Source organism: Ixodes scapularis, unplaced genomic scaffold (assembly GCF_016920785.2).
Source record: "Ixodes scapularis isolate PalLabHiFi unplaced genomic scaffold, ASM1692078v2 PGA_scaffold3__209_contigs__length_174095766, whole genome shotgun sequence".
Lineage (NCBI taxonomy): Eukaryota > Metazoa > Arthropoda > Arachnida > Ixodida > Ixodidae > Ixodes > Ixodes scapularis.
Window position 1 is genome coordinate 9,783,596 of NW_024609868.1, and position 116,315 is coordinate 9,899,910.

General features: G+C 45.6%; 1 protein-coding gene and 2 pseudogenes across 1 annotated transcript; all 3 read left to right on the forward strand.

Annotated features, from left to right (window-relative positions):
* Positions 1 to 6,375: 6,375 nt before the first annotated feature.
* LOC115309500 lies at positions 6,376 to 18,366 on the forward strand (annotated as a pseudogene).
* A 269-nt stretch (positions 18,367 to 18,635) lies between these two features.
* Positions 18,636 to 29,729, forward strand: LOC121832891 (annotated as a pseudogene).
* Positions 29,730 to 30,968: 1,239 nt separating this feature from the next.
* Positions 30,969 to 89,189, forward strand: LOC8029920 (opsin, ultraviolet-sensitive). The gene is made up of 3 exons (XM_042292545.1): positions 30,969 to 31,186; positions 68,392 to 68,522; positions 88,387 to 89,189. Exons 1-3 carry the CDS (start codon positions 30,969 to 30,971, stop codon positions 89,187 to 89,189), a joined length of 1,152 nt encoding a protein of 383 aa, XP_042148479.1.
* Positions 89,190 to 116,315: the final 27,126 nt, after the last annotated feature.

Consider the following 116,315-nt stretch of genomic DNA (forward strand, 5'->3'; position numbering starts at 1 on the left):
GAGTCCCTGACCCTTTTCTTTAGGGGGACGATCCTTTGGAAGCGAGAAGAGGCGTCCAATGGTGGACACCGGTTTATCTGTCACACTGACGCCGTATTTTCGTAAAACGCTCGCGAGAGTCTCGCTTGGGCCCTTGATGTACCGGACGATTACGCGGTTTGATCGTTTTAACCTCTTTCTTAAGAGCCTCTTCAGTGGAGCAGACAGTAATTGCTCGCCTGAAGAGTGCGGAAGCCACAGAAGATTTGTGCGTTGCAGGGTGGTAGGAAGAGAAGTTCAGGTATCGGCCGGTGTGTGTCGGTTTTCTGTAAACTTCGAATGTCAAACGGTTGGACTTTCTCTTCGTGAGCACGTCCAAGAATGGAAGAGAACCGTCAGACTCCAGCTCAGTTGTAAATTGTAACGCCGGTTCGATGGAGTTTAAGTGATGGTGAAGGTTGTTGATTTCACTGGTTTTAACCTCCGTGATCAAGGGGCCGAACTGGCCTTGAACCGTCGGGCTCCGTATCAATTTTTGGTTAGAGTTTTTCTTTCATTCATTGTCATTCCTAACCAGGTGGATGTCCACCGAAAGGTTTACGTTTAATTTCACAATAACTATTCTGAATTTCGCGATACTGAATATCAAACCAGAAAAGGTAAAGGCCGGTGATTCTGAAAATATAGTTAGTTGGGGTAGCTAAAAGAATACTCCACGCTATACTCCGTGTCACTAGTTGTGTGCAGTACAGGCGAAGGCAACGCCAGGCGAAGAGAGAAAGGGGGAGCACTAGGAAGGCGGGACGGAAGAGGAGGTCAATGGAGGGCGAGGGAAGAAAGGGAAATCACTAAGAACGTTAGACAGGAAAGGACGTTTCTCTCCTCCTCCCCAGCCTTTCTTGTGCTTGCCCTTTCCCTTTCGCCGAGCGTTGCTTTCGCCTGTACTGCACGCAACTAGTGACACGGAATATAGCAGTCCTACTGCACTGGCTAAATTTATCTATAGAGCTGAGACACCAGACGGCCACTGAGGCTGACTAACTTCCGGCTGTATAAACATACAGAAACCATTCTTCAGCATAAATAAGAATAGTTATGTTGTTGCTTTTATGCAAAGCCATGCTGTATTAATATATATATATATATATATATATATATATTATAAATCAAAGGGGACAAAAAAGTTTAAGAAACCTAAACATCACTTTACTGTTGATACTATGTCTACAACTTTACCTAGGTGATTTCGCGACTTATCAAACTGGTTACATGCTTAGCTTTTCTCTTCTGTGTGGTTCAAAGTTACTTAGAATCAATACCGATTATTAAAAAAAATTTTGCCCCAAAATATGGGCGCCAGGCGCGGATTAGGAAGTGGTTTGACAGTAGCTTTCCTTGTTTGCAATCTTCCTTCCGTGTGTGCTCAGTACAATACAATGAAATGGATGCGCCGAGACACAGCCAGTCCGTTTTCCCGAACGCGCGGAATTTCCCACAAAGTCATCATCACCACTCTCGGGCGCAAAAAAGAAACAAAGAAACTACTGGTTATGAGCGCCGTCACCCATATGTACGCTATTGTCCGTGGTTTCGATTCCCGGTGGTGTATCAATGTCTATAGGCTTAATTCTGAGTAAGTTATGGTTTACATCCCTTTTTCGGTTATGTTGCCTCGGTAACCAAGTTGGTTGAACCAATACCACCTAGTAGAAAAGACAACCTGCCCCCATCTCCCATCCCCCCCCCCCCCCCCAAAAAAGAAAAAAAAAAGATGCAGAAAGACGCCATTCTTCGTGAGTTCATGCAGTGCTCACATGCCCTGCCATGGGGAAGGCGTGGACACGCACGAACGCGAACCAACGAACAAATCTCTTGTAGTAGAAAGTTCAGTTATGAAGCATTCCATTTTAGAAATACACAAAAATCTGTGCTCCAAGGCTTCCCGTATTTACGGCGAGCTATATAAAATGCGCCCTTGTCCTTTAACGAACCGCCTCGTACACTCGTCGACCTCCCACAGCGCGCCATTCATCCCAACTTTCGATGGCAGTAGGCGCCCCGGTGCGCTAAAATACAAAAATAAAAAAATAAACGAGCCTCCACGTGAAGCGCCGTCGTAACACGCGAAGCTGTCACCGGCAGCGGCGGAAGACCTCGCTCAACAAGAAAGCCACCTTAGCGGTGACTGCACGGGACGACAGCGTCGCATTAGCGCCTACCCCTTGGCATGCAGAGGGGGGCGCGGGTTAACGTCCCTGCGGCTTCCTTGGCAGGCGACAACAAGTTGGGTAAACACTGTCACTGCAACTTGTCAACTACTAGGTTCTCTGTGTATTACACGCGGCGGTGGATACTCCGGTCGATGTCGAGACGCGGATTGGGTCCTGTAGTTGGCCGTAATCCTCTAGTTAATCCCGGCGTTCTCTCTCGATCTGTTATGTACAGGGTTGTGGTTTGCTCGATTCTAACACGCGCTGTTCGTTAGGCAAGCGCCTGTTTTCGGGCAGACCCTATACAAAGAGGCGAACAAGACGGCATGTTCGTTTTGTTTTTAGAGCGCAGCTCTTAGGCGCCCGTTTCTGATTAGAGCGGCGACGCCGTCGCCGTCGACATAACAGCGCTTTGCGTTATGGGACGTCTCCCATAATGACGTCACCCTCATGACGTCACACAGCGCCTAAAATTTGGCGGTAAACTTTTCCGCCAAATTTTGCGGGGAAATTTCTCCGCTAAATTTAGCCGAAACATTTCCCCCCTAAACTTAGCGGAAGATTTTCCCTCGAAATTTTGCGGCGGAATTATTTCGCTAAATTTAGCGGAGACATTATTCCGCCAAATTTAACCGGCAATTTTTTCCGCTAAATTTAACGAAAAAAATTCTCCACCAGTTTTTTTTTTTTTTTCGCTAAATGTAGCGGGGAAATCTTCCCGCAAAATATAGCGGGGAAATTTTCCCACTAAACTGAGCGGAGAAATTTTTGCACAAAATTTAGCGGGGGAATTTACCGAGAAATTGTCCCACAATTTAATAAGAATAGTTTAAATAATAGTAATTATTATTATTTGCATACAAAAATGTGATTCACGGCAAATTCCCCTCCGTACCCTTCCCTCCTCCTCCTCAAAAGCTGCGCTCTAATTCGGCATTACAAGGGATTGTAAACGTCTTTCTTTCTTTTTTGGAGGAAAAGGGGGGGGGGGGGGGGGGGGGGGGCAGGGGGTGCTTAATGTTGCATTAAAGTAAATTAAGCAAAAAAACGCGATGTTGTGTTTATTGTATTAGTTTTTTCCTTTAATATTGCGTATGTGAAATAAAACGCACATGAGTTGCACGGCTCGTATTGAATAGCGCTGCGCCATTCGTAACCTTCACGATTCAAGGAAAAACCATGAAATATCGGCTCTCTTTGCAGAGTTGAAGCAGCGTGGAAGATGTGCCATTTGATTCGAAACAATATTCGCGCACCTTTACAAAAATCAGAACAAACAAAGAAACAAAAAACGTCGAGTTTGGTTTCCGTTGCGTACATTGCACTCCTTAAAAAACCTCCAAGAAGCTTAAAAAAAAAAAGAAGAAAAACATCCGGCATCTTGTCAGGATGCTTATCTTCGTGAGAACCATGAAACAAAACAAAAACTCTTCACTAAGAAGCTTACGCAATAAGCGGTTTCCTCGTTAAGAAAATGAGCTGTTTTAAGCCCTGAAGACTGCCTCTTAGCAAAACGCCCCCCTCCAATATGATGCTTCGATGAGATTATTTTTATGTATGTTATATCTTCGAATACCCTTGCGATTTGTTACAACTTCCTTATACGGCGGCAATTAGCTCCCAGAAATCCCTGAAGGGGGAACGCACTTTGCATTTTCTTTTTTTCACATAAGGTGCCGGATAAACTCAGCATTCGCTATGGTATTAACTATATAATGCCGCCTAACGCGTCAGACTTCTTCAAGCTACAAAGAACTCGTAGTCTTACTACTGCAACATTTGCCAAAAAAAAAAAACGGATGTTGCCACAAGGCGAGCCGGGCTACCGAACGATGAACTGAAATAACCTTTGAATTTAAAATGACAGGCGAGCAAGATCCTAAAGTTTACAGGACGCGACATCTTTCTTTTAAAGTTAAAAAAGCTCGCATGAAGAAATCTAATTTTCTTTGAACTGCGTGGTTCTTTTCAAAATTGAAGTAGACGTGTATACATTATTTTCATTCCGTGTATTTGTTTATGGGGTTGTCTTGAGACATTTATTTAGGTATTGGATGAACAAATATAAAGCATATAAAACTCCAGCTTTTATTTATTATGTCGCATTTCAATGTTATTCTTATATTTGTGCTGTTTGCTCCCGGTAAATTTTTCATAGCTTATTACACAAGGATTACGACCTGTGTGTTTACTTTCTAACTCTTTAGGTAAACTGCAAAATTATGTTTCAAATCTATACGCAATTGAGCTGAGTGATATTCCTTTGTTTCTTTATTGATTCATTCATTTTAGTTTGTTGTGGCACTATTGGGATAGAATATGGCTTAAAGCGCCCCCATATTGCGTAAGCCATCTTGTATAATCTGACACATCCAAAACCAAGCGTTTGGATATTGTACTATATATATCAGCCAATTAGCAAAATAACAACGCAAAACGAGGGGCATGTAAACATGAATCAATAAGAAAACGTAAAAGGCACAGGTTTCAGCATAATTAATTAGTATTTTATACGCTTAGCGAAACAAATTGCGAAAAGACAACTAAAAAGAAAAAAACCTTTTGTGTTCTTACGAGTTACATCTAAGTCATATAAGGAAAAAAAATTACATGCGCAAAACTTCCGTTGTACCGAAAATTTGCCGAATAGATACGGCGTAAAGAGTGCATGCCATAAGCACTAAAACAAATTTATGTAAGGTTGAGTAATATTTCAAGCCATATAAAAGGTCGATCAATCGGTGCAGTTTCACCCTGATGAACTAACAAATTTCGGAAGATTTGTGAGACATTTGGTGACGGGCAATAAAAATTAACGGCGGAATACGTTATCCTAATGGAAAGCATAAAACTTTGCGTTCTTTTGAGAATGGATTTATCGGTCTCATACCGGGTCCAAACTACTACCTCGCCTAATTTTTTTCTTCTTTTTATACCTTAGCATTATAATGCTTGTCTTGACGAAAACCCAGCGGTGTCTTACCTTTGTCAGTTGTCGCGTGCGACGCTTCCGTTGGTCCGAAGCGCTGACGTGAGCAAGCGTCAATCTCTCGCTCTCTCTCCGGCACTCACAAACTGACAGACGCCGCCGGGTTTTCGTCAAAACGAGCCCCTTTGTCTTTGGGAAAGTCACGCGCATAGCTGGCGCGGAGCCAGAGAAGAGGAGGTGCCGCGCAACGCCTACACTCTAAAAAAAATCTGTGCGTCTACTTTCCCGCACAGCACCCGTAGAACCAATTAGCGCAACGTACGGGGGCAGCTCAGCGAATGACGATGCCGAAACATCTGTTTAGACCAAAAAACGCAGACTGAGTTGTGACATTAGCAATGCAAGCGTGACGTTTTGCATTGCTTAATGTCACAACTCAGACTGCGTTATTTGGTCTAAACATATGTTTCGGCATCGTCATTCCCTGAACTGCCTCCGTAAGTTGCGGTGACTGGCTCTCCGAGTGTTGTGCGTGAAAGTAGACGCACAGACTTTTTTTAGAGTATAGATAACAAAGCCGTAGTGCTGAATGAGATAGCTTCATAAAAGAACGCCAACGCTGTGCACAGATTGTAAACGAGTGGTGCGTCAGCGCTTGGCTTCGAGTCAAGTTTGAGCCGAAGGTTGACGCAACCGTCGTGTCCAATCTGTGACCTGCGTTGGCCTTCTTTGATGACGCCATATCATTCTGCACTGAGGCTTTGTTATCTAGAAGGTGTTGCGCCGCGGCGCGGTGCAATGCGGGCGTGCTCAGTTGACGCTCTGCTGTCGCCGGTTGTTCTTCGCTCTGGGTTTTCGTAGTAGCGGTGCGTGGGCTGTGATATATGTGTGTGTATGGATATGGATATGGATGCGGTTCCTTTTCCGAGTAGTGTGGATGTGGTTCGTTCCGCGAGCAATATCGATGACCGCATACATGGGCGTCGGCGTACTCTGACAGGCAGAGTGCAAAAAAGGGGGCTAAAAATATTACAAAAAGACTCATTGGTGGATTTTTAGGAAGTCTTTTAGCATGACCCTTGGTAAACGCCACACACTGACCCCGTAACGAGGCCAAAGAGAGGCAGCAAAAAAATAAAGGAAGCAAAAGAGAAAGCCAAAAGAAAAAAGTGAAGGTGTTGGCGTTAGCGTTTTTCAAAGGGTGAAGTCTGTGGCGTTTGTCAGGGTCATGCTAACGCATACCCCAAAAATGCACCAATGGATCTTCAAGTAATCGTTTTAGGTATGTCTGTGAAAACTTAAAAGCTAATTTTTACATGAACAAAACATTTGTTTTATCTGTCGATTTTCATGTAGTTCTGTGACTTTTGGCTGTAACAGCCGGATGCACCGGCCGGCTGTAGCAACTGATTGTAACGAAAAACCGACACCGAGAAACGTTACGCCCATAGGAAATTACATAAACGGACTTCAGCCCTCCGGCAGGATTGGGACTAACCCTAATTATTCTGAGTCAAGTGCTTCGCCAACTGAGCTATCCAGGATTTTTTTTAAATATATATTTATATTACATGGAAGAACATGCAATAGATTCACAACGTGGTGATTAAGGCTTTTCTCTATACCAATCTTTGTTCCCATGTAAAACTCTTCGATGACTTGAAGAACGTTAAACAGTCAGTCATGGTCTTCTGTTTGAATACCATATGTATTTTTGACGCGGGTTACAAGCTCAATGAAATGTAGGCGTAAAGTTCTCGAGTGCTAATTCTCTTTCCTTATGTCGAGACGGGGCTTCCACACGCTATATAATTCTGGGAGCATTACCATGTCATACCGGAAGTTAACTAATTGATATATCACCATTGCAGCATAGAATTCCTGAAAGGTATATCAATCGAGACAAATATGAGTGTCTTCCTCGGATATACCGGCCATTTGGTAGACAACCGGGGTCAAGTGCACACTATTAATTTCGATATGTCAAGAGATTTTGACAGGGTTTCACAGAACAAACCTTTGCAAAAAAAAAAATATATATATATATATATGGCTGGTGCTCTACTTGGTTGCAAGCTACTTTGCAAGCTACTTGGAAAACCGCCAGAATCAAGTTAATTTTTCAGATTGTTTGTCTGGGCCGTTCGTGTTCTTATCAAGTGTGCCCCATGGGCCACGGCACACCTTGGGCCGTTGTTTTTAATGTTCGTTAACGACCTGCCGTAACAGTTGCAGTGCTCAAAAACATTATTGTACGGCGATGATTTGAAATTGTTCAGCAGGTTGATAATGTGGAGGACTGCCTTTTGTTACAAAACAACGCATGTTCTATTGAGCAGTGGTGCATAACAATAGACTACAACTTAATCTCAAGAAAACTGCGGTCATGTCATTCACCAGAAAACACGAAAGCGTAGTGATCAAATATAACCTCTCCGAAAATCAGATACAGCGCTTATCTCTTGTTTGGGATATTGGTGTTCAAGTGGACTCTAAGCTAGATTTTCACTAGCACATGTCGCACATAGCCAATCAGACATTGCGATGTCTTGGCACAGAATTGCGGCTAACAAGAAAATTTCGAAGCTCTCACTGCGCTTGCTCTCTTTATTGTTCACTTGTCCTGCAGCGTTTAGAGTTTTCATCTGTAATTTGGAACTTTGTTTCTTTAACCTATTATAGCAATGTATTCGAAAAGGTATACAGGGGAAGTTTATTCGTATTATATACGATGAACCAATTAGTCATCTCCATTTTTATACCTATAACTAAAAAAAGCATCTCGTTCTAAAAAAAAATTTTTAGGGGTTCTTTGCGGTTCACGCAGCGTTTTTTGTGGTTCACACTGCTTACACATCAAACATTCTGCATACAGATTCGAACGCGCGTCACAGTGGGGTATGTGCTTCGAATGCAGCATCATGGCAATAAATTCAAGAAGAAACTTGGCACGCGGCATTCGAACCACGGATATTGCGGTGACTCGTGTCTGGGTAGTGTCTTTCGTATGATATATGAGCAGAATCACTCCCTAACGTTTATAATCAAATAAAATTGTCGTAGTTTCTCTTTCTAAGCAATGCTAGCAGGCAAATAAATTTGAGAAATAGAAGCATCGTTCATCTCCTCAACTCGGAGCCAGAACAAGAGGCCACGTGGCCTGCCGCCTATCTTATGCAACCAACGTTAGCCATGGCCACGTGCTGTGGTCGGCAAAGTAGACAACGCGTGCTGAGCTCCGGGCATTGTTATGTGCTTTTCACATGCAGCGGTTATGCGGACGAAATTGCCGCCTGCAGCAGCGCCGCGGCACAAATAGCAAGGTTTCTATCACATGCGTCGTCCGTGGGCATTGTACTGTGTGCTTTCTTTGACGCTGCGACGCCCAACGTTGCTTGCAGCAAGCGAACGCGCACAATGAGTTTTAGCGGTCTCGAATAACAATCGGAATGCTTTCAGTTTCAGTTTTCTCTTTAGTTTGACTTTATTAAAACAAACTATACCATCTAAAACGCCAAAAACAAAACTTCGCTTTATTTTGTTTATAGTTTTTGGAAACTTCGTTGTCGCGGAGGCTGAAACCTTGTTTGGAAATACTCCCGCAAATATGGCCGGCTCCGGAATGAAGCGATGTGTTCATGGGGAGGCTGTTGTTTTTGTGTCGCGAGTACGTCCGTTTACAACAACCAGAAGAATGCTACATACACATTGCCTTACTCTCAAGCACCCAACTGTTGTATATCTTTCTAGATAATTACTTTCCGGTTCCCTTCGTCGTCGTTTACCCTTTTCGCTTTCTGCTTCCTCTTCTTTAAGATTAAACAGATGAGTCTTGACTCTCGTGTCAGCATCGGTTGTGTGTGGTCATTCCTTTCCGGCCCTACAGGCACCACACCAACATGAACAGGTCCTGACACAAAATGGAGGCGGAAATAGGGACTTCAAATTTTCAAGCACAGTTCCAATGCCAGCCGTGTCGGTACAGTGGCAACAGGGGGTGGACGGAGGCAATCGGCCCCAAAATGATATGCCCGAATATTTCATATATTTCTTGCAAAATATTCGGAAGGGAGGGGAGATCAGTCTCCCTCCCCAATCTCCTGAACAGTTCCGACGCGACCGCCGAAGAAAAAAGTTGAACCCACCAATGAAAATTAAAAAGAAAGAAACGGAAACTAACGCTTGTGTATTTTCTCCCTTACAAGAAACTGTGATGCTTTTCTGTTGAAAGGTTGTTGAAAAAATTCTTCTGAGGATATGAAATGTCAATAGCTTTTCATCTGACTTTCTCTAGCTTTTCTGTTGACTTTCTTCTGAATATTAGCCCAATTTGTAATAGAAAACTCAGTAGACTTTTTGTCGCCTCCAAGATGCATTTCAATAAAAAGAACAGCCGTTTAAAAAGAAAGGAAATTACATCTTAGCTATTCATTCAAGAAAGTTTTGAAAGATTACTATGGCTTTCCACTCTGCTCCGAATAGGCTGCAGCAAAATAGCGTAAAAAAACACGCGATTTTTTATACATATTACGAATAACCATTAGAAAAGAACACAAACACCTTGAGGCACTAAACACCTGAGTCACAGTTGTGTTGACTGCTCCAGAGCCTTATATAGCCAACATATTGAAGGAAATAATTTGGCCGGTGACCACCTCAGCACTTTTTAAGGTTTCAAGCATTCGATCTTCTCCTCGGGAGTTTGTCAAAAGGAAAACAGTGTTTCGAAGTTCGTGGACGATATCTCTTACTACAAAGCATTGGTGCAACTAATAATAACTCGGCGCAGTCGCAAAAACAACATTCACAAAAGCTGCTCCAAGGAGAAATTTTATCGCTTCTCTGCATAGCACCACTCAGGACAAAACGAGTCGAGGCAATTTCTCCACATTAAACTAGTTATTTTCCTTTCCTTTACCAGATGACTATCAAATATGGTCGTTGAAGTCCCTACAGTCACTTGCAAAGTGAGAACTGCAGGGCGTGTTTTTCGAACGCCTTCCATCCAGCACGCGCCCCATGCCTTCCGTCGTGCTTTCACTGCACGCACGCGCTCGAGGTGCACGAACGCCTTAGCGTTGTCAAGGGTAGTAGGCTCGCGCTGGAGGCGGGACAACTGAAGCTGCTCCCCACCGTTCTAACGTTGTAGGAGACTATTGAGAAACTTAGTGACTTTTGACATCTAGTCGAGGTGTACGATGTTCTATAAAAGGTCAACAGAAAGCCTGTGGCTTTTCTATTGGCACTGGCTACAGAGAGGCCACACGAAGTAAACTATTGACACTGGCTACAGAGAGGCAACACGAAGAAAACAGAACTGACACTGTCAACAGGTAGTCAGCAGAAAAAAATCCACGTAAATGTAATAGAAAATTAACAGGTTTTCTCTTGACTCGGGCTGAAGAAAATCATCAAAAACGTTTGAGCACAAAGTCAACAAACTTTCTGTTGACCATGTCAACAGAAAGTCAAAGTAAAAAAAAAGTAATCAGTGTCAATACGAAGTCAACACGTTTTCAATAAAAAAAGTCTGAAATAATTTTTATAAGGGTTCTGCATGTCGTCGGCTTGAAAAACGTGAAAACAAAATCCCATGTGCAAGCTTTCCTGACATGCTTTTCCTCCTGTTACGTGGTTTCTCACCGTGCTGTGAATGGCCAGCGAGGATGCTGCCGCTCTGCCGCTGAGGCTGGCTGGCCAGGGGCCCTATGTTGCGCTTTTTGGACTCCCACGGCGACTAGGGAGAAGGACGCGACGTCACCATTGCAGCAAACGCAGATTGTATGTTCATTGGTGAAAGTCGCTGATGACGAATTTCCGCAGAAGAAAACAAAGCTCTTTTTTTCTTCGTTTTCTTCCTGCGGATATTCGTCATCAGCGACTCTCACTAATCAATGTCCAATCTGCGTTTGCTGCCATGGTGACGTCACTTCCTCCGTCCTAGTCGCCGTGGGAGTCCAAAAAGCGCAACATACGGCCCCAGAGCGCCACGACGGCGTGAATCGCGCAGCTCTATTTGCAAAATCCATGCACGTGAAACGCGCATTAAAGTTTGGCTATTCTCATCGCCGCAGTGGTTGCACACGAGCCATGGCCCGAGTGTCCACTGAGGCACCGAGGCTGCAAAAGCCCGGCGTGAAAACGCCAGGCTTTTGCAGATCGCAAGAGAAATCCCCGGGATTTCTCCCTCGTCTGAATACCCCTTTACGAACCAAAGTCATGTACTCGCGCAATTTTCGTGTCCTATTCATGATCCGCACTCTACTGTCGTCAGGCGGGCGGTTTCGATCCCACAATTACGTCATCAAGTTTTGCGAAGGCAAGACTGAAAGAAATAGTCCTCTTTCATCATGGCTATTTCACTGCGACCAAGAAGCGTCTGAATCAGTGGCGGTCCGTCGAGTATACTTGGGCTAGACGAAGGCCAGATGAGCATTCCAACCCGATATCGTTTCATGAAAGCGACATGCTTTCATCTTATCGGCCGCGACAAGTTGTTTTGCTTTGCAGAGCGATATCACTGAAAAACGTACTAATCATGAAGGCGTTTAGGTAAAAAAAGAAAGAAAGTAAACCTGAACATAAATTATCCAACAAAAAGTGAATGCTTCAACTAGCTATGATGCAAAAGTGACGCAAATTTCTTCATTAAAACGTGACCATCCGGCAACAAATGACGGTTGCCCTTCCAGCGGGCATCACGCGTTTGGTTGCGGTATCGAGAGGTTTCCAAAACAAAATTTGACAATTGATAACTCCAACTGCGGGATCGATCCAGGATTTGTAAAAACTGGGCTGGTCTTAACACTCTAAAAAAAAGGGTGTAGCCATTACACCCCTTGTCAGATACGACACCCCAAAACTTCAGTTGGGATCGTCAAACTGACGGTCCCAACTTTTACGAGAGGCTTGATGCCGGTGGGATATAACATAATAAACAGCTAAAGTACGTATCAAAGACTACAAGAAATAAAAAACAGAACAAAAAACGCTATAGTTTTGCAGTAGGGTCAAAAAAAAAAAAAAAGACTCCATTACTTTGTTTGCAGTCAGTCACAGTTTAGCCATTTCAATAAGTTTTACAACGTCGGCTTGAAGCCGCTCGTGAGAGTTGGTAGCGTCGGTTTAACGTCAGTGCGCTGTACGTCCAACTGAAGTTTTGGGGTCTATTATATGTCGCGAGGGGTGGAAGAATCTTCCCTTTTTTATGCGTTCAGCATTGATTGCCCTCATTTCTTCAATTTAAAAAAAAAGTGCCCTAAGACGCCCAATTTAAAAACAAAATTAGTAAATATTCGTTAATTAGTCATTTATTAGTTACCTTTTTTCTTGAGCATAACGTTCGCCTGGCCGTTTAACTCACTTGCGCAGGCAGCATTTGTGTAGGTTTCACGGGTTTTTCTTTTATTGCATTCGATTAAATAAATTTAAACAAAAAACTTGTGTACAGTTTCGCAATGCTAATAAAACGTTACAGCGCATGAGTAACAAAGGACAATGCTGTAACGTGAATGCCCAAGACAAGTGGACGTGAAATACAATATAACATTAGCCCCCGAGTAGTTCGCGAAGTTTTGAGCTCATGCAAGCTGATGCCCTAATGTGATTTATATAAAAACCTGTGTCTGTCCTTCGCGCTGTTTATATGTAATTCGAAACGTTATTCCATCTCTATAGATGTATTTCCTTTTTGTGGCATCGCGTGTCGGAGTCTTTGGAAGAATACCCCCCATTTGTTATCTCTCTCTTTCTGCACATTTCGTGTATCTGCCTTCAGATCTATCATGTGAGCGCAAAATTCTTTTGGCATACCCCGCCATCCGGTGTTTCACACTGCCAAACAGCGAACAAATAGAGCATGTTTCCGCGGCCTCAACAGCTGCATACTTTCGAGTATCGTCCTTTGGCATCGGTCTCAAGCGGTCATGCATGTGAACTTCATACAGTAAAAGGTACTCATGATAACGAAAATGTATTTGATCATTGACTGAAGATTTGACAGCATAAATAAAGAGTCGATCACCGTAAATATGCATGTCATAAGGAGGGTGACCAGACGTCCCGTCTTGGCCGGGACAGTCCCGTTTCTGAGGTTCACTTCTGCCGTCCCGTTTTTTTTGTCTCAATAAAGAATTATGTCCCGATTTCGCAGCAGTGCATGGCTTCGAAACTGGCACAAAGCGAGTTGCAGTAAACATAAACTATGCGTAGTCGTTACAAGTATATTTTACAAAAATAACCTTAGAAACGTCAGCTTTAAAATATTTACCCGGAGTAAAATTTAGAGAACTGTTCTTGCCACCAAATACCTTTTATATCACAAAAACTCGTGTGTAGAATTTTTTTTTTGTTGTTACTGAATATAGCACGCAGGTAGTATATTCACGTTTTGAAGTAGCAGTTATTGCATTGCATTTTTTCTCCCAATCTCAATCTTTAAAACAATTCCCCCCCCCCCCCCCCCCCCCCCCCCCCCCCCCCAGGCTGGGATGTCCCGTATTAGCCGATGCGAAACCGCGCTTGGCGTCCGGGCGGTCGTCTGCTCGGACGCCAAGCGCGTTTTACGCCCTACTCCCTGATAGACCGTAAAACAGGAGAAGCGCTTCACATGAACGAGCGGAAGCAACCGGATGCCACGGCAGTCGCTTTCGGTCCATTCAAATCTTCGAAGATTCTAAAGTTCGTTCGAAACCAGTCGCACCTAGTCAGGATCCAATTACTTTAGTGGCACCAAAATGACTATGGAGCATGATTGCACTGGAAAAGTTTCTCACCGATATAAACATTTTTTTAGTGCTGTGCATGCAATCCGTTTATTAATCATAATTATCTCCAGAGATCTCTTACAATAGCATTGTTGTTCTTGCGTACTTAAAGACAAAAACAAATCATTTATTACAAATTACCGTAATTTGAAATGTATATACTTTTTCCTGGGATTCTTTCTCTATTCCAGCCTTGTGTATTCAGAAAATACACCGTTCAGTTTGAATTGTCATTTCCAATTAAAAACGACACTGCTGCGGGTCCCCAAAAGCTTCCTCAGCCTCCAAACTCCCTACAACGGGACTCTCTGACAACATAGGAATCCAGGAGGAACAGCAAGCATTCGAACAGCTGTCTAGTGGTAGATGCTGCATTAGTAGCAGAAAATGTAGAACCTGGGCAGAGTGACAGTTTGCGTGAGAAAATATTCTGGAATTTAAGCTTCATGACAATTTAATTTAGCTAAAATCTCAACTATAGAGCCTAAGGGACTAATAACGGACTAGACTTCTTCACACACGTTTGTTGTACATTACTTGTGTAATATCATTGACAAGTCCACAAATACCACCAGTGCAGTCTATTTAAATGCTATCCGAATCCAGCAAAGGCCGCATGCGAGCAATATAAACGAATATAAACAAATAAGACAAATGCCTGTGTTCCTTCATTCTTTACGTTGTCCCTGTACTTGGGTTGTCTCACTTGTAATTCTCTCTATGACCCAGACTATATTTAACATATTGCTCGAGCAGCATGCGGCTTCTCTGCTTCGGCGTTTTTGATTAGAAACAGATATACAAATAAAAAAACACGAAATAGTAGGCATAACCTGCCAATTCATTCAGATTATCAGCAGCCTTGATAGTGTTGGATGTAAATCTATAGTGATGCTCCTGCAATTGTGGCCATATTTCTTCATTTTCATATACCAGCTGCGATTCATGCGTTGCCTGCCTTGTCAACCATGCCTGAAATGTTGGTTGAAGTTTCGCCTGCAGCTACAGGCCATACCTCAATAAAGCAACATATGAAAATTTACACTTCCTACGAAAAGCGCGCACAAAAAAAAAATCAATATAAACGAGCGCACCGACAGCTAACGTCATCACAACCTCCCTAGGGCGAGCGGGGCAAATCGGGGGGAAATTCTCTCCTCGCCGTGACGTCCCCCTGGTTCGCCGTAAGGGGGCGCAACGCAAACTTCTCGGGGCTAATAGCAGCACCGGCTACTTTAAACACGAAAATAATCAGTGTTCCTTGACTCTGGAATTTTCAGTAGTCACCTAAACCAAGCAGTGCTCATTTAGAGTAGAGTACCTTCAGAGGGATCGGTGGCCGAAAGAGTACAATTGCGGACTCAGACGAGCCATCGTGCGTGCCCGAGCCGCTAAATGCATTCTAGTGGAGCAGCCCATCAAACGGCATTAAGTGCCGAGGCTAAGCATCGAAGGGGGAGAAAAATCATAGCCGAAATAGAATATACGATGGCTTGCGAGGTAGTCACCTGGAGGTTATAGAAAAAGCACTCATCGAATATTATAGTAATTTTTTTTCAGTAACAGGAGCACGGCAACGACGCGAAAATGGAAGGTTACCTAGAAGAGGTAGCAGAAAAATTAGAAGAACTGATAAGGCGTCGGAGACATCGAGCAGGTGATTGATGAACTCGCAACAAAGAAAGCTCCAGGTCCTGATGTATTAACTGCGGCATTTTGCAAACGCACGATATTGCTGCGCGCCTGTACGACGTAATAACCGAGGGAGAATGAGGCAGAAACGTTACCGCCTTCTTTTCTAAACACCCATACTGTCCTTATTCCTAAGGTCGATGATGCACACATCAGACGGCTACAGAATATTATTTACGACATAGTACGGGATCACCAGACCTGTTGTATCCGAGGTAGATCCATTTTCACGAACGTGCACATTGCAAAGAGTGTATTAGAGCTGTGTGATGCTGAGTCTGATCAGGTTGCCATCCTCCAGGTTGATCTCGTGAAAAAATTTGACCAAGTGCAGCCTGCCGTCCTGTATAAAATATTAGATAATGTACGAGTGTGCGGAATTACAAAAATATTTGTTCAAATGGCTCACACGAGATGCAAAACACAGATTATAATTAACGGGAAACCAACATTACTGATTTCTGTGGATTCGTCAGTTAAACAGGGCTGCCCACTATCACCATTGTTTAGTATTTATTTATAGACCATTTGTCAAACTATAATAAACAATAAGAGTATTCATGGGTTTTCATTGCAAAACATAAAGGTGAAAGTCCAGTCCTTTGCGGATAATGCCACTATTTTTTGTAAAGATAAGAGTAGCATCACAGCAGCAATCTGTGAAGTGAAGGCTTACTGCGAGCTTATACGCATCCAGCCGTCAGTTGGAAAAATAGCAGCGGCTTATTGCTTGAAACATGGGCCACAAAGCCCGATGTTTTTGAAAACATAAATTTTACGTCGACACCCCCAAAGTATTTAGGCGTTCCTTGGCAACACTGTAAGAGATCGAACGCATACTAGTCATCAGTAGTGCAGAAAATATGCGATGCAGCTGGCAAATGGAAAGGATGGGATCTGTCTATTTTTATGCGGTCTACCGTTTGTCATATCTTTTAATCACTAAATTTTGGTTTGTGCTTCAAGTGCTGCTGTGTGCTAGAGTGTAAATTCAAAAATTACATCATGTTTTTGTCGTTTTCATCTGGAGATCGGGGTGGGAGAGAAAGCGTCACGACAATTTGTTTCGTCGCGTCAGTAAGGAATGGCTATCGTTACATGTGCGTGTTAGGCAGACTATCCCGTTTTATTTTTTTAGAAAAAAAACCAACCCCTTCAGACGGTATTTCAAACGACACTTGCAGATAAACTCCCTTTGTTTGTTGTTTCTTTACGTAGTCCCGAGAGGAGGAAGCTCAGCAGTTTTCTTCGAGAAGTGGTTCAAGCGTGTCGTTTTTTGTCTGTGAGCTTTTTTCTCTAATACTTGTCGACTGTAACACGCAAGCGCTCAACGGGTGACCTTATTGAAGATGTTTTTACTAAACCGTTGTATCGTGTTATCTTGAGTTAAAAAGATGATAGCTGCCGATTCCATTAATACCTTCTTTTTTTCTACACAGCAATACACTACCTGTCAAAATTTGGTTCGAAAAAAAAAAATTACGTACCGTGGGGTGTTGATTGTTTTTTTTTTTTTTGTTTTTTTGTGCAAAAAGCCTGAAATTATTGTACATGTTTTTCTCGACTTTTAGGACGCTTCTCTTTTCTAGGTCGTCCTCCAGCGAGCTATTAAAAATACTCGCCTTTAACCTCATACGGAATTAGGTTTACTGTCAACGGTTATTCCAATTCCCAAGCCAGGCAAGCTCAACGACTCAATCCAGAACCTAAGACCAATCTCACTCACTTCCAATTTGTGCAAGACCATGGAGAGGATGGCCCTGGCGAGAATCACGTGGCTCCTCGAAATTGAGAGCCAGGCTTACTGCGCCAGACAAACCGGCTTCAGACCAGGTTTGTCAACGCAGGATAGTTTGGCCCTTATTCACAAGGACATCAATCACCTCCAAACGACCATCCTACAATCCACGGCTGATCGTCACGATCGACATAAAGAAAGCTTTTGATTCTGTGCCCCCTCGACGCGGTCATACGTGGTGCAGTCAAAAGAGGAATAAAAGGGAGACTGCTGAAATTCATTCACTTTTTTCTGGACAAAAAAAAATACCAAACGGCTATAGGACCAACCAGAGGACCGATGACGGATAACAAGATCGGTGTTTCACAAGGAGCCGTAATCTCGCCAATACTTTTTAATATGGTGATGGCAGATCTTGCTCTTTCCCTAGAAAAAATTCCCTTCTTGGAATTTACCATTTACGCAGACGATATTACTATTTGGACAAAGAACTGCAGCATGTCCACACAAGTCATCACGCTTCAAAAAGCCCTGGACACAATTCAAGACTTCTCCAAACAGACGGGGTTACAACTCTTAACAGAAAAAACAAATTATGTCGCCATATCCAACGCCAGAGGGCGAGATGAAAAAGTTGGAGACAAGATCAAGCTCCTCATCAATGGCCAGCAAATTAAATCTCAAACCTTAATTAGGATACTCGGTATCGTGATTGACGAAAACGGAAAGGCGGGAAGCTGGTACCAGCAAATCAAAAGTCAGTGGAAGCAGGCACTCAATAGGATCAAACACGGCACCGGCAAAGCGTGGGGAGCTAAAGAAGACATCCTCAGGACCATGGTTAAGGCTTTCCTTGTACCAAAGGCAACTTACGGAGTGAACTACCTCAGTCTAACCAGAGCCCAAAAGAACGGACTTGAAGCACTTAACAGGGAAGCCTTGAGTGTAATCACTGGGCTTCCCAGGTGCACCAAGGTGGAAACGCTTTACGAGATCGGAGGACTCAACACGATCGAAGAAATAGCACAAGAAACAAGATCAGTCAAAACTTGAGGCTTGAAAAAACTTAACCAGGAAGAAAGATCCTGAGAGCTCCTGGTTACAACAACGAGGTCTACCAAGTTTTTACGAAACCTCCTCTACCATGGGAAGACGAGATAGTTATTCATACAAGACCGACCCCGCAAAATCAAGGAAAAGCACAAGTTAAAAGAAGAAATAGCGCTGCCAGGAAACACGACACCGAGGTACCATTACTTCTTGAAGATGACACTAACGTCATTATTTACACGGACGCAGCCAAGGAGGACAGATGCACAGCTATGGCTCATTATTCCGCAAACGACCAGAGAAGAGTCGCCGCCTCCCTGGGCAATACCACCAGCGTCAAGGAGGCTGAACTTCAAGCCATCAAGACGGCGGTCGAGAGTACAGAACAAGAAAAACATAAAAGCAACATTTATGTCTTGACGGACTCTAAAGAAGCCGTACGAGAATTGAAAAAACATGATAACCGCAGCAAAACGGTTAAAAGCATTAAGGCTACGGCCCGACAGCTTCGAGCTGAAGGCCGTACCATCAAGATACGATGGATCCCCGGACATCAAGGTATCCACGGAAGCGACGAGGCACATGCAGCCGCACGGGAGCAGCTACAGGCAGTCCCACCCGGCCAAGGCTCAGTGCACCCCGTCGTAGATGAAGACATCGAAAACGACGTCGACCCGTCGGAAATCAAAGCCCAAGAACGGCTAGAAAGAAGCCAAAGACTCGCCGATCTACGCAGGCCAGACGAACACCCCCTTCCATCGACATCTTACAGTCGGTGGGAGCGTGTATGCCTACGAAAGTTGCGTACAGGAACCGCCATGACACCGGCCTTGAAGTATAAATTCCGAAAAAGCAACAACGGGGAAGATTCTGAGACTGACATGTGCGATCGCTGTCAAATATTGGCAGACATCAAACACATCATCTGGGATTGTCCCAAAAGTGACATCAAGCGGAAACTAGCTTTGAATGCTCTACCGCCACAAGAAAGACCATCCTGCCTAAAGGAATGGGTTCTTCCAGACGGCACACCCGAGCACAGAAAAGCAATTTTAGACTCGCTGATAGAGTTCATCAAGTCCGCCGGACTTGATAATTACATTTAAACCCAATCCCTCCTTCCCCTCCCCCTGTAGCCAATGACGAGTTTCAAGGGCAACAGGTACCCCACCTGAAAATAAAACATTTTCTCACTCACTTCCTGGGACTACATGACATATGGAGAAGTAGAATGGCTGTGAGGCATGCCGATTTGGACACCCGACCCGTTCGCATGTATTTCATAGAATCTATCTGCAGACTACAATCCGTATACGCCACGTTAGAATGTGCGCCTGATCGGGTGTCAATTTTCAACATACTTGAGACGTTAAAAGAATTTTAAATGTTACGACCGCGCATTGGTAATCTCCGCGAAGTGAATTTAACAGTATGATCTTTTGTTCTGTACATGTCGAAACCGGCAATGAAAAAAAAAAAAAAAAATTACACCATCTTCCCGAGGGGAACCATGGGGTGATGCGGAGCATCGTTCCATCACACTTCATCGGAAGAACGGAGTGGAGTCAACAGCGGTGAACTGAACGCGCGCAGAAATTGGTTTGCTCTTTATGTTTATACAGCCTTGATGGAGATGCGCCTCAACGGGTAATCGGTCTCTTAGCTGTAGATGAGAAATTTAGCCAGTGCGGTACAACCGCTAACCTGGGACTTTTAATGTGCATCACGCAGTAGTGATCACACGAACGTGTGCCGGTACGAAACTCATCCAGATCGAAACGGGCGGGGGCGGCGGGGACTCGAACCCAGGAGGCTCCCAGCGCAAGCTTTCGCTCCACGCTCCGAGCTGATACGCGTTAGCCCACTCGGCCACTTCCTCCCCTCGAACGCGCGCAGCGCGCTACCGCTGCTTATATTCACACTTGAAGGACAGGAGACTAGAGGAGGAGAGTTGCGCATGCGCGCGCGGTGTGAGTAGAAGCGAACGCACGCGAAGTGCACGCAGCTGATAGAGCGAGAGAGCGGAGAGAGTAACGCGCAGCTGTTGGAGAGAGGGAAGGAGGAGAGTTGCGCATGCGTAGTGTGAGTGCGGACTACGACGCCGCGGGACATAGACCCGAGCAAGAGATGCTCCGCATCTAAAAGAAGGATTGGTGGCCGAGTGGGCTAGCGCACACCAGCTCGGAGCACGTGGAGCGAAATCTTACGCTGCAGAATCCAGGGATCTTGGGCTCGATCCCCACCCCTGCCCGTTTCGATCTGGATGCGCATCGTACCGGCGTGCGGTCGTGTATTACTACTGCGTGGTGCACGTTAAAGACCCCAGGCTAGCGGTTGTACTGCACTGGCTAAATTGCTGTACAGCTGAGAGACAAATCGGACGTTGAGGCACACTAAGTTCAGGCTGCATAAACATACCCACAACCTTTTTTTTTCTTTTTAGAGTATTTTTGTGCGCACACGCGCCTTTGCTTGACTGGAGACATCTCATACATTCTTTCTCCCAATCGTTTTATTTACGGTTTTTTTTGTAGGTGCGCTATCCGGTGTGACTCCGCTCGAGCGCGTAGCCTTGGCTAATGCTTAGACGCCATTTTACCAAAAAAGTCACGCACTAAGTGCGCCAGCCTGATCCACGCTCGCCCACTCAGTGCAATAAAGGATGTCCTCACACCTCGAGAGACAGGCATGTCGGCACCCTAATTCAGAACGTCAATAGAGAGTTTTAGAATGAAGGGCCCCAAAACTTTGGGGTACCCAACGCTTTAGGGTACCCAACGGAACCACACCTCACGCAGCGTGCTTATAGAATATAATAGGGTTTGTGACGACGCAACGCGGCACGCTTGCCTTTTTCGCATGCAGCGCCATTGTGGACAACGAACTTTTTTAACAGTGAAAAATTATTAAAACACAAAACATTTGCGCTGAAACGACACTTTATTGTGGCTTGCGGTTCAAATAATAGGGAGGGTAACACCAGTTGGAACGGCACTGCAAGAGCCATCTGCCGGCCGTCTCTGTATCAGAAGATTTACTTCTCTGGTCACAAGAGAGTGCACGTCTTCAAATACCAGGCTATCATGTGCGCCAATGGATTTATTTGCGAACTCGACGGGGCCATTCCCCGGTCACAGGAACGACGCTGGTAGGTGTAACTCGCTTTTAGCCCATCCTGTAGCTGAAGCAGCACGACAGTTATAGAGAGTTTTATAGTAGGGGGTCCCAAAGCTTTGGGGCCCTAAAGGGGCTCAGCACTGCGCATGCGCAGAACCGAAACTCCGTTTGGGGTTTTGGGTTTCTCGCGCGCCCCCAACTTGAAATTCGAGAAATAGCGTGGGGCCCCCAATTGCTTTGGGCCGGGTTGTGTCGGCAAATATGGCGGCACCCTTTCCGCTCGCTTCGGAGCAAATTCGTCATGGTCGCTGCAGTATTAGCCGATTTCATTGCCAATGAATAGTGCAACCGGCTTTCGTTTTGCTTTATCTCGCTCAAGTCACAAAGGATGAGCGGTGGGCTCGCTCCATTTTAAAGATCGAATCCCGGACAAAAGCTCACCGGACAGAAGCTCACCGGACAAAAGCTCACCGGACAAAAGCTCACCCATTTTTTTAACAGACCCGGGCAAAAGCTCACCACGAGAAAGTTTCATGTTGGTCTTATAGAGAAACCAAGTTTAGAGGGAAAGGCGATGAGCCTCCTTTTAGCGAATTCGGCCACCGCGAAGCGGCGTATATGGATAAGTCAGGTGAGTTAACACTTTTGTAATGAGCCGCCGCAGACTGCCGCCGCGAAGCGGCGGGAGCGCATCAGGGTGCTTGGGTTAACACGCGCACCAGTGATACACGCGCGAAGTAGAGAAGCCTTCTTTTAAATAGCGTCCCCTTGTCGATAAACGTCATATCTACAAACTGAGGCTCTGCTTTTTTCTGAACCGTGCTTCAAAAAAACGTGCCCGTTCTCTAAAACATGTTTCGACGAAATGGCATTCGATCAACCGTAGTAAACCCTTGCGTGGGATGGGGGGTTCACCTAAAAATTTCCATCGCGTCCGCATTTTATTTCAGCACGTGTTTCGCCCGGGTAGCAGAAAAAAAGTGAGCTTTTGTCCGGGCCTGAAAAAACGGGTGAGCTTTTGTCCGGTGAGCTTCTGTCCGGTGAGCTTTTGTCCGGTGAGCTTTTGTCCGGGATTCGATCTCTAAAATGGGGCGAGCCCACCGCTCATTCTTCGTGACTTGAGCGAGATAAAGCAAAGCGAAAGCCGGTTGGACTATTTGTTGGCAATGATATTGACTAATATTGCAGCGACCATGACGAATTTGCTTTAAAGATCATACCTGATTCTGGCCGTTCCTAAGCCTAAGCATACGTCGTAATTGTTGGCATGGTAAGGTATTGCTACTCGGTGGCTAAAACCTCGTCCACACAGACCTTTTTTTTTTTATATATTTAGCTACGTTACGAAAAGTCACCGGGAAATTTGTGCTTCGCATTAAACTGTGCCAGCAGCAGGTCGACCGGTCGCGGATGGCCCGCGTGGAGAAATTTCTTCCGATAGCTTCGGAGACCCTTTCGGCAATTGAAGTCCGAATCCTGGAATGGGCTAGTGGCGTACACTTCGCGTAGCACATAAATGTCATCGTCGATCGAGAAGCGAACGCGCGCGGGAGCCTTCTCTTCCGCTTTTTTCTTCTGGCCTTCGATCGGCCTCGACTCGTTCGGCCATCCCGCTTCGGGTGTAGCCGAAACAATCCAATCCGTAGCGCTCTAAATTGGCGTTTGTTCTCGTAGTAACATAGAGAGTTGAACTAGCTGGTACTTAGAAGGACGCCTAAAACAGTGCACAAGCACAGGAGGGAAATAATAAAACACAGGAAGGGGCGCTGACTCTCAACTTATGTATTGGGAAAGAAAGAAAAAGAGGAAGCTTCAGATATGAAGCCCACGTTGTTGTTTTTCTTTGTTCTTGTTTATCGTCTTTTTTTCGTCGTAACCTTATAATGTCAGCCTTCTCCCTTTCTACTACAACTTGATAATGTGTCTGTTTTTATTCTTTATTCTTTTTACCTTGTGGGTGCGCCTGGGCTTCATGTCTGAAACTTCCTCTTTCTCTTTCTTTCACAATACATAAGTTGGGATGGGAGTCAGCGCTCTTTCCTGTCTTCTATTTTCTTCCTCCTGTGCTTGCGCGCTGTTTTACGTATGGCTTGTTCCCGAATTTTTCGGGCGTTCGTGTGCGCTTTGACCATCTGCAGCCGAAGATTTAGGCCTTCAACAATGCCAAGACTGAGACGAACGCGAGCGCGCATACTCTGCGAGCAGCTGCACTATTTAGATCTGAGCTGGAGCGACTTTAAAGCCTTGAAATACTTGTTTTCAAGCTGCTGGTATCCTGCCACGAACGAAATCTCGGAGCCACGGAGTAGCAATACGTTGCCATGCCAACGGCTAGCGCGTATGTTCAGGCTTAGAAACGGCCAGAATCGGGGACGATCTTTAAAATGGGGCGAGCCCACCGCTCATTCTTTGTGATTTGAGCGAGATAAAGTGAAGCGAAAGCCGGTTGCACTATTCATTGGCATTGAAATGGGCTAATACTGCAGCGACCATGACGAATTTGCTCCGAAGCGAGCGGAAAGGGCGCCGCCATGTTTGCCGGCGCAACCCGGTCCCAAGCAATGGACCGATCTCAGCAGCTAGTTTGAGTAAGCCACCGCTTCTGCCATGCATCGTGGGAGTTGTAGTCTTTCTGCACGCGTGACGACCCCGCTTGAGGTCTGCCCGAGCAGAGCACGAGGCGGCATGAGCTGTCTCGTGAACTGGCGTCTGCTTGCTATGGACTACAGTTATGGCGGTGTCACGCATGCGTGAAACGCTTGGTGAGATTTTTTTTTTTTTGTATTTATGCACATACCTACATCGCCCAGGGGGCGTTATTGTAGGGGGGGGGGGGGGGGGTTACATGAAAGAAAATACATGACAAACAAGTGAAGATAACAAGAAAGCCTAATATAACATAGAAGTTGCGGATACCTATTGGAAACAAAAGTTTTGTAAAACTGAGAAGAGCATGTTTCAGGAGAATTGACCATTGAGCTGTCCAGACGATTCTACTCGGAAATAGTATGGGGGAAAAAATAGTGGGCAAAAACATCCGTTCGGCAGTTAATTTCTCGAACTTTCATCTGGTGATCCCTTCTTCATACGTAATTTGGTGATTGCATATACATACTTTTATCGATTCCGGTTTGGTCATCATAAATAGCGTAAAATAGCTTTAACCGTAAACATTTTCTTCGTTGGCAAAGGAGACTCCTAATAAGTAAGCTTTTTAAGTTAGTGATGCTCGAACGAAAATCATAGTTACTGGTTACAAAACGAGCTGCACGGTTCTGGATCCGTTCCACTTTATAAGCGCATTCCACTGCATAAGGCCTATTGGGGGCCCAAGAGCCAACCCAAAGTCCCGAACGGAGTTTGGGTTCTGCGCATGCGCACTGGTGAGCCCCTATTTCATTGGGGCCCCCAAGATTTGGGGCCCCCTATTCTAAAACTCTCTAATCAGTGCCACCTAAAAAGGGAGCGTGAAAATTGGAAAGCCCCCCCCCCCCCCCCACCCCCCTCATTAAATAAAAGCAAGCGTTCTCTTAGAAGTGAAATTTGTGAAGATAGAAAATATGGTGTGAGCATTCCCTCGCAAAATATTCTTTCTGGTCAAAACTCTTTTTTTTTTTCTTTTTGTATTTTTCATTTGTTAAGCTTCTTTAGTAGATTGCGGTGATTGGCTAATTGGGTGCTCCGCTGGGAAGCCTTATAAAATATTCTTCATAAATCGTTAAAAAAAACTAAATGTACGCACCAATGTTGATATTTCTCTACCTTCTTTCAACTCCTAGGAACGAATTAATTTACGAGGCCTGGAATAAAGTTACGCGCTGCCATAACGTGACTTCTCCTGATCAAAAAAAAAAATTACTACTTATTTTTGTAGTGTTTTCTTACGCTTACTCGCATGCTTGTGAGCCCGCGAAATATAGTGGCCACGTGGAGGGATTTAATACGAGCCAGTCATGCAACCGTGCACCATGTAATTTCGCTCCACGATGAAGCTACTTAAAGCTTCACTTTACGATCTTTATAAATAATTCATTGTACGTAGTTACGTTAACCTCTCTTCATCTTAACTTTATTTTTCTTTTTTTCTCTTCTTTTTGAGCGAAGGGTTTTTGGTTTTTCTTCGTCCATCATTTCTGGGATTGGAGCTTTATTTTATTTCTCGGTAAAATATATGAGCTAGGGCTGGTATTACATTTTGTAGGTGCTTTAGTTTTCATATTTCATGGCCTTTAAAATTACACCCTTCTTTTCTGTTATTCTTTCTGCACAATTAATTGCTAAATATCCCCCCCAAAACGTTACGGAAGAAAAAAATGGCTGGGTATTCATTCCCTAAAAAAAAGATGTTGTCATACTTCGGGAAGGGGTGCCCTACACCATACAATGACCCTCCCCTTACACTGCGTTTACTGTTTTGTGATTTGCACTCTGGGATTCTTATCGGCTCACACAGCAATCGCAGTGAACGGAGCGATAATAGGTGCTAGGGCCTCGCCCTCTCGCGGCGGGAATGGGAAGCTGTTTACAGCGACGGCCCTCGGTTCACCCTCTGAGCAGGCACGGTGGGAAAGCTCGTGATCATAGCTCGCCTACAGGAATTTATGAATGCAAACGACTCTGCAAACGACGCTATTCATGGACCAAATGTGTTGCTGCAGCCCGTATGTGAAATTGAGCCTTCCTGTTTCACCTGTTTTCCCAATGCTAATGATACGGGACGCAGTCAAGAGAGGTGCAGGCGTGTAGGCGTGTCTTCGAACAGGAAAGACTAAAATCGATCCAGACCTTCGGAGTTTAAACTTTTTTTAAACATATGTTGGTAAATGTTGTTTTAAAGAAAACAAACGCAACCCGCTATTTCTTTTTCAGGGCGTTTACCCGGAAGGATTGAAGGAAATTTTTAAAGTTTTGCCTATCGTCAAAGGTCGACACTTGGATAGAAACCCAAAATTTTTTATCCATAATTATTGTCAGTAATGCGTGACTTCGTTGTACTAGATAGTGTGCTCTCATTAATTTTCTACCGCTTTTATTTCATAAATTGTAAAAACAAAATGTCGCACTTCGTACTGATAATTTGATAATAATTTGTCAAATAAATTAATAATAAGTAATTGATAATTAATTAGTAATAATTTGCCAACTTTATATTATCGTAGCCGTTCGAGCATTGGAAATTGTAAGATGTAATATTAAGGCTTGAAAAACTAAGCATTGAGATACCTGAATTTTATTATTATCAATAAATTTTTACAAAGTTCCCAATAAACGCCACAATAACAAAAAAAATATAATTTAGCCTTTATATTTTTTACAGAAAAGTATCTTTTTTTTAGTAGTTCAAAAGAATGTGAGATAGTTACCTAGATAATCATAAAAAATAATGTGATATACAGTTCTATATGTGTCGCGCGTTGCCTTAAAAAGTATAAGTTTGTTGTTTTTCTGGTTTTGTTTTGGGAATCTTATAGTAAAAACGTTTCTTAATTTAATGGTTTCGTAACAGCATTATAAACTAGTAAACCGTGACTATATTTTGCATATTCTAGATTGCTTTTGTTGTTCTTTTCTTGGAAAAAGGCATAAGCAAGAAATCGCCAAAAGATAAAGAAACTAAGTATAAAGTGCACGAAGTTAATTATTTTAATGAAAATAATCTTAATAAAAGAAAACAACCAAGAACAATAAAATATTTAATATATTCAGCGCCGATTTTTTAAACAATTTTTTTTTTATTTTTTATGTTCCCTTTCAGGTGCATGAAATGTTTCAAAGTTTATTCTCTCTTTACGAGATAGCTAATAACTATTAAAAAAAAAAACATTTTAAGCCCCTAAATATAACTCCTATTTATGCTGTTTCGTGTGTTACGAACAAGCAACAATTTCCTGAACGATTTTATTTTGTTAATTTATTACGTTGCCACAAACATTTCAGTTAAGAGTGAAACCGAAATTGGCATCAATACCGAGATCTTAAATCTAAAATAGAAGTTAGTTTAATTGGTTTCGCTCTTCACTTCGCGGCGTTCGTGTATTCATAAACACTTTTTCGTTTGTTTTTTTTTAAGGGGGGGGGGGAGGAGGGGAGAGTAAGGGGTGACATTTTTACGTAATAGGGGAGAGTAAGGGGTGACATTTTTACGCTTCCTCGTAAAAGCGAAAATAATTTGAGTATTTCGGTAAAGCCAGCACACCATACAGGCTCAGCTACAGGTTGTCATAACGCATCCCCGACCCTCACTATATCCGCCATTTTGAAAATCCGATGGCACTACCTATCGACATTTGGACTCGCAAATAGTAGAGCTGATACTACGAAACGAAAAAGACGCGAAAGAGAGAAGAATGAGCTACTGCCTATCAAAGTGTGCAGCAAAGATTGGCGCCGCCTGGCTGCTGAGATGTGAAAATTAGGAAAAGGGTGTTAAACCTTACTTCCTCGGAAAGTAAAAACCAATAAATGTAGTCAAGTGGTTGTATCTTTAGTTGCCTATAAAATACGCGTTTGGCTTCTTTAATCATAACATGTTTGCAAAATGTTTACCGGTGCGTTAAAATTGAGGCGTTTCCCTTCGCATTTGATCGAGCCACTTGAAAATTCGTAAACGTTCGTGCCAAGAGCGGAAACCGCTGAAATCGTCTGCTTTGGTGTCAAGAATGAAAACAGCTGAACTAAACTGCTAACGCTGACGTCTCCCTTGCCTCCTTTGTTCGAATAAGTCTCAGCCACTTCACTTCCAATAATATTGTGGCCTGAAGTGAGGACTGTAAGTTTTAATTAGCTTTGGTTTCTGTTTTCGCTGCATGCGCTACACGAAGTGAAGCGTGTTTCATAGGCAGCGGTTTTGGCCCTAAAATGGCTCGATTTCTGCCTTCGCGGCGCTCTGGCCAGCACCACCGGTTGAGCGGCACGAGCGCCGCGACGGCAGAAATCGCGCTGCTCTAGGCGCTGCATGTGAAACACGCTTGAGACGAGCAACTCTTCAAGGTTGTGATTTTGTGCTCGTTGTGACACTCAGCGCGAATCCTGCCACTCCCTGGTCAGTCTGGCATCGAAGAGGGCACAAAATGAAGGTACTCGAGGATACGACATTAAATGCCCGTCTAAACAAAGTTTGTCACAGACACAGAGTACAAAGCGCAGGAAACACTCTCCGTAGCCCAACGAACGCGCGGTCGTCGTTCCGGAAGCCGATTAAAGTACGTGTCATACGCACGAACGCTGCAAAAGCTCCGTCTAAGAACTGCCTGCCTCTTTGGTAGATCCCAAAGGATCTAGCTGTAACCCCCTAAATCATAGATCTGACTTGCTCTGAAGTCGAGCTTCAACTTGTTCAAGTCCATCTTGCAGCAAGCAAGCGCGCTTCATAAATTCACCTTAACTTGAGCCGATCTTGAACCGAACTTGAAGCGAACTTGAAGAGCCCAAATTTCAAGACTGGGTTGGACCAATCTTGAACGCGACTTCGTAGTCATTTCAACATGGCGGCTTAGCGAAGCGACGTCGCAGAGAGGATCTCCGCCTTTAAATTCGCAACACGTGTGGCGTGCAATATCGTCTTCGGGGACGTGTTTCCTTTGCCACGAGTCCCGCGACCATAAATTCGGGATAGGGAAAACCCGATGGAGCGCTACAACGACGGGCAGTTCCTGGCGCAGTACCGCTTTACGAAGGGAATCGTGCGAGAGCTGCTCGGGATGCTGCCGCTACAAACGAGCACCGACTGCAGGGGCCTTCCGCTGACCCCCATGCTGCAACTGCTGGTCACGCTGCGGTTTTTTTGGTGCCGGGAGCTTCCAGGTTGTGACTGGGGACCTTGTAAACTGTCCCAATCAACAGTGTGCCGCGCAGTCGGAGTGGTTACGCAGCTGATCGCGAGGCACCTGTTCCGGGACCTCGTTCACTTTCCCAGCGCCGCCCAATACAACACGGTAATGCTCGATTTCTTCGCACTTGCGAAATTCCCCGGCGTCACCGGGTGCATCGACTGCACCCACGTGCGAATCAAGAGCCTCGGCGGCGACGACACGGAGGTGTTCCGCAACCGCAAGGAAGTTTTCTCAATCAACGTCCAGGTAACGAGTGCAGAGTTCTCGGTTTACCGAATTTAGAGTTTAAAAGCTCTTGAAATCAGGTTAGAGCAACGCTTGCGCGATTGCCAGATGTCATTCATTGGAGTATGCGCTCATGTTCGACTGCATGAAATTTGGCAATTCTGCCCCAAGCATTACACATGTATAACTTGAGACTTTTGTGGTCGAAGCCCTCTCGCCTTTGCTTCGCTATATGCAGTGGTTGAACTGCTGCGCCAATTGCGACAAACTGAGCCAGAACGAGTAACCTGCTACATGCTGCTCTAAAGCGTCTGGCACATGACATGGTTGGTGATGCCACTGAAAATTAAGAAAGTACAGTTTTTTTTTTTTCTTGATGCCTAAGTACTATGTACGAAGAGTAGGGCTGCACGACTATTCTAATTTTCTAATAGTAGTTTCAAATAATACGTTATTTAATATTCGCTTCCAAATGAACTGCAATACTGTATTCATACTTTTCGAATTTTTGATTGCGACGGGTTAGCCTCCTTGAGTGCGCTTCTCAGGCACGGCTCCACTGCGGAGAATCAATAACCACGGAGCAGACACAACGATCTTGTGACTCGCTTCGCCGCAGCTCAGCCGCTCGCGTAGGAGAAAGTCCACCTTCAAACTAGCATGGTGCTCAAGCACTCCTAATGAACTAAAAAGAAAAGAAAATTAAGTCAGGAAGTTCTTTTATTGTTGATATTACATTGCACTAAAATCTTCAAAATTTAACTGTGGCTGCTGGGTATATGTTATAGTCTGTTGCAACTCAAGAAGGTAGGGCGAGGGTAAGACGGGCCGGGGAGGAGGAAGCAGATGGAAGGCTAAAGAGAAGAGGTTTCCCCCTCTCTTCTCCAGCGTTCCGTCAGCTTCCTACTCCCAGTCCCGTCTTACCCTCGCCCTACCTTTTTGTCTTGCAATGAACTATAGGCAGCCATTTTCTAAACACCTGTGTTCATTATTTGTGATAATTGTGTGTATATACTTTGACACACGGGAGTGACACCTGTAAATTGTTACAAGTGTGTACCTCACACTTTGCTGATATTAAGCATTTTTTTCTGGTCATGCTTCTTCTCCAATTCAAAATTACATTCAGCTTGCAATGTTCATATTGACATTGTGAGAACACATCACTTGAGCAGTTTTTGTAATGAAAATATTTGTCGAGTATTACGACAGCTTCATTCGATGGGACCATTGCCAGTAATTTTTCTCACTCATGTCTTCACGTTTCATTTGAACGCAATCTACTTGCAGGCTGTCACCGGCCCCCAGCTGCAATTTTATGACTTGGTTGTGAGCTGGTTCGGGTCGGTACACGAGAGCCGGATTTTTGACAACTCCCGTGTGCGGGTGCTGTAGGAGGAACGCCGGGTACCAGGGACGCTGCTTGGGGACATGGGCTACGCCTGCTTCCTTTTCCTGATGATACCCCCTGGCAGATACCGGTCCAGCCAACACACCACGAGGCAGGCAAGTAAATCCTACAAGTGCCTGAGCAAATGTAGGGCTATGTGTGGAGACAAGGAAAACATTATATACAAATGTAGGACAGTAGTAACACTACTGAACTTGTGCGCTAGTTGCGATGGTTCAATAATATACGAGAAAAATAAGTAAGATACTGGGTGTTGCAACATTAGTTCCGCAAATATCTACCCTTATTGAGGATTATAGTCACTGACACGGTCAGAACTGCAGGGAGTCTTTCTGCCCTGCCTCCAGAGCACGTTCAATGCCTTCTGGCATGCTTTGGCTGCACATGCACGCACGTGGTGCACGACATGCCAAAGTGTTACCGAATGTATGATGCTAATGCTGGAGGCGGGAGAAGCGAAGCTTCTCCTGTTTGTCGCTGTCTGCGGCTAGTGCGTTGTTGTAAAAGGTGCCGAAGCATTTTGAAATCGAGCTACTAGAGAGAAAGATATGAAGAGGATCTACAGGCAATATTATAATTTAAGTAGCCAATCATGATATTTCCTCACACGATCAGGTACCAGAAAGCCCACATCGAAACGAGAAACTCTGTGGAAAGGGCTTTTGGCACCTGGAAGCGGCGCTTCCCCTGCCTTGACATGAGGCTGCAACACAAGCCACGGTGGGCCGTGCAGATTATCACAGCCTGCACTGCACTCCACAACCTGGCCTGCCTGAGGAATAACCCACAGCCTCCACCTCCCCCAGCTCCGCCAGTTGTGCCTAAAGCACGCAGACCCAGGAGGAGGGCCACGCGGCCAGTCCACCTGCCACCCGCGAACATTGTGGAGGACTCCCTCAAAGGCATACAGACACGGGAGCGACTAATCGAAAGAAGCTTCAAGGAGAAGCTTCTTTCGAAGTAGAAGCTCCCTTCTGCGGTGACTCATCGAGCTTTGCCTTAAAGAGGCGGTGGAACAATATTCAGTTAAAATGTTTTTCACTTTACACAAGCTTACTGGCACCCGAGGAACCCAAGTATACTTGAATGCAATGCCGCTGACCGAGAAACATTTTTTGTTGCAGTGTAACTTCACAGATAAAAGCAAGCGTTTTCTTTCAATCGCTCCTTCACAAAACTCTAGAAAAGCTCAGGGGTCGCATTGTCGGTGTAGTCCCCCCTCCCAGTGACAATATTTGAGTGCGGCTCACAGATTGGACCCTATAGTATTGCGTGAGCACTTGATTAGGTCACGTGGTAAAAGCTTGACAATCATTCAGGTAGTGGCTCGTGTCCAAGTGCTGCAACGACGACAATATCCAAACCAACAATGTTTGCAATTCGGCGCGTCTCCTGTACTGTGATTTACATTGGTGGCATATAATCGTCTCCAGATCACTTGGCCACTTTTTCTGGCTGCAAGTTAAAGGGAGAAACGCTGCAATTTATTTAATATTTTTCTTCGGCGTTTTTTATTGCACGGGTTTAAAAACACAACCATGTTTCATAGCTCATGAACTTTGCGGATTTGTTTTAAGCAGTGTCTGCACGAAGTACGAAAATCGTTCCATCGCCCCTTTAAAGCTTTTGTCGTGAAAGTGGCTTTTCTTTATTGTATTGGAGTAAATAACACGGCGTCCAATGAAACTGTCCTATAAGCATCATTTAGAGGTATGTTTATATGTATATGAGTATTTTGTTGTGTATTTCGCAAATGCCTTTACTGTTTTCTTTATTCCTGTTTATTCACCAATAAAATGTGAAAATATTGCAAAACCCTTTGCTGTAGTGACTGTGCAATGGCTTTTTACTAGTCCAAATGATAATAATAGATGATAGGTAGGAGCCAATATGTAATCGTGCATTTTCTCGAAGCATGCCTAACATGAAACAAGCTGAAATCGCACCCTATCCCTTTCCGGATATAACCCCAGCTTTCAACTTCTATGAAATAAATTAGATTCCTTCAAAAGTCGAGGCGTTGGCACTGCTTTTTTTTTATTTTTCGCCTCCCTGTTGAAGCTCCCTGAGCTTCCACACTGTGGCTTTCACTGAGCAACTTTTAAATTCGTTTGCTCCACCTGGAGCCGCACGCGGTGCCCTGCCACCTTCATTAGGTGCTCCTCCTCAAGGAGTTTAATACGGATGGCAGACTCTGCCCTCAGCAGAGAACTTCGTACATCATTCTCTGCTGAGACAGTCTGCTCTAGAAGTACCATCCTCCCTCTGGGCGGCCTGGCTTCATCGTAAGTAGCCGTCACCCTGTCGCTGCTGCAGCTTGAAGCAGCTGCATGAGCAGGTACGGTCTGCTCGGTGGGGGATCCGGGGCTGCTCCTGTAGCTGCTGCGGCACTGGCACTTGCCTCTGGCTCTGTGACGTCCATAGAGGGGCTGCCAGGTTGATAGTGGTCTCCTGTCACAATATGGGTAAACCCATATCTGGATCACAAGTCGTTAGCACAAGGTACAACGTTTATAAATTGCACGGCATGAAATGAGCTGTATCCCAATTAAACTGCGACAACTCGAACTGCAAGTCACGTTGCCCCTGGTTGTACTGTTACGACTGCTGCACTCGGGCGACGTCTAGATTTTTTCGGGCCTCTCGAAGTTTTTCAGAGAAGCTAGCTGTAATCGCGTTTCGCATTCCCGGAGTCTTATCTTTTCCGCTTTGCAGTGTTCGAAAACGAAATCCCCTCTAAGTGAGATAGCGGCCCCAGAATCTAAAAGTGCGGCAAAAGGAAAACCAAGCAAAGATATTGTCATGCACGGCTCAATGATGATAGGCTCGGGCTGGATTCGACATTCCGATGGAATCTGTGTCGCGGCCTCACTGCTCTCTGGGACTGTAACTGCTTTCAGCCAGTGGCTGTCTGGTTTCAGCGTCGGCGGTCATGGTAGTTTCCCTGGTTGTTCTGGTTCCAGCCCCTTGCCGCCGTCTCCTGCCACCTCTTGTTTGTAGTGTCCAGAAGTCTTGGACACTGGTTTCGTTGGTGGCCAAGCTGCTCGCACTCGTAGCAGCAGTCCGACAACAGTTGCCTGCTTAGGTCACCCGTACCGAGGTGCCCGCCTCCAGTGATCGGGTAAAGAACCACTATGGGAGGGCCTCTACCAGGCTTGCAATTAGCTGTTGTGGGGAAGGCTTGTTCCGTTGCGGCGGGGGTCAATGCTGCATGGCTGCGGGATTTAGACCGCAGTGTGCCAGTTTTTCCCAGCACTTGCAGGAGCACACTGATGAAGATGGTTCGCTTGGGTAGTGATCTCCGTTGGGCCCCAACTTGCGATAGGGCACGGCCAACGACCTCCCACCTGTTGTGGTGACCCCCGGCCCTGCTGTGACCTCCAGGGACCTCTCGATGAGAGTCAGTCGAACATCCGCTTATCCCGCATGGGAGAACGCCATGCATGTCACGCCAACTCTCCCGGTTGATGTGGTGGGGAAGAGAGGTCTCGTTCGGACAGTCCACTTGCGTGGAGGCCTCGGGGCATGCTGGTTTGAGTGCGTTCTTAGCTGATGGCGGCGGCACGTAGTTCCGCTCAGCACGAAGAGCTTCCTCGATGAAGCAGGCGCCCCGGGCTAGCTCTTCAAGGGTCTCAAAGATACGGTTGATGAGGGTTGGTTTTGGGTTTTTTTTAGCGCAGCAGCATCGGGGCCATAGTGCGCCATGAGGGAGGCGTGGTATCTTGGGTGACGCTGTCTTCTGATCCGAGCTACTCTGTCCGACTCCGGTGTATTCGAGTCCGTCCTCTTCAAGAGCTCTTGCATGACCCGAACGTACCGGTCCTGACTTTCGTCCAAGTGCTGCGTCCTTGCCTTGAGCTCTCGGAGAATCTGCGTTGCGTAGCTCGCAGGCAGGAACTCTTCTCGAAGCCTCGTCTGGAAGTCCTCCAGGCTCGTGAACGGGGCCTGCAACCCCAACCAGCTTCTCGCTGGCTTGCAACGCCAGCGGGACAATGCGGTCCATGATGAAGGCTTTCAAGGCACCGGAGGCAAGGTGGTACGTCTGCAACTCGCCCAGGAAGTCTGCCGCAGACTTAACGTCGTCGTACCCCATGTAGACTGGTACAGTCAAGTGTGGTCGGGGCTCTTGCGGTGGGGTATCCTGCTGGCCAGGCGTGAGGGCCATGCGCTGCATCACGAAGTTGCACATCTCCGTGACCTTTTGAGCAGGTTCATTTGTGCCGCTGCGGCCACTGGAGCTTCCTTCTCCCGTGTGAGCATGGCTGCAAGCACAAAAAAAAAAAAGAAACGCCCCCCCAGAAACCAACACAAGCGTGCAAAACTAATGCCGCAGTCACGAAACGAACGGTCAAAAACACACCAATACAACAAACGCGGACGTGACCGCAGGAAACACAGGGAGTGGGAAAAAGGCTTTCCGAAAGAAGAAACGAAGCCCCGTGAAATTCGTGCGAGTGGGTAGCATACCACGCTTGGGCGCCATTGTGGTCGGTTAATTTGTGCAACATTACCACAAAGCTATAGAATAGATTCTGTGTGATGTGACGCCGTGGCGTCACATCACGTCACATGGTCATGTGACCTCGCAGGGTCAAGTTGAACTCTTGGTGAGTCGGTACTTTATATACACACGATTTTAAGACGTAGTTTTAGCCAAAGAATTATCGCAAGAAAGAGTTTTGTAAACGTAGAAAGAAAGGGAAAATAACGCTCCTCTTTAGTGCAAAAAAAAAAGATAACAGCGGTTTTTTTCTTTTTTTTTTTTTTCGCTTGCGTTTTTTGAGTAGCCCAATATCCCTCAAAAGATACAAATTATATACTTGAATTAGGGGGAAAAAAACTAATTAACGAGGAGCTTTTCCCGTCTGCCAAGCCCTGATTTCGAACGCTATCGACAGGTATCGGCATCGACGGCCAGCTGCCGCAGCTGCGCCATTCCTTGGCTCCCTGTCCCTTTACAATGAACCTAAGCGGAAGCTACGAGCTCCCGGAGCCAATCCAGAGCTCGAAGTGTGTCGCGTGACTTTGCGGTCCGCGCGTCACTAATCTCATCCGGATGGGCACGTGACACACTCCGGTAGCACGCGGCGTCTGTCGCGGTCAATCAAAAGGGGAAGCGCGGAGTACAGTTTGCTGCTTCGTAGCCTATACAGTATGCGCATAATTTTGGCTGGTATAATTGTGACTGACGGGCCCCAGCTGCTGGTGTTGCTTTCTCGTTTTACTTGCACTGGCCGGCAGCATCTCAGGGTGAGAGTGCGCTGCTGCGCGCGAGGACTTTAACGGTATCGTATATTCTTGGAAAAAGTAAACTTTTTTGATCCGCCTTTTAATATGGACCTCATTTGGCTTTTACGATGGTGTATTCGTAAATTCGAAATTATATTTTGGTTAGAAATTTTCAAAGCATAAAGAAGGTTCGCACTCATTACATATGTAAATCAAGGTAGGTTGTCCTAGGTGTAACGTGCAAAGCATCGTATATTCACAATTAAAGACGCTTGTTTCAACTAAATGTAACTTTACCGAATAGTTAAATGTATACTTCTATTCAACTCCCAAGTCCTAGTAATAAAGGTGCGGCTTCTTTTCACCTCAAAGTGGTGAATATTAGAATAGCTATTACCCCTGTCAGACGGCGTTCTAGAGCTCCTTTTCACCACGACCGGCTTTATAGGGGCGACCAGGTCACCCGAGGCAGCGCGAGCGAGCCGAATATGCTTTTGCTTATTTAGTACTTTCTCTATAGTTCCCTGAACCGCCGCCGTGTTTTCTGGCGCTGTAGCTTAACACATTAGCAGACGCTTTCGCGTATGTATCTGTGTTTGTCCGCTCCACGACCGGCGACGTTTTGAGGATAATCGGCTGTATTTTAGGAACTTTTCTCATCGTTATTGCGATTGCACTTTCGGTAAAGCGCCACAAGCTGATCTAGATCGCCATTCTTCTCTGGTCAAAAGATAACAAACTTCCCCTAAACTGAAACCCAATGCATTGGGTTTATTTTAGGTGCACATCACTGCCTCGCGCCCACCTTCGACCTTTCCAACACTTTTCCTGAACCGAGTGAAGATCCCAAAAACAACGCATGTCCACCTCTCAGGTGTCATCATCAACCAGCATTTCGATTTCCTTCGCAATGTCTAAAGCGTCGTGACTGGGGAAAGGTGACTCCTTGGCTTCGTTCTTCGGTCCACAAGGAGAGCCGGTCCCGATGTGCCCAGATTGCTGTTCACAGCACTGGTGTTGCCCATCCTGGAGTTTTGCTGCTCGGTGTGGGATTCGGCAACCAGGCAACTTGTTGCCTCCATCGAGTCAATGCAACGCTGCGCTTCCTACCTTATTATGGGGCACCAACTTGGCCCCCGAACACCATGCTATCGAGCACTGCACCTCCTCCGTTCAGTCGGCAGGGACCCGCCTCAACATCAACGTCAAGTCGCGACCACGCGGCTCCTCGCCACTTTTCTGCTACCGGACTCCTCGCTTCCTTTTGCCTCCTCCCTGCACCGTGCTGGCACTGGTGGACTGCAGCCCCTTCTAATCCGTACGCTTCGTCACTAGAACTCCTTCGCACCCCGTGCAGTGCAACTTCGGAGCCCTCCATGCCAGTCACCAGTTCAGTACCAATCGGCAGCGTCTCACTTTGAACATACACCAACAGCGTCACGGCCCACCTGCGGAGCGTCTAGCTCGAGTTTTTATGGGAGTCGGCTCCAGCAGGCGGACTGGGTGCACCATCCTGTACACTCCCTATACTGTTGCTTAGCTCACAATACTAACTGTTCTGCTCCAGACAATTATAATATAGCGACTCGTTTTAACCTATTCGATACACACTATGTGCTAGCATTAGCGTCTGCCTATTAAATGCGACAGTAATCATCTGAAACCAACGTCATTTCCACGCGCTCCCATTGCCTTCCATAGCGGCCGCCGCGCTTTTGGTGTTGAGCGAGGGCGGCGCCTAGCAGAACACTCGGTCCCTCCAATCCGTTCACGTGATATTTCTTGGCCTGTGAGCAAGTCGCCTCTATAAAGCCGGTCGCGCTTTTCACAAAGCTTCGTTATAAAAGCAGTCAGTAAGCTCGCGATGTTGAGTGCGCACGTGCCCTACGGCGTGCGCTGGTTCGCCGATTTCATAAAGGAGCTTGTTCTAAAGGCCTTTAAAATGCCCGTCTGGCAGAGGTATTGCCTTCGTTGCATTGAAAGATGTGCACGTTTCAAACGCATATAACAGTTTCTTTCTCCGACAACCAAATCTCACAAGAACTACAAGTCCACGCATGAATATTATGCACTTTTTATTTCTTGATGTGACTTTGAGTAAAAAAAAAATTACTTTTCATGCCCTCTTTTTTTTTCTTTTTTTCAATTCTCGGGGGCATTAAAAAAAACTGGTAATGAATCTTGAATATTCGAAACGATTTGAGATAAGAACTGCATACATTTAGGGACAAGTAATGGAAACATTATTTCAATCTAACAATTTTATTTTAGATCAATTACACTATATATATATATATATATTTATACATATATATATATATATATATATATGGTGTTTTTTTTTTCCTTTCAGGTTTGTTTTAAAAACACCGTGAAGCTACGCTTATGCGGTTTGTGTAGGTGAGTTATACGGCCAAGGGAACACAGTATAATGAGATAGTCGCAATTATCAGTCGGCTTATTAAGTAAAATTTGTTAATTAACTTTTTTATTAGTGTAAAGAGATATATAGTTCCAATTAAAAAATTGCTGAGCACTATCGAAAACCACTAAATCAACTCTTATTAGAAAGTTATAACGCCAGGGCAGCATTTTACGGCATTCTGTAAAAACGCTCTATTGGGACGCGTTTCTATACTTCGTTTCAGCTTCTGTCCGAGCGCGTTCGATGTTATGAGCGGAAGGGCCAATCAAACAGCGCAAAAAGCGAAACGTCATGGCGTGCTCTCTGCAGTTGATAGGACCAGGTGGTATTCGCCGTGTCTCTGTGCGCGCTCCTCTGCCGGCTAGTCCTATCAGGAGCAGAGAGCACGCCATGACGCTGCGCTTTTTGCGCTGTTTGATTGGCCCTTCGGCTCATAACATCGGCCGCGCTCGGACCGAAGCTGAAACAAAGTATAGAATTCGGTTTCTTATCGGAGCGCACATTTGCGGCCGCGGTCCTGCTCCCCGGTGGTCGCGGCGCGAAGGCACCTCCTCGCCTCCCTCGTAGAATGGAGGGAAGTAGGGCGCACACGTGTGTTGCGCGTCTCAGCCACTGGGGAGCAGGACCTCGGGCGCGTAGATGCGCTCCGATAAGAAACCGCATTCTAGAAACGCGTCAAAATGGAGCGTTTTTAAAGAACGCCATAAAATCCTGCCCCGGCATTATAACCTTCTAAAATGGGTTGATTTAGTGGTTTTCGATGGTGCTCAGTAAGTTTCTAATTGGAACTATGTATCTCTTTACACTAATTAAAGAGTTAATTAACAAATTTAATTAATTAGCCGACTGATAGTTGCGACTATCTCCCTATGCTATATCCCCCTGGCGTATGACTCTCTTGCACAATCCGCATAAGTAGCGTTCACGGCTTTTTTTAAACAAACTTGAAAGAATAAAAAAACACCCTATATATATATATATATATATATATATATATATATATATATTTATATATATATATATATTCTTTTATTTCACCTGGTTGTTGGTATACACCTTAGGGTATACTTCGACACTTCCCATACCCTATACCTATAACACAAACAGAAACAATCCAAAAGAATCTTAGTTAAAAAAAAAGTTACATAGAATTTCTTTGGTGAATTGGCAGCGATTCAAAAGCGCACCATTACTGCACCATATGCGAGCGAGCGCTTGAACGCGTAGCAAGATACCATTACAAAAAAAAAAAAAAAAAGAACGCCTCGAAACCGCTTTTAATCAATCAATGAAATTCCCCGTGAGACGTTTCACTGCCACTCGATTCTTCTGGTTGCCGCTCCGCTAAAAACAACATGTCAATATTTTTTTTTCTCGAGGAAAACGAGTGTTCTTAGAGTGGCCGCAGTGAGGTGGTATTGAGCCTGGTGGTGTTTTTGCGCTAGCTGGCGGCGAACGAGCGGGAGCGCCGCATCGCTATCGCCATCGACAACTTGAGAAACGTGGCGAGCCCCAAGCACATTATAATCGATAATCGCGACTGTCTACCATTTATCCTTTTGTCTTTTATACATTCTTTTACTCGCTCCATATCGTAATGCATTGCTGATTTAAAAAAAAAAGAAGATATTATTTAGCATATTGTATTTGTCAACTACGTGGCTGGGGACGAGGGTGAACCAAAAGGGTGCATAGCCGTGTCTTGCCTCCACTGCGATAACGAGGTGGCAGTCATCAAGCTGCCGTGAATCTGTAAACATAAGAGATTCAATACAACAAACACGATGGAAAAAGAAAGTATTTAATGTGATGACTGATCGACATTTAGGGCTGAAATAACAACGAGAATCTTTGTGTAGAGTATACGTAAGAGCGTCCACCAATGCAAGCCCCGTGCAAACTCTTTTTCTCCTTTTTTTTTCTTTGTTTTCCCTCGTTTTCGGTCACACAATTATTTCCCAGAACAACCCGTCTATCACGAATGAGCCAGCGCACAAACTAGTTACACGTAAACTGCGCCAGCGTGCTTTCCGTGAATTGAGTCGGGACATCTTTGTGTCGTACCATTCGCGTATACCTTCGGGCATTTGTGTCACATTTCTTCGCCCAAGTCTTCTTAATTGGTTTCCGCTGCACGCCGCGCCGAGCCTCCCTCCGTTTCGGGCATCCGTTGTTTGTTTGCAGGTAACCGGGGGCCGGAAGTGGGCCATCGAGTCAAACATAATTGGGAAAAGCAAATTTTGAAAAGCTCGGCGCGCGGGGTCCTTCCGGCAGAAACGTCGAGGTCCCTTCTCGTAGAGCTTTGCTGAGTTGACAAAACGTTGATGTTGGTGCAGTTCGCTGATGCAGCGAAAAACATGGCGTCGCCGCTTCAAGGCCTCTTTCACGGACGTTGCGCTTGTTTATTATTATTTTCCGCGGTTTCTTTGTCGGTGCACAACTGCTTTACGAAAGGCACTTTTTTCTCGGTGCATACGCCGAAATAAAACTCGAATCGAATGAATAGATGGTACAGTGTTGTTTTTTTTTTTTTCGTCAATATATATTTCAATTTTTTTGTTGTTTAACAAAGAAAATATTTTATGTGATTTGGCTAATACATATAGCAGAACTCGTACGACTTAAATAAATCATATATACTTTTCTTATGTCACATTATACGTTGTTGCAAGTTTATTGAGCAGAATCATATACTTTTCCTTTTACTAGGAATTGTTACCCAAAGATTCGAAAGCTCCAGCTTGAGGGTTCGTTTGAGTGTTTTGCCTACCGAAGTGTGTCGAAAATTGAATCACGTGAGGTGGTGACGTTATCGAAAAGCAAAATAATTCCCAAATTAAGCGGCTGTCTTTAGAAACCAGAAAATCAATATTTTACCCCAATTAAACTTTAAAAATGAGACCGTGAGTCTTTTTTTTTTTATCCGGAGAACATTTGAGCAGTTAATTTTTGCGATATGTGAAGTGAAAATGACAAAATCCTGAACTGTTCTGAGATGTAAACTAAGCCCACAAAGAAAAACAGATAACGATGTTTCGCGTATTCATGTCACATACTCACTGTCCTTGCAGACTTGCCTTCGTACGGTTAAAACAATGTTAGGAATGCGTTTTCGCCCGCATAGACGCCTGGACATTTTGGAAACTTTTGAAAATCGACCGAGGAACATCAAATATCAACAAAAGTGACATACATACATTTTATTTACTCAGTGGGGCTAATAAAGACGGATATGTTTGCGGGCACATCAAAGCCAGCGAGGGGCTTGAAGGATGACGCCCTAAAAAAATTAGAAAGGTCCGCTTAAATACTAAAGACATTACCTCAAAATGAGAACTCAAAGATAATAAAACTCTCCCCACCCCGCTTCCCCGCCCCAACCCCCTTCCCCGCCCCCCCCCCCCCTCCCCCTTTCCCGATTGTATCACAAAGCGCTAATTACAAAAAAAAATTGTTTGATATTTTTATATTTAATAACTAAAATAAATAAATATGTATTTATTTATTAAAAAAATAATTATTTCAAATGTTTATTTAATAAATAAATCATTTAAAAAATGTATATAATGTATAAAGTTTAAATTTATCAATTTGATTTAAATCATCATAGTAAGACAATTGAGATTTAAATCGCGATTTAAATCAACTTGATCTTTATTTTCCAGCCTGCAAAATACCTCGAAATTCCCATGTCACGTGAATAGAAGCAAAAACATTTTTTTTTTTTTTAACTTTTATACCCACGGAAATGTATTGCCACAACACCCTAAGGTTCATGTTTGAATCACAGTGTGTTTATCGATTATAGAAGAACGGGTGATCAATTCAAAAGTGAATATTATTTTTTGCACTACTTAGTCACCCACGCCACTGGTCTTCCACCTTTGTACCGCACCCAGTGAAGATCATACAGACAGTCGCAAAACTTCACGTACCATAACAAGTTGAAAAGAAAAAAAAAACTCGCGCAATGTGCCGAGACATGCAATTAAATGCACTACAAAAAAAATTAAATATTATAATGGCTATCCATAAAACTGTAAGATCCTTATTTAGTTCTGGAATGAGATTGTTGTTTAGAGTCGCTACTCGGGAAACAATTTTACCTGCAGTCGATAGCGCGCATTAAAAACGGTCGAAACATATTAAAATAATTTATAAAGAGAAAAACAATTAAGGCATTATATTTGAACACGATATCTCAACATTATTCGGTTTGAACACAGCATATGAGGTCATGACCTCACTACTCTCGCAGAGCGAAAAATCCAACACTTCACAATCCAACTGTAAGTATAAAGACATTTCTTGTCTACCAAGAAATTTGCTCATGAGCCACAAACACGATGTCGTCGATAATATTCCCTTGCGACAAAAATTTGGCCGTATCTGTTGGCAAAATTTAATATCGGTAACTGCTTTATAAAGGAGAAAAAAAAAACGAGCTAAACTTAGACGCAATTTCTGCGCCCAAGATGTCTTCAAAGGTGCTTCGATTTCTCCTTTCGAAACGCTCAATTCAAAAGCGAGGAACAGCTCGCGATAGAATGACACTGCGTTTATATTTTTTATATGTGTCTAAACCCTTTCCATTGCAATAGATAAAAAAGAAATCTGAACAAACAACAGAAAGTAAATCGAAAGAACCAACATATCTTTACATGCTATACACGCAAGACAAACAAACAAAAAAGCCACCAAAAGCGTGCGCAATCTGCCCGATTTATTTGTTCCTGGTTGAACTCGGTATAGTAGAGAGAGAGAAACAAACATACATACATAATAAATTCTGCATTTTTTCCGTCGTTTGCGTCGGAACCGAGGGCATTACGTTTCGGGGAGACTTCGCAAACGATTTCTCGTTGCCTGTTGCTTTTTTTTTTTTTTTCGTTTCATCTTATTTTATTTTTTTTTTCTTTTGCCGTCATCGTTGTCTCGTTAAAATTGAATGCTCACTCCTTCCTGCCACGGCTGAAAAATGGTAGCTGTAAGCATCAATCTATAAGTCAATAGCCCAATAAATAAGGAAGCAACCTTTGGAATGCAGGGGTGTAAGGGGGCTCTAGTCTGTTACAACCTATAAGGACCGATTTTGCCCGCGGAACAGACAACTCTCTGCGCAATGCCGAATGCACCGAGTGGCATTAGGCATTACTTCAAGCGCTAGTGTTGTGTTTTCTTTTTTTTTTAAGGGGACAGGGGCGGGGGGGGGGGGGGGGCGGGGCAATTTGAAGAACAAGAACACTGACAAAAAATGAAAGCCGTTTACAACTCCCTGTAACGCCTGATTAGAGCGCAGCTCTTGAGGAGGAGTAGTGAAGGGTAGTGAGGGGGGGGGGTGATGTGACCTTGGGGGTGGGGGGGGGGGTCACGTGGGGGGTCACGTGACCTGGGGGTTGTCACGTGACCTCAGGGGGTCATGTGACCCCCCGGAGAAATGTTTCCGCTAGATTTAGCGGGGAATTTTTCCGCTAGATTTAGCGGAGAAATTTTCTGCTAAATCTCGCGGAGGAAATTTTTCCGCTAAATCTAGTGGGAAAACTTTTCCGCTAGGTTTAGCGGAGAAATTTATCCGCTAGATTTAGCGCGGAAATTTTTCCGCTAGATTTAGCGGGAAAGGTTTTCCGCTAGATTTAGCGGGGAAATTTTTCTGCTAGATCTAACGGGGAAATATTTCTGCTAGATTTAGCGGGGAAATTTTTCCGCTAGATTTAGCTTTTTCCGCTAAACCTAGCGGGGGAAATTGTTCCGCTAGATTGAGTGGGGAAATGTTTCTGCTAGATTTAGCGGGGAATTTCTTCCTCTAGATTTAGCGGGGAAATTTTTCCACTAGATCTACCGGGGAAATTTTTCGCTAGATTTAGCGGGGAAATTTTACCGCTAAATTTAGCGGTAAAATTTACCCATAATGCACCGCGAGGTTCAGCCGACGGCGACGCCGACGCCGACGCCGCTCAAGCCGGAAACGGGCGCCTAAGAGCTGCGCTCTAAAAAAACTTGGGGGAGGCTTAAAGGGAAGCCACGGAGCTTCTTGAAAAAAAATGAGTTAGAAGTGAATTCTAGTGTATTTTTACCTCGTGAACCCGAATACCAAAACCATTTGCCGCGCAAGTATTTTTAAACGCGAGAAAAACGCGAAAGATAGTCGCTGTACGTGACGTCATCGACGGATCTTTTGGCTTGCCAAGGCTACGGAGGCGGTGCTTCAGCCCTATTTTCAAATTGCTCTTATGGCTCTCCGGCGCGTCGCATTGAAATATAATTGTGATATCTGCTGTTCTAAAGGCCAAATGAACGCAATTCAAGCGTTTTTTCTCAAATGTAGAAGTGCCCCATCTTCCCTTTAAGCTTCGCCTTTAAAGGGATACTTCAACGAAATTTGAAATAATCCCGTCGTGTTCAAAAATCGGTTGAATATGATCCACAATATCCGTAAATGACAATCGCACGTTTGTATTTTGATCCTGGTGGCTGTATTTTTCGTTATAAACGGCCCACTCTGGCAAGCGCTCGGAGAAGGCCCAGCTTAGAGCACGTGACATCCAATGCAATCGTGACGTAGGTCGTCTCAAGACGAGCAAAGCTACGGCGAGGCTGACGTCGAGAGGATGGCCTAGTCGTTCCAGCCACCGAAGCGGCTGCTTTTGTATGAATTTTGAGTGACGGGTTAATCTTCTATAATCTTCTAGGGGGACAATAGCGACTTCTGCGACACACAAAAGGGATTCTCGGGAAGAGGGGAGTTCCTTTTGCCCCTCTTCTCTCGTCGTGGCCGGAGACGAGACAACCTCCGTCACTAGCTGCCAAGGTTCCTAGACGAGCATTACAAACGAGGCGTTAGCGACATCCACCAGGTGCTCTTTGCTAATCGTTTAATTCGTTTTAGAATTCCTTTTCGAGACTTTTTTAACAAGATATTGGTATGTTCCATGTGATACTGCTCTTTTGAACACATATAGACCAAAAAATGAGCGCCGAAATTTCGTTGTAGTATCCCTTTAAGAGTGGATCGCGATAGCGTTACCGGGCCCCGTTCGCAAAGCGTTCTCATTAAACCGGCGCTCGCTCCCAAGCCGCACAAGCGTGTGTGCGGGGTCTAGTCGGTAGCCTAAAAACACGTGGCGTCACATGACGTCACGTGTTTTAGAGCGCAGCTCTTATGCGCCCGTTTCCGGCTTGAGCGGCGTCGGCGTCGCCGTCGCTGTCGGGGTAACTGCGAGCCCCCCCCCCCCCGAAAAAGACCTCGGGAGGACCTCGGGTGCTTTCGGGAAGACCTCGGGTACCTTCGGTGACCTCAGGGAGGGAGTCACGTGACCCCCCCCCCCCCCCTTCTCAGTACCCTTCCCTACTCCTCCTCAAGAGCTGCACTCTAATTCGGCGTTACAGGGAGTTGTAAACGGCTTTCACTTTTTATTGGAACTTCCTTGCCAAATTCGGTGGGTAAATCTTCCGCTAAATTTGGCGGGAAAGCTTTCAACTAAATTTAGCGGAACTTTTTCCGCCAGATGTAGCGGGTCAATAGGATCACAGCGTTACAGCCACGTGTGACGTCACACGTGGCTGCGCGCGTTCTATTATGGGAATATTTGGTCCCGGCAACGCCGGATTTTTTGCGACACGGGCTCCTTAACGCTATCGCGGTAATACATTGCCTTCTGTGACGTCCAAGAAGTGATGCGCTTACACATAAAAAATGCTCCTTCCCCTTCCCTCCTCTCCCCCCCCTCTCCTCCGAAAAAAAAAAAAAGACTGTGTTTTTTATCCATTTTGTTCTTAGCCCGAGACTGAGGCAGGAAAAGAGGAAAGTTTCGAAGTAGAAGAAAAATGAACAGTCGAGGACACGTCTCTAACACAGCTAAAGACAAGTTTGTTTGGTCACCTTCTTATATACACTCCACAAACTTCACCACAGCACCTTCCCGATCTCGAAAGCCAAAAGATAACAAAGGTCTCACATCTTTCCACCACAATTGTCAAACGACCTTGACGTTTTCCACAAAGCAATGAACAATAGCTCCCCTCATCCGGAGTGGTATATGAAATCCCCCTGGAATGTGGCTTTAAATATGTGGGGCAGACGTCAAGGTGTATAAATGACAGATTAACTGAACACAAAAGGAATGTCAAAAACAACGTTGCCAATTCGGAAATAGCGAAACATGTTCAAGAATGTAATAATTGTATACCCCACTGGTCTGAAACAGAGATAATACACAGGGAGTTAAACGACATCAAAAGGGTTGTAAAAGAAACAATGAGAATGAAATCAATGGGCAACTGCATTAGTCATGTGTCGTTACAGCTTAGCAGCAGCGCAAAATCATTCTTGCGGATTTGAAAGTTTTGTGAAGTGCTTGTTGAATGTGAAGGTGTAAGTGGTTTCTTCCTTTGTGTATCACGTGGATTGACATCTTCTGTTACCGGGATGCTTTGTTATAATGGGTCGGAGAGTAGAGGGAGAGAGTGTACTGTGTACGCGAAGGATTCACAAGTGTCTTCCGGATGAGGGGAGCTATTGTTCATTGCTTTGTGGAAAACGTCAAGGTCGTTTGACAATTGTGGTGGAAAGATGTGAGACCTTTGTTATCTTTTGGCTTTCGAGATCGGGAAGGTGCTGTGGTGAAGTGTGTGGAGTGTATATAAGAAGGTGACCAAATAAACTTGTCTTTAGCTGTGTTAGAGACGTGTCCTCGACTGTTCATTTTTCTTCTACTTCGAAACTTTCCTCTTTTCCTGCCTCAGTCTCGGGCTAAGAACAAAATGGTTAACATCCACCAGCTCGCCTGCGCAATCGCTACATTATCATGTGTTTTTTATACTGGTAAAATAAGCTGGTGCATCGTAGTGCTGACAGTCCGAACTAGAGCCACTGGTCCGAACCAAATACCGAAGCTTTAGAACAAACCGTCAATGCATTCAAAAGTTGTGCGCAATTTTCTGAAATGTTCAACGGGAAAATGGCGGTTGACGGAGCTCTCGAATACCTGTAACTGAGTGGCCCCAAACACTGTTTTTTTTTTTTTCTTTAAGGAAAAAAAAAAGGGGGGTGTCCCCGACAAGTAAAATAACGCTGGGTGTGGTACATTATGATTCCGCTCCTTGCTTCCTGATTGGTTCTTTGACGTTCCTATCGGCGAACACCGCACTTTGATTGGCTGCGGAGCGGTATTGAGATGTTGCTGTCGGTGATTATGCGGGGCGCAAGTTCGTCTGCTCCTTGCGCAGGGGTTGCGGTGACGTCAGAATCATACCGAGCTCTGATTGGCTCCGATTGAAGGACAATGGGTAGACTTCAAGGCAGCTAGCCATTGAGGTCTACCCACTACCCTGCTTAGCAGAGCCAATCAGAGCTCAGCGTCTCTCTGACGTCACCACAACCCCTGCTCAGGAAGCAGACGAACTTGCGCTCCGCATAGTAAGTGGCGCAGGTGATCTCCCCCCCCCCCCCTTTTTTTCTCTCTCTCCCTGAATACAGGGCAGAGCTCATTCTGCAGTTTCCCTGTTGCTACACGCTAAAAAATGTTTGTGCATCTACTTTCACGAACAACATTCGGAGAGCCAATCACCGCAACTTACGAAGGCAGCTCAGCGAATGACTATGTGGAAACATATGTTTAGACCAAAAAACGCTGTCTGAGTTGTGACATTAAGCAATGCAAAACGTCACGCTTGCATTGCTTAATGTCACAACTCAGACTGCGTTTTTTGGTCTAAACATATGTTTCGGCATTGTCATTCGCTGAACTGCCTCCGTAAGTTAAAGTGATTGGCTCTCCGAGTGTTGTGCGGGAAAGCAGACTCACGGGCTTTTTTTAGAGTGTACAGCTTACAGTTGAGGCTTACTTGTGAGAAGCAAGTAGCTGACGAGTCACGCGTTGAACCGATCGCGGGTGACAGGGAAGGAACTCACCAACCGGGTTCGTCGGAATACACTTCGGAAATTAATGAATGGCGTCTTCAAAACCGAGACGGAGTTGAAAGGCCCCAAACAGAAAGCGTACGTTCCGCAGGCGGGAACAGCGGCCTTTCCACGGGATGTAGCGAGCGCCGTGAATTGTCCTTAACAAACTCTCCGGGCACTCCGAGTAGCCCCTAATGGAAGCGAATTGTCTGTCTCCTAATTTGACAATCCCGCGTTGACCCGCTCGCTGTTTTCTAAGCGAAAAAAATAGCGTCCTTTGTCTGCCTATGTGCGTGTATGCGTCCGTGCGTGCTTGTGTGTTTGCGTGCGAGTGTGTGTGTTTTGCATAAACGTATCTATGTGCGCGCGCGCGTATGCGTGTGTGCTTGCGTCTTTCTGTGTGTGTTCGTGTGTGCGCCCGCGCGCGCGTGGATAAGTGTGAGTGTGTCTGTGTGTCTTTCTAGCGTGAGGTCCGATGGACCTCAAGCCGAATTCAATCAGTTGCCATGGGGACGCTCTGGAAGTAACTATGGCATTCCCTTTCGTTGACAAGATTTCTCGACGATCCGGGAGTCCGCGCCTTCGTCTGGAAAAAAGAATAAAGTAAAAAAAAGAAAGACTTCTGGAGGAGCATCCGCTTTCAAGCTGTAAACGCTGCAAACGGAGATGTTGGGCCTCCATCAGTTCCAAGCTTCGGGGGATTTCCTTGAACGGGACTCCGAGGTGAATTCGAAGATGAAGGAGGGCCCTTGCTGCTGGGATGCTTTGGTTGCTCGTATGATTGCCCTGCCGGCTTAACAACAACAACAAAAACGTGGATTGATTTTGTTTCAAATTTTTACGAAGTGTATGTTGTGTACTGTGACAGAAGCCTGTGCTAGTAGCACAGACAAGGGATGAGCCAGAGGCTTTATTTCGACCGTGCAATTTTCGAATAAAAAACGGCCAGTCTATTTCGCCTTGCAGAGAAAACTTGTGAATTTTATTTTGATGCGTTCAGTGCGGAACAAATGATTCCTCCACTCTACTTGAGCCCGTACATGGGAACGCGATGCTGTTAGCGCTAAGAAGGTGTCGCCAATTTGTGCTGTTTTTATAATAAAATAAACGGCTCTCATAAAAAGAACTCTTAGCGTGGTGGTAATTGAGTTTCTAGTAGAAACCTAAGTGGTAACATCTGTTAAAGTGCAGAAAAGCGTCAGTGTCGTGTTCGCACTGGCAGTGTCGCGCAGAGAAAATGACTTAACTGAGGCCTTACCGCCGCTTGATACGGCTCACGAGTTATACACAAGTACTGCGTCATCGTTTGACTTGGGGCTTTGCACAATCGATGCATATATGTATACTAGCTATATGCATATGTAATAATAATAAATATTATCTGAATTTGGGTTTTCATGCATTCGATGTTTTTCGGTGTAATTTTTAGTGTCGGACAAAAATCGATGTTTATCGGGGTTTATGCTGAAAAATGGAATACGCTGCCGTGAGATTCTCCAACCTCGAGAGTCCTCAAGCGTAAATATATTGTGGTGTTCGAAGAGGTACCACTTTCTTCCAAGTGGCACCACATAGGATTGCAAGTGATAACACTTGAACTGCGAGTGGTACCACTTGGGCTGCTAGAGGTACTTCTTGGGCTGCAAATGGTACTGCTTGGGCTGCAAGTGGTACCACTCGAACTGCAAGTGGTACCATTTGGGCTGCAGATTAAATTACTGTGTCTGCAAGTGGTACTACCTAAAATAGAAAAATTAAGAACACGAATGACTTTCTCAGACAACCACACTTTTTCAACCACACCTTGTCACAAACAACCACACTCTTGAAAAAGTGTTGTTTTCTGTGTAAGTTACCTGTTTTTTTATGATTTCTATATTAAGTATTCATAATTACTACACGCTCGCCTTAAGCAGTCGAGTGTTACTACTTAAGCTGCAAGTGGTACCACTTGAACCAAAAGTGGTACCATTTGGCCCGCAGATGAAATCATTTGGTCTGCACGTGGTACTACTTGTGCTACAAGTGCTACCATGTCGGCTGCAAATGGTGCAATTTAGGCTGCAAGTGACACTGCCTGAGCTTGAAGTGGTACCATCTTTAACTGCAAGTTAAAGATGGCACCAGTTGGGTTGTAAGTGATATTCGGACCATGCGGGGCGTGTGTAACATGTGCATGGTTCAAAAATGTGAAAAGCCTCCCGGCAGCGGAATGTAACATACAAAATGAAAGTGATGGTGATCACAATATGATGTGTGCAAGTGCGTTGGTCTATACCCGAGGATATTTTTCTGTTGCTATGGGGTCAAAGCTCCGGGAGCGTGTGCTTTAGAACGACCGTTTGGCTCATCTTGCCGGGTCTGCTCGCCGTAGATGCTGACTGCTTCAAAACGGGTTCTCTTCAGGCTTCCTTGGGCACAGGCATTACGTTCTTCGAAGACCTATCGAACCCGGTGGACATGGCTCCAGGTCCAGGGACTAGGTCCTTTATGCCGTGCGGTATATCGGTACATTAGCCTCGGGTTTAAACGGACCTCTACAAACAACTGTAAACGAAGATTTATTGCTCACAACAAGGGGTGAGCAAAAATGCTTGGTATCTCCTTCCACGCAGTGTTAACCGTCTCATCGCTGGGCAGCATGGTGGAAAGACACGCCAGAAGTCTTCTCCATCTGCAGGCTGTTTTTTTTTTTTTTTTTATATAATACAGTAGCCTGACCGCGGCAGTGCAGTACACTGCTAGCGTGGGGTCTTTAACGTGCATCACACAGCAGTGATACAACGACCGCACGTCGGTACGATGCTCGTCCAGATCGAAACGGGCAGGTGCAGGGATTGAACCCAGGATCCCTGGCTTATGGAGCGCGAGGTGGGGAATGACATTTGTGCCGTACTAATGAAGACCTTTGACTACTGATAGAGAAGGGAGTTGAAGATGCTTCTAAGTGGATGATGTAAAGCATATACATGAAAATCCTATATACCTGGAAACTAAATAAAAGGGTTACGTAAAGCGTTCGTTTATAACTCGGGTTCAATCAGCCTAATGAGCACTAAAAGGCCTCTAGTATACAGAATTTCATCAAGGCATCTATGTGGGTTGGTGGTTTATTCTGACTAGTTGTATCTTTGTCACCTTCCAAACTTAAAAAAGGGTTGAAAAAGAACTGTGCACTGAAGAGCACATGTCTTGCCCATCGTTGTAACTTTCGAAAGCGATGCCGTACGATAAAATACTACACACTACAGATTCATTGCCGTCATTAATACGGCAAAAGTTAAAGTGCTATTTGAGCCACCTGATGGCAGTGAATTTCGGAAAGGGTCTTCTGGGCAACAATGACTTTTGAGCACCAAGATGGCGCGCGTCTCGTTACTCCGGAGTGGCGCGCAGTTTATTTACTGGCTCTGGTCGTCGCTTATCAGAGGGGGTCCTCCCCTTGCCAAACCCCCTTGTTTCGAAGCAAAGGAACACGTATCCGAGAGAAGCAGCGGCTCCCGGAAGTCGCGCCGCTCAGACGATCCGGCTCTACTCGTTCCGAGCCAGTTGGCAGATGCGTCGACCGATAGGCGCAGACGCGAGTCGCTGATGCGCTTAGACGTCCGACGGACGAGCGTTCTCGGCCGAAGGCCCTCGGGGCAGGATAGGCCCCCCCCCCCCCTTCCCCTTTTTCCCGTGGGTCCATCCGCCATTGATCCTTTCTCCTTTTTCAATGGCCCTGTCCGTCGGCATCACCGCGGACGCTCGCTCTGCCTGCATTTGTCCGCCAGTTGTTTTGCTCCCGGAGCGATACATTTGCGTCGGCTCCGGCCGCCACAACGCTTACGAAAATAGTCTCTCGTGTTCTTGATGCGAGTCGGTCTCCTTTTCTCCTTTCTCTTTCTTTCTTTTTCTTACTCTCATTTTTCTTCTGTATCGAAAAGACGCGTTATATGGGGCCTTGCCGGCCGGAAAGGGTAGGCAGGCATCGAGGGGAAATTGCGACGGCAATGAAAGTAAAACTGAATATATATTGTATGTGGATATGTGTGGGATGCGCGGGAGATTCGTTCGTGGGGGGGGGGGGGGGGGGGGGAAGGGGGGGGGGGGCGTGCGCGGGATATGCGTGGGGTATGTCCCACATACCAAACGTCTCAAAAGCCAGAAAGAAAAAAAAACTCGCAATATTTTTGGGTTGTGTGCCTGCTGGGAAACTTGGAATGTATCTCTTGGTGCATCGACATGCGCGCCCCCCACGAAGCCTCTAGGGGGGGTTTAGAATTCCGACTTTATGCGGCCGCCGATCACTGAGTATTAAAGCCACGGGTCTGTCTTTTATTGCTGTTCATACGTCTGCAAAAACATGGCAGGAGCCCTTTTCGACCTCCAGCTCTTTATTTATGTTGGCTTCCATGTTCTTCTTGCGGCAGTTGAAAGCCAACAGGAAAGCTGAGTACACAGAAATGCAAGACTGAACAGGGCCGAGTGAAACACTCCTTCGGAGTCTGAGTGTTGGTGCAACCTGTTGATTCTGCAGCATGTTACAGGTTCGGAAGAAACTGCAACTGAACGTATTGATTATTATTCCTGGCCTACCAACACAGCTGTCTCCAGCCGAATAATGCACAGCATGCTCAATGGGCGATACGCACCGATGTTTGAGAACAGAGGCAAAGCAAACCACCCAATGAGTGCTTAAATAGTGTGAGGTTGGTCTGCCTTCGAGCTGGAGACACTACGTCCGTTGCAACTCAAGAAGGTAGGGCGAGGGCAAGAAGGGCCGGGGAGGAGGAAGCAGAGGAAACGCTGAAGAAGAGAGGGGGAACCTCCTTCTCTCTTTAGCGTTCTGTCTGCTTCCTCCTTCCGGCCCCTTGTTACCCTCGCCCTATACCTTCTTGATTTGCAACGGACTATAGTCATCTATCTCGCATAATGGGGAACATACATTCAAGTGACTCTGAAAGGCTTTAAGATTTTTATAATATTTCCTTTCTGAAATTGCTCTTGGCAACTAACTACGAGCCGCTGCCTCGACGGCGCTCGTTAGTGCGGCTGGCCACTATGATCGGGCAAGGCGCGGCCATTACGTGGTATGCGCCCGCAATCGCGAGAACCAACGCCGCCGGTTTCGATTCGCTATCGTTGACCAGGAGCTTGGTTCGCATTCCAAATCGGTACATCACGGATAAAATAAACGACAATTACGTCGCTCGCAAGACGAGCAATCACAACCCAAGGCGCAGCTCAAGTTTGTGACTGAAAGTTACGTAGAGGCACCTCCGCACGAACAGGAGACATTGTTTTCGCGGCTTCGTTCTTACATCGGCGATCGACCATACGTTGTCGCGTTTTTGTTGGCGACGCTCTCACATCGGCGGTGGAGTCGCTTGTCGCGTCCTCGTTGGCGATGCGGTTTACATCGACGATTGAGTTCCTTGTCACGCCATGGCTGCCGACTCTGTCCACGATCACGTCTCTTCGCGTCTTGTGCGAGAGAGAACGTTTGCTTCGGCGGCAGGGGCAGACTTCGACACGACGTTCTCTCCTCTTAGGCCTTTCGGCAACAATAGCTTTGTTCAATTTACCTGCACTTTATGTACCGGTTCAGAAGAGTGTAGGGCGGTTACTTCCTAACGTATCTCTATACACATACCGGAAACACACTGCCTTTCACTTTTCTGCACCTATGGAGAGGGTGCAGGTTACGCTTAACTGCGGTTACGCTAAGCCACAGTTAGCGCACAATACTTGCCGACAACATTATGCGGCTATGCAGTCAAAGCTATGGGCGAACGTGCGCTGCAGCACCTTGAGCACCCATCAAAGCAGTGCACGCGCGCTCTTCACTTCTTATGGAATAGCTGTCCCAGAGTATAGTGCGGTACCCGTGGTGCCACGCAACAGCAGTTAAGCTGAGTTAACCGCGGTTAAGTGTGCCCGTGTCACAGGGGTATTAGTCGAACAAAGCTAGTGAAAGCAAAAGCAGTTAACTTTATTCTCGCGGCTCGATATTTTGAAAGTTTTGCTAAGTGTGCGTTTCGGGAATACTATTTAGCGGGCAGAATATTTCGGGATTTGCAGTGATATACTTTTTTATTCCTTACCATACGGTAATTATTAGTCGTAAGAAAAGTAAGCTTTTTTTCTTTGTTTTGGGACTTTTTTTTTTCAGTTTTGATAACTGCAAAATTTGAGTCCGATTTATTGAGCGGAAACTGTATTATATAGGCGATGTTCCATTGCTTTACAATTGTAATTATAATTTATTTTAATTTTTTTATATTTTATTTATGGCAGAAGAGAGTCAGCTCCAGGACAAGATACAGGCAACAGAAACGGCGCACACCTTTCGAGTTACCTCCTCCCTTGTAGAGCTGTCAGAGGAGCTTCAAACACGCAATAAGTCGATTTCGGTTTGAGATGGAGCAAGCAGGTCGCTATTTTCCCTAAACGGAGTTCCGAAGCGACTAGATGAATTTGTGTCGCTAGAATGGCATCGCTAATCCACCGTTCGCTCAAATGGACACCGCCATTCGCTAAAGTGTCGTTTGATAAAACATTATGAGCGGGGCTTCGTTCGCTAAAACGTCGTTCGATTAACTCAGATCCTCCCAGGTCGTACCTAACTCAACGTTAAACACGGCATATGGTAGTCTGTTAATACTTCAAGATTTATAGTTTCTACCATTTTGACAAAGTGAATAGAAAGGTACCCACACAAAGTAACTTCCCTTAGTTACAAGTTACGGGAAAATGTACCCAAGATATAAATACAGATACCGAGAAATAAAAGTACATAGGTGTCTACTTCCTCAGGTACAACAAAATTACCTAGATACCGATTTCCAGTTACGTGTACCTAGGTACTTTGCAGATGGTCTTTACGAACACTTTCATCTGATCGTGTTCTTCGTTCGGCCATGTTCGGCGACGAAACGACAGAAATGATGGCGGGCGAGAATTACTGATGTCTGTGGCCGTAGTGGACGTGCCCTCTGATTCTAGTTTCCATAAAAATAAACTAATAGAGAGTATAATGCTTGGAGGCACAGTGAAAAAGCAGGTCGACGACTTGACTAACAATGTACTGAATCGCAGAGAACAGATGAACTCGCAAGCTTAGTGTTCATTGTTCGGTTTTAGAGGACAACAACGTTTTGTGAAAATTGCCGACCGGGAAACCAATGTGTAATGTTACACATGGAATTTTAAAAAAAGTGATATTTTTTCTGTCTGTCTTTTTTTTTTTTTAAGAAATTAAGAACCCCATAGATGGTCTGATGGTCCATTCTAGGCCGCTTAGGAAATGTTTTCAACTATCAGCCCTGCTAAGATGTTCATTAGCAGTATTTCACAACGTTGATCTTAGAAAACTTTTTTGGTTGTGCGGACATTTCCTTACAATGTATCCAAAATATGAAATAAGGGGCAAACCCGTGAATTAAAGTCTGACGTTTGCCTTCCGTATAATTTGCGAAGTAAAATTAAATGGCGCAAGAGAACTGACCTTCAGCAAGCTTGGCTCAAGTCAAATACCAGGCACCACTTCACAGATTTGTGCAGACCGGTCTTTATTTGTTTAAACAGATGCGCTTTTTACTTTCAGTGGCGTCGAGGGTAAATCCGGCGTCGGATTTACTCTCGATACTCGAGCGATTTCCATGTAGACGGATTCTTTTCAGCGTCACATACTGCGTACCTCGGGCGACTTTTTTAGGCACTCACAAGCTGTCTTTGGCATGTCTTTTACCCGGGGAGTCAAACCTTCGTGTCTAAATAACTTAATTGATTTGGCTATCTTATGGAAATTAAATCACTGCAGACATGATACCAAGCACATTGTATACTTTCTTTTAAATTCATAAATAAACAGATCGAGCGAATGTTTATAACGCAAAAATGATTCCCCGATATAATCAGAACCAACAGTTCTGAATTTATCACGAAGGCAGAGCACGATGCTTTCAGAGAAACACACATAGTGACTATACTTGCGTTGACTATATTTGCCTTTATTAATATCGTAAATCTGTGATCATAAATATACCTTGCGCTTCTTACTGCGCCACTAACACTTAGCCACTATAACGTGAGCAAATTTTCGTTGCCATAAATAATTGGCCTCTCAACCCTCTCCTGTCTTACAGACATCTACATGCTCAATATGCGCCAACGCTGATCCCTTTCCTCACAGGTACCCGGTACGCCGACGGTGCAAATAGTCGTAACCTGTTATAAAATAAAGTGCAGAAGTTGTGTACATAATGATGGCATGCAGTTAGGTAGTAAAAAAGAAAGTATGAGAAAACACTTATTCGACGCCTCCGTCAAGGCGGGGGGGGGGGGGGGGGGGGCGTGGGGGGGGGGGAGGGTAGGTAGGGCGACGATTTCCATAGAACGAATTATGTAACGAATAACTGGCGAACGCCGCCCGACGGCACGCTTGCTTTGCGCGCGACGTAGCAGCCACGGTGTCGGTTCCACGCGTAGAGCAAAAGCCGCCGGGCAAAATTCGTCGATTATTCGCAGCATATTCGTCCCATGGAGTTCAGCCTCTACGGTGGCCGCGTCACGCCATTCCAAGATGGCAGCGCCCATGGGAGGGAGATTGAAAATGTCTAAACCCCGTAATGGCGGCCGCGGTCCGCCGGGAGCTCCGTACAGGTGTATCCACACGACGGACCGGGCCGCGGACCGATTGATCACGTGATGCACGGCCCGCGGGCCGCCCGGCTGCAATAAGCATCCACACGGTGGACCAAAAGAGCAGACGACAGAGCGAACGGGCCGGTCTAACCCTCGACCTCACAGCTCGGCCAAACGCATGCAGCGAGTTGCTTTGAGGCTATTTGTAAGGAGCCAAGATGGAGGTTGAACGAAAGAGACGTTTGGCCGCGGTGGCCCTGGCGTTGACTATTGAGGACGAGGAGGACTTAAGTGAACTGAAAAGGGCATGCATCTATTGTCCCACAGAGCGGGAATTGCTCCACGAGCGCGATGAAGTAAAAAGTTGCATCGTCGCACCTAGAGCACTATATAGCTCCTTCGGAGCAGAGTAGCGCAATCTAGAACGCCGCCTCTCGGCGACTAGCGGCGAACGCCCGGAGGTTCCAACTGCGGTCAGAAATGCATGGAGAACGTGAGAAAATCGTTGTTTCTTCAATATTGTGGGAATATACGGAATGGCAATCGTTTTTGACATAATAATGGAACATTTTAGAATAATTTGCGCTAAGTTTTGTGCCCCGCAAGGGCCTGACTTTTTTTAAAAAATTGCTTGAGCGGCATCATGCAGCAGACGACACGGCGACGTCACACCATTCACGTGACCCGCTCCGGCCAACCCGAAAAGCCCATCTCCGCTGCGAGCAAAAGTCGTCCGCTTCAAACGCCATTGCCTTGGAAATTGCCTTCTCAAAATTTGCACACGCATCCGATATTATTAAAACTTTGACAAAATGTTTAGTGCTTTACTAACTTCACGACAGACTAGTTTTGAAAAGTGTGAACTCGCCGTTCATTTTTTAATCAGCCGTGTTGTATCGATCTCCATGTATTCTCCCATAGGGCGGGCCGCCTCCTGGAACCCTGAGTACCACGTGACTCGCGCCGAGCCGCTCTGTCGGCCATGTTGTCGGCAAACCACGGGGTTCAAAGGATTGCGCTACTCTGCTCCGTAGGAGCTATATAGTGCTCTAGTCGCACCATGCCGCCATCGTCGTACAAGAAAAGGTTCGTCTTCTTCGTCTTCAACAGTTGGCGCCAAAAGACCATGACTTTGGATTTGGATTCCAATTCAAACAACAAAAGTAAGCTTGTTGCCAGACTTAGCACTTCAATTATACTAAAAACGCCGCAGTCCCCCGCCAAGGTCCGGGCGAGAAAAGTCGCTTGGCATTTCTCACAAGCGCGGGCCGCGGACCGCCGGCGGACCTCGAAAAGTGGTGACGTAAGATCACGTGATGCGCGGCCCGCGGACCAAAACAGCAATTTGGTCCGTCGTGTGGATACACCTTACTTGATCACTGCATGCGAGTGCGCCTTATTTGGAAACGGCGTCGCTAGATGGCGCGACATTGGTAAAAGGTTCTATTGCGTGGTGGTAAAGTGCACAACATATTTTTGAACATTATCGTTTGCTTATATTACACTTTAACTTTGCAGTTATTTTTATTTTAAAGCTACATTAAAGCTACTATATTTTCCCTAAACTCCGTTTAGGGAAAATAGCGACCTGCTTGCTTGTTCTGTCCGTTTTTTTGTTTTTTTTTGTTTTTTTTCTACGTCTCACGTTTACTATGGATAGCTTTATTAGATGCCTTAAACCAGTTAATAATCTATTTCGTTCTGTTTTTATTATGATGCTAAATGTCTTCACAGTCGGTAATCCCACGATGAAATTTGCTGCGCAAAAATATTCTAGTTCAAGATTCTCCACCAGATCCGGGCAGCTTCGAACGTCAAATTTGTTTGTTTCATGTAACGTACCCTCGTGCCACTCCTCTTTCTTCGTGGTTCCGCTGAGTATTGGCGGCGAGATGTTTTGATGGCGCCTTCCTATGGTTACCTTTCGTGACGTCATTACCTTGTGAAGAACAAGTTCAATGGTGTTTGTAATGGGCACGGTGGAAGCCTGAAAGCATAGCGCTCTCGAAACAACACCGCCAACACCGTCAAAATTGAGGTTCTTACATTCCTTTTATTTCCGTCGATGGGAAATCCTTTGCTGACGTCTTAGTCAGCATTCGGTATATCGTGGAAGACCGATCACAGCGACGCTTTCGATCGCTCACGTCGCCAATAGCTCGCTCTTCGCTGCAGTCGTCCCGTGCGCTCCTTACGTGCCGGCGGTAACACAAAAAGCACGAAAACAAAAAGCGCAATTGCTTTTTTTTTTTTTTTTTTTTTTTGTCAATAACGTTGGGATGGCTTCAAGTTAGACCGTAGTAGTTGAGACTTGTAAGTCGACGCGCTCGTTTGTTAAAGAGATGCTGAACGGGAATCTGGATTCCCCAAAACACGCGGCAAGAGCGTGCAACGGGGATGCTACAAACACCAAAAATCACTCATACAGCGATATCTCGAACGGATGACTGTAGTTTTTCAAAAAAAAGAGGCGCATTTGACAGGAATGTTGACGTCATGTTTCTCCGAGAAGGAGAGGGAACGGCCTCGCGTCTTCTCCGCCTCGCGGCCTTGAGGGAGCGAAGCGAAGAGAGGAGGAAACACGGTATCTTCACGATCACGCGCCTCGTCGGCCTGGTTCAATCTCGACTTCTTTTTTCCAAAAATACGGCCGTCCATTTGAGATATCGCCTTCCTAGTACTGTTGTAGGGATTGTAGCGTCGGCGCCTACATCTCCAGCATTGTTTTTTTATATTATTATGCAATTAAATGCAAAGGTGCAAGCGAGCTGGACAAGAATGACGAAATCAATCCCTGGAGAAGGGGAACAAGGGGGACAAAGGACAAACATAAATCTCCAAACAACAGCTAGGTGACTGGTGAGCGACCGAAAAAATCCGCCTGGTCCGGGTAGGTCCCGGGTTCGATACCCGGACCAGGCGGATTTTTTCGGTCGCTCACCAGTCACCTAGCTGTTGTTTGGAGATTTATGTTTGTCCTTTGTCCCCCTTGTTCCCCTTCTCCAGGGATTAATTTCTTCATTGTTTTTTGTTTTTTTTTCTTGAAATCCAAATTACGGTTTACCATCCCTTTAACCCTGCTTGCCTTGCCTCTCTCGGTGCAACGCTTAGTGCCGGTAGCGTTAAATATTCACCTTTCCTTTTCTTTCTTTCTTTTTTTTTTTGCAAAGAAGTTTGTTGCCGTTTTTTTTTATCGGCGGACCCCCGACGCGCTCCCGGTTTTCCTCTTCTTTTCCATTTGTTATTTGTGGTACTTTCTACAATGCGCGCAGGTTCTTACAGCCGTATTACAGGTACTTACTGGAAGGAAAATCTTCTTACCAGATCACTGTGCGTTGCCGAATATCAAATAAATACACTACCGGAAGCTTACTGTGGCGCCCTCGCGGTACCAACTCCCGCCGGATCCGGTGCATACTGCAGTCCAAATCTCTGGATTCTTCATAAGGGCATCCTGATTCATCTTTTACGTTTATTGCGGATTGCATCGCTTCTCAAAGTTAATAGAGTTGCTTTTCTTTCGGCGAAAGCAAAATAACAAAAGGACAATTTTATCATTATTTCGAAATATTCACAGACCCCCTTTTATCTCAATCAGTGATTGTTTCTAAGCTAGAGTAACCTCGGTCCTAACTTTTCTGGGTTTGCGCGCTGCCCCCCCCCCCCCCCCCCCCAGTTCTCTCTCTCTCTCGCTTTCTTTCTCTCCTTAGACTTATCGTAGGTCATTTCATCTTTGTGCAGTCGCAGGTTGCTAACGTCAACAACGCCGCAATGCTAGTGCGACGATTATGGATTTGGGCGTTGCTCTCTGCGGTGATCTTTATTATTATTATTAGTATTATTACGAAGGCGGGGGAATGGGCAATGCTCGCGACAATCAACAGGGACAAAGGGCATTAGTGCGTGGCAGCTGACCTTCCTCATAGAGCTCAAATTGTGAAAGTATCTAAAACGATGTAGATAGCATAAAGTCACGCAAAGCTGCAATAAAAAAGAAAATATCAAAACAGAACTTTTCAAAATAGCCTAAATAATTGAAGCTGGGAAAAAGAAAAACCTCAGTCCCTAACACGTGTGTCATCATCGCACACATAACGGAAACATCCTATGACCTTCTAACATTGAGTGAAAACGTCAAGATAAAAAAAAAAGGAAACGACCACGCAGAGTGCACCACTATTGACAGCGGCAACTCTTGTGTTGGAGAAAGGTGTGCATTAGAAGATTTGCTTTTAGTTGATGCGCTTCGGGATATTTGCTTTGGGGTCGCTTTACTTCAAAGTGGCTGTGAAACGATTTTGGTACTTTGCGCAAATGCCGCGTAGAATGAATTCCTCAAGTTTATAACCTATGAAATGAACATTAGTTTCTTTTCTCTTTACTCTATGGTAGTCACAGGAATAAAACTTGGAGCCAGAACTTGCAGCCAGAGCGAGCGATCCCTTGATCTGGAGCCGATTGTATGCCGCCAGTGGGCTCGTTCGATTAACTTACACCTCCTGCACCGCTGCAGGAAAGCGTAGGACAATGTACTTCCGGTATGTGTTTTGAGGTACGACCGGAAGTACGCCGCCCTACACTTTTCAGCACCGGCGTAGGGGGTGCAAGTAAATTGAACGAGCCTAATGTTTATCATAGCGACGCGCTGGGGTTGGTAAAGCACTGGACACGCGCTGAGTTCCAGACACTGTTACGGTTCGGCTAGAGTCACTGATTGTTCCCAGAGCACCGAAACTCCCAAGCTTCGCTTCAGAACTGAGTCGCGGCGCAGAAGTCGCGATCCCCAACATGGCGCTGCGCTGCGCTGTGCGGTCGAAGCGGCGAAGCGAATCGCGTAGTATACAGTGTAGCGTTCGTTCTCGTGTGAGCTCTTCGATCCACATTCCTGGCCTGTGGCGACACTGGTTTCTTTTTATTTATTTTTTTTCCCTTCATTCCGAGCGGTGCGTGACATGCTCCTCGCTGTCTCGTCTCTCTCTCTCCCTCGCCTCCAAACACATCGAAGTCGAGTGTTAGGCTTATCGTCAGGAGTAGAGTTTGAAACGCAGCGCCAGCGCAACCAGAGTGAGCAAACGAGCCGGCAATCTACTTTGGCGAACCAAATTAGCGACTACCTGAAATAAATAAAAAAATTAAAACAGAAAAAATTAAAGGGATTGTTCGCTCGAAACCGCAAATACTCAAGTTTTTCCGCTCGTTGCGTCGAGGGGGCCTTCATGTAAACAAACAACATTTTTATTTTGATATATGATCTCCCGTTATTAACTAAACCTTTCATGAGCGTATGTACGAAACTGCACCCCGAATTTCGCCAGTGTCAATGGCTGACATCCGTAGCTGCTGCGTGACGTCACATAACGCAAAGGATCGTCGGATGGTAGGGATAACAAGCGTTGGTCGATGGATGTCTTGTATTTTGTTTCAAATTATATAGTCTCCTAGGCCAGTAGCTCTGAAATGGGGGTTCGCGAAGGTCTTATAGGGGTCCACGAAGCAATGCCTCATCAGTCAAGCCCGGCAATAAAAGTTGACTTTTTTTTTTAGGTCAAAAAGAAATGTTTAAGTTTTCGGGCGAGTTCTTTTCGTGTGAACGCCAATAAGAGAGGTCTACTTCACACTAGACCTTAGTCATATACATTTATTAAATCATTATTATATTTAACTTATACCTTTCCTCTCCTCTCACCACGAACGCGGTCTTCCATCATCTCCGCCGATCCACAAGGGGTCCGCGAAACATCGATGGTTGAGAACCACTGTCCTAGGCTGTACCCTACTGAAATACGGTTCTTTTATTGCAGTTCCCAAGCGTGTGCAAAAAAAAAGTCACACCTTTTTGCTGGATATTACCCGAAAACAGGCATGAGCTTCCAGCAAACGTATGCCGTTTCGTGCAAACACAACTGCGACAGCCACCGATCGATTTAGGAGCGCTTGCAAAGCAAAGGATGCAGATTTCGCCTCTGAAGCGGCAACTATAGGCACACAAAGCGGTATCTGGGTTCACATATCGGCAGATTCGCTGGATCGGTGATGAGGCTGCGGGTCTTTCCCTCAGAGGCTATGACCGCGGGTCGAAGGCAACCGGCGAATCGTTCAAATGCATGTCGTCAATTGACTTGGACGAGCTTGGTGAATCGTAGCCACGCTCTATTCGCACATACGGGTCAAACAAAATCGGGCTGCACGCGTGATAAATGCAACTTCTGGTAGCGTTTCCAGGTAGTCTAGCTGTTGGTTTCGGTTTCGCTGCATAAACGAATTGATTGATCCGATTTAGGCAATGGGTGGATGGGCGTAGTTTAATATCGTTGGCACAGAATCACACCTCAGCTTACGAGCCTTCTGTCCGCTTAGAGCTCAGCTTGTAGCTCCCTTCTGCAAGATGATTGCTCCATAAGCGGGATCTCGATCTTGCCTGACGAAAATAAAACCTGGAGAAGGGGAGCAAGAGGGACAAAGGACAAACATTTTCGTCATTCTTGTCCAGCTCGCTTGCACATTTGCATTTAATTGCATTATAATCTCGATCTTGACGGGAACCCAGTCCCTACGCACGGCAACGATCCATTTTGCTCATCACTGCACGTCTCGCGGAAAAATGTGGAACGTCATGTCTTGCGCCGCATGTGCTGCCCGGTGGTTGTGGCACCCAACCGCGCAACAAAAATCTCACCCAACCCCGAAACAAGTCGATCACAACAACAAAAACGAAGCACACTGAGGCGTTCACTCCCAGGTAAACGACGAGACAGAAATGCTCGCTTTGTGTTGTGTGACATCAGAGCTCCCAAGTTGCCACCGAAAACAGCGTTTACGCTAGAGTGCGATGCGTCTTGAGGCAATAACAATGATATTCAATTGTTTTCTCCAATACAAGATTTGATCGGACAATACCTTTGACGCACTTTTTGTTCGGTTCTAACTCATCGATGCCCAGAGCTCCCACCCGTGCGTTGCCGCTGTAGCCGTGGTGACTGGTGGTGACGCAAATGAATGTGAATTTGCGTCACCAATTTGCGTCAAAAAAGGATGTGAATTTTAAAAGGGCCGTCTGATAACTTCCGCCACGGGTTAAAACAGCCAATCAGAACTGGATTCGGCGGAAATTGATTTCCGGTAAGCGGACTGAATGGAATTCAGTACTCTGGAAACATTAAAAAAAAAAGCAAATTGGGTTATGGGGATATTTATACAGCGTGTAGTTGGTCAGCCATTAAAGTTGCGACGAGTCACACGCTGTAGATGAGCAATTTAGCCAGTGCAGTATGACTGCTAACTATAGGGCCTTGAACGTGTTCACGCAGTAGTGATACACGACCGCACGCCGGTACGATGCTCATCCAGATCGAAACGGGCAGAGGTGGGGCTCGAGCCCAGGATCCCTGGGTTCTGCCGCGCGAGCTTACGCTCCACGCGCGTCGAGCTGGGTGTGCGCTTTAGCACCTGGAAACATTCAGTCAGTCTAGGTTCTGCTTGTCGAAGAATTGATTATTACGAGCCAAAATGGAGCACTCACGCAAAGCTCGGGTTCAATCTATGAGCCGCATTTCAACACCGTCACTCGGCGGACTATGCCAACGACCTCTAAGCTATGTCGTCGTCAAGTATTGGGAAGGAGACAATAAACATAAACGCTCACTTTCATCCTTGAAATTACAACGCATCAAATGTGTTTCTTGGTCAGTGGTGTTGTCTGCGAGTATACTTTATTTAATTTTATTTATTTATTGAAATGCCTTAAAGGTCCTTTCAAAAAGGCCGGTACATAAAAAGAGGGGGAGAGGGGGGGTCGAACAACATTTCAAGGATAAAAAACAAGAAACAAACTAAAAGCAACAGTAAAATTGCCAGAGGGAAAAGGAACACAAAACAGTCTATGCACAACCAAAAAAAATGAAAATAAAAAAAACTCAAATTAATCAATAATAATTATTATCACACAGAGCCCCCCCCCAATCATAAACAAGAATTAAACAATCGAACACTAATCATATACCTAGATGATCCCAATAGTGCCAGTAAAGCCGGGCTCATACTGCTTATAAGGAGTATTCACTGGGCGCCATATTTGTCGGTGCTGTTCAGAGCGCATGCTCAGAACGAGCCCACATTAATAGGCTGCTAAGACCGGCAATCTTGAGGGTGCGGAATGCACGCTACAAAAGAATTGTGGAAGCTCGCCATCAGCACGCGCTCAGCAGTCGCGCACACAGCTATGGCCGCCAGTGAATACTTCCTATTAGCGATGTGCGCAGCCACAAGTGTCGCTGTGATCAGCTTTGCATGATTGAACAAACATTGGGCATATGAGCACTGTCAGATTTTCAATTTTGACGGTGTTAGTTTCGGATTGCGATAGCTCCTAGCTTCTACTGTGCTTTTTAAACACACCACCGAACTCGTCGTCGCACCTGATAGTAAGTAGCCAGAATAACAACTGCTGACGTCACGGCGAGGCAAACCCCAGTCGTGATGTCACGGAGGGAAACCATAAGAGGGCGCCGCCGAAACATCTCGTTGCCTATAGGTGATTGCAAGCAGGGCGATCTGCTGTTGCCATGCTTCTACTCGTGCGGGCCTGCCCGTGTTATTGCAAGCTTGTCAAAGCTACGTTCACGCGCACGCTGCACGCGCCTGCAAGCATGGGGCACCACTCGCGCCAGACCTTTTTCACAAGGGCGCAGCCATCTTGAATGTCGTCACTTCTGGTATACGGTAAAACATCGTTTTCATTTCTCCACGCCGCTGGAAGGTGTTCACGAAAAATGCGTGAATCTCACACATTCTTCTTTTGACCCACCATAACCTCATTTATACTCGCAAAGCCTGGCAGTTCGACGACGGAGCCATAGAGTGCCCGGTCGCAGATTTGGAGAGCGAGGATCTGGTAGCACTAGTGCCACTAAATAAGCTACGCTTCAGAGTAACGACACTTGGCCATATTGTGGCTTAAAATCACGGTTGCCAGTTATCTGAAGCTTTATCTGAAATCACAGGAAATGCTTTTCTGCCCTCCACAAATGTTTAAACCGTTCGCGACAGAGCAAAGCAATATTACATGACCTTCCTAACACCGAATCTAATGCTGAGGAAGTCGCACTTTTGAATCATGACGATCGGCCGTTGCGTCTGTTCTGCATACGAGCCAAAATGGCGGCGCCCACAACAATGTCGGGGAACGGAGTGCCGATACTTTAAGCGCAGCTTATTTAGTGGCTCTAGGTAGCACAGAGCATTTCTCGGGGAACCTGGTCGTCAGCGCGCAGCTTTTGCAGCGGCGAGGACCCGAAACATGGTTTTCAAACCCGACGAGAAAAGAAGCAGTAGCCCGAGGAACGCGAGGAGCATGAGCGGACATTCCATCGCTCGGGACAAGTGTGCTTCGTCGCCTCGCCGCAGCGGGGCGCACGTCACCTGACTCTCCCAGAGCCGTTTATACTGAGAGAGTTTGGCCGATGGGCGGAGCTTGTTGGCCGCTAGAACCAGCGGATTTCGCGATAACACAATATGGCGTTACTTCTTTGTCTTGTTCATTCCTGTGAAATCGCGTAGAGTTCCTATGAGTCAGATCCACAATATGGCGGACGGAAGTAGTCATCCCCCGGTTGTCAGACTACGCTGCTGTGGTTGTCAGACTGCCAAAATCTCCTTAAGAAGGCCAAACTCTCTCAGTATAAACGGCTCTGGACTCTCCTATGCCTTCCGAAGACAACATAGATTTAATAAAGTCATTGGGTTTTACAGAGAGCGAAATAAAATTGGATTTCAAGACAGTAATGACTACCAAGCAAAGATTAAGTGAATGGTGGCAGAAAGCGAGAGAAAACTAGGTATTTTCTTGGTCACTAATGGCAAGGGGGTTTTATAGCCTCACCTTCTTTTCAGTGCGGAGTTTTCACGTTTAGCACTTTTGCTGACAACGGATTTCGACTGCGTGTCGTCTGCTTTCTTTCTTTAATCGGCTCAATACCATCTAGAGAGAGAGAGAGACGTGTTGAAAAGAAAGGAAACCTGGAACTTATAATACCACCTAGAATACAAGGCCTGCGCGTTTCTTTCTCTAAACGTCATCACTAGTGGATCCCTTCAAAGCGCCCCCTAGGTAGCCCGGATGAGCAACATTGTCTGCTACATCGTCTGTGACATCGTCCACTTCATCGCCTGTTTGAGTGGTCATGCTCAAATCGAGCTCACATTTATAGGCTGCCAAGACCAACCATCAGACCGGAAATCTTGATGGTGCCGCATGCACGTTGCAAACGAACTTTGGAAGGTCGCTATCAGGTCGCGCTCGGCTCGCGCTCAGCAGTCATGGCCGCACGTGGCCCATACTCTCGTCATGCTGCAGCCTGTTTGCCGCTTGAGGCAGGTCGGGGATCTGCTAACGAAACGTCATGCGCAGGCCTTGTCTACGAGCTGGTATTGGTCGGCTACACCTTCCGACACTGCTCCCTGCGCAATCTATCAATACGCGCGCCAAACGCGCTCCAGAATTCGACTCGGTCGTCTGCGTCGCCGTCCGCCATTGACCCCGGCAAGTTTTCTGACCCTAGTTTTTACAGAAAGGGAGCTACGCTTTGTAATTCTACAAGAAAACAGCGACCCATGAAATAAACCTTTGACGAAAAGTTTAGATTGCTTCGTGCAGGCGCCAGTTTTTACGGTCCATTCTAGATCGAGCCATGATTATTTCAGTCACCGCTCGGGACAAGTATAACTATAATATGTGAAGAATAAGTTATATCTAAATGGAAACCCTTGCAAGTTGTTATAAAAGTTGCGATCGTACGTAACATACAAATAAAGTCATTAGTCCTTAAAGAAAGCATAACAACGCCATCCGCCAACTAATACGTGGTTGTAGGAAAGTAAGATAATCGTGGGGGGGGGGGGGGGGGGGGGGGGGTTATAGGTAGGCATCAGCGAACGTGTCACCGTCGGTCATAAAATGGGCGCGGACACACGTTGACGTTTGAACAGTCAAATGTCCGACAGCTCCTTTTGCCTTAAGCCGGGGTCAAACTGCTGATACACTATACAAAAGACAGTCTGCAGACCTCAGTCACCGCAATATCCGTGGTTCGAATGTCGCGTGCCAAGTTTCTCCTTGAACTCGTTGCCATGCGGCATTCGAAGCACGGATCTCGCGGTAACTTGCCTTCGAATATGTTTGCAGACTGTGTTTTGTATGATGTAATAGCAGTGTGACCCGGACTTTAGCCAATGAGGCCAACAAAACGTGTGCCTGGCTTCGCAGGCGTCGTCGAATCCGCAGCCAGGCCAACCTGCTGGTGTTCAACCTGGCGCTGAGCGACCTGCTCATGGTCCTCGAGATCCCGCTGCTCGTCTACAACAGCCTCAAGCTCAGGCCGGCCCTGGGAGTCTGGGGTAAGGGGGCCGCATGCGATGCGCGTCTGCTTTCCCGCAAATCTTTCCAGACGCAGTCGCGTATACATCATACGTGATTTGCGCTATGACCGCGAACTCGCAACTTGAAAGCTCTCATTTTAAGCTCGGCCGTGATTTTTGTAAACGCTGCAAGCCTATTGTGCTGCCGATTATCTGTGCAAAACACGCGACGTCATGCGGTTGTGTTCAAACGTTCTCACAGAGGACTCCGCAGTATACGGAAGGACCGCGTATTCGTCTTTCTCCCGGATAACGTTTCACAATAGGGAGTATTCAGTGGCGGCCATAGCTGTGCGTCCAGTTGATGAGCACGTGTTGACAACAAGGTTGTACAGATCTTTGGCAATGTGCATTCCACACCACCAACATTGCCGCGGTCTTAGCAGCCTATTAATGTGAACTTGTCCCTAGCACGCGCTCTAAACATCGCCCTCAAATATAGTGTCCAATGAATACCCCGTATAGACCGATCTCACTAAGCGTTCCACACGTGCGTAACGCCGGCATAACTGTAGTTCGTGGGATGCAGGCGCCAGTTCACGAGACAGCTTGTGTCGCCTCGTTCTCTGCACGCGAAGACACTCAGCGGGATTGTCGTGTTTGCAGAAAGACCGTATACATATAGTTCCCACAATGCATGGCGGCAGCGGTGGTGTACGTAACGGGACGGGCTGTGAGATCCATCTATTGTAGAGCCTTTACAGAGCGTGCGCGTCATCTAGTATAGACGCTTTACACACGCGCCAAATTACAGCCGCCATTGCTGACCTTCTCTTGTCTTACCGAGATGCCGAGCAACTGAAACGGTAGTTGACGATCCTCTACAAAGGCCGATGCTTTAGAAAGGGACACAGTTGAATCTAATGTGGCAATAACCTGACCTGCTATACTAAAGATGAAATGAAATAAACAAAATAAGAGGAAACAAAAACTGAAGGTCACTTATGGCGGCGTCCATGCACAGCTGCTGCAAAGCGTCTATACCAGCCGCGTCAATAGACCCGTTTCGAAATGCCATTCAAGCAACATTGGTGCTTGAAAGGCATTTTGTAGAGGCAAAGGCTGCTTTGAGTTTCAATGTACTTTTGTGTGTTTTACTGTCAAAAATTGTGATTCGTTCTGAATTCACTCGTAACGCACTTCCAACCCGACGTTATCGACTTTCAAATGCATCGCCGCGCTTGGCGGTCGTTCACCGTCGGAGAGCGCCGGACCTATAGTTACTATTTGCGGTTTAGACGCGCGCCGCTTCAGCGACTGGCAGCTCTCGCAACCGTCGGCAACGTAAGCGGCCACGAGAGTCGCTGCGGTCATAGTGGCAATCGGGCGCGAGCTGTGATGCCGGGAACGGTATTTTTTTGCACGTTGGTGACACCGGTAATCGCCGCCTGCTGAGAACCACGGGTTGTCCGTTGATACTGATTTCGTGGTCGTGAGGAACTAATCCCTCTCTGTGTACTGATCTACGCAGAAAAAGAAAGGGAAGAGAAAAGGTCGCCGAACTTTCACGGACACGGATATTCCTGCAGCCCTTTTGGAACGTAGGGGGAAAGGTGCTATTGAAACAAAACGTTTAGCTTTGTTGTGTGAAAGCTTTTAAAGCGGGATCTTAGCCTATCAAAAAAATATATCAATATATAAAAAAACATGACGTTTTGTGTTTCTTTTTGTTACGGGGAAATTTAGCGAGTGCGGAAAAAACGTCGAACCTACCTCTGGTGCTCGTCATTTGTAGCTTGAGGAAGGCACATCGCACGTACATTATACGAACCTTTTCCGTCTACCCTCGCCTCCAGTCACGTGGATAACATAAAAGGTATAGACTACAAAAAATATATATTTCAACCGGAAAAAGGTAGAGAAACATAAGAGAGGCAAATAAAGCACGTGTGACAGATCGTAAGGTGTATAGGCTACGAGAAAAAATATTTTAACCTGGAAAAAGGTAGAAAAACATGAGAGGCAAATCAGGAGCGTTTGACAGACTTGGAGTTGGGGTGGTTAGGATTAAGGTTAAAACTATACTTGTGCCCGTTACTTGAAAAATGTAATAGATTACAATTACAAATTACCGAGCCTCAAATGTAATGAATGAGCATTACAAAATGTTTTCGCTAAAAGTAATGAATTGCTTTACTCGTTACGTTACAAATTACTTTCACGTTACCATTTATCAAAAATCGATGTTTTGAAAAACGTTCTGCAATGTTATTTTCCATTTTTCATACGCCCGCATTACGATAGTCCTCGTAAAGATAAAATAGTGTATTTAGGAGAAAAAATGTAAGTGCACCCCGTTCACTTGTAAGCTGACAGAGCAGCGAAAGTAATAATAATAATACGTTTAATTCGACATGCATATGTCTGGGAGGCTGCGGCCAAAGAAGACGCGAAGTCCTCTGACGTGGCCACCAGCCCCCATTACAGCACTCGGCACGTACCCCTAAAGATACCGAAAAAAATAAACATCAATTACCTAATTCACATCAAAATAAGTCCACGGATGAAAACATTCGAAGAGTTACAAAGTTGAGTAAAAAAGAACAAACACTGTTACTTCTTCTTCTTCTTCTTTTTGTGAGGTCCAGAGAAGGAAAGGGAAAGCCGGGAGAGATGTTGGCCTCCTGTACGGGGCGAGTCGCTACCCGGCTTGGGGAAGGGGGAGGAGCCGTAGGTGGCTAAAAGAGATAGTGTGGAAATTTGGAAACCAGTCCAATAATGTGATGGGGCTTTGGCACAAGTGTGGGTTTCAATTTAACAACCTTGCTGTTTGCGGTGTGTGGTATTAGGTCACAGACGGTCTGCCAAACCAGTCTCACTCAAGAAATCCAAGAGGTCTTTGTAAGCCCTCTGGACTAGCCGACGTGGGGCTTCTGGGATGAGGAGTTCCCGAGTGGTGGAGGAAGGAAGTCCATTTAAAGTGTAGCGCTGAAACAAGGTTTTACGCTCTTCTTCGTACTCTGTGCACACTAGTCGCACGTGTTTAATGTCCTCTAGGGCTCCACAGTGTAGACAATCAGGACTATTGACTCGTTGAAGTTTGTGCAGAGTTGATCTTGTGTTTGCGCAGTTTGCCCTCAGCCGATGTAACATTGACGCTTGTTCTCTTGACAGCTTGCGGGGGATTGCTGGAGGGGGCCGTCCTTCAGCCGTCTCTCGGTGTGGGTGGCGCTTTTGGTAGAAATTTCGTATAAATCGCCATGCTTCGTTGTACCGGCGAAGGGAAATGGTTGGGGTCTCAAGTCCATGGGCTTCAGTAGCGAGAGCATCCGCTTTCTCATTTCCCGCAATTCCAGTATGTGCAGGACACCACTGAAAAGCGAGTTGCCAACCCTTTCTTTCAGCTGACCTGGCAGATGCTACAATTGTTGCAGTCAATGGAGTGCCAGTCTCGGGGTTCCGGAGAAGTTGAAGAGCAGATTTCGAATCTGTGAGAATGACTGCTCTCCCTGGTGTTCCACTTCGCACTAGCAGCTCCAAAGCCCGCCAAATGGCCACCAGCTCCGCAGTAGTGGATGTTGTGGCGAAGTTCAGTCTGTCTGCAATGCGGACGTTGTGAGTTGGGATGAAGACTGCTGTCGTAGTAGTTCCTGTCGCCGGACTAGTGGAGCCGTCGGTGTATACTTGCAGCCATTCAATATACTCTGTGTAGAGTAGTTCCTGAGTCAAAAGGCGAGAAATTGTCCCAGAAACACTCGCCTTGCTATGCATGTAAGGGAGGGTTGCACTTATCGTCAGTGGTACTTCTAGATGAGGCTGCGGGGGTGGAGGGATATGTCCGGGTGGTCCTATAAGATCTTCGAACTGTCTCGCCAAGTAGCCAAAGCGGGAGTTCGGGCGATCAAGTACGTGTGAGAGTAGTGTACTCCCAGAGGACACACCATGAATTCGTGCAATGTGACGGCAGGCGCGCTCATCAGCCCGGAGGAAAACAGGCCATTCTTCAGCAGCAATGAGTGTGGCAACGTTTCCCGCGTATCGCGGCAGCCCAACGCACATCCTTAGTGCTACACGGTGAAATGTTTCAACGTCACGTTGTTGTGCTGGTCCGATGTTGAGTAGTGGCAGAGTATAATGTAGGCGGGAAAGGATTAAACCTTTATATAACTGAAGGAGGGCGTGCTGTGGTGTTCCCCAGGTATGGCCGCGGAGGCACCGCAGAACTCCGAGAAGGCTGCGGCACTTGGAGAGAACTTTGCGGACTTCCGGTCTCCAGGTTACCCGATCATCTAACAACAATCCAAGATATCTGTGTGTCCTCACCCTCTTGACTGGCATCCCAGCCATCTTGAGTTGCAGCGCTCGTTCGGGGGGGCGTCCTCTCGGACGGTAAAGCAGCGCTGCTGTTTTCTCATGGGAAAGTGTCAGTCCGAGTTTTTCGATGGCATTGCAGATTGTATCGAGTGCCTCTTAGAGTTGACAACGAATCTTCCTTGCCCTTCGAGTTGGGCCAGTGCACCAAAGAGCCACATCATCTGCATAGATGGATATCTGCACATGGAACGGTCCCTGCTGGCGAAGTGAGCTTGGAAGCGTTGCCATGGCCACATTGAAAAGTAAAGGACTAAGGACACTTCCCTGAGGAACGCCCTGAGTCACAGTACGTGGACTGCTAAGTGCTCCCGGGACCCTGACCCGAATCGTTCTACCAGAGAGAAATGCCTTAATATATTCGAGCATTTTCCCTTTTACTCCGAGCTGTCTGAGGCGCTGGAGGATAACATTATGCGAAAGTGTATCAAATGCTCGTTTTATGTCTAAAAACACACAGTGAAGCATGTTGCGGCGTGCTCTTGCCTCTTCGAGTGCAGATGCCAAGTCGCCCATTGCGTCTGCTGTACACCTCTTCGCACGAAATCCTGACAGCTGGTGTGGCATCGCATGTGATTGCTCTAGGTGCCATGTCAGGCGTCTCAAGACCAGGCGCTCAAGTAGTTTTCCCAGGCAGCTTGTCAGGGACACAGGTCTATAGGATGAGGGGGAGTGGCTTGGCTTACCGCATTTCAAAACTGGAATTACGATAGATTCTAGCCAGGTCATAGGCAGAATGCCTGTTCTCCATATTGAGTTGAGTGTCTCTAAAAGTCGTGGATGATGAGCTTGGTCTATGTTTTTCAATGCTTGATACGTGATTCCGTCTGGCCCAGGTGCACTTCGGCGTTTGCAATGTCGGAGCGTATACTGCAGTTCAAAGATGGTGAAGTCGTCATCTGCTGTGAATGCTTCAGAAATGGAAGTGCCTATCAGCTCTAGGGGTAAAACCACGGCTGGTGTAGGAAGGGGGCACGCAAATTCATCAGCTAGCAGTTCTGCCGTTTCAGTCATGGTTTTGTCGTTCCTAATGGCGAGTGCTGCAATTGGGTGACGAGGGACCTTCGCAGCTGCCAACGCGCCAACTAACCACCAAGCTTGCGCGGCTCCCCTCGGATTCCCGAAGGAAATACATTTTTGAGCCCACTCATAGCGCTGCAATTTTTTTGTGTGCCTCCTGAACGCCGCATCTATTTTTTTGTAACGTGCCCAGTCGTATTCTGTATCTGTGTGCATAGCCCGTCGTTGGGCTTGTCTCCTTGCCGCTCGGAGGTTCAGAAACTCTAGGTCCGGGACGGGTCGCGTGATTGGAACCTTCACCAGTCGGGTCGCTCGTCGAATGCAGTTTTCAATGATGGCAGGTAGGTCTGTAGCGTTAGCGTCAGCCGCAGTTACCGATGCTGCCATGTATTCACGGTAAAGGTCCCAGTTGACTACTTTGCATGTTCTGGTGGCGACTGCACTTGCGTTCGGCGAGGCTATAATGATAGGAACATGGTCGCTACCCCATGTGTCTGGTTGTATTGCCCACGACACTTTGATCGCAGGCGATGCAAATGTGAGATCAAGAACGCTTTTTCTGACCCCTTTACGGATAAATGTGGGTGCTCCGCTGTTTAGAGTTGTGAGGTTCAGGGCCGCAATGGTATCTTCCAGGCATCTTCTCCCTCTGTTGGTTCGGCTATCACCCCAGTTGATGTTGTGTGCGTTGAAATCTCCAGCTAACAAAAGTTCACCTTTAGCTCTCTGTTGAATTTGGTGCAACACATCAGGGTCCCATGTGCCCCCAGGGGCTACGTAAATGGAAACTATTGTGGTGTCTTGCGTGCCGAGCCTTACTGTCACTCCCGCATACTCTGCCGTTAATGAGCAGAGATCTGAAAGGTCCAGGAAGCTTTGATGGAGGCTTGATCTCACCAAAAGTGAAACTCTAGACCTAGTCTTTGAGTCAATTGTGGTGGAATTGTAGAAAACATATGGAGAGAGTCGTACCTCACCGTGCAGGATGTTGGTTTCTTGAAGTGCAACTACATCTATGGTTCTCTGCTGCAGAATTTGCCGAAGTTCAGGAATGCGTGTACGAAGGCCGTTCACGTTCCATTGGAGAATTGATGGGAATTTGGGGTTCCGGATTCGTTGACACGGCCTGTTGGCTTTCCCTCCCTTTACTATGACTCCATAAGTGGAAGAATCATGTTAAGGAATGAGAGGAAAAGTCGTGCCCACTGCGAATCCACAGTAGATAGAAAATCGCAAGCCATGCGGGTTGCCTTCTGAAGAAGTGGAATCCAGCATTCCCAAGCAGATTTAGCTGTGGGTTCAGCACTCGGGCCGGGAGGAGGCTGCGGCTTCAGTGCAGGCGTCACATTCAATGCTGGACTGACAGTGTCGGCTTTTGATTCCACAGTGCAGGTGTGGTGGTTGTTCAACTGAGATTCTCCCTTCGTCGTTTTGCCTTTTCGCTGAAGTGCTGCAGCGTAATCCACAGCACTGACATTAGGCTCCTTCGTAGGATCATTCCTTCTTTTCGGTGGGCTTGGAGGGGGCTGACCATGTTGATTTGCGTTGGCTGTCTTAGACTGTTGAACAACTGTCCTTGCAGCACGAAAATCAACGGCATTTTGACGTGCGTAATTGCGAGTCTCGCTTTCTTTCTTCCATTTAGGGCAGGATGAAGAAGTGGCAGCGTGAGGTTGACCACAGTTGACACACTTTTCTTGCGCCAAACACTCGGTGTTGCTCTGATGTAAGTCTCCGCAGCGGCTACAAATAGAAGGTCGCTTGCAAGTCGCTTCTCGATGTCCATACGCGCAACACTTTCGGCACTGTATGGGCGTTCCTTGAATATAGAGACTGGGTGACGGACATGGCCTAGGTAAACATAACTTGGCAGTGTTGTTGTAGAGAAGGACAGCTTCACTGCTGTGCTCTTGCCAAGTCGTCGCAATCTTGCCACTCGACCTTCCGGAGATCTCACGTTCTGTTCGATCTCTACTTCAGAAAGCGCAGGATCAACGTCTGCGATCACTCCGACGGCGTAGTGTCGCGGAACTGGCTCATATGCTCTGACCTTCATTCCGCAAAGCTCGGAGCAGGCAAGGAGCGTTCGAGTCGTCTGGCCATTGCGTGTGTCTACTGCAATAAGGTTGAGTCTTTTGTTAGGACGGACTTCAAGAATGCACTCCGGGCACATTTGTTCCAAAGCAATTGACAGTTTAAGGCTGCTGAGTGTTGCGATGAGCTGATTTTCAACCGTTGATACAAAGATGACAGCAAGCCCTTCTGTCACTTTCGGCGAGTGGGTAACTGTATCCGTGCTTTTGCTTGAGTTTGAGTCAGTCTTCTTGCGTTTTTTAGCTCCTTTGGTCTGCCAGCCTTCTTCGTCGTCGTTGAGCTCCATGTCACAGAGTTGTGACTCTTCGGCATTCAATACGTTGGTATTTGAATGTTGACCAGCTGCGAGGTCTTCTGCCAAGTCAGCAGCGGAAGCTTCGTACTCCGATTTTGCGAGAGATGTACCGCATATCGAGGAACTCACACTGTATCGGTCGGTTGCAGCTCTTAGACTTGCCGTTAGTGAGGGAGTTCTGGTGGACATAGCGGAGTCGTTTCAGGAAAGCCGAGGAATAATCCCCAGCCGACCGGCACACCTGCCCGCATACAGTTCGAGGCAGGCTTCGCACTTGTATAGGCTCAAAGAAAAACGTGTAGAGGGTTGATACTATTAAAATATAGCCACAAATAAGAGAGACGAAAAGAGCGCAGACCTATTCGAAGCATGTCTTCTTCCTTTCTCCTACCACACTGTTACATATAATATAATTGATCACATTTGCACATTTGAACTAATTGCGCAAGTGGCAGGCGCATATTATTCGATTGAAAGAAAATACAATTTGATCATTTTCCTAATCATCTGGAGGTTGCTACAGTTGTGCACCGTTTGAACTATATTTGCGTGATTATTTAGTAAGTCAGCAATTTAATAATGAAGTGTTTGAGTACCATAGTTTGTTCTTACGTTTTGTTTGATGTAAAAGGTGTGTCTAAGAGTGTAATCGGCAGGCTTATGAAGGTAGGCGTTGAAGAAAGAGGTCTCATCCCGCTTTATCTCGTCAAATATAATGTTCGCTAATTTAATAAAAAAAAACATGTCCTATGGGTAATAGCTTGTATTTTTCGAATGTGGGCGATGTATGCTGAATATAACCTAAATTATCTATGAACATAACGGCCTTCTTTTGTAAAAGAAAAACTTTTTCAATGTTTGTTTTCGTCATGGTTCCCCGAACTAAAAGACAATACTGTAGGCGGGAATACGCAAGAGTGTAGTAAAGCTGCAGTTTAAGCCAGTTTGGTAACAAGTGTCTGATTTTATTCATTATACCAATTGAACGTGATATATCACGTCTAATTTTATTTACATGGTTCGTCCAACTGAAAACTCCTCAAACCAAACCCCGAGGAACTTATGAGCCGAAGTGCTTTCTATCGTAGAGTTTAAAAATCTAACATTCAACTTACGCTGAACAGGTTTATTTCTGGACCTGAATATAACATATTTTGTCTTCGCTGTGTTTAACTTTAGTTGGTTAGACCGCGACCACTGAGATAGCTCATTAAGCCAGCAATTTTCACACTGTTCAATTTCATCGAGATTTGTCCCGGAAAAGAAAACGTTGGTGTCGTCCGCGTACAGGATAATATCGGGGGTTCGCGGTATATTAACTATGTCATTTATATATGCCAAAAATAACAAAGGTCCGAGGATGGAACTCTGAGGAACGCCGTACTGTATAAGGAAAGTTTGTGATTTAAAACCGTTTAGAGATGTGAATTGTCTTCGAGCTGGTAAGTAATTCTTGATAAATTCGAGAGCTAATCCTCTTATATCATATCGTTGTAGTTTTCCAAGAAGAATATTATGCTTTATAGAGTCAAAAGCTTTCCGAAAATCTAGGAATGTACCGAGTGTGTAAAGTCGATTTTCTATGTTACTTATTATTTTGTTTTTTATGCGTAGCAAAGCTGTTTCTGTAGATTTTCCTTTCTGAAACCCATACTGACAAGATGTTATAATATTATTGTAAAGAAAATATTTAGAAAACCTAGTGTTTATTACCTTTTCTGCGATTTTTGAAAATAATGGAAGCACTGATATGGGCCTCTAGTTGTTTAGGTTAGTTAATGTACCGCCTTTGTGTATAATACAAACTGTAGCTAGTTTCATTTTATTAGGAAATATACCAGTTTCAAGAATTCTATTGCATATATAAGCTAGAGGAGAACAAATCCAGTCTTTTACTGCTTTGATGGGGGCTAACTTCAATTCATCATATCCAGAGGCGCTACTGCACTTCAACGAGACAATTATATCATTAATTTCTGTTTCATTGGTGGAAGTCAAAGTATAGAGTTAGCTATGTTCATGGTTATGTACGTTTCATAGTTGCTGTAGTCCATTAATGTGGAAACACTGCCACCTGCACTCAAAAAATTCAAGTTAAACCTCTCGGCCAGTGACGCGTGAGAATATGTCTGATCATCTATTGTGAGTTCATTTGGTATGACATTAGGGGCAGGGTATAGTAGGTCTTTAACAGTCTTCCATACTTTTTATGGGCTATTTTTATAGATACAAATTTATTTGTATAATATTTAACTTTCGTTTTTCTCAAATCTACAGCCAGTTTATAACGTTGCTTTTTGTATTCAGTCAAAATGTTAAGCTCTCTAGATTTGATAACTTTATCGAACAGCTTATTCCTTGCTTTTATTCTTTTGTATAAATCTGCAGTAACCCATGGTTTCTTTGATTTGCTGTGCTTTTTACATTGAATCCGAGGAAAAGCTGAGTCATAATATTCTCTTATTCTTTCTGCGAACTTATCATACGCTTTATCAGGGTATAGTTCGGTTAGAACATCGTTCCATTTATCGTTCGAAATGAGTATGGTAAACTGTTTAATGTTGTTTTTTTGTTGTTACTAGTATGGCGATAAGTCAGCTTTTCATGTGCGCTAGATGGCTTACTGCCCGAGTTCTTCCAGCAGATAAAACAAAATATAGGAAAATAATCGCTTAGATCCACCGAAAACACGCCTGCTCTTGTGCCATGAGTTTCATAATTGGTTATACAAAGATCAATCAAAGTTTCAGTGTGTTCCGTTATACTCGTAGGCATGTTAACTAAGCTTGTAAAGCCAAAAGACTGTATTATTTCAAGAAATTCAACTTTCGGCGGTTCATTAGAGAGTAAGTCTATATTAAAATCGCCTACTAGGACAATCTGAAAATTCATGGAGGTAACATACTCCAGTAAGCGTGCAATGAAACTAAAAAATATACTAAAGGATCCGTTTGGTGGCCTGTATATTGCAGCAATAACCGTTCTACAACTTTGAACGACTAATGATTCATGATTATAATCAACACCCGTGAAGTCTGGAATAATTTTATATTTCAGAACCTTCGCGCAAATAAAGTGACACTCCACCTTCTTTCCGGTTTGTACGGTAGATTTGTTCGCTCTTGAAATTTTTGAAGTTAATAACATCACAATCTCCGGTAAACCACGTCTCCGTGAATGCCAAAATATCAAAGCTATGAGTTAGTGAACTTAAAAATATTTAAATCTCATCACTTTTATTTCTAATGCTTCTCGATATGTTTCATCTGTTCATCAAGGTTTCGCGTCGTTTCAGTTTATTAAAGGATTCGCATTTATAATAGCAGTTATCAATAGATGATCCTTCCATTTCGTAGATAACACATTCCGATTGGTTTGAAAGTTGCACTCGTACCCGCCATCCCACTAGCTTACGGCGACCGGAACGAATCCTTGGAATTCTGGAGACAGAGCTAGCGGTGTGAATGCTCATATGGGAGCGTCTATCTCCGCTAGGAGATCAAGAAGACAACACCTACTCGGTGTTGTTTTCTTGTTTTACAGCGAAGCTGTTTATGTCTCGGGTTCCGTGGATTTTTCGTGCGCGTCGACAAAAACTCAGGTCCCGAATTTGATGCAAAACCGCTTCATTCTATGCAAAAGCTTAAACGTCTCATCACTTGGATATGCATTTTTAGTAGATGAGTTACCAAGAGGCATCATTTTCAAGATCAGTAGACTCTCAGGTAGATAATAAAGGTTTCTCAAAGATTTGCCGCTGTGCGACCCGCGTCGGTCATACATGTCTACGCTCGCACCGTCCTCTCTTTGTCGTCGTTCCAAGCGCATGCGTGCCTAGTTTCTTTTCCTTCCGCTCTCCCGGGGTAGCGCTCTCGTCGCGCGTGTCTACTTTCCGCCGGATGGCGGCCCTGGCGCGCGTGTCTAGTTTCCTCCGAGTTCTCGGGGCGGGTCTGTGTCGTGTGCTAACCAGCTTCGCTGGACGTCCCCTTCGCAAAATAAATCAAATACATTTTTTTTTTTTTTTTTACAGCGGAGTTGTTAAGGGCTTGTTTTTCCAGGATTTTGTCCGCCAGAAAATAAATGTCGACACAACAGAACGACTACCACCATCTATGACCGACGGTGGCAATCGTGGTTGTGGGGGTATTTATACGGCATGTAGTTGGTCAGCAATTTCAAAGTTGCGACGTGTCACTCGCTGAGTAGATGAGCAATTTAGCCAGTGCAGTACAACCGCTAGCCTGGGGTCATTAACGTGCATCACGCAATAGTGGTACACGACCGCACTCCGGTACGATGCGCATCCAGATCGAAGCGGGCAGGGGTGGGGATTGAACCCAGGATCCCTGGGTTCAATCCCCACTCCTGCCCTCTTCGATCTGGATGAGCATCGTACCGGCGGCAACTAGACTACCGGCTTGCCTGTTGTCTGGTTGCCGCCATCGCTCATAAATTGCGGCAACCTTTCCAGCCTTTTTGCTTTGGCTTGCCGACTGGCGGACGGCCATTACTTTAAGTCTATTCCCACCATAGTAAAGCTTCGCTGGCCTTCCTTCTTCAACAATGTGGAAAGGCTGAAAGCTTTTTCCCGCATATTTGTATATGTTTTGCACGTTTTTCTGTAGGTTCTAGTGACCGGTCCCACAAAAAAATCATGTTTTCTTCACAATGTTTTCTATTTGGTTGAAGTTGACATCTTTATGCTGCTAAATTGCCCGCTCATATTGCTAAATTTTTTGGATTATGTTCATATTTAAGGAAAAGAAAATAACGAGTAATTAAAGTAATCCTCTACCAATATTTTGTAACGAAATTACATTACAAATTCCTTTCTCAAAAAAGTGGTGTGGCAATTACAAAATTACTTTAGAAAGTAACATATTGCAAGTAATTCGTTACTTGTAACGGATCACTTGCAAGGCCTGCTTTGTACACTTAGCAAGTATAAAGCATAAAGGGGAAACTTTATTTATTTGTCAAAACAAAGAAATAAAGATATATGCTTCAGTGTTAGCGCTGCAAATTTAAAGACAATTAAAAAAATGAATAAGGTGATGAATAATAGCGACAAAAACAACACATTTTTCAAACGCCAATTCTATAAAAAAAAATATATATATATATATATATATATACAGCTAGCGAGACCTCAGCTACAAAGAATGTGTGACAATTACGCTTAACTAAAACGTGAAAAACTTCCAGCGATTTGGCAAGAACAGAGCGATGTTTTCTTTTGTTCACACGGGAAGTTCCGCCATTCGAGATGACGACGACTGCGCCATTATCTTACACCGTGGACTACGTGTAGAACAAGATTGAGGCTTCGGGATAAGGTGAACGAAACTTCGATTCCCACGCGTCTAGAAATCAAAACCCAACCGTAACGTGGTCTACCAAAACAACAACAAAACACACAGTACGAGTGTGTGGTTTTATTACCCGCTACGCCGAAGTAAAACCCGTTAAAGTAAAAGACGCAAAGTGAGAACAAGAGGTCGTTGGACAGCGTTGGCGTGCCTTGCGTGCCGAAGCACGCTTCCTCGATGGTTTCTGGTCATCAGACCCAAACGTCACGCCATAACCGAGCTTTGAATAACGACAACCAATCTAAACCAAGCCACGAGTAACAGTGCCGTTTGGGTCATAGCAAAGAATTAGGAAAGAAAAAGAGAAAACAAGTATCAGGCAGGTGCAATCTTGAGAAGGCCACAGTGGGCTCCCGCTGCCGCGAGGTTGCGTGCTCGTCGTCTGTCCTCTTTAGAGAGCATAGATACAAGAGAGCGAGCAACTCAAACCATGGCGAGCGTTTTGCAATGTAATGGCGGACGCCTCATTGGCCTATTAATCGCTAGTGCGTGTGAGTTTTGTTCTCGGGTGAAAGGAAGGGAAGTAAGCGGGAGGGCAGAGACGCTGGCAGACGCTTTCGTCTTCTCCTCGCAGCCTGCATTGCAATTGTGGCCAGAAAACCACGTGACCCCAATGAGGGCAGTTGCAAACACTGTGCAGTCTAGGCACTCTAGCCTTCTTTGCAGAAGAGCCTCGACGTGATTCGGTCGCGACGTCTTTCTGCATCGTCAATGTCCGTACGTGCTGCAGCGTTGCCGGACGCTGTAGGGTTATGCGGAGGACGCGGTAGGGAACGTCGCTTCGATGTCGGGCTGGCCTGGCGTGAGCACCGGAAATCGAGGAATTTCGTGACCGATGTGACTGCTGTAACCCTGATTCTGTGTTATCGTTTTTTTTTTTTTTTAAATTATTATTTGGGGTTGTTTTAAGAATAAGAGGCGGTCGAATTTGGTTCAGTGTCATTAACAGGCGTACGTCTACACCGCACGAGAATATTTGACGTAGTATAATGCTCGTAGGTTTGTATTTTCGAAGAGACGCAGCAGGGCACCGACGAAGTGTTCAAACTTCGGAAGCATTACCAAATCAAAGAGAACCAGGCAGTAGTAGACAATACGCAAAAAGTTGAAGCGAAAACTATATATATATATATACATATATATGGTCCCCCTTCGAAATGTCGCGGTTTCTGTATAACTTATACATGTTAGAGGAACTAAAGTCCTCACAGTTGAAAGCTGCACTCTGTCGAAGTTCTGCCGGTGCCAGGAAACAGGACAGCAGGATCACGGCGGGAGAACAAGACAGCGTCAGGGTCAACACTGACGAAACACGTAATACTCTCGATATTATCCTACTTGCTCTCTGCTCTGCCGAAGACTGCTCGGCGTTTTTGATTTCATCAGAGTTAGTCTTGAGCGTGCTCCCCCGACATGGCACATCAGAACAGCGAGTGCACATCCCTCGGGGCCAATGGGATGTTTTCCTGCATGACTGGTATGAAGTTCTTTGTCGTGCACGAAATATTTGGTGAGTCATGTAGGCGATAGGTACAGAGCTACCACGAGCAAGCCGTTGTCGACCTTGGCGGCACACAATTTACCAACTTCGTCTGACGTGCCACAGAGATCGATGGGTACAGCACAGACCCTTACCCATGAAGATGGCCACTTGGATAACGAGTACACCACGTTTTCATGCCTGCCTCCCTGTGATTTATGAATGGCGATATCACTTGCCTGCACAACGGATAGCTGGCATCCTCCTCCTCCTATTCCTCTCCTCCTCCTCCACCTTTCTCCCTCCTTCCCTCCTCCTTTCTTCCTCCCTCTCCGTCCTCCTTATTCTCTCCTCCTCACTCCTCCCCCTCACGCATGACCCTCGTGACGTCACATGTAACTTCACGTGTGACGTCATTATGGGAAACGTGTTACGTCACTCGTGACCGTCGTGACGTCACGTGTAGCGTCATTATGGAAAATGTCCCATAATGCAACGCGCAGTTACGCCGACGGAGACGGCGTCGCAGATCAAGCCGGAAGCGGGCACCTGAGAGCTGCGCTCAAAAGCATAAAGTGTTCTGTGATTTATAAGCTACGTGGAACTGCGGTGTCTTTAAGTTGTGGCTAAAACGTGTGAAAAAAGAATTATAAAAATTTCTGCACAGAAATAAAATAGCCCTAGGATGTTAGAGCACTTGTGTAACCTTTCACTGTATTTTTTTTTTTTTTTATCTTTTAGCTTTTAATCCTTGCCACGACGTGTTCATGTTTAGCACTTTGATTGCGTCTCCGTGACCCAAGGGTTCATGTAGTGAAATCAGCTCCCGATGCTACCACCTTTCGCATATTGTCCTCTCCTAACTACCAGCACTTACAGACCAGTGTAGTGTCTCTTATGATGCTCACACTTCTGAAATATCTAGAAATTTTAAGGTCGTTACTATTTACAAGTTATACGATTATAGACTATGTTCTAGATTCAGGAGGAAAAAAATACGGGCCTCATGTTTTTAGAAAACCTTACATGTTAGCAGGAAAATACCCCACTCGCGATGCAGAGAAGTGAAAGATAATCACTCAGCGAACGAACTATGGTCTTCGAATGCTTAAATTTTTCCTACCACACTTGTTAAATGATTTTTATATGAATCATGTAGATTTTGATTCTATACCTTCTAAAGAATTGCGTTTGTATTTTTTCTCCTGGTTTGTACCCGCTTTCAATTTTCTGTTTTATTTTGCTCCATTAAAGGGCCAAAGTGCATAGTTATGTAAATTTTAATTGTGTCTTTTTGTGGGTGTCTATTTGCTTCACTAACAGTCCAGGTGCGTAGTTATGTAACTTTCAGTTGTTGCTTTTTGTGCGTAATTTTTTTTTTTATTATTATTATTTCCGTTTCGTTGCTGCTGACAATTGTAGAGGCCCGAGGACCAGTCAAGCTGCACATTGCAGTTATTTTCCTCAAGTCCTGCCATCACATTTAATGAAAATAAAAAACTTATTGTTATATATTATTATTAATAGCTCGAAGTACGTTAAAAAAACTAATATACGACAAAATAGCTATCTTTAACATTTTTACGTCCCAACGCTCCAGAAGTAATTTATTTCGATAAAGCACTGCATTACAACTTTAAAAACAATCATCCCCTTAAAAAACATGCAACAAAGTAATTGCTTTGGGGTAGCACCTCTCGTTAGATATCCGAAGCGATTCTCGAGAACGGCGATTTCTTCTCAACGGAATACCTGACGGTGAGGCATCGTCTGATATAATGATTCCAGGGGAGCGGTGCTTATGGGCTTATCTTCGCAGCTCTGCGGAATTCTTTTCATAACGACTCTCGTTTAAACAAGCTTAAACTCAGGTTAAAGAGTGTTTCGGAGAGAGAGAGAGGGAGGGGGTTGGGGCAAGGCAGTCAGGGCAGTCTTTTGGATATGGCCTTCGGCTCGAGGGTTGAGTTTCACGTGGACTTGAGTGTTAGTTATTACAAAAAATATCAGATTACCTGCAATCGATGAAGTTTGAAACTCATTTTTATTCTCCATTGCTTTTCTCTTCGCGTTATCAAACGACCGATTTGGGCAGTCTGGATTATCAATTTACTGCTAGTCGTTACTGGCTCCACCTGTATAGCTCTTTTTCTTTTCTTCGCGATTAGAAATAAACTGTGCCTCTTTTTCAAAAAGTAGTTCTTTTTTTATCGCGCATAAAAAACAAAAAGATATAACGTATCCACTACAAAAAAAAAAGGACATGAAAAACTTTTTTGAAAGGAAGTAAAACTCGGTATTACCTTGAGTCATAGCGCAGCCGACGCATGAACCAATGGGATACACCAAGCAGCGCAATAAGCGTCGCGTACGTGACGGTGGGCGTCGGCACCAGAGCAGCCATCGTCTTATAACCAGGCAACCTTGAGCCAAAAGACCCTTTTCGAAAATGCATTGAGCAACACTGTCAGCCACCATATACTTATATTGTTCAGGTCAATGAATCATAAATGTATACACCAAACCTTCTTTAGGAACAATCTGCTATTTTCTTTGGGCTCCAACAGCCGACGATGATTGCAAGGACTTGTGGAGCGCCGGTAATGTTTCTTTGACTAACGTTACAGCCTTACCAGTGTTTCATAACCATTTTGGCCTACATTCGACTGGCGCGAATCTGTCACGATATGTTCCATTAATGTCGAGCACATGACAGGGATTCAAACCAGTTATTCCTTTTTGTAAGCTAATCGAACGTTGCGCTGGGATCACTGTCGATCGATTTTTAGACTCCGAATCGTAGAGATGGCAGTTTCGCTCCTTCGCGTTCATTGTAGTTTTGAAACAAGCGAACTTCGTTCATCAAAAAGCAAAGTATATACTCTTCCGATGACGACGCACGAAATCACTGCCATGGGCCGCATTTTGAGACGGGGAAACACTCATCGCTCGAAGATTCCTCGCTTACTCGCTGTTTGCCGAGCCGAAGGGAATGCCGAATCCAGTCGGGGAAGGTACCCCACGAACTTCTTGCACTTATGTCGCGTCGATGAACGAACAAACCAACACCGGAAGGTCTTTATATTTCCGAGACTTTCGATACTGTGCGACTCGCGCAGTATCGAAGGTCTTGGAAATTCTCGTTCTGAAAACATAGGACGTGCGTCCTGCGTCAGGAGCACGACAGAAATATAAATGACAGAAGGCAAGAAGAGGAAGGATAATTTTGGAGGTTGACCGACAGGGGGCGATTATTAAGACATGCATAAACAAATATCACTAAAACATTGGCGGTGACCTTTATCTTTCAAAGTTCTATGATGCGTGAAATGCAGTATTTAAGACATGGATGAAGAAAGAATAAAACAATTAAAACTGGGTCAACACAACCAGATCTTTGTGACAACACAACCAGATCATCAATGAAAGATGTGGTTGTGTTGTCCTAGTTTTAATTGTTTTATTCTTTCTTCATCCATGACTTGAACCAACACGCTCTTCTCCCAAGCAGTATTTAAGAATTTATAATTTTAACTCGTTTAGAAGACTATAGTATACAGGTTTCTATGGTGTAGGTGACGTGTAAAGGTCTGGTCACGTGGGGTCACGTGTCGTTAATATTCCCGCTAAATTTAGCGGGGAACTGCATTGGTGTGTGGTTCAATGTGACGTCGGGTTATGTGACGTCAATTTCCCCGCCAAATTTAGCGGCGAAACTGTATTGATGTATAGGTCATGTGACGTCAACTTTCCCGCTGAATTTAGCGGGGAAACTGAATTGGTCTGTTGGCTCCGTGACGTCAGGTCATGTGACATCAACTTTCCCGCTAAATTTAGCAGGAAAACTGAATTTGTGTATAGGTCAGGGGACATACATTTCCCGCTAAATTTAGCGGGAAATGAATGAGTGGACTGATGGACGGACGAAATTGTAGGATTGGTGGTAACGTTAAAACGCGTTTCATGCTTAAAAAAAGTAAGTGAAAAACAAAAAAAGAAAGTCGCGTTATTGAAACGTTTTGAGGTCTGTATGTAAACTGCCTCCAATTGCCCGCGGTTCACCAAAAAACGTCGTCATTTGTGAACTGAAAAAAAAATTTGTTTTGGAATGCTCGATACTGGTTCCTGCTCGCGTTTCAAAGTATGCATCGATCTGCCAAAACACCCCAACGCCCTAGCGTTTTCTCTTTGTAAAACAATACGGACCGCGTGAAGGCTTACTGCGGAAAAGTATACGTGAACGCGTTCAAGAAATCATATTGCAATGAAGCGAGGCGAAAATTAAAAGCAAAGTAAGAGATTCTCCGTTTCTATAAATTCGCGATGTACACAACTTAGTCTGGAAAGCCAGCTGTTTCTATATAAATCATGCAAGACAAAACCCGAGAGATCGGCATAACCAATTAGGAACAACCCCAACTTTATTTAATTGTTCCCGCTCAAAATTCCTCCTCGATTCTATACTTTGTTCTCGGTAAACTTCAGAAATGGCTATTAGTCTTGATGTTAATATACACATCAGCTAATTTTAAAGCATTAAAAAAAACTTGGGAGTTGCTTTTCGCGGGAAGATTCACGAGAACTCATGTAAAAGACAGATAGAGCTAGGTCTATCAAGCGCATATAAGTTTTGTTTACTATAGTGTGTTATTTAATTAACCGTCACAACATCACCAAGGACAGGATATCTTCGTTTAATAGACGCATTTGGCGGAATGCCATTTGTGCGGCCTGTAACTTCACTAAATGCCTACCTGTAAAAAGCTGGAAATCTCGCTCAACCCTAAATTGAAAGTTCAAGACCAAATTAACTTGAAATGTTTATATTAATAATGATAAACATTGAGACAATATGATGTATGTTCACCGAGCGAAAACACAAGCTTTCAGTAGTGGGGACATTTATTGACAAGATCTGTCATTTTTATTTTTATATGTCCTCCTCACTTTCCGAAGAAGCAATCTGTCGGAGATGAACTTTGACCAACCCCTTCGTTTTTCCTAAATAAAACCCAAGACCCAAAGTATCTCTAAAAAACGGCCAGGTTCTCCTCCAGGATGACTTGACCAGCCAGGAGACTATAGCTGTGTGCGCGGCGCTGCTGAGCGCTTGCTGACGGCGAACTTCCGCAGTTTTTTTGCAACATGCATTCCGCACCATCAAAATTGCCGGTCTTAGCTTGCCTAATAACGTGAGCTCGTTTCGAACAAGCGCACTAAACATCGCCCTCAAATATGGTGTCCTTTTGGGATAACAGTCACGACTACCGTTCCCAGGCTGTCAGCTGTACGGCCTGATGGGCGGTCTCTCCGGCACGTCGGCCATCTTCAGCATCGCCGCGCTCTCGCTGGAGCGCTACCTGGCCCTGGGGCGGCCACGTGACCCCTTCGCCCGCCTCACGCGGTCCCGGGCCTTCGCGCTGTCCCTGTCCTCCTGGATCTACGCGTTGTGCTTCAGCGCCTGGCCGCTGCTGGGAGTGACCAGCCCCTACGTGCCGGAGGGTTTCCTGACCAGCTGCAGCTTCCACTTCCTGTCCGATGCGACGTCGGACCGCTGCTTTGTCTGGATCTTCTTCGTGGCCGCCTGGTGCGTGCCGCTAGTCTTCGTGACGACCTGCTACAGCGGCATCCTCGTCACCGTGATCCGTAGCCGCAAGGCGCTCGCACAGGAGAGCCGTCGCAGTGAACTTCGTGTGGCCAAGGTGTCTCTGGCCCTGGTGCTTCTGTGGACAGTCGCCTGGACGCCTTACGCCATCGTGGCGCTGCTGGGCATCACGGGCCGTCGGAACCTCTTGACGCCTTGGGGTTCCATGGCACCGGCCATGTTCTGCAAGTCGGCCGCCGTGCTGGACCCGTTTGTGTACGGCCTGAGTCACCCGAGCTTTCGGCGAGAGCTGGCCATTATGCTGCCGTGCCTCAGGCCGAGGCAGAGGCCGGTCTCCTTGACGCTAAGAGCCGTGGTCCAACTCCCCAAACGTCCGGGGCCGCGGTCCGCGGGAAGTTCCACGTCGGTACCTGTCACGGCTCCGGGAACAACGAAAGACAACCACTGTCCAACACCGCCGAATGTGTCTAGATAATGGGAGGTTCCTTGACAACGACCGGCCATGGGATCCAGTGATAATGGTCCTTCAGCATACGAAGTGAAACACGTTTCCCCGCAGTTTTTAAACTCTCGCGCTTTTAAGCATTGTTGCCACTGCTGTTAGCGGCGAGATGTTTTGATGGCGCCCTCTTATGGTTCTCTCTCGTGACGTCATTGCCTTTCGAACAAGTTCGATGGTGTTTGTAACTGGCATGGTGGAAGCTTGAAGTCATTGCGCTCTCAAAGAAACACTGCCAACACCATCAAAATTCAAATTCTCAGATCGCTCTTATTTTCGTCGATGAGAAATCCTTTGCAGACGTAGTCAGCATTCGGCAGGCCTACAACAGCGACGCTTTCGATTGCGCACGTCGCCAATAAGGGCGTATTCACTGGCGGCCATTGTTTTCGCGACTGCAGAGCGCGTGCTGACGGAGAACTTCCGCAGATCTTTTGCAACGTGCATTCCGCACCTTCAAGATTGCCGCGGTCTTAGCAGCTTATTAATGCGAGCTCGTCCTGAGCATGCGCTCTAAAAATCTCCCTCAAATATGGCGTCCAGCAAATACTTCCTATTGGCGACGTGTGTGATCCAAAGCGTCGCTGCGGTCGGCCTTCCACGATTGGCTGAATGCTGACTCTGCCGTCAGCAAAGGATTTCCCGTCGACAGAAGTAAGAGTAATGTAAGAGCTTAAGTTTTGACGATGTTAGCAGTGTTGATTCCAGAGCGCAATGATTTCTAGCTTCAACCATATTGATTAGAAAAATCATTGAACTTGTTATTCGCAAGGTAATTACGTCACGAGAGGGAACCATAGGAGGGCGCCACCAAAACATCTCGCCGCTAATACTCCGTTCACCCTTAAGCTGATACTACATCGAAAGCTGCAAGCGTGAGCTATAGCCCGCGCTGCTAACTTTGAGAGATGCCTTTCTTGCGCAAGCGCTCGTTCTGCGGACGAACATTTTAAAGCCGAGATCTCGTGATCTCGTGCTTGCAGCATTGGCTACAATCTCAGCTTAAGGGTGAACGGAGTATACGCGGGATACTGTGAAAGTTTATCAGGAATGTTCGTGCGTGCGCGTGAATCTTCATCAACTGAGTGGGCGAGACAAGGAGGTCCGCCTAAGTTATCCAGCATTTCTACAAACACCATCCCGTCCGTGTTTTTTGGTGTTGCAGTTATGTTGTTACGAAGCGGCGCAATGAGGCAGACAGCTCCACTGGCTGGCTCGTCCATTAAATCATTCCATCGTCATCCATCACCCCGTGTCCTGTCTCTTCTTCGAGACTGTCGAGATTGTCCGTCCTCGTGGGCTGTCAGCGCTCCGGTCCGATGGCTGTTGCGGCCGCCGCTAACAACGACACCCAACTTCCGCCGCCGGCTGTCCGACTGCTCCGAGGGATGTCGTTTGCACTAACAGATTGAGCCTCGACGATTGAAGGTCTTTCCTACAGAGAGCATCAACGTGAGTGTCTCTTTGAATTGTTGACTCGCTCTGGCATGGTCGTGGTCGCGGAGGTCCCCCTTTCTGTTCTTAGTAAGAGCGCCGCTTCGAATCTTTGCCCTTGCTTCAAAGGATGCGGAAGCCGGGCCTCGTGTTTCTTTTTTAAGCAGACTTCTATGTGTGTGACGTATATTCTCAAATGCATTAAAGCGTATAATAAATTGTTTTCATAAAATTATTCTATGTTGTGCGTCAAGATGCGAATAAAACTCGAGTTAGAAGATACATATACACAATGACGTAGAACTGTGCACTGGTCAGAGTTATTAGATCAACTCAGTTATGGAACGTCCGCGAAGGAAGGTACATCCTTCTCCCCACAGGCACGTCCGTCACCCGTCGTTGTAACATCAATCTAGAGGCGGCATTTCAAAATTATATTTTTCGGAGACTCTACGGTGTAGGGCCATTTAGACCTTGCTTCAAAACCTGCGTAACTGTAGTCACCATAGCAACTGGCATCCCCTGAAACAGTAGTTCGTCGAACGACGGGATACGGACCTTGGGGGGGAGAGGGCGTGCTTCTCTGGTGGAAGCGGCGTCTATGGGCGGTTTCGTGACTGAGTTGATTTAATATCGTTGGCACTCGTGTTAGCAAATGCACCTGCATGCGTTTCTGGGTATGGCTAGTAACACAGGCACGTGCTAAAACACTGACATCTATGCGCCGATTCGGTGAGGAAGAGAGGGAGATGAGAGCGATCGTGGACGTCAAGAACGCCGAGCTCTGGTTGGAAGGATTAGTGCGTAGATCTAAAGTTAGCTTAGATTCGAAAAGCGCCAGAAAACAAGGACAACAGAAGGAATAGACGAAACGATGCGTTTCGTCTATTCCTTCTGTTGTCCTTGTTTTCTGGCGCTTTTCGAATCTAAGATGTATCAACTTGCCCAACTCCAGATTCTTCTATAAAGTTAGCTGCCTTTGTCTTCCCTGCATTCGTCGAACGGGTTCTGACATTTCCGAGTGAAGACCGCATGAGCACAGATTGTATCGAGCGAACGGGCACCCATAGCGTTGGCTTCCTTGCAAAGAGAAGTTGCCCCAAATATAGGAAGTATTCACTGGCGGCCATAGTTGTGTGCGCAATTGCTGAGCGCGTGCTGATGGCGAGCTTACACGGTTCTTTTGCAACGCGCATTCCACACCATCAGGATTGCCGGTCTTAGCAGCCTATTAATGGGGGCTCGTTCTGAGCGTGCGCTCTAGACAGCACTCACAAATATGGCGCCCAGTGAATACTCCTTATAGTTAAATGCGTGGATAAAGAGAATAACGGCCGGCGAGTGCAACGTAGAGCCATAAAATTTGGGTCATGTTGGCCAGCTAAACATAAGAACGGCCTGTTGAAAAATGGTAGGCCTTTTGTTAAATTACCCAAGCACATAGGAGCATGTAGTTACACTTGCTGACAGTGCTGGCGTATACAACAGTAACCAAGACAACACCAAACGTCCCGGAGACATCCCAAAAGTGTGCGGATGTCTCACATCCTGAAGCCGACGTCAGGCAGACATCCCACGGGCGTCTCAGGAAGGACTGTTTAACAAACGTCAAGGAGCGGATGTGATCAGGACATGAAATATACGTCCACAAATCCGCAACCGCGCATAAAAAAAAATATATGTCAATTTCTTCTTTTTTTTTCTTAATGATTTACAAGTGCATCAGTTCATGTGCTCTCACTTCATACTTTTTTTTTATGCTCATATTCGATGTGTCCTTAGTGTGGCGGACAAGTTGAGTGGCCTTGATCGTGTCGTTGCCGTACATTGTAGTCGCAGTGATAGTGGTCTACGCGTGCTCGTGGACGCTAGTGAGGCCTGACTGTGACGTTTGCCGCAAAGTCCTGAGACTGGCCAATCCACAGCCATTACTATTTTTTTGTCAAGCATGTGCCTCACCATTAGCTCAGGACGATTTTTGCGTTTTGTTATGACCTCGTTGGCTGGAGACCCGAGCTCATGGCGTAGGAAACTGCTCCCTTTGCACGAGAACTGGTGCAGCCGATCTGCGTTCCACAGAAACCTCGCGCATCAAGAAACCAGTGAACAACCACGGATGTCAGTTTCAAGAGAAGGAAAAATACCACACCGTATCGAAGCACCGCCACACACGATTTATTGCGTTTATGTACGCGTCTGAAAGCCGATCCCATCGCCATCAGTTGGTTCAGAATCACACCAACCAAGGGAGGGGGGGGGGGGGGGGGGGGGGGGTTCGTTAACCATTGCAAGCCTGGCGGGCGCGTGCTCGATCCATGCTTCAAAGTGACGTCACGAACTGCCGCAAGCAACGCCAAGCTAGCGTTCGGTCTCCTAAAAGTCTCCCTTGATTCACATCACAGCACGTTTTGTACGTGCACGGCGAAACGCACACGCACGACAAAGCATCCGACGGGACGTGCTACGTGTTTAAAATCCCTAGGTTCTCGTTGTGCCAATAGCGCACCGGGGAGCTTGGAGGGCCGTGATCCCAGATCATTCCGTCCCGACGAGTTGGTCGTTTAGTTGACTGTGCATCTGGACGCTTAAAGCGCCAGCCGTCGCTTATACCTGCCTGCTTTGAGCGGCGGTGCGCCCGCTCGTTTCGCATGCATGGGGCGATCCTGTTTGGGGACTCTCGGTCTCGTGCGGCAGAAAAAGCCCATGGACACACCACGCACTTCAGCTCAACGTTCCCTTAACTGCTCTCCGCGATTCTTTTTTCTTTGTTGCACGAACGTTGTTGCAATTGCAGAAAAACAAAAAGTCGCAATCCGGTGAGCCCTTTGTCTTTTGCTAACAAATACATTTTGCTACTATGCGTAGAGCAAGTCGTCTGCTACTTGCGCAGTGCTTGCGGGGACGTCAGAATGCCACCAAGTTCTGATTGGCTATGATTGAAAAGATTGTGGGTAGACCTCAATGCTAGACTCCTTATGGTCTACCCATTATATTTTTTTTTATAATCAGCCAATAAGAGCTCTCGTTCTCAAATCAGAACCCTGTGCAAGAAGCAGACGAACTTGCGCTCCGCATAGGCTACTACTATATACCTGTTTTCACCTCAAGTGACAAGCAAGTTTTGCGCATTGTTCATGCGCGGCGCGAAGTAGTTCTTACGAAATTTGGTTGTCGGAGGAAAAGGCGATGCTTTTGGCGTTTGGAACGTGCACGTCTCAATTAGATAACGCACATCTAATCTAGAATTCACCTACATATATCTTAATTCTCCGCATAAAGGTGGACGTGAAAACGGGTATAGTCTTGAGCAAACGCGAGCGCTGCACTTGAAAGAAAGACCTCCATATAACGAACTTTCGTGCATCGCGCATGCAGTAGAGAGTTTTAGTGGTCTGTTATCAGGTATCGTTATCGGGGGTAGCGGAGATATCGGAACGATTTACTAAAACTCTCTATTAGAGAGTTTTAGTAGATCGTTCCCATGACTCCGATAACGATACCCGATACACCGCCACCGCCTCCTTTGTGCATGCATAGTATCGTTATCGGGGCTATCTGAGGTATCGGAACGATTTACTAAAACTCTCTATTGTCTTCTAGGTGGTATGGTCACTCGTGAGCTTGTGGAAGGTAAGTACACTTTCGCACCAGATAAGAGTAGCGAGGGTACCTGAAGCTACATGAGCGAGCACCGCGCTTGGATCTGCGCGCGGCGCACGCGCACTCATGCAGCGCAAGCGCCGTTCAAGGAGCATCGCTCACGCTTGTATAGCTTCGACTTCGCTCGCACGTATGGGAAAACAAGGTATACGTAGCCATGCATCCTCAAAATATTGACTTTTTCTCGAACCAGCAAATCGGAAGATAACAAATAAAGTAAAGACATTTTAACCCCATCCGAAAAGCTGCCAAAAAAGGGTCAACGTGGCGTGGAGCGTAAACACGCGCACACACAAACGCGCGCGCGTGCACACACACACGCACACAGAAATGGCGGTTTCCGATGACAGCACAGGTCCCCAAAATCCTTTCTCGCGGGCCGTGTGCGACGGCAGCTGCATCCGATTGCTCGGGTCCTGTTCGTTCCGCACAACAACAAAAATAAGAAGAAGAAAAGACCGACGCACTGCGGGGTTGCCTCCTTGCGGTAAAGCGAGGTCGCTGTCTCCGCAGGAAAAAAAAACTGCGATGGGGTGGCCTATGCAAATAGTACTTATACTTTTCTCGCATAACGCGAATATCGCGAGGCGGAGTCGTTCAATGGTTCTTTCGGCGCGATCGAGAAAAGAACAGTAACAAATAGCGCGAGAAAGAGAACCGAAAATTTGCCACAATACCTAGCGACTGACTTTTAGACCATTCCAGACTTTACGCTAAAGAAGAAAAAAAGAAAGAAAGAAGGAGCAGTCCAGCGTGCGATAAAGCCAAACTGTTTGTCGGTGCGGGCTTGCCACCTCGGCAAGCGCGCGGTTCACACGCACCGGCATTTATTCAATGGCTGGTACCAGAGCCGCTTTTGTCGTCTCGAGCGATAGTTTTCTGTTCGGCGTTGAGAGAAGTGCCAGAGAGAGAAAGCGACGGGCTTTAGAAACTACTCCCCCTTTCTGCGCCAGTGTTTGCGGAAACAAAGCACCTAGCGAAGCTGCGTCTTCGCATCAGTGCTTTTGACAAAGCTGTACGCATCTACTGAAATGCAACATCTCTTAATCGCTCACCTAAGGAGCGCAGCTTTTACTTTAATTGTTTTTCAACGGCGTAAAACTACGTTATATTGGTCCTCTGCTTCGCGCGGTCTGTATACTGCAGCCAGACATAGTCACGAGAAAGAAATATGAACAAAAGATGTGCAAGAAACTTTGTCCAAATTTCGAGTTACAAGCCTACTGTTCGTGTAAGGCCCGCCAAATTGGGTGATGGAGAACATCAGCCATCTGCGTTAAGACCTTGTTTCGAATCCTTTTGTTCACTTTCCGCCCATTGAAAAGTACGGCGAAAGAGTCCGAGTTCGCGCCCGATCTCGCCACATCGCCGTCTCCTTCCGCATGATAAAGTTTGTCTGCTATAGTCAGTGTCACCATGGCAACGAAGCGTATCCTTCACGGAGTAACGCGCGAACGCAGCGTCTGAATTCGCCTGCAACGGCAGACGCCATCTTTCGAGTGTCGTCTGCTGAAGTGAACACGGTAACCCTATAGCCAAATTCGGACGCGCCGTTGGCGATGTTGACGCTGAGAGCGGAAAGCGGTCGCATGGCGAACCCTCGGCGGTTTTTTCGAGGCTTGGTGCACTCTTGGGCTTCAGATAATAATTAAACTTCCCCGAGTGAAGCGAGAGCTTACTGCGCTCAGCGCTATGTATGTTTGGAGGCCTAGCTGTAGTCCAAGTTAGCATTGCTGCATTGGTAGCAGACAACATTGGGAGATGGCGTGGCTGTGTACTGTGATGGAACACGTAGAAAAGTACAAATATCTGGGTCTGTGGTTAAAGGAGGGAAGAAAATATTTGAATGAACATGAAGATATTGTAATAAAGAGGGGGAAAAGATATTCGGCTATTATGAAAAACAAAGCACTGTGGAACTTTAATAAATAAGAAGTTGTGGGGGGAATATGGAAAGGAGTAATAATACCAGGGTTGACTTTCGGTACTACAGTCTTGTGTGGGAAATCTGAAGTAGAGTCAAGCTTAGAGGTAAGGTAAATGAATGTTGGCAGGTTAGCTTTAGGAATGACAGGGTACAGGAGGATATGGGTTGGGCATCATTTGAGAGCAGAGAGGGAACAAGTAAAGTTTGACCAAAGGCTAACTCATATGGAGCAGATGAGGTGGGCAGCTAAGGTGTATACTAAGTTCCTATGCATAAAAAGCTTGAACACAGATTGGACGGAACGAACTCCAAAGCTCGGAAACAAATTTTCAAAGGCGGGCAGTGAAACGAAGTCTGTAGAAAAAAGAGTTAAGGATGCAGAGGAAGAGATGTGGGAAAGAAGTATGCGGGAGAAATCAGTTTTAGCTATGTATAGGTTACAAAAACGGGAAATAAGGAGGGAAACTTTGTTTGATAATTCTCGGAAGAGCTCTGTACTGTTTGAGGCCAGATCTGGGGTACTAAGAACGAAGACTTATGGGGCGAAATTCGAAGATTTAGATACAGTTTTTGCGTACGTGTAATGGAGAGCGAAACTTTGGAACACCTGGTTTTGAGGTTCAAGAGGCTTAAAGCTTCCCTCTCTGAGTGGAGAACAAACGTAGAGAGAAACCTGGGTTTCGGTGCTGAAGATGGAAGGGTGGATTATTAAAGGTTTGAGTAAACAAGAAGGAGCTTAGAGCATTGGTGAAAGGAGACTATGGAAAAGTGAAATTGGCAAAAACAACTAGCACAACTGGAGACAGGGAAAATGGAGATTGAAGGGTGGATTATAAAAGGGTTGAGTAAACGAAAAGGAGCTTAGAGCACTGGTGAAAGGAGACTAGGGAAAACTGAAATTGGCAAAAACAACTAGCACAACTGGAGACAGGGAGGACAGAGGAAAATTGGGACTCTCTCCCGCGTGGCTCCGGCCCACAGTCTTAACTCTGTCTCTCACTGGGTCTGGGTTTTGAAAAGAACTTCAACAAGGCTAACCAGAGGAAAATTGGCGACCTTCTCGCCGGAGGGACAAGGCGGGGGTACATTCTCCGTTTTTTTTTTTTTTTTTTTTTTTTTTTTTTTATTTTGTATTTGTTCGATCCCCCAAAGTTCAGCCTGGTGGTTCATTCCTCCAGGCCCGTTGATAGTTGCAGGGATATAGGGGGAAAGAAATTGTTTATTTAAGTGGGGGAGGAAAGCATTTTCTCAGGCTAGGTGGCGCAAGCTACCGCCTGTTATAAAGGACATAGCCAATATCATCCATCCATTCATGTAGCTGGCTTCAGATACTATGCGGAGAGCAAGTCGTCTGCTCCTGGCGTAGGAGTTGCAATGACGTCAGAACGATGCCGAGCTCTTATTGTCTGATTGACAAAAAATAGTGGGTAGAGCTCAATGCTAGATGCTTTGAGGTCTACCCACTTTTCAGTTTCAAACAACCAATAAGAGCTCGACGTTCTGACACCATCGCAACCCCTGCGCAAGAACCACTTGCTCTCCGCAAAGGTTTGCTTGCACGTCTATTGACTTTCGGTGACCATGTAACATACAACCTTTATTGTGCGGAGGGAGACGATGATCTGGTGAGGTCAGGTGCGCGATTGGGCTATTTCGCCGTACATTTCAAGGGACGGACCGTGAATGCATGTGTATGAAATAAGGACTTAACGGAGACGACCAATTGTCTCGAGCAACTATAATATTTTGAAGAAATTCACACAAAAAACTTCTTTCTTTTTTTTTTTTTTTTGTCCATCCGACGGCTGTTTGTTTTTTTTTTTTCCCCAAAAAGTATTAAACTACCGGAACTCCTAAAATATTTCGTTACAACTGTAGCCGATTCTTAATTCCACGAATATAGTCTTCTCGAAGTTTTCCGGTTACGAAAAGCTATCTGTTTTGTCGGAGATTCATGCTAAGCGTAAAATCGTACGCGATGCTTGATTCTGTTTTCTCACGCTCCGAAGACTTGAGCCAGTAAAACACAATACATTGCTTTCTTTTGTTTTGTAATTGGTGTGTAATGGCACTGATCAAAATACCGCTCAACCCCCCCCCCCCCCCCCAAGCCAAAAAGAAATAAATAAAAAAGCTATGCAGTTACATTTTAAAGCTGGGGGTCACACTGCTCATACATTAAACAAAAGATAGTCTGCAAACACGAGCAACGGAAATATCCGTGGTTCGAATGCCGCGTGCCCGAGTTTTCTCCTTCAACTCATTGCCACGCGGCATTCGAAGCACGCATCTCGCGGGGACTCGCGTTCGAATATGTAGGCAGACTGTCTTTTGTATGATGAATATGCAGTGTGACCCCGGCCTAAAACCGTTGTCCGACCTGCTTATATACGTCCTACAAAAAAAACATCGTGTTGGCTGCAAACAAGATGGCAGAATTGCTCGCAGACACTCGACAACCATGTTTCAAACACGTTTGCTCCATGTACAGTTTTTTTTAAGCTTAGTTTTGCTTAAATTTTATCATCATCATCATCATCATCATCATCATGTCTCTTTATTGTGCCCATAAACGACCAGACGTCTTTTTTTCTTTAGATCATTTTTTTTTTCTGTAGATCTTTTTTTTTTAATAAAGATTTGTTTTAAAAAAGCGTGAAGGTTACACTTATGCGGCTTAAGCAGGTGAGTTATACGGCCAGGGGGACACAATATAGGGGGCCAATCGGAACGATCAGTTGTTCATTAACTTTTTAATTAGTGAAAATGTACATATATGGTTCCAATTAGAAGCTTACTGAGCGTTATCGTAAACCACTAAATCAACTCTTTTAAGAACGACTTGAAGCTCGTAGGAAACTGGGGGGCGCGCCAAATTAACCACTCGTGAAGCAGGCGCAAAGCTAGCAGAGGCGAAACGGGAATGATTAGATTATCATTGCGTTCCGTCACTATACTAGCTTTGAAAAAAAAGAAAAAAAAAGTTTTTAAGCGAGGTAGAGCGTGACGTCACCTGAGGCTCGTCAGACGATTGGTCAAAGCGAACGGCGTCCACTCGATCCGGTAAAGAAAAAAAATGGATACGGCGCAAGCGCCGAGCGTGATTAATTTAGCCGGCTGTAACAGAAGCACAAAGGCGAAGCGCGCCGTGACGTTGCACTTTTGATGCTGTTCGATTGGCACGATCAGATCGTGGCGTAGCAGGCGGACCTATATGGTGTAAACCGGAGTATGCTCATCGCCTTTCCAAACGCTCCGCGTGAAACTACACAAACGGGCTCCTCTTTGGTTTCGGGTGTAAAGCCAATACCAGGTCAAAACCATTATTTAAAACTATAGCCTCTTCGCAAAGGCGAGCCAAACAAATACTTACATCGTAAAGGTGATCGGGGCAAATTTAGCTCATAATCTCACTTTCCCATACGTTTCATTCCGACGACTGTTTCTAATGGGATGCCTAAACTACGAGATTCAGCGTAGGGCTCCGCGGAGAGGGACTTCTGTGCCACCCCTAATGAAGATAAACGACATAAAAGCAACACTTCCGCCCCGAGGCTCTGCTGCTGACGCTCCTAATTATTGTTGCCGACTGTGGCATTCTTTCTGTTCCCTTTTCGATCCGTGCACTGCTTTGTTCGGAATTCGGCAATGAAAGTATGGCCTTAAAGAGAAAAAAGAATTCCTGCAGTGAACTGAAAGTATGAACTTTCTAGAATCATAATACGGCTGGCATGTTCGTTCCTACCAATGTTGCTGCAATGCGTGCTTGGAGACAACTTTTAAGTTGCAAAGTCTGCCTCGTTAGCAATCTGGCTGCGCAACGCACATGACAGGACAGTTCGATCAATAAAGCTCTAAGAAAAACAGCGCGACGTCAAAACGGCCCGCCACTAAGCAGCACTTTGTCAAAACAGCGAAGTGTCAAATAAGCGTGGATCAGGGGCGGCCCTAAACTCGTCAGATACAAAGTTGAAGTCAAAAGTTCGCAGAGCGCGCAGATTGGATGCCGGCGACATAAGGGCAGGCACCGTCTTGATAGTTCAATCGGTAGCCTCGTGAACTTCGGCCCAAACTTTGTGTTTGACAAGTTTAAAGCCCCAGGAGAACAATGCGACGAACCTGTTTTGGGGCAGCGTGCATAAAAAACAACAGTTAAAAAACAAAAAACGTGAAGCTACGAGAGAATTTGAAAGTCGTCTATTGATCTTGAGCGTCAGACTCCAGAGTTTGTTCTAGCAGCGAAGCTGCACGGGTTCTTTCTATGCGTTGTCTAAAACTCGTCGTTATCACTTGCAGTCAGATGCCCAACCTGCACTAGTACTGTAAAAAAATATGATCTCTCACATTAGCATCATCATCGCCCTAAACGTGGCCAGCATTGCCACGTCGGTGCAACAATCGCCACTGCGTCAAACCAAGCGCTTCGTACATGCGTTTTTCTGGGAAGAATGCGGAAAGTCGTAATTAAAAATTAGGCTTTCGTGCCACTTGAGATTGATTATGCGAAATTACGAATAGAATATTATGCCAATGAAGAGCTACTTTTTATAGGGTTTTTTTTTTAATTCCAGCTCCTGCAGATTAAACAATCAACCCCCCCCCCCCCCTTTTTCTTTTTTTTTTTTCTTTCTTTTTTTTGTCAAGTGACACTCAAACAATCAGTCTCTCATTCATTTCTTGAACGAGTGTCTTATCCGTTCCTGCAAGCAGTTCATGAACAGGAGCCAACCAGGCGTGCCTGAATGCTAGGTTCTTGCTATGGTGCCTGACACGACCCTCCGATTTGCCGCGTGCTCAAAAGTGGCGCCTTGATTTCCGCCTAATGACGTCATAAAAGCGTGTCATGACGTCATAAACATCTACTGTAGCTTTTCTGAGCAGCCAAACAGTCGACGGAAGCCTCAGCAGTCAGAAGTTGGGACGCGCCCCTGCAACTGGTATAGGACAGCGACACTCGCGTTCTCTCGTGCTTTTTGCCAGGACTTTCACGCCCGACCGCCAGGATCGCGACATCTGACAGTGTGACACTTCGGTCCTTTGACGACCTTTCTTGCCATTTCGGAATTGCCTGGGCAATATATGACGCTAAACACACCAGTCGAAGACGCATTCTATGCACAAAAGGTCCTATACCAGGCATGACAATTTAGAAACATGGGTGGCCAAAATCAACGTCTTCTGGATACCAGATGATAATAAATACTTTCTAGAAGGAAACTTGCCCCCCCCCCCCCCCCCCCCCGAAATCTTCCATTTTGCTGGAACCTCCTCTCCCCTTTCCCCCTCATACAGCATTTTGTCATGGACGAGCCCCCCCCCCCCCCCCCCCCCCTGAAACAAAATCCTTGCTACATGCCTGAGCGGCAGAAAGGAGTCATGTAACGGGTGCCCCGCTGTGGCGAGACGCCGAAACACACTTGTCCCGAGCGATGGCATGTCCGCTCGTGCTTCTCGCATTTTTTTGGGCCACCGCTCCTTTTCTCGTCGGGTTTGAAAGCCATGTTTCGAGTCCTCGACGCTCCAAAAGCTGTGCGCTGAGTACCAGACCCCCCAGAGTACCAGACCCCCCAGAGAAATGCACTGTGCTACCAGATCCTCGCCCTCCAAATCTGCGACCGGGCAGCCGGGCACTCTATGGCTCCGTCATTGAACTGCCAGGCTTTGTGAGTATAGAGAAGGCTATGATACCTCCTATGCTGCTGCCTTTCTTTTGTATATCCATCGATCACTGTAGCTTTTGTATGTTTGTCTGCTAAATGCCACGCGGACATTTCGTGTGGCATTTAGCCAAATGCCGTTCGGGAGAGCGACGAATCCTTATCCCAGCTCTGCGCGTGTTTCACTTGCGCTGGTTGGTCGATCCTTTAACCGTCTTCGCTCTGCAGGCTTTTAGTCGCTGTACTGTTTTGTCACGGGTCATTTACGGTTCCACCCGTTTCTTGCGAAGTTTACAGTTGTGTGTGTTCCGTGTACGTAGGTCTTGCCCCCACGAAATTAATCGGGACAGTTTCTCTGCTAGACTTAGTGGGATCACACTGTCGTCGTGCATTGTGATGTCACATGTCAGGTGGCGTCACGTCTGCCGACTTTAAAAATTTTCCCGCTAAATTTAGCGAGAAAGTTCTTCGCTATATTTAACGGGGCCTCGCTAAATTTAGCGGGGCGTTTCATTTTTTTTTTTTTTTTGCAAAATTAGTCCGCTAAATGTAGCAGTAATTTAGCATCATGTGACGTCATTGTGCACTTCACATCACTTGGCGTCACGTGACATTCGAGCGTCACTTGAACGCCTTCCGCTTCATTTAAACACGGCGGCGTAACTGTGTGCAGCGTCTCTGCCAACGTTACTAAAACCGTCAGTTGGGGAACTCACGGTTAAAACCTGGACCGCTGGCGTCCACCGAGACCGAGCTAAATACGATAACAGCACCACACTTTAGCGACGAGTTGAAACATGAAAGTTGCCTTATATCGCTACTGCTAGAGTCACTGAATATTCCCACAGTACTGAAACTCCCAGGCTCGATGTGCCAAGATGGCGGCTCAATTTTTTTTTTTTTCTTTTTTCAAACGGAAGAACACTTTCTTTTTTCTTTCTTTTTTTTTTGGGAGCATTTTTTACAGATTAGTATAAAATAGCAGTCGCGTGGTGTTATCTAAAATCTTTAGTTTAGAAAGTTTTCCGGCACAAACATTTTTTTTTTTTTATATATATATACAGCCATGTCTTACTGGTGATTTCAGGTAGCGCATCCCGACCTGGTCGTGTCCTAATTTCGGAAGTAATTCGAGGCGCGATCGCTTGGGAGACGGGAGTTATCATCCCCGAAACTCTTTCCACCATATATGTTTCGGCGCCAAAATGGCCGATTAAAGCCAAAATAGAAGTAACAGCGGACGCTATCGAATTCCGAACCAATACAAGCAGCCGCGCAGTTCCCCGAGTGGTCACTGCGGGAAAAATGGCGGCGTTGAGATCGCCATTAGCTTGGTTCTCGAGTACGGATCAGTGCCACTTTTTCAGAGCAGCCTCTATGGTAGTTTCCCGACTAAGTTGTTCTAGTAACGTTGGTCTGTGCCAACGCCGAAGTCCAAAAAGCAGTGCCCGGGCCTACGAACTCTCTATTTGTTCGAATTCCATAACTCTAAAAAGTTTACAGGCAACAAACGGAAATTCACGTAATATCGCAAAAGTAACAGGCGGAATATTTATTCGCTTTAACTTTCACCGTTACTTTATTTGCTATAATAGCCGTCCATTCAAAATTTTTCGACGGGTTAAATAGTTTCATGACAAAACTTCTAGTGACTGACCCATATAACTCCAAATATTTCGACATTCGTAGAAAAAATGAAAAACGTTTACAACTCCCTGTAATGCCGAATCAGAGCACAGCTCTTGAGGAGGAAGACGGGAGGGTATGGAGGGGAGGGTATGTCCCTCCTCCTCACCCTTACTTTCTCCTCCTCCCCGCCTCCCCCTCCGGTTTGCGATACACCGTGCTAAGCAATTTGAGAAAGATTATATATATATACCGGGTGTTTTTGCGAAGACTTTCAAAAATCCTAAAAATTAGGGCGATTGAAAAAAGAAGAAACTCTCTTCGGGAACAAACTACCAGCCACGGCGGACGTCAGGAATTCCCAAAAACCTACTAATTAGCCAGATAATTGTTTAAAACTTGTTAATTAACTTTTTAATTAGGGGAAATAGACATATGGTTCCAATTAGAAAGTTGCTGAGCGTTATCGAAAACCACTAAATCAGTCATTTTCAGAAAGACTTTGAGCGCGTGAGACGAGTAGTAGCGCACTAAAGTTACCACTCGTGGAGCAGCTACAAGGCTAGCGGTTGCGGTAAGGCGCCCGCGCGATTTTTCCGCCTCTTATCTAGCCCCAGCCTTGTACCTGCTCCACGAGTCGTAACTTTAGTGCACTACTACGCTTCTCACGCGCTCAAAGTCTTTCTGAAAAGGACTGATTTAGTGGTTTTCGATAACGCTCAGCAACTTTCTAATTGGAATCATATGTCTATTTACACTAATTAAAAAGTTAATTAACAAGTTTTAATTAATTATCTGGCTAATTAGTAGGTTTTTGGGAATTCCTGACGTCCGCCGTGGCTGGTAGTTTGTTCCCGAAGAGAGTTTCTTCTTTTTTCAATCGCCCTAATTTTTAGGATTTTTGAAAGTCTTCGCAAAAACACCCGGTATATCAGGGTGTCGAACCGGAACCGAACCGAACCGAAAACCGGAACCGAACCGGTATTTTTTCCGGAACTGAACCCGAACCCGAACCGTTATATTGTTATCGCGATGAACCCGAACCGGAACTGAACCGGAAAAAAAATAACGGTTACCGGCTCATGTCAAAACGGTTCGGCCACGCGCTGTTGACAATGAATGTGCTATCAATGCCATTTGTTTTTTAAGTGCCGTCAACTGACACACACCTCGCTTACATATTTTTCTTCTCCACTCAGTCTTAGGAATACAAACGCGGCATCCATGAATCTTGACATAGGAACCAGTATTGCGCTGGTCGCGGCTTGCACGGAAGAAAGAAAATTGAAAGATTGCAAAAAAAAAAAAAAAAAAAATCGCGTCACGGGATTTTATTTTCCTACAATCTCGTAAATCCTAAATGCTGCTGTGTGCTCATTTCACAACACGTTTCTAGAACGCGCGAGTTCTGGAAGCTTGCTTCCATCGGAATGAGAAAAGAAAAGGCTGTGGAGTTTGATAATAATGCATCCGGTTTCGTATAGGCACTTAGAAGCTAACATATTTGTGAGACAGCGAACTCTTCTATTTTAATATTTATCCTATTACGTCCTTCTGGCGTTGCGTTCGGTGAAGTGTTTTTTCATATTCCGTATCTTGTGTAATGAAAACTTCTTTAAGGGTCTAATTTGAGTTACCGTAGGCTAGTTCAAATAAAGAAAGCTGTATTTTCTCCCCACTGTTCCTTCAACTGCTTACACGCCGAGGTGGCGGGATAGTTAGCGAGTTGTACTTGTGAGTGGGTTTGTAAGGAGGTCGCGGATTTTACAGCTACTGCGTCGGACCCAATTAGATGAAGTCCGAATGCGTAAGCGTCGGTGAGGTAACCTTTGAGTGCACATAAAGAAACCATTCCTGGTAGAAATCCCTGAGCCTTACACTACGATGTATCCCGTTTCGTATGTGCTGATTTCAGATATTTTATTTGTAATTTATTTTGATGTTGCAATTTGTCATTTATAATTTCCGAACCGTTTCGCGAACCGGTTCAGCGCCCCGAACCGGTTCACGAACCGGTTCGCGGATCGAATTAATCGAACCGGAACTGAACCGGAACAAAATAAATTTACCTGAACCTGAACCGTAACCGAACCCGTATTTTTTTCGGTTCGACACACTGATATATATATATATATATATATATATATATATCGTGGTATTCTCGCTCACAGCTTGTCCGGAGAAAGGAAAATTAGGAAATACAGTTCTCACATGTGGCAGCTACACTGGAAGTTCTGCCGGTGCCAGGAAACAGGACAGCAGGAGCAAGGCGGGAGAACAAGACAGCGTTAGAGTCAACACTTAGACAAAGCACGTTATTCTTTCGATGTCATCCTGCTTGCTGTCGGCTCTGTCGAACATTGTTCGTCGTTTTTGATTTCCTCAGCATTAGTCTTGAGCGTGCTCCCCCAAGAAAAAAAAAATTGGGTTGTGTGTGTGTTTATACAGCCTAGAACTTGGTCTGCCTCACAGGGGCGACGAGTCTCCCAGCTGTAGATGAGAAATTTAGCCAGTGCGGTACAGCCGCTAGCCTGGGGTCTTTAACGTGCATCACGCAGTAGTGATACACGACCGCACGCCGGTACGATGCTCATCCAGAACGAAGCGGGCAGGGGTGGGGCTCGAGCCCAGGATCCCTGGGTTCTGCAGCGCGAGCTTTCGCTCCACGTGCTCCGAGCTGGTGTGCGCTAGACCACTCGGCCACCGATCCCCCCTGCTCCCCCAAGATGGCACAATAGGATGTTTCCTGCATGACTGGTATGAAGTTCTTTGTCTTGCACGGAATATTTGGCGAGTGCTGTAGGCGATAGGTACAGAGCTACCACGAGCAAGCCGTTGTCGACCTTGGCGGCACACAATTTACCAACTTCGTCTGACATGCCACGGAGATCGATGGGTACAGCACAGACCCTTGCCCAGGTAGATAGATGGCCACTTGGATGACGAGTGCACCACGTTTTCATGCCTGCCTCTCTGTGATTTATGAATGCTGATATCACTTGCCTGCACAACGGGTAGCTGGCATCTCCCCTCCCCCTCCTCCTCCTCGTCCTCTCCTCCTATTCCCTCCTTTTCCTCCTCTATCCCCTGCTCATCCTCCCTTCTCCTTCTCTTTCCTCCTCCCTCCTCAACCTCCCTCTCCTCCTCCTTCCTTCTCCTCTTCCTCCGTAACGCGCTGGTCACGAGTGAGACCCGCGCGTTGCATCATGGACCGTTTCCCATAAAGCAACGCACGGGACCCTCGTGACGTCACTCGTTACGTCACGTGTAATGTCATTATGGAAAACGTCCCATAATGCAACGCGCGGGTCACGAGTGAGGCCCGCACGTTGCATCATGGGACGTTTCCCATAATGCAACGCGCGGGACCCTCGGGACGTCACTCGTGACGTCATTATGGGAAACGTCCCATAATACAACGTGCGGGTCACGAGTGAGACCCGCGCGTTGCATTATGGGACGTTTCCCATAATGCACCGCGCAGTTACGCCGACGGCGCCTACACTCAGGCCGGAAACGGGCGCCTGAGAGCTGTGCTCTAAAAGAAAACGCTGTATTGCATGCAGAATTTTTAACACAATGTATCGTAGTTTTATGTTAAAAATAAAGGCCATTTCGCACAATAAATCAATTTAATTTTATTCAAAAAAATTTTCGATATAAAAAGTTGGAGTTTTAGTTTCGTATTTGTAACATGCAACTTAATATCAAGGAATGCATAAGATACACACTGATCTATGCTATGCTATTACGAGGTTTACTAACATATTGAACTATGTAATCGCACTGGTCACACAATAAGAGATATGATCGGGCAATGAAGACAAATACCTAAAAAGCTACAGTGAAATAAAAATACGATCTAGAATTTCTGGTTCGTGTTGTTATCTAGACCGCAACTTTGATTTTGAGTTACTGTCACGTCAAAAGTAGGAAAAACAGGAGCGTACGATTTCATGCACTTTCGCAATCAGGTCTCGCCGCAATTCACATACGAGACGCTTTTCAGAATTTATTTTCTTACAGTATATCACGTATACCTACAGCCTGTCTGGTTTTGGTTTTTCTACTTCGAAAATCGCAGGAGCAGACGTTGGAAAAAAACCTCGTTTAAGAAGAGACAAAGTCAAATATCAGACGCCCCCGACACGCCAATGCTCTCGATACATCACACCACATGGATACAGCTAAAAAGACAGAAGACGCCGAGACATCTGATATATTTCAACGCTGTGTACTAAAAAAAAAAACTTTTTTTTTTAGAATCAAAGTTGTGACTGCTAGCTTGCGACGCACATGTCGATTGGAGAAAGTTCGATCCCCTGGCGTGCCGCTTCAAGGCGAAAACAGCGCAGCTGTTCTGCTTTCGTAATACAAAAAAAAGTGAAAAAAAAAGGGTGGCAAATCGACACACGACCGTGCAGCTTTATCTTTGTCACGCCGTCAAAAAGAAGATTGCCAGCAGAACGACACTTGGTCCCTTTTTTATTTTATTTTTGGCGCCGTCAATTTTCACAAAGAGACAGACCTAAACTTTTCAGTTTCGATTTCTTCCCGAACGCCGCAGGCGGATGACACCAAATCTACGCGTCTCCTCCATTAAACTCGGCCAACTTTATTATTTGTTTTGTTCTCGGAGCATTTTTGTGCGGTTTCCTCGCGTTCTAATGTTCGTTAAACGAAGACGCTGTCCTTTGGCCGCTCCTAGCATCGGTGAAACATGTTCGGCCTGGCGGAAAAACAACAAAATGAGCTCCCTCTCTCGTCCTTTATTCTGTAATTTTGAAGAAAAAAAATTATTTCCATTATACGCTATAATACATGTAAGGAACAGCAACTTGCTACGAGTGCTTGGTAAAATTAAACACACCTGCCGTTTAGCAAGTTCGATCGATAAACTTACAAGAAAAACGGTGGAACAAAAATTAAAAATGGCGAATGTCGTCTGCTTTCGTCAGCGGAGATCGTCTCCAATGTCGTTACGGCGTTTCGCTCGCAGTAAAATACTGTTCTTTTATGTTACGGGTTAGGAAATGGTTTGTACTTTAAACGTTTCTGAAGGATGAAAAGCGATAGCTTCTGACGAGAAGTATTTTCAGATTCCTCGTTATTTCACTTCAGGCGTCAGTACCAGGTTCCACGTTTTTCATCATCCGCCAAAGTAATACCGGGCGTTCGTGAGAAGAGAAGCTCGTGTTTTTCGGCGGCCCGCGTACATCGACTATGCACTGCAGAAAGCTCAAATTCCCTGAGAATGTTGGGATAAAACTCGAAAGTTTGAGAACATAACGTTGCTTGGGTCGAAAGATATTTGAAAAATATTAAATTTCTTAATGAGCTGACGTCCACCTGAGCCTTGTCAAAACAAGAAATTACGTTGTGGGCGACTGTAGCATCCATACCAGTGAAAAGAAAAAAAAACTTATCAGCAAAAAAAAAACATTTTTTTTTTTTTTTTCTGCTGACAAGTGTTTTTCGCTGATATGAAATGACAAGCCCGTCCATATTCTCAGTTCTTGATTTGACGATATTGGGCTTAGGCGGACGTCGGCTTAAAGAAAAACTTAATATTTCTTAATTAATCTTTTGTTCCAAGTAACGTCATGAATATTTCGCCTTTTATCCCCACCGCTAGCGTCAGATTTGAGCTTTCTGCGATTCGTAGTTATTTACCCGCGGGCCGAAGAACGCTGTTCCCTTTGTTTCACGAACGCCCGATATTTTTATCGCGTTTAATTTCTGCGGTGTTGTGAAAGAAATGGAGAGAAAACAAGTGAAGAATTTTTTTATTTATTCAAAGATCGCAATATTACATAAACAGACTTCCCACATTTGTCACCGTGCATTATCAAGAACTCTCGACACCACCGGGCGTCTCTTAAGCACTGTTTGAATAATCGGTAATCAGATTAATTATTAACGCTCTCAGTGGCGCTTTTTGTCAGAGCGAAGTATAAGTAAAACATATACCGCCTAATATTATTATTCATCTCCCTATAACCTGTTATTATAAGTAAAAATACAGAGTGCCTACATGTTTCATTTTTATACTCGGCGATGTGGAGAGCAAGTCTTCTGCTTCTCGCGAACGAGCTGCTGTGACGTCAGAATGACGCTGAGCTCTGATTGGCTAGCTTTGATTGAAGCCTTAAGGTCTACCCACTATTTTTTTTCAATTAGCCAATAAGAGTTCGCAGTTCGGCATTCTAACATCATCGCAACCCCTTTGCAAGAAGCAGACGTACTCGCGCTTCCCATAACTTTCGTCCAAAGCCGACTGATAGCAGACGACAAACAACCAGACGCCTTGGTTTAGTTTTCTTTTCATTTCTCCGCAGTAAAATGGAAGTCACTTTTGAACTACTTTAGCATTTTATTATGATTCTAAAACTTCGCATGTCGTCTACATGCTATCGACATCCGAGGTGGCCAAGATACTTTTGTTGTTTCTATACATTGGTTGTCGTCTGCTATGGGACGCCCTTCGGATCGTGGGTATATTTCGTTTTATGTGGTTCGAAAATACATATATATAATTTACACGAGACCCCAGGATAATTTGGAGCCTAAATTTGATGAAAGGTGTTAAAATAATTAGGACGGTTCAGTCAGGCCGATACATGCAAATCTAAGTTGTCTCAGTTTCTTGAGCCAGGCGTCGTGATTCTGAAACCGAAACACAATTTGGGTTTCAATTTGATCAGAAAGTTAACTTTGTTGTTTTTGTTTTTGCTCTAATACAAATATAACTTGGTACGTTCCAAAACTAATTAAATAGAATTGTTTTATCATACAAGGTGTGTGCGTCTTTTTTATCTTTTAGTTTCGTAGCAGGCGGCAAGACTAGCAGACAAAAGTTTAAAGATCAACCTGAGGCGTTCTGCGGGACTGGGACCAGCTTCCGTTGTAGAAATATCAGCATCAATATAATTGTAAGTATTGTACGGGCACATTTTTTTAATCACGGCTTAGTAGGTTTTTGTTGCAGCAGCTTATTTGTTAGCGAACATGCGTGGCTAAAAACTTAAAGCCGATTTTCGAAACTTTTTAGTCAGAGAACGGGGCTCGCTCCCAGTAGCAGACGCCCTTCCCTTTCTTCTTTAGGCTTCGTTCACCGCTCTGTTCCAACGTTACTAAACCAAAGTCAGTTGGCAAGAACGCCTGGAGCGTTTTGTGGCGTGTGCTCTCGGTGGCGCTTGCTACGCTATCAGCCCGCCATAGGGACAAACGTGGCGACACCAATGGAACGTTGAATGCAGATTACCTGCGGTGAAAATATATTCTATCGTGGTTTTTATGGTAAACATAAAGTTTGCTCAAAAGTTGGCACAATAAGAGCGTCGTTCAAAAACGGTACCTCCCTGTTGCCCGTGGAAGTGTTGACGCCAGTGGCGCTGGGAACGCTATCCGCCCGTACTGACTCGCGTGCAGGCTACAAAGAAGAACCGTTTTCGAACGCCGTTTTTCCGTGGAGCTTGTAAACTGATATATCTAAGAACGTTAGGTAACAGTAAGTGTTGAAACTTTGATATCTAATTTCATCCCCTAGTGATATATTTTGTAAGATATATAGTGAGCTTTCGGCGTTGTGCAGCTCAATTCTGGGTGTGAGAAACGCATGTTTATCTATACAGGCTGTGCGGGTCTCTTCTGGCCGCCATGACATGGAGACAGAAATATAGAGTGACTGAAATAACCAGGCTCGATCTAAAATGGGCCGTAAAAGTAGGCGCCTGCGAATAGCAGTCTGAACTTTACGTCAAAGATGCATTTGACGTGTCGGTTTCTTTTCATGTAAAATTACAAAGCGTAGCTTTCTTTCTATAAAAAATAGAGCCAAAAACTTGCCCTGGTCAGCGGCAGGTGGTGACGCAGACGACCGAGTCAAGGAGAGGGACGCGATTGGGGTATTGATAGATGGCGCCACCTCCCTATCGAGACCAGAGATCGAGACTGCTCGCGACGACCATGGTCTACTAATATACATGCCTTGCAAGTGACGTCACCCTAGGGAACATCTAGGGAAGGACGGGGCCCCGCACCATACTGGTGGTTGACTTCACGCCGCGCGGATGCGCTTACCAAGGCGTAGGATGCTGCTAACGGCCCGGACATGCGTTAAGATGCACCATATTTTCAACAAAGGTACCGTGAACTTAGAAAAACGTGCTGAGCTTACGATGATGACGTTTATCGTGCGGAATTTTTCGGCATTGGTGCGATTGCGCTACGAGCAGAAAGTTTCGAAATGCCGCCGGCGAAGTTTTGACGGAAAGGGATATGCCGTGTCCCCAGAAAAAGAAAAAAAGCTTAATTGCGCACTTCATAATTTGGCGAGCGGCTCTAGGAGTCGCTTGTAGAAAAATTGTTACGATTTTGCGAAATACTATTAAACAACGCAATGTTACCGTCATAATCTTAACCCTGAGACAGGGATAAATCAAATAACGGACAAGAAACTCTCATTGTCTCAGGGTTTATATTATTATGTTTCCTAACCGGCTCGGCCTGCATACTTTCGCTCCTTGCAAAGGTTATCGTATCGCGGACGGCACGAACCGATGACCCGGCGGCTCGGTGAGCTTGCACATGGGGGCCGCCGATCGCCGTCGGGCCGGGCTCGCGGCGCGACACTCGCCCGGATTCGGCCGGGAGCCCTGAAGGTGCGCTCGAAGCGTGAAAACGGCGTTATGCAACGAAGGTCAAAGGCTATGTACACCACGAACGAGCAAAAGCCGATGCAAAGGCGTGCGCGAACGTAAATAACGGTAGAAAAGTGCCGCCGTTCGCCGCTATGAAATGCGTCCCGCAAACTCGATAATCCGCGGCCGCATCTGTTTCCTGCCGCTCGTAGTTTCTCTAACTTGACGTCTACTCTGCCTCGCGGGGCATGCCGACGAAACGATCGGACGATCGTCGGGATACGGGGTATTGCTACAGCCGAGCGCGGCGCAGTTTACCATTGCTCTCGCTGCGAAGGGCCGTCGAGTCAACCACCAACATGGTAGATACCGGTGTTCGACGTCATGATGTGACGTAGGCGCAAGGCATGTATAAACATAATCTTTTTGTAATGTACCAAAACATGAAATAAAAAAAGAATACGCGGTTGCATAACGACGGCGTTTTTGCTGCCGAGGGATTTCGTCTGCGTGTCGTCTGCTTTCTTTCGCTAACCGGCTACACCTTCCGACGCTGCTCCCGACGCCATCTATGAATTCGTGCGCCAAATGCGCCCCGCCACTCGACTCGGTTGTCTGCGTCGGCGTCCGCCGTTGACCCTGGCAAGTTTCTTGGCCCTCTTTTCCCACAAAGAGAGGTAGGCTTTGTAATTTTACGTGACAAAAAGACCGACCTGTGGAATACACCTTTGACGAAAAGTTTAGGTGCAGGCGCCGATCTTTACGGCCCATTTAGATCCAGTTTGGTTATTTTAGTCACCCTACTTCCGGCTTTTCTAGGTTTACCTTGTGTTCGGGCGGGTGGGTGCGTGACTACTCCTTGTTCACTAGCGAGCAATTTCGTGAGAGCTACGCTCCAGCAATGCCCCAGTGTCGTGCTTTTAAGTTTCCGATGCCTACCGGCACGAACAAAATTATTTCGATTATCTCGAGACGACCGGACGCTACCGACGCCGCCGAGCTTGGGTGATCGCAGGACGACGGCATTGCCAGACCGTGTTAGCCTGCTTCGATGTGCTGCCGACAGATGGAGCAACGCGACGAGCACGAAATGGAGAGTCTCAAGTAATAGGGTGTTACACTGCTCGCCCGGGATTACGTGTTTATCGGCGCCATTAAATTTGAAAAATTTTTGCTGTCGGTCCATGGGGCTACGGGGGGGTTTTCAATGTAACTCCGGTTATAAATGGTTCTGGAGATGCTCGAATATTTTCCGCTAAGAATAAAATAACACTTTACATTAGACGTCATTTTTGTTCCGACAGAATAAGTATTTTTTCAACGCAAGAAGGTGTATGCCGCCATCTCTAACGCCACCATTAAATTTCAAACTCTCTCCGTGGTTTCAGTTGAATACACTCTTACCTAAGGCTCTCTACGCGAAAATGCGGCGCTTCGAGCGGCCGATCTTCGTACAACGATGAGCCATTACTGCACGTACAAATGCAATGTTCACGGTGATCTGGGAAAGAAACCTTGAATGCCAAAGCAAGCAAGTCGAAACACTAGAAAATCGTGCGTTACAGAGACTCGCGTCGTGCCAAAGGAAGCACAATAAAAAAACATCCTTCGTGAGATCGTCTGCTAACACAAAGACCCGGCTCGGCGACCCCTGGCGGGGAAGCTCGGCGCGTTTCTTCAGCGCCTGGGGGAGGCAGGTGCACTTCGTCGAAGCCTTGATGTTCACGAAGTATAGTTAAACGCGTTTATTAATTTGTAGGTTTGACGTCGTTGTCCGATATATTGAGCAGGCTAGTCAAACAGGTATTTAGTCCTGAAGATGCGGCCACGATACTTTCGGCAGATTATCATTTCTTTGAGAAACATGTGCTCTTTCTTTTCACCCGAGGGATCAGGAAAGCAATTAAGTCGATCCCTTATAGGTAAATTTTAGGAGGTGTACCGCAGTTAGCACTCGACGGTGAGGCTTTTAAAGTACTCGCTACTCACTGCGTGCCCTCAAAGACAACCATAAACAATAGCCAACCGGAAGTAACATACTTCCCCCCCCCCCCTTCTTTCCGGAAGTTCCGCCATTATTTGATTTTGTCTACCTTCCCACAGCCCCACACCCTGCATACTCCCATACACCCGGTGTTGATTCCCCTCAGTGATGTCATAGATGTTTCGTACTGTAATTCATAAATGTGGAAGACAACAATCAAAAACAGTTTACGAAACGCACGGTGTTGCATAATATGTTCGCCACACACAGTGTTTTATGAAATTAACAAAACATAAAAAACATACGCCCTCGTGTGACGTCAAATTAACTTGCGTTCCAAAACTGAACCCATGGATCGGTTCAGAAAAAAACATTCACAGGAGTCATGAACCATATATTCTCCTCGCTATAAATATATGACGAACAGTAAAAAAAAAAATCGGAAGCTCGTGTGTAAGATCCAAGCATATTACCTCGAGGCGTAGCCGGAAATTAAAATTTTCCAAGCAGGAAATAGAGGAGAACCAGGAAGTGATTTGCATAGGAGATTTACATCGCCGCCTCCATGTCGTACATCTCTCGTGTAGAGACAGCGTCGGTCTCGGGCTGTGCCGCTGCGATTGTTCTTTTGGTGACAGAATTAGTGTGCTTTTCGGCGTGAAAAATTAAAAAAAAAAAAAAGAATGCTCTCGATTCGGCAGTTATGTTGGGACCCATAAATCGCCGGCACCGCTCGCGTCGTGCATACAGCCTCTCTTTTCGTAAAGTCCGCTATTCTCAGCAAACAGAAGAAGAAGAAAGAAAAATACAGAAATTTGAATATGCACGCAGGAGCCAAGAACAAAGCTTAAATAAATAAAAATGGATGCTATCACAAATCTCAAAACTGCGGCGAAACGGGAGAGCCTCTCGACCCGTTGCCCGGCAATAAACTGTCTACTGCGCTATAAAATTCACAACAGAATTCTAATTCAACTTTTGTGGTTGTTGTTGTTTTTAAGTAAACGTCGTATCATGATAACCGTTGTTAGTCTTGAAAAAAAAAAGTGTTTTTGATGCCTTAGATAAAATTCTTTTTGTTATTTATATTTTTTCAAGATAAGTTATAACTTTATTATATCCAACCCTCCAGGGAACGGCTTGACTTTTATAAAAAAAAAAAGCAGAAAATCCAAGCCGAAAAAAACAGTAGTTTTTCGTTGATTCTTCCAAATACAAGTTTCTACGGGATAATTATTGGTAATCCGGATAACATTTTAGTTTACGGATGAGACGGTGCATGATCATACGCCATCTTGAAAGAGACTTTCGAACGTGTTTGGTGGCTCTTAAGGTTTCTATATATTCATCATATGGGACAGTGTTTCGATAATTGCATAGTTATCTCGTAGCATTCCACTCAATCAAAACCGCTTCTTCATCTGCGGCTTAGCAAAAAACAACAAAAAAAACAGGTCCGGTTGCTAAATATTTTTGACCAAGTAGCAGCGAAGAATCAAGTCGATCGTGGAATTAAGTTTTATTGAAACTCTTCTTTACTTCAAGAATACCAAAACCTTCACTGTAGATCGGACTGTTGCCACTTGGTTCATTTGTACCAATTCTTGTATCACGTTCCCCTTATGTAATGCCCGAAAGGGTCTTTAGGGTTAAAATAAATAAATGAATAAAAAAAACTGAGCTATAGTCTAAAAAAACGCTCCCACGCTCTCAAATGCAGCATATTTTTGCAACCTCTTACATGCCTCAACGTATGCTTCCCTTACTAAAGGGCAAACAGTTAACAACTAAGCTATATAATTCGCTGCAACTTGACCCTTTCGTGCCCGAGCTTGAAATATCGGAAACCTTAAAACCCTGACGTGGTTTTAGAATACACAAAATAATGAAAGTCTAGTCTCAAAAAAAAAAAAAGTATAATTTCTTTCGTAAACATGTTTTTCATGCGTCGCTCGCTAGCAAGATTGAGCTTACGAGATACGAGTCCCATGTGTTGGGCTTATGAGCCGAGATCTAAAAAAAAAGTTTCTGCCTTTTGGATCGGCTCACACAAAGCTAGTTAAAAGAAGCATTACCAACACGTGCTTGGAGGCCACTCTCAAGAATCTTGTAGACATGCTGTAATGGTAGCTTTGCGCTGCAGATTGAATGCCTACAAGACACACGCTTCCC

Excerpts from the sequence above, each read along its gene's own strand:
- LOC8029920 (XM_042292545.1), top strand. The coding sequence starts at position 30,969 with ATGGGCTACGCCTGCTTCCTTTTCCTGATGATACCCCCTGGCAGATAC. Across the intron at positions 31,187-68,391 it reads ATAATATACGAGAAAAATAA|GCGTCGTCGAATCCGCAGCC; the intron begins GTAAGATACTGG and ends CTGGCTTCGCAG. Across the intron at positions 68,523-88,386 it reads GCCGGCCCTGGGAGTCTGGG|GCTGTCAGCTGTACGGCCTG; the intron begins GTAAGGGGGCCG and ends TACCGTTCCCAG.